At 43.1% G+C, this 128,726-nt stretch overlaps 1 protein-coding gene across 2 annotated transcripts; it reads right to left on the reverse strand.

Annotated features, from left to right (window-relative positions):
* Window positions 1–7,377: 7,377 nt before the first annotated feature.
* LOC143769935 (hexokinase-1) lies at window positions 7,378–120,686 on the reverse strand. 2 transcript variants are annotated; one of them, XM_077259007.1, is made up of 18 exons: window positions 120,195–120,686; window positions 86,405–86,567; window positions 52,558–52,706; window positions 47,171–47,290; window positions 40,061–40,156; window positions 39,174–39,273; window positions 38,909–39,092; window positions 37,444–37,599; window positions 35,436–35,669; window positions 34,009–34,313; window positions 32,397–32,545; window positions 30,575–30,694; window positions 30,367–30,462; window positions 28,559–28,658; window positions 24,935–25,118; window positions 24,693–24,848; window positions 15,398–15,631; window positions 7,378–8,369 (listed from the first exon to the last, which is right to left on the reverse strand). In XM_077259007.1, exons 1-18 carry the CDS (start codon window positions 120,255–120,257, stop codon window positions 8,225–8,227), a joined length of 2,754 nt encoding a protein of 917 aa, XP_077115122.1. In that variant the 5' UTR covers window positions 120,258–120,686; the 3' UTR covers window positions 7,378–8,224. The 2 variants fall into 2 exon arrangements, with proteins under 2 accessions (XP_077115122.1, XP_077115123.1); XM_077259008.1 differs by lacking the exon at window positions 120,195–120,686 and adding an exon at window positions 119,777–119,887.
* Window positions 120,687–128,726: the final 8,040 nt, after the last annotated feature.

A 128,726-nucleotide genomic window follows, 5' to 3' on the forward strand; every position in this document is an offset into this window, starting at 1 on the left:
GGGCGCCCCTCAAAAGGGCCACGGACCTGGTCAGGCCACCGTGACATCCCCAGAACCGCGAGGGACTCGGTACGAGTACCTCATTGCCCTTAACGTGGGGGTGCTCCATAATCTCTCTCTCTGTCCCCCAGATGGATAGGACAAACCCGTATGACTGGTGGCTTGAGGCTGTTTGTAGGGACTCTAGCACGCCCCAGCCTCTGAGTGGTGCCACCATGCCTCCTGGGTGTAGGGGCGGACAGGTAACCTGCAATTAGCTGTCTTTCCAGTCTCTGAAGTAAAGCATAAAGGTCCTTACTCCCTCGGTGTGCCGACTACTGGATTTCTGCGCCTCAAAAGGAACCAGCCTGCTCCTGGCTGGTCTCCCTCTGATATCCTCTCCTTTGCTCTGACTTTATGTCATGCTTGCTGCAATATATTCTGCTTTCTATCCGTCTGTTTCCTAGGAGCTACAGCACTTCAGGCCACAGGACTCCTATGCTTCCTCTCCCTCTCTCCTCCTGACAGGAACTGAACCCTTTCCCTCCAGATCAGGATGTTCTTATAGGGGAGTTCACCTTAAACAGGCTTAGAGCTCCCCCTTGTGGTCTGGAGTGTAAACATGTTGCATGTGCAGCGCCCCAGAGTCCTGGTCGTTGCAGTACTGGAGCTCCGCCGCTAAGGGGGGCTATGGTACGTCTGATGGCACTGAAGGAGTTCTTCTGACCAGGTATCACAGTCACCAATACACTTCACAGTCTGGCCTCCAGGGGGAGCTAAGGGTTCTATGTATTAGGCCACTCCTCACAATCTGGTAAAACTGGGGGTTAGGCAGAAAGTTAGATCAGAAAGCTGACTGGGTTGGAACCAGGCAACACCTTGTGGCAGAGGGTGTTGTAGGGGGAAGATTCAGAGGGGTCCCTATCAGGGGTGGGATCCTGGCAGAGGCCTAGCAAACAGAGAAGAACGTTACGGGATTGCACCTGCACGATATAGCGGCGGTACCCCAAGAAAGGATAAGAAGCGAGGTTCATTGTGCTGAGTGAGAAACGAGATCAACGCAACAAGGAGAATACCAGTAGGAGTCGTGCTGTAAGACGAGGCAACATCCTATTGAGGCGCATAAACGGTGGCCGGAACGCCGAGGAAGTATAGAGCTCCAGGCCAAACTTCAAACCTACGGCAGGACAGTCAGTTATAGGCGGGCTGTCTCACCCAATTGACCTAGGAAGACACAGGGGGGGTAACAACAGGAGTGGGGCGACGCTAGAGTCCCGGAAGAGCTCCGAGCCTCCGCATCATACGGATGCGTCCTAACCATAAGATCTGGGGGACGTGGAAGAACATCAGAATCGAGTTGTGAGGGAACACGAGAAACAGACACAACAGTTGTGAGGACTATCCCGTGGTGCTTAGCAGGGAAGGACTACAACACACAAGCGCTAGAAGGTAGGCACAGATTTCCACCTGCAAAGGGAACTCTGGAGGTGCCATCGGACCGGCCAGGCTTGCGCAGCCCGGTTAACCGTATTCCGGATTGAGGATCCTGAAGCCTTCAGTAAAGAGGTAAAGAGACTGCAACCTGGTGTCCTCGTTATTTACTGCAACCTGCACCGCACCACCACAACATCATCACCATCACGCACACCATTCCCTCTACCTTCATTGTACGCCCCTCAGCAGGGTCACGGACCGGGTCTAGCCACCGTGACAACCCCAGAACAGAGACTCAGAGGCCCGGTACCGGGTACCCCTCGGCCCTGCGGCAGTGGGGGCGCTACACATGCATTGTGTTACCTGACAAAGAGTTCTTCTTCATTGCCTCTAAACGTAACATCACTCCCCCCTAGAGGAAAATGACATTACTGCAACGACCAGGATCATGGGGCGCTGCGGATTCACTTCTACACCAAAATATGGGGAAAACACATGAAAGAAACACAGCAAAAAGACAATAATCTGAGAAGATTATTATTGCGCCGTGTGGTGCAGACACCTGCAGAAAACGTGCAGGAAAAAATGCAGTAGCAGCATTTACGCTATGTGTGAACACGGCCTCAGTGTTACATTTTTGTTACTTTTTATGGGTTTAACAGACAAAAAATATCAATAACGCCATTTATGCAACCGATCATCATAAATAATCTGATGGCTGTGTTTTGCGGGTTGTTACAGTTAGGCTGCCGTCACACTAGCAGTATTTGGTCAGTATTTTACATCAATATTTGTAAGCCAAAACCAGGAATGGAACAATTAGAGGAAAAGTATAATAGAAACATATGCACCACTTCTGTATTTATCACCCACTCCTGGTTTTGGCTTACAAATACTGATGTAAAATACTGACCAAATACTGCTAGTGTGACAGCAGCCTTACAGGGACACCAAATACGTCTGTTATTTGCTGATTTGTGATTTTTATTTTTATTTATTTTTTTAAACCTCATTAAAAGTGAAATTATTGTGTTTTTCATTATTTTTTTTTTAGTAATTTTATGAGAAGAAAAAAATGTTTTTTTTTTTATTCTCTAGGATATGGGGATATAGAAATATAGTTATATACAATGTATCAGTATGATCGGCCTGTGGGTCACTGCCTGCAATACAGATCAAGTATACAAATTTCTCCTAGTTAGGTCAGCAGAGTCTGTGGCTCAATAGCTTTAGGCTATGTGCACACGTTGCAGATTAGGCATCTCTTGGCAGAAAACGCAGGTGTGGATTTGTTGCGTTTTTTTGGTGTATTTCCTGTGGATTTCTTGCGTTTTTTACCTCTGCTGATTTCTATAATGGTATGGGTACAAAAACACTGCAGATCCGCAAAAAAGAAGTGACATGCTACATCTTTTAATCCGCAGCGTTTCCGCACTGAATTTTCCGCACCATCTGCACAGCGTTTTTTTTTTCTCATTGATTTACATTGTACTGTAAATCACTTGCGGATCTGCAGCTTTTCTGCATGGTAAAAAACGCTGCGGATCCGCAGGAAATCTGCAACGTGTGCACATACTCTTAGCACCTGCCTGCAATGTTGTAGATTGTGGGTTTAAATCCCAGGGAGACTCACAAGAATAGAGAAAGTGACATTTGTCTATTTGTTTTTCATTATTTTTAAGTAATTTTATAGGAAGAATTTATTTTATTCTCCCTTTAGAATATGGCAACATAGAAATACACTGTTAGGCTACTTCCACACTAGCGTCGTACGACGCACGTCGAATTGCGTCGTTGCGACATACCGACGCAAGCAGTGAAAGCGCCGCACAACAGGGGCAGCGGATGCTGTTTTTCAACGCATCCGCTGCCCCATTGTGAGGTGCGGGGAGGCAGGGGCGGAGTTCCGGCCGCGCATGCGCTGTCGGAAAAGACAGGCACGACGCACCAAAAAACATTACAAGCAACGTTTGTTGGTGGCGACGGTCCGACGCAACACGACGCAACCGTCGCACGACTGTTGCGACGTGTGGCAATGCGTCGCTAATGCAAGTCTATGTAGAAAAAACGCATCCTGCAAGCACTTTTGCAGGATGCGTTTTTTATACAAAACGACGCATAGCAACATGCAGTGCACGACGCTAGTGTGAAAGTAGCCTTATAAACAATGTATCTTTATATACGAGTTTCATCTGCCAGTGGGGTTAGTGGCTGCAATACAAATCAAGTATACAAAATTCTCACAGGGATTTCACTGGAGCCTGTGGCTCAATAGCTTTAGCTCCTGCCTGCAATTATAGAGGTTGTGGATTCAAGTCCCAAATACTCCCAAAAAAAGAGAAAATAAAATTGTTGTAATTGTTTTTTATTATTTTTAGTAGTTTTATTTACCTTTTTCTTCAACCCCAAGAATACAGGGGTATAGAAATACACTGCTATACACAATGTATCTCTATGTATCTGTATAATCTGCTTCTGGGTTCACTGCCTGCAATACAGATAAAGATTACCAAATTCTCCCATGTTTAAAGGGAACCTGTCACCCCCAAAATCGAAGGTGAGCTAAGCCCACCGGCATCAGAGGCTTATCTATAGCATTCTGTAATGATGTAGATAAGCCCCCGATGTATCCTGAAAGATGAGAAAAAGAGGTTAGATTATAAAGGAGGAAAAGCCACAATGCGATGATGATTAGAGATGAGCGAATCTGTTCGGGTCCCTCCTTTTTCGGCAAGGTATAGCGCTTACCGAATAAGCTGTAGAGGGAACCTGGATACCTGGATCGCTCCGGCTGATCAGCTGTCCAGCGCCGCAGCTGCATGTGTCGCGGCTGTTTCACTGTCACAACACATGCATGGTGAGCATGTATGTCACGGCTGCAGTAATGCATTCAGGGCATGTATGTCACGGCTGCAGTAATGCATTCAGAGCATGTATACCATGGCTGCAGTAATACATTCAGAGCATGTAAGCATATATGCCACGGCTGTAATAATGCATTCAAAGCATGTATGCCATGGCTGCAGTAATGCATGTATGCCACGGCTGCAGTAATGCATGTAAGCATGTATGCCACGGCTGCAGTAATGCATGTAAGCATGTATGCCATGGCTGCAGTAATGCATGTAAGCATGTATGCCACGGCTGCAGTAATGCATGTAAGCATTTATGCCACGGCGGCAGTAATGCATGTAAGCATGTATGCCACGGCTGCAGTAATGCATGTAAGCATGTATGCCATGGCTGCAGTAATGTATGTAAGCATGTATGCCATGGCTGCAGTAATGCATGTAAGCATTTATGCCACGGCGGCAGTAATGCATGTAAGCATGTATGCCACGGCTGCAGTAATGCATGTAAGCATGTATGCCACGGCTGTAATAATGCATTCAAAGCATGTATGCCACGGCTGCAGTAATGCATGTAAGCATGTATGCCACGGCTGCAGTAATGCATGTAAGCATGTATGCCACGGCTGCAGTAATGCATGTAAGCATGTATGCCACGGCTGCAGTACAAGCAGAAGTTCAGCACAATGAATGGACTCTGCAAATATGAAATACATGATTTATGCTGTTGCTATACATTAAAATGTAAGGCAAGAACAGTTTTTCTCTTATTATTTCCCAGTCTATTTGAGACCTTTTCACAGAGTTTTGTCTGTTTGGATAAGGTCCCATCTAAGAAAGGCTGCTTTGTCGTTGGCAGAAACACTCTTGTATGCCATACAAGAAATGAAAATAGGCGAAGGTTGCTGCTACAAATAGTAAATTCCTTTGAATTGCAGCTATAATAAATTCCTTAGCGCAAGCAATGAGAATATGACGTGTAGGTGTGAAGATGGAACTACGAGCTTGTTGCTATAGTAACACGTAGTGGAGAGCCAAATGGTTCTAAAGTTATGAGACCATAAAAAAATCGGAGCAGCCATCTGTACATTTCTGTAATATTTGCTGGATGCAAGTATTTTAGGCAGATCTTGCTTTATCATCAAATTCTAAATAAATGGTGTTTAATGGGACAAGAAGAAAAAAATGCAGATTTATTTTTTATAACTGACCAATAATTAAACCTGCCAAGCCCTTACAGTAGGACAAAGGTGGAACGAAGAGCAGCACTGGGATATTTTCACTCATAGTTATGCTCCTTCTCCAGACCATGCCTCTTCCCCACCCCCTTCACACCTCTGGTAACATCTGCCCCGCAATAATAACAATAATGATTTTTCATAATAATAATAATAATAATAATTACCGGTATATATATATATATATATATATATATATATATATGTTCTCTTTGTTTTGCAATGTTTTTTTTTCCATATCACAATCTATATTAAAAAATGTTAAAAAAATATAGAAATCTTTCTTTTTGTATTCTAATAAACAGACTCTGATCCTATCTTTGGTTTTAAAGCATTTAATGAGCGTGGTTTTAAAGCATTTAATGAGCGTGTGCAGTGGTCATTGTGAAGGAAGAGGCAGCAAGGTCGGGTGAGGCATCACCTATTGTTATATCCTGTATTATCAGCTGGGTGTAGTGGTGTCACCTGCCATTGTAATCCGGAGCCTTTGCTGACAAGAATCCTGCTGAAAACACTTCTTGAAAGGACAGGAAATATGACTCTAATAAAAACCTCTAACGCAAAATCATTATTAAAAAAAAAAATAAAGATAGTGATATGCAAAAGAAAAAGAATTCCCAAAATGTAAAAAAAAATGCGCCTGATACAGAAACCTGATTAAAAAAATATGTCATTTTAGACGAAGTGTACTTTTTTGGGAGATTTGTTTGTGTCAAGTTCCATTTTTTTTGTATTCAAATGGGAATTCCAGTACGCTATGGACAATGTCTGAAAAATGTCAGTCCCATTACTTACTGTTTTCAGTTTGTTAAAATAAAGGCCTATTGCTTAGGGCTTGTTCACACCATCCTTTTTTTCCTGCGGATTTTTCCGGTCCTGATTTGGAAATCCCGCAGTGCCAAACCGCGGTGGATTTCCGTGCTGTTTTTTGTGCGGTTTCTTCTGCGGATTCCACTGCGGTTTTCCAACTGCACTTTCCTATTGGTGCAGGTGGAAAACAGTTGCGGAATCCGCAGAAAGAATTGACATGCTACTTCTTTTTTTCCGCAGAAAATCAGCGCGGATTTTCCAGCGGAAAAAAGGAAAGTGGGAACAGCGGATTTGGTTTTCCATAGGGTAACATTGTACTGTACCCTGCATGGAAAACGTCTGCGGATCCGCAGCTGCAAATCCGCTGCGGATCCGCAGCAAAAACCGCAGCGTGTGAACATAGCCTTACACTGAAATGTTGTATATCGGATTGCTATCCATAGCTTTGTACTTCCTGTCTTCTCCTGCTCTGTGCACCCTGGAGGAATCTATGCACTGGCGTAGCTCTCGGGGGCCTGCACATAAGATCGATGAAGACACTACCCATAGAAGGGTGAATAAGGAAGTCATATCCGCGCACGTGCATGGCCGATGTACGTGATTACGGCGCCGCAACTGCTCGTCACAGGGCAGTGTGATGTACATGGGAGGGGGTGATATTGTAATGAAGTCAGGAGGCAAGGACTTCTGCCAGGCACCACACGCCCCGAAACCTGGAAGAAATCACTAACATAAAAGATTAAAAGTGCATTTCCCAACATCTAGACCCCAGCTGTGAGGCATACAGGTAAGACTAGTTTAACCATTCGATTACCTGTATGCCCATAGTAATATATATAGACAAAGCATCCCAGGGGGTGACAGATTCCCTTTAAAGTTAACACTCATGCATTTAGCATTAATCTTTTTCTCTCTACCATTCCCTGTTTTTTTTTTTTTTTTTAGCATTTTAGTAGAAAATCACAAAGTACATTTGATTTGGGTGTAAGATTTTCGGGGCGGTCAGAGACACCCTACTTTGGAATAACTGAGTTACCATATATAAGAACAGTGAACACTCTGGACCACAAGACTCACATTGGAAAACTTTATTGAGTGGATAAATACAATCAGTGACTCTAATGTGGCATAATATGGTCTTCTGACCTAAACTGAATCTGTCAGGCATTTTTTTTTTATAATACAGACTTTAAAAACAGAAATTCACACCTTAACACATCCAATCACAGTGCAACAAAATATTCATAGAAAAGTATACAACCTCTCAGATGTTGGGGGCTATTAAGAGTAGCAGCTTACAAAAGTGCCGTCCCATGAACAGGTTGAATTTTGCCTGACAATATGACAAAACATACATGTTGAATTGATACATACTAACAACACAACACTATTCATACAAGCAATGAGAAATGCCACTGGCACTGAAGGTATCCAGTGCGTCCTGTGCCGATGGATATATTCTAGTCACTCTCAGACTGCCCTTTGTGCCCAGGACTACATCTACGTGTATAATGCCACTGGTGGTAGTACAGAATGGAATAAAGTATCAGCTTCTTACATTGCTTTCATGTATGGCTGATGAGATCCAGTTTTAGAGGCTTAACTGAATAGGTGAAATAAATTGGGAAACTGTAAAGAAATTTCAACAAACTGATAAATAAAGTATAAAACAAAAGAATAAATTATTCAGAAACATAAATGGCCTAAATACAGGTTATGTTAGTTGGGGAGCGATGCAGACAGGAGTCCAGTAACAGCCAATGCTACTCAATACTCTTCCTATGGTGGTCTCCTATTTCTCCATGGTTACATTCCTATAGACAGTAGAGTTGGAAAGTTCCATCATTGTTACAGTTACTTCTTGTAATGAAAGTGCTGGGAAGGCAGGAAAACACAAGCACGATGATCCAATCTTTAATTTTGTTCAGCATCACGAAGTCTACATCCAACAGCAGTGATCAGAGCTGCCCCTTTCCCACTACCATCTTCTGAGAGGAGGAAGGACACATTACACTTTGGAGCAAGATCAACTACAGTCTGGTGCATGATTCTGGAGAAGCTGAAAAGAAAGCAAATATTTTTTATCTACTTCATTTCCACAATATCAATGCCATTGATACAATCATGGTGGGGTAGGATACCGTACAATGCAAAGTTTCCATGTACAAGGTCTAGGTTTGTCCCATAAAACATCTGTACACTTTAAATGTGCTCTCTGGAACTCATGGTCATGTAACAAACTCTCCTACATCCTTGACTTTGTTCTTTCAAACTTCCTTAAACTCTTGATTCTTTCTGAAACCTTGATCCAGAAGTCGGACACCATCGCCTCTGCTGCTCTCTCGTACGGTGGCCTACATTTTTCACATACCCACAGACCTGACAACAGACCAGATGGAGGTGTTGATCCGCTCCTTTCAAGAAAATTTACTTTTCAGGTTATACCCCCAGGAACCTTACTTATTTTCCTTTCTTTTGAAGTTCCTACTGTCAGACTTTTCCTACCCTTCTCCCTGCAAGTGGCAACTGTCTATTGCTCTCCGGGTCCCTCCCATCAGGTCCTCGATCACTTTGCCACTTGGCTTTCACACTGTTTGTCCTGTGACATCCCCACTCTTATCAAGGGGGACTTTAACATCCTGATTGATGATCCCCTCTACCCATCTGCCACGCATCTTTTACCTCTAACCTCCTCTTTTGGCCTCATCACCTCACTATACAAAAATCCTAAACACCTCATTGACACTTTTTATTCCCTTCTCAGTCCTAGAGTACAGACCTCAACCACCAACCTCAGCGATGACTATCTGACCAATTATTTCAAAGAAAAAATTGACCATATCCAACAGGAAATTTTCTCCCAGTCCCCAAGTATCATGACTTCTCTTCACTCCTGCACTTCATCTAGCTCACTTTCTGTCTTTGAACCGGTCTCGGAAGAAGAAGTTATCAGACTCCTTGCAGTGAGTGACCCCATTTCCTCACACTTTCTCCAGTCCCTTTCTTCGGCTGTCACTGCTCACCTTACTAAAATATTTAACCTCTCTCTCTCATCTTGCATCTGTGCCTCCTCCTTCAAATGCCAGCATCCACCCATCACTTAAAAAAAACATCTCTCCACCAGAACTGCACTGCTAACTATAGACCTGTCTCTAATCTCCCCTACATTTCTAGTCTTCTAGAACCTTTGGTCCACTCCCATCTAATCTGCTATCTCTCAGATAAAGCTCTTCTTTACATTCTAGTTTCTGATACACTCTACTGAAAGTGCCCTTACTAAAGTCTTTAATGATCTACTAACAGCTAAATCCAATGGTCACTACTCTCTGATTCTCCTGGATCTCTCTACAGCATTCAACACTGTGGATCACCAGCGCCTCCTCACTATGCTCCGCTTTATCGGGTTCAAGAATACTCTCTTGGTTCTCCTCCTACCTCTCTGACTGCTCCTGTACTGTATGTTTTTCTGTCTACTCTTCCTTTTATTGTTGAGGTTCCTCATTGTTTGGTTCTAGGCCCTCTCGTCTTCTCCCTATATTCTGCCCCTATTGGACAAATCATCAGTAGATTTGGTTTCTAGTACCATCTCTATGCTGATGACGCCCAATTATACACATTGTCTCCTGCCATCACCCCTGCATTACTAGAAAATACCAGTGATTGTCTTTCTGCTGTCTCTAACATCATGTCCTCCCTCTATCTAAAACTGAATCTGTTTAAAACTGAACTCCTTGTGTTTCCTCCCTTCACTAACCTACCTATGCTCGATATTGAAATTTCCATGTGTAGTTCCACCATTACTCCTCAGCAACATGCCCGCTGTTTTGGGATTATATTTGACTCAGATCTTTCGTTCACTCTTTAAATTCAGTCACTCGCTCACCCATGTCACCTACACATCAAAAACATCTCTAGAATTCGACTTTTTCTTACCTTTGACTCTCCAAAACCTGTTAATGTTGATCTTATTCATTCTCGTCTGGACTATTGCAGCTCTCTACTAATCGGTCTCCGTCTTACTAAACTCTCCCCTCTCCAATCCATCCTGAAAGCTGTAGCCAGGAACATATTCCTCACCAACTGTTACACTGATGCCTCTATCTTGAGCCAGTCATTGCACTGGTTGTCTATCCAGTACAGAGTCCAATATAAACTTATCATACTCACCCCCAAAGCGCTCCATGGTTCTGCACCACAGTACATTTCATCCCTCGTCTCTGCATACCACCCTACTCGTGCCCTCTGTTCTGCTAATGACCTAAGACTAATATCTTCAATAATCTGAGCCTCCCACTCCTGCCTCCAAAACCTCTCACGTGCTGCACCAATTCTTTGGAATGCAATATCTAGGATAATTTGATTAATTCACAATAACGAGTTTTAAGTGTGGCCTAAAAATGCATTTCTTAAGATCGGTCTATCGCCTCACTCCACTTATGTAACTATTCTCATTTTGCTCTTCAAAAATTTGCTTGCAAATCTGGTCCTTCTTAGCATCTGTTACACAGCCTCCATGCACTTAACAACCCTCTGTGTGTGTACTTGTACACATACTAGCCGATGACCGGTTCATGCAGCGTTCTGTGCATACCCTATTTGTTGATGGCTGGACTGTACAGTACAAGCACTTTTTACCATTTATCTTTAGTATCTCCCCTATTTTCTCATTGTGTGTAAGCTTGCGAGCAGAACCCTCACTCCTCTTGGCATCTGTTAAATTATGTGTTTACTCTGTCATGTTTTTATTGTCTCTGAAATGTAGAGTGCTGTGGAATATGTTGGCGCTATAGAAATGAAAATTATTATTAATGTATTAAAGGGATCTGCGGAGAGAATGAGATGTTGAGCTGAAGAATGATATATAAGATTGTTGGAAAAGGTTCAGTAAATTTGTGCTTTATTCATTGAAATCCCTGGTTTTGTGCATGAGTCCAGTGAGTGGTCCTACCAGTGATTGACAGCAATCTATGCATGCACAGTCATACAGGGAAATCACTATAAATCACAGAATAGGACCACCCACTGGAACGTTTCCCACAAAAATGTTTATCAATCTGATTAGCTCCTCTAGCTCTATAACATCCTGGCTGCAGATATGATACCATTTTCTACATGAATGGTTCCCTTTAAAGGCAATCTGTCAGCAGTTTTTGTGTCTCTGAACAAATACCACCACCTTTAATTGCTCCTGCACTGCATTCCACAAACGTGTCTATCATTTCCTGACTCCCCCTGGATACAACCAAAGATACCATTTTTAATTGCTCCGGTGCTGTATTTAAATGAGGATGGTGCAGTCCGATGGGCGTCATTTCTGTGGTGTCTGTGCCTCCTCTCGGCTCCTAATCCTCGTACTCCCGCTTTGAAAGGTTCCCTTTAAAGGGTATCTGTCAGGAGGATTTTACTATGTAATCTGACAGCAGCATGATGTAGGGACAGAAACCCTGATTCCAGTGATGTATCATTTAAGCTTACTGGGTGTAGAAGTAATGATAGAATCAGTTTTCTCTGTTCCAGAATTAGCAGAGCTCACTACACCACTTATTAGCAGCTTTCTGAGTACATTGTGTAGTGACAGAGAGCTGCTAATCAGTGCTGGGTGTATGGTTGGACTAGGAGTCAGGAGGCCAGTTGTCCTGTAGTGATAATCTCCTGCTGATAAAACACTGATTGTATTGAAACAGCAAACACAGCACAGAAACTGATACTTCGCTAGAATCAGGGTGTCTTCCCCTATATCATGGTGTTCTCATATTCTGTTGCAAAAACCCGCTGACAGATTCCCTTTAAAGACTCTTGACAACAGAGTGCTATGTTCAAAATTTGGAGTCAATTTGCAAGGGTTATAAGATACTGTGTAATCTACCAGGGCGCTTGCCATTTCTGGTTCCATGGGAGTGATTCAGAAACGCTTCAGGTACAGCTTGCATTTAATGTGGTCTTGCTTTTAATACATTTAGGAGGCTGTAATGGCACAGCGAATATAAAAATCGTAGAGTAGGACTGCCCCATTATGAGAATGCCTTGGCGAGGCGGGTGGCTCAAAGAATTGATCAATTGTTTGCTAAATGTCTCATTTTGAAATACAGTTAGAAATCAATATGTGCATGTGCACTTTATGTATTGTGTTCTGACTATAAGCAGCGCTGGTTTCCCCCTTTTTTATTGTAATCTACCAGACCATTTTGCATGTTACTTCATAAATGAATGAAGAAGCTTTTTCTTTCCTACACCTGACATGGAGAGCATTCTTACAGTATGACTGTGACGACTGTAATCCTGGCAGATATTTAATTACAGGGGACTAGCTGTAATCCTGATGTAGAAGATAGATTAACGGGATTTTCGTGACTACAGTATTGATCGTCTATCCTAAGAAAGTTCATCTATATTAAATTGGGGTCAGATTCCTGAAACCATAGTCAGTCGTGAAAATGATGTGGTGCTCCCAGTAAGTGGCCCTTTATTATTTTCTCTGTGCTAGATGCCAGACCCCACTTATCTCAAGTTGGTGGCCTATGGGCTATTAATAAGCCATCAGTATAGCAGAAAAGAATGAGCCACTGTTTAGAAAATGTATGTCTTTCTTTTATTAATGAAGACATTTCATCAAAATCTATATTCTGGAAAGTTTCCTAATCTATGTAACAGTGTGTAAAGGCACTAAGATACTTAACGATTGCCATTTTCCCAGGTTTCCAGCGGTGCTCCCTCCTGTCCTCTTCCAGCCCACCTGACCTGAAATCAGACTCACACAGGGGTCCATGTGTGGACCAGAAGTGGCTTTCACAATCTAAGTCTATGGGTCCTTGTCCTGAACCTCATAGACTTATACTGGGGAAGCAGCACAGTAGATGCTATGTGAGCGGGCAGCGGGAATAGGAAAGATGGTGATGTCAGGAAGTATTGTGATACTTACACACCTATACATAGATAACTAAGATGGACTACAGAATAAAATTGTTCATCAGACTTCTGCTTTAACAGTAGCCCTTAAGGATTAGCCTATGTTACCTATGACAAGAGACAACCCTTAATTTGGAAAAGGCATGTCCAAGAACCACACCTTACAGGATCTTCAGACGACTAATGAAGGATTGACCAAGCCTCCATATTCACAGCTTACAGATATGTGGAGTCCATAAATAAGTAACACTGTTTATCATCTATGAGACAATTTTAGAGGGTATGTTGGAGACCTTAAAGGGTTTTTCCAACGAACAAAAGTTAATTTTAATCAATAGACCTTGGAGTAATAATAAGTTCTACAATTGGATGTGATTAAATAAAATGTCCCTGTGCTGAGATAATCTTAGAAATGTGTCCCTGCTGTGTACTGTGTAATGGCTGTGTCTGACTGTACAGGAACATGGTCTGATCATACCACAGCTCCTAGGCAGGGGAGGAAGCAAAAGAGTATACAGACAGGACAGCATGGGATTGCAAAGGATTCTTTCTTTAAAGTAATACATTGTTTAACACCTTAACGTCCAATGACGGATATATCAGACATTGGATGCCTCCCCCTGTTTGTTGTGGGCTTCGGCAATGAGCCCGCACCTTTTCCAGCCCATGGCAGCTGAGCTGATCAGCTGTCATGTGAATTGCGATCCACCAAAAGCTGTTAAAATGTTAAATGCCGCTGTCCATCTCTGACTGCAGCATTTAACATGCACGCACAGGAAGCACATCATTAACCTCACCCATTGGTGACCTTGTCACATGACCGCAGGTCGCTAATGGGTTGGCATGACAACCCGAGGTCTGCTGCAGACCCGTGTGGCTGTCATTGTGGGATCGCTATAAGCGCCGCCCAGCTCATAGCAAGTGAGCATTTCTGATACTCAGAGCTGCAGCCCTGCTCTATGTAGTACAAGTGATTGGATGATCACAGCTTCTAGTCTTCCATGGAGACTATTGAAGAAAGTAAAAAGTTAAAAAAAATGTTTTTAAAAATATATAAAAGTTCAAAATCACCCCCATCCGCCTCATTCAAAATAAAACAATTACAATTTTTTTTAAAATACACATATTTGGTATCGCCACGTTGATAATCGCCCGATCTATCAATATTTAAAAAGAATTAATCCAATCAGTAAACGGCGTAGCGAGAAAAAAAATCAGAATGCCAGAATTATGTTTTTTGGTCGCTGCAACATTGCAATAAAATGCAATAACGGGCGATCAAAACATCGTATCTGCACTAAAATGGTATCCGTAAAAACGTCACATTGGCACGCAAAAAATAAGCCCTCACCCAACCCGAGATCACGAAAAATGGAGACGCTACAGGTCTCGGAAAGTGGCAACATTTTTTTTTTACTTTTTTAACACTTAAATAAAAAAGAATCTATACATGTTTTGTATCTACGAACTCATAATGATCTGGAGAATCTTAATGGCAGGTCAGTTTTAGCATTTAATGAACATGGTAAAAAAAAAAAATTCCAAAAAACCATTGTGGAATTTCACTTTTTTTGCAATTTCACCACACTTTCAATTTTTTTCCCGTTTTCGAGTACACGATATGGTAAAATCAACAGTGTGGTTCAAAAGTACAACTTGTCCCTCAAAAAACAAGCCCTCACATGGCCATATTGACGGAAAAATAACAAAGTTATGGCTCTGGGAAGAAGGGGAGCAAAAAACGAAAACGGAAATACCCCTGGTCCTTAAGGGGTTGAAAACAGGCAGGGAAATGTTTTACCTCACAAAAAGAATCATCTCTGATCCCCTGCTGTAATGTCTGTATCCTCTTTTGCTTCCTCCCCAGGAGCTGTGGTATGATCAGACGATGTTCCTGTACGGTCAGACACACAGTACACAGCAGGGGCACATTTATAAGATTATCTCAGCACAGGAACATTTTATTCAGACACATCCAATTGTGGAAATTATTATTATTCCAAGATCTGTTGATTAAAATGAACTTTTGTTCATGGGAAAAACCCTTTAAGAACGCTTGTTTCCATTTTCCCATATCCAGTCCGCCCTCCCTTCTAATTTTGAAGCTGGATAAGAAAATGTGATATCTACATATATAGAAGAAAATGAAAATCTACAAGACGCAGACATGTCATTACTTACTGTGGATGTAATTTATACAGAGTTCCATCGACACCAACTGTGACCTCCAGATGGTCCAGGCCCCTGTTTTCCCGGATCTTATCCACCACGGCGGCCATTCCTGCCCCGCACACCTGTGCTGCTCTTCTTGATACAACGCCACAGACTTCTTTGACGATTATGCTGTCATCACAGGTGCTGTTAAGACCCAGCTGCTGGAGGATCGACCGTACTTGCAGCAATGCTAACCTATCACTGTACGAAAAGAGATACCGTGTTCTTAGGGTCACAGATTTACTATTCATCGTCTATAACTTATTTTAAGAAATGTGTTATTTCTGTTCAGTTATTTGGATCTTACAATTAAAGGGAACCTGTCAGTTGATTCATGCTGCCCAAACCACGGGGAGCATGAATCGGAGCCTAGCTGTATAATCGCTGCCAGGTATGCTTCTCTCTAAACAATGTTTTCTCCAAAAATCCAAAGCATTTCAAAGACCTAGGAACATAGTCACAGAGTAGATTAGTCCGGTGCCGCCCTCGACACTGGGTGATTGACAGGCAATGTGCGCACATCAGGAGAGACCTGGCAATGAAATAGAGCAGAGCGGGGAGAAGATGGATGATGCGTCATCGGACTAGTCCCATCTCTGCCTCAGGATTTCAGAGAAAAATGTACCTGGCAGCAATTATACAGCCAAGGTCAGATTCATGCGGCCGGTGATTCGGGCAGCAAGACAAATCGATTGACAGTTTTCATTTAAAGAGAATCTGTCAGCAGGATTCCACACCCCAAACTATTTATATGCACATGTAGCTCTTTCAAAGACAAGTCCAGCAATACCTTTACATGGCCAGTCTGTTCCTCCGTTACTAAGAAATCAATGTTTGAATTGATATGTACATGAAGCTGAAAAGTTATAGTAGGTCTAAAGCCTCTATCACTACAGCTCTATTCCCCACCCAGAACCACCTCCTCCTATTTTATGAAGCTGAAAAGTTATAGTAGGTCTAAAGCCTCTATCACTACAGCTATATTCCCCACCCAGAACCACCTCCTCCTATTTTATGAAGCTGAAAAGTTATAGTAGATCTGAAGCCTCTATCACTACAGCTCTATTCCCCAGTCAGAACCACCTCCTCCTATTTTATGAAGCTGGAAAGTTATCGTAGATGTAAAGCCTGTCACTCCAGCTCTGTTCCCCGCCCAGAACCGCCTCCTCCTGCTATATGAAGCTGAAAAGTTATAGTAGACCTAAAGCCTTTGTCGCTCCAGCTCTATTCCCCGTCCAGAACCACCTCCTCCTACTATATGAAGCTGAAAAGTTATAATAGATCTAAAGCCTCTATCACTCCAGCTCTATTCCCCATCCAGAACCTCCTCCTCCTACTATATGAAGCTAAAAAGTTATAATAGATCTAAAGCCTCTATCACTACAGCTCTATTCCCCACCCAGAACCACCTCCTCCTATTTTATGAAGCTGAAAAGTTATAGTAGGTCTAAAGCCTCTATCACTACAGCTCTATTCCCCACCCAGAACCACCTCCTCCTATTTTATGAAGCTGAAAAGTTATAGTAGATCTGAAGCCTCTATCACTACAGCTCTATTCCCCAGTCAGAACCACCTCCTCCTATTTTATGAAGCTGGAAAGTTATCGTAGATGTAAAGCCTGTCACTCCAGCTCTGTTCCCCGCCCAGAACCGCCTCCTCCTGCTATATGAAGCTGAAAAGTTATAGTAGACCTAAAGCCTTTGTCGCTCCAGCTCTATTCCCCGTCCAGAACCACCTCCTCCTACTATATGAAGCTGAAAAGTTATAATAGATCTAAAGCCTCTATCACTCCAGCTCTATTCCCCATCCAGAACCTCCTCCTCCTACTATATGAAGCTAAAAAGTTATAATAGATCTAAAGCCTCTATCACTACAGCTCTATTCCCCACCCAGAACCACCTCCTCCTATTTTATGAAGCTGAAAAGTTATAGTAGGTCTAAAGCCTCTATCACTACAGCTCTATTCCCCACCCAGAACCACCTCCTCCTATTTTATGAAGCTGAAAAGTTATAGTAGATCTGAAGCCTCTATCACTACAGCTCTATTCCCCAGTCAGAACCACCTCCTCCTATTTTATGAAGCTGGAAAGTTATCGTAGATGTAAAGCCTGTCACTCCAGCTCTGTTCCCCGCCCAGAACCGCCTCCTCCTGCTATATGAAGCTGAAAAGTTATAGTAGACCTAAAGCCTTTGTCGCTCCAGCTCTATTCCCCGTCCAGAACCACCTCCTCCTACTATATGAAGCTGAAAAGTTATAATAGATCTAAAGCCTCTATCACTCCAGCTCTATTCCCCATCCAGAACCTCCTCCTACTACTATATGAAGCTAAAAAGTTATAATAGATCTAAAGCCTCTATCACTACAGCTCTATTCCCCACCCAGAACCACCTCCTCCTATTTTATGAAGCTGAAAAGTTATAGTAGGTCTAAAGCCTCTATCACTACAGCTCTATTCCCCACCCAGAACCACCTCCTCCTATTTTATGAAGCTGAAAAGTTATAGTAGATCTGAAGCCTCTATCACTACAGCTCTATTCCCCAGTCAGAACCACCTCCTCCTATTTTATGAAGCTGGAAAGTTATCGTAGATGTAAAGCCTGTCACTCCAGCTCTGTTCCCCGCCCAGAACCGCCTCCTCCTGCTATATGAAGCTGAAAAGTTATAGTAGACCTAAAGCCTTTGTCGCTCCAGCTCTATTCCCCGTCCAGAACCACCTCCTCCTACTATATGAAGCTGAAAAGTTATAATAGATCTAAAGCCTCTATCACTCCAGCTCTATTCCCCATCCAGAACCTCCTCCTCCTACTATATGAAGCTAAAAAGTTATAATAGATCTAAAGCCTCTATCACTACAGCTCTATTCCCCACCCAGAACCACCTCCTCCTATTTTATGAAGCTGAAAAGTTATAGTAGGTCTAAAGCCTCTATCACTACAGCTCTATTCCCCACCCAGAACCACATCCTCCTATTTTATGAAGCTGAAAAGTTATAGTAGATCTGAAGCCTCTATCACTACAGCTCTATTCCCCAGTCAGAACCACCTCCTCCTATTTTATGAAGCTGGAAAGTTATCGTAGATGTAAAGCCTGTCACTCCAGCTCTGTTCCCCGCCCAGAACCGCCTCCTCCTGCTATATGAAGCTGAAAAGTTATAGTAGACCTAAAGCCTTTGTCGCTCCAGCTCTATTCCCCGTCCAGAACCACCTCCTCCTACTATATGAAGCTGAAAAGTTATAATAGATCTAAAGCCTCTATCACTCCAGCTCTATTCCCCATCCAGAACCTCCTCCTACTACTATATGAAGCTAAAAAGTTATAATAGATCTAAAGCCTCTATCATTACAGCTCTATTCCCCACCCAGAACCACCTCCTCCTATTTTATGAAGCTGAAAAGTTATAGTAGGTCTAAAGCCTCTATCACTACAGCTCTATTCCCCACCCAGAACCACCTCCTCCTATTTTATGAAGCTGAAAAGTTATAGTAGATCTGAAGCCTCTATCACTACAGCTCTATTCCCCAGTCAGAACCACCTCCTCCTATTTTATGAAGCTGGAAAGTTATCGTAGATGTAAAGCCTGTCACTCCAGCTCTGTTCCCCGCCCAGAACCGCCTCCTCCTGCTATATGAAGCTGAAAAGTTATAGTAGACCTAAAGCCTTTGTCGCTCCAGCTCTATTCCCCGTCCAGAACCACCTCCTCCTACTATATGAAGCTGAAAAGTTATAATAGATCTAAAGCCTCTATCACTCCAGCTCTATTCCCCATCCAGAACCTCCTCCTACTACTATATGAAGCTAAAAAGTTATAATAGATCTAAAGCCTCTATCATTACAGCTCTATTCCCCACCCAGAACCACCTCCTCCTATTTTATGAAGCTGAAAAGTTATAGTAGGTCTAAAGCCTCTATCACTACAGCTCTATTCCCCACCCAGAACCACCTCCTCCTATTTTATGAAGCTGAAAAGTTATAGTAGATCTGAAGCCTCTATCACTACAGCTCTATTCCCCAGTCAGAACCACCTCCTCCTATTTTATGAAGCTGGAAAGTTATCGTAGATGTAAAGCCTGTCACTCCAGCTCTGTTCCCCGCCCAGAACCGCCTCCTCCTGCTATATGAAGCTGAAAAGTTATAGTAGACCTAAAGCCTTTGTCGCTCCAGCTCTATTCCTCGTCCAGAACCACCTCCTCCTACTATATGAAGCTGAAAAGTTATAATAGATCTAAAGCCTCTATCACTCCAGCTCTATTCCCCATCCAGAACCTCCTCCTACTACTATATGAAGCTAAAAAGTTATAATAGATCTAAAGCCTCTATCATTACAGCTCTATTCCCCACCCAGAACCACCTCCTCCTATTTTATGAAGCTGAAAAGTTATAGTAGGTCTAAAGCCTCTATCACTACAGCTCTATTCCCCACCCAGAACCACCTCCTCCTATTTTATGAAGCTGAAAAGTTATAGTAGATCTGAAGCCTCTATCACTACAGCTCTATTCCCCAGTCAGAACCACCTCCTCCTATTTTATGAAGCTGGAAAGTTATCGTAGATGTAAAGCCTGTCACTCCAGCTCTGTTCCCCGCCCAGAACCGCCTCCTCCTGCTATATGAAGCTGAAAAGTTATAGTAGACCTAAAGCCTTTGTCGCTCCAGCTCTATTCCCCGTCCAGAACCACCTCCTCCTACTATATGAAGCTGAAAAGTTATAATAGATCTAAAGCCTCTATCACTCCAGCTCTATTCCCCATCCAGAACCTCCTCCTCCTACTATATGAAGCTAAAAAGTTATAATAGATCTAAAGCCTCTATCACTACAGCTCTATTCCCCACCCAGAACTGCCTCCTCCTACTATATGAAGCTGGAAAGTTATAGTAGATCTAAAGCCTCTATCACTCCAGCTCTATTCCCCATCCAGAACCTCCTCCTCCTACTATATGAAGCTAAAAAGTTATAATAGATCTAAAGCCTCTATCACTACAGCTCTATTCCCCACCCAGAATCGCCTCCTCCTACTATATAAAGCTGGAAAGTTATAGTAGATCTAAAGCCTCTATCACTCCAGCTCTATTCCCCATCCAGAACCTCCTCCTCCTACTATATGAAGCTGGAAAGCAATAATAGATCTAAAGCCTGTGACTCCAGCTCTATTCCCCATCTAGAACCGCCTCCTCCTGCTATATGAAGCTGAAAAGTTATAATAGATCTAAAGCATCTGTCACTCCAGCTCTGTTCCCCGCCCAGAACCGCCTCCTCCTGCTATATAAAGCTGAAAAGTTATAGCAGATCTAAAGCATCTGTCACTCCAGCTCTATTCCCTGCACAGAACCGCCACCTCCTACTATATGAAGCTGAAAAGTTATAGTAGATCTAAAACCTCTGTCACACCAGCTCTATTCCCCGCCCAGAACCGCTGCCTCCTGCTTAGCTGGCAGCCTCTATGCTGTGTGACGTCAGGTATAGGAACAGTCAATTAAGCAGGAGGACATGGTGCTGGGCGGGGAATAGAGCTGGAGTGACAGAGGCTTCAGATCTACAAATAGCTCTTCGGCCTCCTTTACATATTAATTATAGTGCTTTGGAACAAAGCACTATACTGTTATTCCACCGTGGTAAACTTCTTCTTATTCTTATTATTCAGTCCGCACGTAATGCGGCCCGAACCGCTAAACTCACAGACTCCAGTGAGGTGTCATTTCGAAGCCAGCGTTCCTGAGAGGTGTGCTAAGTATTTTTCGTGTCGATCGGATTTGTAGTTTTTGCGCAATTTGTGTTTGAAAAAAGTCTTTCAATGCGTTTCAATGGAGAAATTTTCCTATACGTTTATAATGGGCTGGTTTCTGAGGCAATTTCTAAAAATAACTGCCACCTGGCTGATTAGCTCATTGATATGCGCAGTCAGACACAGTTACTATGCCAACTCCAATGAAATCTACATCAGCTCACCAGGTCACAAGTTTTGTCAGATAATATCAGCTCTTAAAGTGACAGTACAGCACAATTCCAAACCACTATCCGTAGTCTTATGATTATTAGACTGTGGCCCGATTCTAACTCATCGGGTATTCTAGAATATGCATGTCCACGTAGTATATTGCACAGCCACGCAGTATACAGTGCAGAGCCGTGCAGTACACAGCGCAGAGCCGCGCAGTACACAGCGCAGAGCCGCGCAGTATAAAGCGCAGAGCCGCGCAGTACACAGCGCAGAGCCGTGCAGTACACAGCGCAGAGCCGTGCAGTATAAAGCGCAGAGCCGTGCAGTACACAGCGCAGAGCCGCGCAGTACACAGCGCAGAGCCGCGCAGTTTAAAGCGCAGAGCCGTGCAGTACACAGCGCAGAGCCGCGCAGTACACAGCGCAGAGCCGTGCAGTACACAGCGCAGAGCAGCGCAGTAGAAAGCGCAGAGCCGTGCAGTACACAGCGCAGAGCCGCGCAGTACACAGCGCAGAGCCGCGCAGTACACAGCGCAGAGCCGCGCAGTATAAAGCGCAGAGCCGCGCAGTATAAAGCGCAGAGCCGCGCAGTACACAGCGCAGAGCCGCGCAGTACACAGCGCAGAGCCGTGCAGTACACAGCGCAGAGCCGCGCAGTATAAAGCGCAGAGCCGTGCAGTACACAGCGCAGAGCCGCGCAGTATAAAGCGCAGAGCCGCGCAGTACACAGCGCAGAGCCGTGCAGTACACAGCGCAGAGCCGCGCAGTATAAAGCGCAGAGCCGTGCAGTACACAGCGCAGAGCCGTGCAGTACACAGCGCAGAGCCGCGCAGTACACAGCGCAGAGCCATGCAGTACACAGCGCAAAGCCGCGCAGTATAAAGCGCAGAGCCGCGCAGTAGAAAGCGGAGAGCCGCGCAGTACACAGCGCAGAGCCGAGCAGTACACAGCGCAGAGCCGCGCAGTAGACAGCGCAGAGCCGTGCAGTACAGAGCGCAGAGCCGCACAGTATAAAGCGCAGAGCCGCGCAGTATACCGCGCAGAGCCGTGCAGTACACAGCGCAGCCGCGCAGTACACAGCGCAGAGCCGCGCAGTACACAGCGCAGAGCCGCGCAGTACACAGCGCAGAGCCGAGCAGTACACAGCGCAGAGCCGCGCAGTACACAGCGCAGAGCCGCGCAGTACACAGCGCAGAGCCGCGCAGTATACAGCGCAGAGCTGCGCAGTACACAGCGCAGAGCCGCGCAGTACAGAGCGCAGAGCCGCACAGTATAAAGCGCAGAGCCGCGCAGTACACAGCGCAGAGCCCCGCAGTATACAGTGCAGAGCCCCGCAGTATACAGCGCAGACACGCGCAGTACACAGCACGGACACGCGCAGTACACAGCGCAGAGCCGCGCAGTACACAGCGCAGAGCCGCGTAGTATACAGCGAAGAGCCACGCAGTATATAGCGCAGAGCCGCGCAGTACAAAGCGCAGAGCTGCGCAGAGCTGCGCAGTATACAGCGCAGAGCCGCGCAGTATACAGCGCAGAACGCGCAGTACACAGTGCAGAGCCGCGCAGTACACAGCGCAGAGCCGTGCAGTACACAGCGCAGAGCCGCGCAGTACACAGCGCAGAGCCACGCAGTATACAGCGCAGAGCCGCGTAGTATACAGCGCAGAGCCGCGTAGTATACAGCGCAGAGCCACGCAGTATACAGCACAGAGCCACGCAGTATACAGCGCAGAGCCACGTAGTTATACTGCCCAGTCACGTAGTATATTGTCCAGTCACATAGTATACTGCATATCCCTGTTAAAAAAAAAAAGAATTAAAATAAAAAAGTTACATACTCACCTCCTGGAGCGGCCGGTATCTGATGGTTGTTGCACCTCCTAGAGCAGCCGGTACACGATGCTTGTTGCACCTGGAGTGGCCGGTACCCGATGCTTGTTGCGCGCTCCGGTCCCAAGAGTGCATTGCGGTCTCACGAGATGATGACGTAGCGGTGTTGTGAGACAGAAAGACGGAAGTGCCCTTAGATAATTAGATAGTAGATTACCCCGCTCACCAATTCGGAACCCGAGAGGCCCGGCCCACCAAATCGGACCCCGAGGGGCCCGGCCCACCAAATCGGACCCAGAGTGACCCCGCCCCCTAAATCAGACCCAGAGTGACCCCGCCCACCAAATCGGACCCAGAGTGGCTCCGCCCACCAAATCGGACCCAGAGTGACCCCTTCCACCAAATCAGACCCAGAGTGACCCCTTCCACCAAATCGGACCCAGAGTGACCCCTTCCACCAAATCGGGCCCAGAGTGACCCCGCCCACCAAATCGGACCCAGAGTGACCCCACCCACCAAATCGGACCCTGAGGTGCCCAGCCCACCAAATCAGACCCTGAGGTGCCCAGCCCACCAAATCGGACCGAGTGACCCCACCCACCAAATTGGTCCCTAAGGTGCCCCGCCCACCAAATCGGACCCAGAGTGGCTCCGCCCACCGAATCGGACCCAGAGTGGCCGCGCCCACAGAATCGGACCAAAAGTGACCCCGCCCACCGAATCGGACCTAGATTTACCCCGCCCACAAAATCAGACCCAGATTGACCCAACCCACCAAATCGGACCGCCTGAGGGGCACCCAAGTGTGAAAGTCTTGCAGGGGCAGCCCGGGCACCATTCCAAAGCACTATCTGTAGTTCCTTCAGGAAATACCCATCTAGTTCAAACAGTGATTTTTCAGTAACGGAGGAACAGACTGGCCATGTAAAGGTATTGCTGAATTGATATCCAACTCTTGAAAACTGTTATTTATTTTTAAAAATTATTTTCTTGGAGCTGTGGCAGGCTCATGATCACAGAACCCAGTGATTGACTATAAATAATGAAAGACGAGTAAGCACAATTCCTGAAGCCCTGGGTGAGCAAAGCCTCAGGATATATTTGCATATCAATGGGAATGTCGGCGTGCTGCCCAATATTTTTATCAGATGGTGCACAGGCAAACTTAGCACGTCCGATTCTGATCCTCAATAGTGGAACAGAACAGGACATGCTCTGATTCTCAAGGTTCACATTCTCGGATCTATGATTCTCAGGGATGTGTGAATGGATCTGTGACAATCTATAGGTAAAAAAGTGACATAACTCGGATGTTTCACATGGATGTGTGCAAGTCTGGTCTAGCAGATAATGATTCACTGTGAATGAAACAGTGTCATTGTTATAGTGACCGCTCACATCTGAGATACCTGGACAGAAACGAAGGAGCAACATTTCAATTGTATAGGAAGACAATTCCCAAAAGACCCTCGTACGCATGCGCATGCTCATTACCTACCTCTCAATTTGTGAAAGGAATTTGGTTTCGAAGATACTCGTAGTTTTCAATGCCTCTGAAATCTGGCCGCGGAATAGAAATCCTCGCTTTGTGAAATCAATTAGAATGTTTCTTACGATTTCTCCTAAGTACATGCCACTAATCATTTTCTCGTATCTAAAAAGCACAAAAATGACAGTGGATGAAATCCAGATAAACACAACGTTGTGTATGAGCTCTGGCCCGATGTCTCGGCCATGTACCTTTGTTTTCCTGAATTTAGAGACAGTTCATCAACTGCTTTGTCATATACTGTTCGGATATCATCCAGACATCCATTGTCTCCGAATGCTCCCCATTCCATGTTGACGCACATTCTCCCAGCATCTCCATCTACCATTTCTATGTTCTTCGTTTCTTCCATGTAGCATGCATTACTGCCGGTACCTACATAAGAAGACATGCTGGGCTATGCAGGAAACTTCCAGAAAAATAGTCAATATCATATATGCTGATCTGTGCAGCTAGAAAGTATTTTAATACATTGGGGCGAATTTATCAAGCTTAATTTGCCAGAATGTGGGTGTAATTTGCGCTCAAAAACTACTTACATGACTTGCATGTGTAGATGTGCAATACAATGTGGGTGGCAAAACTGTGGCACAGAGTAAGACTAATACACTTATACACTAATACTAATTAGCAGGGTTTTTTCTATTGAATCTGGCAGCAGCATAATTTAGGGTCACAAACACTGATTCTAGGATGTGTCACTTACTAGGCTGTTTGCTGTAGTTTCAATACAATCAGTATTTTATCAACAGGAGATTATCACTTCCAGACTAGATGTCACTAGCAAACTAGTCCCCGCCCCAACACTAATTAGCAGCTTGCTGAAAATGTACAGTGTAGACAGGAAGCTGCCCGGGCGAGACGGGGGGGCCCACTCACGCTGTCTGGGATACAGGCGACTCACCGCCCGCCAGCGCTGACTCACCCCCCCCCCCCGCCGGCACTGACTCACCCCACCCCGCCAGCGCCGTCTATGACGCCAGTACAGTTCAATGCGATGATGGAGGAGAGAGCGTCAAATGACGCTCCCTCTCCCATCATTCCCCTCTGCGTCTGACACTGCGGGTGCCTGATGACGTCATATCATCGCGTACCTGCTGTGCAGACTGCAGCCACTGAGACTGGAGCCTGGAGCATCGGGAGCAGTGCGGGGCACGAGGAAACGTGAGGATTGAGTGTGTTTTTAAAAAAATCTATCAATGAGTGATAACTGGATTGTGGGGCTATTCTCGGGGGGGGGGGGACTACATTATATTCTATGGGGGTCTGTATTATATTCTATGGGGGGCTGTATTACATTACAGTCTATGGGGGGCTGTATTACAGTACATTCTATGGGGTGCTGTATTACATTCTATGGGGTGCTGTATTACGTTCTATGGGGGGCTGTATTACAGTACATTCTATGGGGTGCTGTATTACATTCTATGGGGGGCTGTATTACAGTATATTCTATGGGGGCTGTATTACATTCTATGGGGGGCCTGTATTATATTCTATGGGGGGCAGTATTGTATTCTATGTATTATATTCTATGGGGGCTGTATTACATTCTGTGGGGGGCTGTATTATATTCTATGGGGGCTGTATTACATTCTATAGGGGGGCTGTATTACATTCTATGGGGGGCTGTATTATATTCCCTGGGGGGCTACATTATATTCTATGGGGGATGTATTATATTCTATGAGGGAGGATTGCATCATACTCTTTTATGGGGCTACATTATATTCTATGAGGAGGTAGGCTGTATTATATTCTATGTATTAAATTTATTATATTCTATAAGGGGTGATTGCATCATACTCTATGAGGGGGCTACATTATATTCTGTGGGGGCTTCATTATACTATATGAGGAGGGCTGCATTGTATTCTATGGAGGGGCTACATTATAATCTATGGGGGCTGCCATATATTATATATGCAGGGGCTGCATTATACTATATGAGGGGCTGCATTATATTCTCTGGGGGGTTACATTATACTCAGGGGGCTACAATATATTCTGTAGGGTGGCTGCATTATACTCTGTGAGGTGGCAGCATTATACAATATGTGGGCTGCATTATACTGTATCGAGGACTATTGGGAATATAGTATACTATATGAAGAACTATGGGGTGCATTATACTATGGGAAGTGAATTGTACTACATGGATGACTATGGCGGTGCATTATACTATATGGAGCACTATGAGGAGTGTATTATGCTATATGGCGTACTGAGCAGTGTATTATACTAAATGGAGGGCTGCGGAGTGTATTATACTATATGGAGGACTGCGGAGTGTATTGTACTATATGGAGGAATGTATTATACTATATGGAAGACTGTTGTGAACATTATAATATATAGAGAACTATGGGGTGTATTACACTAAACAAACAAAATGCTGCCTATTCATCAAGTTGTATGCATACAGGTGCTGCTCACAAAATTAGAATGTCATCAAAGTTAATTTATTTCAGTTCCTCAATACAAAAAATGAGACTCCATATTATATAGTCATTATAAACATAGTGATCTATTTCAAGTGTTTGTTTCTGTTAATGTAGATGATTATGGCTTACAACCAATGAAAACCCAAAAGTATTCTATAATGTTGATTTGCCTCTAATATGACAGGTACTGATACCCTGAGACCTGTGGACCTTAGATCACCAGAGTTAGCCATCTGCTAAAGCACAGGATCTACATGTCACCTACTCCAAGAGTGACACAGTGCAGAAAAGCCACTATCAGGACTTATTTTCCAGAACACACACGTGGACTAGTAAGTGACTAAGTGACCAATCATAACTATACATTAGGTCGGACTCGGAGTTCCACTTGCGAGAGCCTCGCATCACTTCACCCTGCACAGCCGCCCGTTCTTTGGACAGGAGTGTGCAGCTGCATAGAAATATGGACATTTCGGGTGATGCAATGCAAGGCTCGCGCATCGCTCTCTGCTGTATGGTATTGTAGAACTTACAATAGCTATCACTCATGTAAGAAGTGAAATCTGACATTGTACTATACCTATATTTCTCTGCTGTATCTGTGCATCATGAATCATGGTATGTGTTAAAGGGGCCCACTGAGACTCTTTCGCCCGGGGCCCTCAAAAACCTGGAACCGGCCCTGACCTGCCAATTAGACATATGGGCGGGGTTATACAGGGTTCAGTATTCTGGTCACTGCTACATCTATAGTGAGAAAACAAACTGCAGTAAGCAGTCCAGTAAGTGACACATCGCTGGAATCCGGCTCTCTGCCCCTATATCACGGTGGTGCCCACTCAGCCAAGTGTGCCTATGTTCTCTGTGAGCAAGCGACTATCAGACATCTTGAGTGACTGCTTATTTCTTAGTCAACAAAAGGATCGACAGTCTGAAATCGGACATGCCAGATTCTTATCTCCTAGACGTCTTCTATTGGGGGCCACAGTACACATTAGACTGTCGCCCGAGCCCATCGATATAGGTGGGTTCTGCTGTCATTACTAAATATACCCAGATAAAGCTGTGGTGCTATCATAATGTGATTCTGCAAAGGGGAAGCTGATATAAGCCTAGGGGCAGAGACAGACTGCCATATTTCTCGAGCGAGAATCACATCGTAAACCTCGTACTGACTGTCGGCTCTCCTGACCTGAGCTTGACAGCTGCATAGACATTCATCATACCGTCCTGCTCAGGTCAGGAGAGGTGCGGGCCAGTCTGTGCAGTGCGACACGATTCTCGCACGAGAAATACGGCAGTCTGTCTCTGTCCTAAAAATTAAAAATATGATGGTTGTGTAGATAATATGTACAAAGCGTGCGTACTTACCCACAATGAGACCAATTTCACAGTTTGGATCTTCATATGCACAAGTCATCATTGTCCCGACAGTGTCGTTTACTATGGCGACTACATCAAGGTCAAATTCCTGTTATAAGATATGGAGACATACTATTAATCCAGAATTGATTTTCTGTGATGCTCCTCAGCTCATTAGGACTAAGCAATTCATCTGTCCAAGAAACTATAAGGCCACATTCACACGCTGAGTATTTGGTGAGTTTTTATCTCCATATCTGTAAGCCAAAACCAGCAGTGGGTGATAAATACAGAGGTGGTGACGTGTTTCTATTATACTTTTCCTCAGATTGTTCCACTCCTGGTTTTGTCTTACAAATACTGAGGTAAAATACTGACCAAATACTGCTAGTGTGAACGTGGCCTAATATTACCATACAGGAGGTAAATCTTAGCACCTGAGCTAAGGATATATGCCCAGAATGGTATAGCCATTGTATATGTGATACAGTAGCATGAGATTTACCAATCTAAGCCCTTGGATGGACATTGTGGGCACCATTGTAGCCAGATCTATAGCTGACATCCTTCAATGTAGATGTCAATCATCTTCTGATCACTTTCTTCTGCATGACTAATGATTGATACAATAGGCCCATTATCAGGGCTAAGTATACATGTGGACAATTAAAGGGGTAACACATTAGAATGATAAGGAACCCAATCATGAATCAATATATTATAAATATCATGTTATGAATTCTGATTTGCTCTTCTGTTATAGAAACAGAAAAAAAATCATTCTAGTGACAGATTCATCACAATGATGACAAATACAAACTGTGGAGTACAGACCCTACTGACTATAATAGGGTCCATTGGGTCTGTATAATGGTGGAAGTCCTTTTATGGGAATAAATAGGGCGGCATGCTCCACTTTATGTTAAAAATGATGGAGCAATAGAGGCTCGTAACTGAGCCTCCAACACAGATATCAACAAGGCCTTACCTGTAACAGAGGTGGTATGGGTTTTTCCTAAAAAAACTTTATTTTTGGCCATGGACATTGCAGTTTGGCCTTGTTAATTTGAATAGGACTGAGCAACAAAACCAGAAACAGCCTTATGGCTTATGCAGACATCGGTAAGAATTGGTCCAAGCATGGACCGCCAATGCACAGATTGGCCGTGGTTCTCCTGACCCAAGCATGACAGCTTCATAGAAATATATGAATCTGTCACACTCTGGTGGGGAGAGACATGGCCAGTCCGGGCAATGGAGTCAGAGATCGGACTGAGATCCACTGACGTCTGAATGAGCCTTTAGGACAAGAGAAGCGCTGCATCTGGGAGAAAAACCCTACAGGCTATGATATATAAAACAGTGGGGGCTTATAAGGGTAAGCCACCGGAAGAATGGCCAGGCCGTTTTTTTTTTAGCCGCTTCACAGCTTTTGAAGCCTGAAGCAGTTAAAAAAGCGAAAAAAAAAAAAAGGAACATATACACAGCAAGTTATTTTGACATTGCTGTGCATATTGTATGTTCATTATTTTTAACATTTATTGAGATCTTTGTCAGGCGGAATCCACCTGGAAAAGAAATCATCTGCACATACATTAGGGGAAGGGGTAAAAAATATAATAAAAAAAAATTACCATCTTAATCCACTCCATGTTATAAATGTTCATGGGTGGCTAATAATCGTCCAGGATTGTGAATAAGTCCCGACCTAACCCACTGAGTTATGTTACCTTCACATTAAGCCCCAAAGCCTTTGTCAGTTATATACAAGAAGGTATGAAACACATAGTGTAAGAAAGCTTGTTTTACACTCGTACCTCTCGCCTCTTGATTCCTTCCCTTAGCAGGTTAACCACGTCTTCACCCTCACAGTCAGTTGCTTTAAAGCCCTTGGTCCATGTCAGCAGGATCCCCTGTATATACATACACACTGTTACATCACAAGTCAGTGTATGTGTCCTAACCTCTAAATATATTCAATTTTATGACAAATCCCACAACCCCATAGTTGCCGTCATGACTTACAGCATCCAAACTGGTTTGCTTGCAGGGGAACGAGAAGGTGAAACCAAGAGGAAGTCGTGCCCCTTTAATTCCCATGTAATCCAAGAAATCCGAGATGCAGTGAACAATGTGATCAAAAAGCTGAAACAAGACAATAATAATATTGGTTAGAAAACTAAACATAGAAAAACTGATTCTCAGTGACATCACTGGTAATGCAGGGGGGACAAATAATGCACCCGCATCTCATATGCATTCAAATTGTACTTATTTTTCTAGGGCCCAAATTTGACTGGAGACGACAGATCGATATCCAGCATAAAATGTTGGCGAAATCAGAATAGAGACACACTTTAGACTGTTAGACATTAGTCTAATGTGTATTGGGGACTTTAATGCCAGGTTTTCTTACAGCTGAGGTCCCTGCATGGAGACATTTTGTTAGCTACTTATCGTCAAGAGTCAATACTTTGTAGAACCTCCTTTTCCGGCAATTACTGCTGCAATTGTTTTGGGGTAAGACTCTATCAGCTTTGCACATCTAAAGACTGAAACTTTTGCCCATTCTTCTTTGCAAACTAGCTATAGCTCAGTGAGATTGGATGGCGACATCAGTGAACAGCAATTCTCAAATCTTGCCAGAGATTCTCAATGGGATTTAGGTCTGGACTGTGACTGGACCATTCACACATACACACACTAATATTCTTTGATGTAAACCATTCTATTGTAGCTCTGATAGTATGTTTAGGGATATTGTCCTGCTCGAAGGTGAATCTTCCTCCGGGATTGCCCTGTTTTTGCTCCATCCATCTTCTCACCAACTCTGACCAGCTTCCCTGTCCCTGCTGAAGAAAAGCATCCACACAGCATGATGCTGCCACCACCACGTTTGACAGTAAGGATGGTGTTTCAGGGCTAAGTGCAGTGGTAGTTTCCACCACACGTAGCGATTTGCATTTAGCTTAAAAAGTTCTACTTCGGTCTCATCTGACCAGCGCATCTTCTTCCACATGCTAGCTGTGTCCCCTAAACGGCTTTTTGCAAACTGAAATGGGACTTCTTATTTGAAAAATGGCTTTCTCCTTGTCACTATTCCATAAAGGCCAGATTTATGGAGTATATGACTAGTGGTTGTCCTACCTGAGCTGTGGATTTCTGCAGCTCCTCTAGAGTAACCTTGGGCTTCTTGGCTTCTTCTCTAATTAGTGCTCTCCTTGCTTGGGATATCAGTTTAGGTGGGCGGCCATGTCTTGGTAGGTTTTGAGTTGTGCCATACTCCTTCCATTTTTGGATGATGGATTGAACAGTGCTCCGTGGGATGTTCAGAGCTTGAGATATTTTTTATAACCTAACCCTGATTTAGTCTTCTCCACAATTTTATCCCTGACCTGTCTGGTTTTCATAATGCTGTTTAATCCCTAATATTCTCAAAAAAATTCTGAGGCCTTCACAGAACAGCTGTAGTTATTCTGAGAACAAATTACATACATGTGGACTCAATTTACTAATTATGTGACTTCTAGAGGTCACTCAGGCTTTTATTTAGGGGTATTAGACTATAGGGGGCTGAACACAAACGCACATCAAAATGTTCAGATTTATATTTTTAAATATTTTGAAAAACATGTATTGTTTCCTTTACACTTGTACACCTCACAAATACTTACTACTTTGTGTTTGTATATCACATAAAATCCCAATAAAATACATTTAGGTTTGTGGGTTTAACATGAAAATATGTGGAAAAGTTCACGAGTTATGAATACTTTTTTAGGGCACTGTAAAGTCATAAGGTTTCTTAATGGACATAAAGGATAGATGTATTATCTATCTAACTTACCTCATCCCCAGTCCCTTGCATGACATCTGTAGGAATGGCATAGATTTTATTATGCATTTCCACTGTTCTTCTTTTCCCACTGCGAATCTTCACAAGTAAAACTCTAAAGTTTGTTCCTCCAAGGTCCAAAGCCAGAAAATCACCATTTTCTAGAAAAGTTACCAATGAAACGTGATAAGTATAGATGATACACAATTAACAAAAAAACAAAGACCTTGCTTGCCTAAGGGTACTGTCACACAGTGGCACTTTGGTCGCTACAACGGCACGATCCGTGACGTTCCAGCGATATAGTTACGATATCGCTGTGTCTGACACGCTACTGCGATCAGGGACCCCGCTGAGAATCGTACGTCGTAGCAGATCGTTTGAAACTTTATTTCGTCGTCAAGTGTCCCGCTGTGGCGGCATGATCGCAGCGTGTAACAAAGGTGTGCACGATATTCCCAATGTCCCATATGACTTCTACATCGCAACTACGTCATGAAATTATCACTCCAGCGCCGTGCAGTGCAAAGTGTGACCGCAGTCTACGACGCTGGAGCGATAATCAAGCGACGCTGCAACGTCACGGATCGTGCCGTCGGAGCGATCAAAGTGCCACTGTGTGACAGTACCCTTAGAGAAAGTTAAGTTGACCATACACATTAGATCAGGGGTGGGAAACCTCACGCATGGGGTCCATTCACAGCCCTTGATGATATTTTATCTGGCCCCGGGCAGATTTCAGGGGACCGCAGTGCTTGGACCGGCGGCTGTATTTTGATGGCCTCCGGTTCATTCATTTCTTCTTGTATTGTATCTGAATTGTAAAGCACTGTGGAATATGTTGGCGCTATATAAATAAAGCCTATTATTATTATTCGTGCTCTGTGAGCTCACGCACGCAGTGTTCACTACTGAATGCTGAGACACATGCAATGAAAAATTACGTCCTGATACCAGTGCAAGCGTCAGGACGTACTTTATGGGTAGAGTTAGCGCACACTTTGTGCGGCCCCCGAAGGATGGTAGAAAAATCCAAATGGCCCTTGGCATAAAAGATATTCGCCACCCCTGCATTAGATCATTGGTGGCTTTGCCGGGCGATTTGGAGGAGCCCGGATGTGTATGGGGGCCTCCCACCATGCATACCAATGCTCTATAACATGATTTCAATAATGAAAGAAAATCAGATTATTTAAAAGGGTGAATATCATACATAAAATGCCATTTACAGAGACACAGGAAACATGGCATAGTTATATGCAACATATTCCCAGAATTGTCACACATGCAATGTGACTGTAGAACAGAAAGTACCTTGCTTTTATTACAATTTTTGATGATTTTCTTTTCATTATAAATATAAAACTTAGATTTAGGACCTTGTCCACAATCCAGCATTAACAAGTAATAACAGATGTTCAGAAAACAGGTATTGTGCTCCTCAATGGATAACTTAAAGCTCTTGGGCCCCAATGCAAAAGCTCCTATGAGGTCCCTAATTATTGCAAGTCTTTAAAGAGACTTTTTGGGCTCTTTAGGCTCCAGTGTCCAGGTGCGATTGCAACCCCTGAACCTATTGTAGTTAAGCCCCTGGTGCTCCCTATATTTGGATGGTGACCATTACCGGTGCCGTCTGGTGTACTGCGCACAAATGTTGGCAACATTTTCACTTTTGCAATTTCATGAGTCTTCTTCTTCAATCCATTCTCCATCTCAACCCGCATCCTTCTCTTCACCTCCAACAACTGTTCATGACTGAGGTTGAATTCCTCGAGTGTCTCATCCATCTGTCTCCTCTGTTCAGCCAAACGGTAAGCCACTGCTGTCACCATAGCGGCTCCCTTACCACTGCCGCTCTCGGACAACAGAAATCGCACATCTGAGTCAGGGACCAATCGCCTCACTGTTTTGTGTAAGCGTCTGGCGTATCTGCACAAAACATATAAGAGAAAATATTACGTTAACTGTATCCATCAGGTCTATTACGACTAAACTTTCTTTCTTTATATAAGATAGAGCAACAAGGAGAAAGGACCAAAAGTGCAATGTGCAGAACCATGCGGGACCCACGTAGGCGTCAGTTCTCATCGTAATAGCCAATGGCAAATCCAACACAAAAGAAACGTTATGACTCTCACCAACTTTCTTAAACTAACACCTTGACCATTAAGCTTGGTATCATAGTTTCATGGTTTTAAGGCTGAAACAGAGACATAACCTAAAATGTTGATCCAGAAGAAGGCAAAAAAGCACGCAAGGTAGATGCCAATTGCCCCATGTTAGGGGAAAAAGTCTTTGCCGACCCCACATGCAGCAATCAGACTAGTTCTCTGGATTAACTTTCCATCACAGAATCTAGTACACATAGTCTGTAATATCATACTAATCAGAAAAGGCTTCCAGGCCTTTCTTGTACTTTTTTAGTGAATTAAGTATTACAACATCATGTGGCAGAACGTTTCATAGTCTCACTGCTCTTCCAGTAAAGAATCTGCATCTGTGATTATGATTAAACCTTCTTTCCCCTAGACGCGGGGGATGCCTCCTTGTCATCATCACAAGCTTAAGTTAAAAAGATATGTAAGTAAGATCTCTATACTGTTCCTTCATATTTTTGTACGCTGTAATAAGATCGCCATTGTTATGGTTAGTTTATTGAGCGGGATGTAGCATTTCCTGGTTGTATATTTTAGGAAAATAATATTATCAATGAAGGCTACTAGATTTCTGGAGATGGGACATTTATCTAGGGAGTTATTCTGTTTGCCATTTTCTCCACCTAATGTGCAGTCGGCATCAGAATCATAAGAGGATATATTTAATGGCTTATGGAGCAACATTATAGTTACATATAGAAATGTTTAAAAATCCATTTTAGTAAAGTAGAGTAAGGAAAGTTTCCAACATCTAGAACAAATATACAATAATGGTGTCAAAGTAATTAGGGATATTGAATATCCCAAATACCCACTTCTGAGAACATCAGGTGAGTGACGATGATGATGGGAGGAGAGAGATCAATGATCAATTAATCACAGCTGGGACACTTACTGTGGATGCATCTTGTACAACGATCCATCAATGCCAACTGTGGTGCGCAGTCTGGGAACACCTTTGTTGTCCCGAAGACGGGTTAGGATCCCACCCAGTGTAGAGGCGATCAGGTTAGCTGAGCGGAAGGAAACAATTGTGCAGACATGTTGGACAGCGATACAATCTTCATGGGAGGGTTCCACCCCCAATCTGGTCAATATGTCTTTGGCTTTGCTTAAACCTTCTTTGCTCCTGAAAAGAAAATATGAATTATTGAAATGAGCACATACTGGCAGGTAATACACGACTCCTTATGACCTGTATTGTTATGACTAGGTGTTATATATATATATATATATATATATTATATATATATATATATATATACAGGCCCTTCTCAAAAAATTAGCATATAGTGTTAAATTTCATTATTTACCATAATGTAATGATTACAATTAAACTTTCATATATTATAGATTCATTATCCACCAACTGAAATTTGTCAGGTCTTTTATTGTTTTAATACTGATGATTTTGGCATACAACTCCTGATAACCCAAAAAACCTGTCTCAATAAATTAGCATATCAAGAAAAGGTTCTCTAAACGACTTATTACCCTAATCTTCTGAATCAACTAATTAACTCTAAACACATGCAAAAGATACCTGAGGCTTTTAAAAACTCCCTGCCTGGTTCATTACTCAAAACCCCCATCATGGGTAAGACTAGCGACCTGACAGATGTCAAGAAGGCCATCATTGACACCCTCAAGCAAGAGGGTAAGACCCAGAAAGAAATTTCTCAACAAATAGGCTGTTCCCAGAGTGCTGTATCAAGGCACCTCAATGGTAAGTCTGTTGGAAGGAAACAATGTGGCAGAAAACGCTGTACAACGAGAAGAGGTGACCGGACCCTGAGGAAGATTGTGGAGAAGGACCGATTCCAGACCTTGGGGAACCTGAGGAAGCAGTGGACTGAGTCTGGTGTGGAAACATCCAGAGCCACCGTGCACAAGCGTGTGCAGGAAATGGGCTACAGGTGCCGCATTCCCCAGGTAAAGCCACTTTTGAACCATAAACAGCGGCAGAAGCGCCTGACCTGGGCTACAGAGAAGCAGCACTGGACTGTTGCTAAGTGGTCCCAAGTACTTTTTTCTGATGAAAGCAAATTTTGCATGTCATTCGGAAATCAAGGTGCCAGAGTCTGGAGGAAGACTGGGGAGAAGGAAATGCCAAAATGCCTGAAGTCCAGTGTCAAGTACCCACAGTCAGTGATGGTGTGGGGTGCCATGTCAGCTGCTGGTGTTGGTCCACTGTGTTTCATCAAGGGCAGGGTCAATGCAGCTAGCTATCAGGAGATTTTGGAGCACTTCATGCTTCCATCGGCTGAAATGCTTTATGGAGATGAAGATTTCATTTTTCAGCATGACCTGGCACCTGCTCACAGTGCCAAAACCACTGGTAAATGGTTTACTGACCATGGTATTACTGTGCTCAATTGGCCTGCCAACTCTCCTGACCTGAACCCCATAGAGAATCTGTGGGATATTGTGAAGAGAAAGTTGAGAGACGCAAGACCCAACACTCTGGATGAGCTTAAGGCCGCTATTGAAGCATCCTGGGCCTCCATAACATCTCAGCAGTGTCACAGGCTGATTGCCTCCATGCCACGCCGCATTGAAGCAGTCATTTCTGCCAAAGGATTCCCGACCAAGTATTGAGTGCATAACTGAACATTATTATTTGATGGTTTTTTTGTTTGTTATTAAAAAACACTTTTATTTGATTGGACGGGTGAAATATGCTAATTTATTGAGACAGGTTTTTTGGGTTTTCAGGAGTTGTATGCCAAAATCATCAGTATTAAAACAATAAAAGACCTGACAAATTTCGTTGGTGGATAATGAATCTATAATATATGAAAGTTTAATTGTAATCATTACATTATGGTAAATAATGAAATTTAACACTATATGCTAATTTTTTGAGAAGGACCTGTATATGCTGTAAGTAGATAGTAACTTACTTCTCTATGGCAGATACGTGTTTCGTTTCAAATTTCCCTCTAGTTAGCAGCTCTGGAGTGATCCTTCCTTCGAAAAGAAGTCCTTCTTTGGCCATTTTTACCAAGATAAGTCTGACAAGTTCTCCCATATACATTCCACTGACCATCTTCTCAAACCTGCAGAGAAAGAAACACATTGCGCATACTGACATTGCAAAAATTTGATTACTCACGACAAGGCAATATGGTCTTCAATTTTCTTCCATGTCATTACCATTGAGTAGAGATGAGTGAACCTGAATTAGGAGTTCATACCACACACACCTAGTGTCCGATGCTGAACTTCGAACACAGACTTCAAGAGAGAGACAGAGATTCCAGCTCCAAATTTCAGGTCCTCATTGATTACTATAGAGTTCGAGTTCAAGTTCAGGTACAGTTCTGGTACCCGAACTAAACTTTGGACTAAAGTTCAATCAAACCTGGCGAACCTGAAATTCCATGGGTCCATTCTTCCCTACTGACGGTACAGACTGAGAGCGGATTTAGGAGCTCAGGCAAGGTACACGGCCCCGGCGTCTTCACCATCAGAAGTAATCTGGGGAACAGAGCGAGCTAGGGCACCCCTATCGTTAGGGACAGGGAAGGAGCCCCTGGTCCCGGAACACTCAACACATGCCCATAGTTTACACCACCCAGAGCTATATATATATATATATTTATATATATATATATATATATATATATATATATATATATATATGCATATATATTATTACATTCTTCGATCACCTGATGCTTATGTTTCTCACTACTTTGTAAAAGTGGACATGTACACTACTATTCTTGAAATACATTGGTTAGAACCATTTTTTGGATTTTCTTCTATAAAACTCTGCTTCTCCACTGTCTTGGCCTTGAAGAATGCCATTTCAGTAGGTATAACTGACTGCCCCTAGTAGATGTCACTAATGTGTCTCTAGGACCAGCATTGGGATTAGGAGTCTGCAGTGCAGGGCGCTAATATGCATTGTCAGCAAATGTTTCAGAGTTAAATGGTAACTAGGCTTTTAAATATGGTTTGATAGATCCTGTTCAATAGTGTTAACAGGTGGTATCCAATACCAGGGACTGCCATTGATTGATCAAAGAAGTGCTCATCTAATCCCCTGTGCACAAGCTGAGGTACATTGAGCCTCTACAGACCTCTGAAAACTTTTCCACATGGTTTGAGAAATTGGTGGGAGAACTTGGACCCCACCTATCAACATTACTAAAAAGGAGATACAACAATTTAGTAAAATGTGCCCATAAACCTTCACTTGCTGTTGTCTGATCAGTCATCCAGCAGACAGCTTTCTCCAACTCTCCCATACACACGTACACTTGGATCAACCACCAAAGTTAATGTAGCACCTTCCACATTCAACAAATGCAAAAGTGACTTTTAGGGTTTGAGCAGCCCCAGATGAGTGCAGTTACTTACAGCTGCTTTCCTGGATTCAGGGAACCTCTGTCAATCTCTCGATCAAATTCAGTCCTAATGTCTTCCAAAGATCCATCATCCCCAAAAGATCCCCATTCAGTGTTAATGCACATTCTCCCCTCATCTCCTTCTACTAAATCAATGTGTCTCAGCTCCTCCATGTAGCAGGCATTCGTTCCAGTACCTTAGAAGATAAATCACAGTAAGTCAAATGGAAAACTATCCAACATTAGACTCCTATACACAAAGGATTGTATCATGTTACCGATGATTATGCCAACTTCACAGCGCTGATCATCAAATCCACAAGTCATCATTGTCCCAACGGTATCATTTACAACAGCCATAATGTCTGCATCATAGTCCTATGAACAAGGACAGAACAATAAGAAAGCAATAACTTACTAACGTATAAATAAAACTATTTAAAAAGGATCTGTCAGCAGGTTCTAAAAACAGCATAATATAGAGGCAGAAACCCTGATTCCAGGGATAAGTCACTTGCTGGGCTACTTGCTGTAGTTTTGATAAAATTACTGTTTTCTCTCCTGCGTATCTAGCAGTTCTCTGAATGTTAAGCTGTGTATAACTGCCCACATCACTGACAGCTTTCTGCCCATAGAAAGCTGCCAATCAGTGGTGGGGTCGGGGTTGTACAGCACTCATGAATATACTTGACTACTTGGCAGCAGGTTTACTAGTCCTCTACTGATAATCTGCTGCTGATAAAACCGCGATTTTATCAAAACTACACTAGGCAGCCCAGTAAGTGACACATTGCTGGAATCAGGGTCTCTGCCTCTACATTATGCAGCTCTCGGAGTAAGTGGTAAAAACCTGGTGACAGATTCCCTTTCAGAGGATAGTGAAATCCTTTTTAGGAATAAGCCATATATAATTAATGCATCATTTATTAAATTATTCATATTTTACCATAGATGCATTTATGGTAATCACAGTACATAATGATAGTTATCTGTGACATCTGTACTTCCAAAATAAGATAGCTCTAGAAACCCTGCGTAGGTCATACTGATAGATCAACGTACGGTAGATATATTCGTCATAATACATTGAAAGTTCATTTTTAGAAGTTTATTCCTTTCTGTGCAGAATACTTTCAACTTCTGCTCAAAAGACACAACGACTCACCCCTCGTTTTTTGATGGCCTTGTTCAGCAGTTTAACCACATCCATCCCTTCGACTCCACTGGCCTTGAATCGTTTGGTCCATGTGAGCAGCACACCCTGTAGCAATAATACCGAAATAAGGGGCATATTCTAGTGATATACAGCAACCCTTCTATAGCAGGACACAGGGGTAAACTATGATAAAACTGTACTTCTCTATATCTCACGGTATTCTATTTGGAGACATTGACACCAAAGTGGCAGAAATACTCCTACTTAATAGGGAACTGCGGAAATACATAAAATGCAATTTGTCCCACTCATCACTATCCAATTACAGGTAACGTATCACAAACATTGACCTCTCTCTCAAAACCATTAATATGATTGTGTAGCCCTTTATAAGCCAGTCTATCTTTTATCTTCTACAGGGCTACACAAGCATATTAATTGCCTGGGGATACAATTTTTAACACTGTCCCATTAAGGTAGAAATGATGGCAGTCAGGGGCATGGCTTTTGTATCCTGACTCTGGAGCCTAAACGAGCCCAAGGGCAGGGGTGGACATACCGCCGATGCAGCTGCAAAGGGGCCCGGAGGTGGATGGGGGTCCTTGCAGGCAGGCAGGGCCGGCGTCACCACCCAATGCAACTGACAAGTGCCGGTGCTCACCCATGTTTTAAACTGTTTGAAATACCTCTCCCTCTTCCTCCGCAGCTCCGGTCTCTTCTGCGTCTTCTGACTCTGACGTCTCAGGGCATAGGACGCAATGACGTCACTACCGTGCGCCCTCTGTCCTGAGCACTGCACAGAAACAGAAGTCGCTGAGCAGACCGGACCTGAGGGAGAGGTAAGAATGTGATTATTTTTTTTTATATGTCAAACATTAAAGGGGGTCCATTTTGTATGGAGCATTATATGGAGCCCATCCTATATGAAGCATTATATGCGGCCCATTCTGCATGGAGCATTATATGGGACCCATTCTGCATGGAGCATTATATGGGACCCATTTTGCATGGAGCATTATATGGGGCCCATTCTGCATGGAGCATTATATGCGGCCCATTCTGCATGGAGCATTATATGGGGCCCATTCTGCATGGAGCATTATATGGGGCCCATTCTGCATGGAGCATTATATGGGGCCCATTCTGCATGGAGAATTATATGGAGCCCATTCTGTATGGAGAATTATATGGGTCATTCTGTATGGAGCATTATATGGGACCCATTCTGTATGGAGCATTATATGGAGCTCATTTTGTATGGAGAATTATATGGGGTCATTCTGTATGGAGCATTATATGGGACCCATTCTGTATGGAGCATTATATGGAGCTCATTTTGTATGAAGCATTATATGGGGCCCATTCTGTATGAAGCATTATATGGGGCCCATTCTGTATGGAGCATTATATGGAGCTCATTTTGTATGAAGCATTATATGGGACCCATTCTGTATGGAGCATTATATGGAGCCCATTCTGCATGGAGCATTATATGGGGCCCATTCTGTATGGAGCATTATATGGAGCTCATTTTGTATGAAGCATTATATGGAGCCCATTCTGTATGGAGTATTATATGGGACCCATTCTGTATGGAGCATTATATGGAGCTCATTTTGAATAGAGAATTATATGGGGTCATTCTGTATGGAGCATTATATGGAGCTCATTTTGTATGGAGAATTATATGGGGCCCATTCTGTATGGAGCATTATATGGAGCTCATTTTGTATGGAGAATTATATGGGGTCATTCTGTATGGAGTATTATATGGGACCCACTCTGTATGGAGCATTATATGGAGCTCATTTTGTATGAAGCATTATATGGAGCCCATTCTGTATGGAGCATTATATGGAGCTCATTTTGTATGGAGCATTATATGGAGCCCATTCTGTATGGAGCATTATATGGAGCTCATTTTGTATGGAGCATTATATGGAGCCCATTCTGCATGGAGCATTATATGGGGCCCATTCTGTATGGAGCATGATGTGAAGCTCATTTTGCATGGAGAATTATATGGGGTCATTCTGTATGGAGCATTATATGGAGCCCATTCTGCATGGAGCATTATATGGGGCCCATTCTGTATGGAGCATTATATGGAGCTCATTTTGTATGGAGAATTATATGGGGTCATTCTGTATGGAGCATTATATGGGACCCATTCTGCATGGAGCATTATATGGAGCCCATCCTATATGAAGCATTATATGGGGCCCATTCTGCATGAAGCATTATATGCGACCCATTCTGCATGGAGCATTATATGGGGCCCATTCTGCATGGAGCATTATATGGGGCCCATTCTGTATGGAGCATTATATGGAGCCCATTCTGTATGGAGAATTTTATGGGTCATTCTGTATGGAGCATTATATGGGACCCATTCTGTGTGGAGCATTATATGGAGCTCATTTTGTATGGAGAATTATATGGGGTCATTCTGTATGGAGCATTATATGGGGCCCATTCTGCATGGAGCATTATATGGGGCCCATTCTGTATGGAGCATTATATGGAGCCCATTCTGTATGGAGAATTATATGGGTCATTCTGTATGGAGCATTATATGGGACCCATTCTGTATGGAGCATTATATGGAGCTCATTTTGTATGAAGCATTATATGGAGCCCATTCTGTATGGAGCATTATATGGAGCTCATTTTGTATGGAGAATTATATGGGGTCATTCTGTATGGAGCATTATATGGAGCTCATTTTGAATGGAGAATTATATGGGGCCCATTCTGTATGGAGCATTATATGGAGCTCATTTTGTATGAAGCATTATATGGAGCCCATTCTGTATGGAGCATTATATGGAGCTCATTTTGTATGAAGCATTATATGGGGCCCATTCTGTATGGAGCATTATATGGAGCTCATTTTGTATGAAGCATTATATGGGACCCATTCTGTATGGAGCATTATATGGAGCCCATTCTGCATGGAGCATTATATGGGGCCCATTCTGTATGGAGCATTATATGGAGCTCATTTTGTATGAAGCATTATATGGAGCCCATTCTGTATGGAGTATTATATGGGACCCATTCTGTATGGAGCATTATATGGAGCTCATTTTGAATAGAGAATTATATGGGGTCATTCTGTATGGAGCATTATATGGAGCTCATTTTGTATGGAGAATTATATGGGGCCCATTCTGTATGGAGCATTATATGGAGCTCATTTTGTATGGAGAATTATATGGGGTCATTCTGTATGGAGTATTATATGGGACCCACTCTGTATGGAGCATTATATGGAGCTCATTTTGTATGAAGCATTATATGGAGCCCATTCTGTATGGAGCATTATATGGAGCTCATTTTGTATGGAGCATTATATGGAGCCCATTCTGTATGGAGCATTATATGGAGCTCATTTTGTATGGAGCATTATATGGAGCCCATTCTGCATGGAGCATTATATGGGGCCCATTCTGTATGGAGCATGATGTGAAGCTCATTTTGCATGGAGAATTATATGGGGTCATTCTGTATGGAGCATTATATGGAGCCCATTCTGCATGGAGCATTATATGGGGCCCATTCTGTATGGAGCATTATATGGAGCTCATTTTGTATGGAGAATTATATGGGGTCATTCTGTATGGAGCATTATATGGGACCCATTCTGCATGGAGCATTATATGGAGCCTATCCTATATGAAGCATTATATGGGGCCCATTCTGCATGAAGCATTATATGCGACCCATTCTGCATGGAGCATTATATGGGGCCCATTCTGCATGGAGCATTATATGGGGCCCATTCTGTATGGAGCATTATATGGAGCCCATTCTGTATGGAGAATTTTATGGGTCATTCTGTATGGAGCATTATATGGGACCCATTCTGTGTGGAGCATTATATGGAGCTCATTTTGTATGGAGAATTATATGGGGTCATTCTGTATGGAGCATTATATGGGGCCCATTCTGCATGGAGCATTATATGGGGCCCATTCTGTATGGAGCATTATATGGAGCCCATTCTGTATGGAGAATTATATGGGTCATTCTGTATGGAGCATTATATGGGACCCATTCTGTATGGAGCATTATATGGAGCTCATTTTGTATGAAGCATTATATGGAGCCCATTCTGTATGGAGCATTATATGGAGCTCATTTTGTATGGAGAATTATATGGGGTCATTCTGTATGGAGCATTATATGGAGCTCATTTTGAATGGAGAATTATATGGGGCCCATTCTGTATGGAGCATTATATGGAGCTCATTTTGTATGAAGCATTATATGGAGCCCATTCTGTATGGAGCATTATATGGAGCTCATTTTGTATGGAGAATTATATGGGGCCCATTCTGTATGGAGCATTATATGGAGTACATTCTGCATGGAGCATTATATGGGACCCATTCTGTATGGAGCATTATATGGAGCTCATTTTGTATGGAGAATTATATTGGTCCCATTCTGTATGGAGCATTATATGGAGCACATTCTGCATGGAGCATTATATGGGACCCATTCTGTATGGAGCATTATATGGAGCTCATTTTGTATGGAGAATTATATGGGGTCATTCTGTATGGAGTATTATATGGGACCCATTCTGTATGGAGCATTATATGGAGCTCATTTTGTATGAAGCATTATATGGGGCCCATTCTGTATGGAGCATTATATGGAGCTCATATTGTATGGAGCATTATATGGAACCCATTCTGCATGGAGCATTATATGGGGTCATTCTGTATGGAGCATTATATGGGACCCATTCTGTATGGAGCATTATATGGGACCCATTCTGTATGGAGCATTATATGGAGCCCATTCTGTATGGAGCATTACATGGGGCCCATACTGTATGGAGCATTATATGGGGCCCATTCTGTATGGAGAATTATGTGAAGCTCATTTTGTATGGAGAATTATATGGGGTCATTCTGTATGGAGCATTATATGGAGCCAATTCTGCATGGAGCATTATATGGGGCCCATTCTGTATGGAGCATTATATGGAGCTCATTTTGTATGGAGAATTATATGGGGTCATTCTGTATGGAGCATTATATGGGACCCATTCTATATGGAGCATTATATGGAGCTCATTTTGTATGGAGAAATATATAGGGTCATTCTGTATGGAGCATTATATGGGACCCATTCTGTATGGAGCATTATATTGGGCCCATTCTGTATGGAGAATTATATGGGGTCATTCTGTATGGAGCATTATATGGGACCCATTCTGTATGGAGTATTATATGGGACCCATTCTGTATGGAGCATTATATGGGACCCATTCTGTATGGAGCATTATATGGGGCCCATTCTGTATGGAGCATTACATGGGGCCCATTCTGTATGGAGCATTATATGGGGCCCATTATACTGTATGGAGGACTATATAGGAGGAAATTGACTTTTGTAAAGGGTACACAGCTGAGGACAGAAGAGAGGGTCAGGGAGCTTCACCATAGCGTTGAAAGTTGTATGCTGAGGCTGGAAGTAATGAAACCAGTTGGGTGCCGATCCTGCTGGTGAACTCAGCCATGAACAGTTAAAGAAGCAAAGGATTTCTCAGGCACGCCAACGAGGTTGGTGAAAATGATTACACTGGTCAACAGCATTTTTGGTGCCAAAGATATTTCATCGAATTTAGGGTATTTTTGGGGTGCTGATTCTGAATATGTCATCAGTTTTGCCAGATTGGCTCAAGTTTTTGAGATTTTTGGTATCTTATTTATAGCACTTGTTGGTAAATGCGACGCATCATCTCATTAATTTCTTTGGATTAGTACTTGAACTGAGCAGTTCTCAATATTGTTTTGTGTTAATTAGTGTTCTAAAAGTTTGTTCATAGCTTGATTTTTGCACTAACTTTATGTTGTTGTCTGTTTTCCAGTGAAAAGCATGAACTCATCAAGAAGAAGTTGTCTTAACGATCCAGACTCATTCTGTTACATTTGTGGTGAATACACACTGCCAAAACATAGAAGAAACATAACAGACTTCGTAAAAAAAGTGTATTTTGCCTATTTTGGGGTTATGCTTGGGGACCAAGACAAGTTTTGGGCACCACACATAGTGTGCAAAGCATGTATCGAATTATTACGAAAATGGAGCAAAGGACAAAGAAAAAGCTTCAAATTTGGTGTTCCAATGGTGTGGAGAGAGCCAAAAAATCATCATGATGACTGTTATTTATGGTAAACACAGGTACAGGCACATCTTCACAATGAGGGACAGGCCTTCTTGCAGATTCCATGTTACTCCCATTTTCGTTTCTTATGCTTATTGAATCCTTGCACTTGCACTGCACAGAAATAACAGTCATCATGATGATTTTTTGGCTCTCTTTACACCATTGGAACACCAAATTTGAAGCTTTTTCTTTGTCCTTTGCTCCATTTTCGTAATAATTCGATACATGCTTTGCACACTATGTGTGGTGCCCAAAACTTGTCTTGGTCCCCAAGCATAACCCCAAAATAGGCAAAATACACTTTTTTTACGAAGTCTGTTATGTTTCTTCTATGTTTTGGCAGTGTGTATTCACCACAAATGTAACAGAATGAGTCTGGATCGTTAAGACAACTTCTTCTTGATAAAGTTAGTGCAAAAATCAAGCTATGAACAAACTTTTAGAACACTAATTAACACAAAACTATATTGAGAACTGCTCAGTTCAAGTACTAATCCAAAGAAATTAATGAGATGATGCGTCGCATTTACCAACAAGTGCTATAAATAAGATACCAAAAATCTCAAAAACTTGAGCCAATCTGGCAAAACTGATAGCATATTCAGAATCAGCACCCCAAAAATACCCCAAATTCATTAAAATATTTTGGACACCAGAAAAAATTTTTTTTTTTGTTGACCTGTGTTATTCTTTTATTCAGACATAAAGTGCAGCTAAAAACAGGGGAGTGGATTGTCCTCATCATAAGCGGAATGCCGGGCAGGGAGGGGGCCCAGACATATTTCTTGCACAAGAGCCCCAAGCTGTCAGTGTCCGCTCCTGCCCAAGGGCCAGTTTTTTCCATAACTGGGACCCAGGAACTTTGCGTTACTCTTCTGCAGACTCGTTACTTATCTAACAATTACTCACTAGCCGTATTTGCATTATGTTACCTCATCTAATTTTGATTGACTGCATGGGAAGGAAAAGGTGAATCCAACTGGCAGTTTCTTGTCTTTGATCTGCTTCTTCTCCATGAAGTCTCCAAGGCATTCAGCAACATGGTCAAAAAGCTGGAATAGAGAAAAACAGTACACTACATTACTGCAGGAATAATAAAGAAAATGAACACATCGTACAAAAGGTGAGACAGGCACTGCGGGTGAAATAAGTATTGAACACGTCACCGATTTTTCTATATCACAAGTCAGTGAATTATTAATATTTAGAGCACTGTGTCCTAACCTACCGAAACTTTATATACATAGCGGCTGAAGTAAGTATTGAACATGTCATCAGTTTTCTAAGTAAATATATTTCTAAAGGTGCTATTGACATGAAATTCTCACCAGATTTTGGTAACAACTCATCCAATCCACGCAGGCAAAAAAATCAAACCATAGATGTCCATAAATTCAGATATGTGTAATAATGAAAAATGACACAGGAAAAAGTATTGAACACACTTATTAAAATTTAATTAATACTTCGTACAAAAGCCTCTACCGACGTCTGATGAGAATTTCATGTCAATAGCACTTTTAGAGTGATGGGGCGTGACTTCCGACGTCATTGTGATTGACAGCCAGCTCCCCCAGTTAGGCAGCGGGGATCCAGTTATCAATCAGAATGACGTCGGAAGTCCTGCCCCGTCGACAAAATGGAGTGTAAAAGAAGCCTCTGCTCTGTTGCGTGACATCACAATAACAGTAATTTTGACCATGGGTGTCCCATCTTTTACAAGCCACTGTATATCTATAAACCAAGGCTGCAGAGGATATTACTGTTTGCTGGAAAGTTTATGGGACTAAAGAGGCCACAAAATGTTAAGTAAATTCAGCTGCCAAGACAGTCGTTAACATGTTTTCCCATGTATACGTTGTCATAAAGATTGGTCGGCGCACTTTGACAGGATGCGAATGTTTCTCAAGTTTCACACGTCACCATTCACAGGCCGAGTATTAACCGTCCCGAGTCTCCAGACTCGTATGCCTATACGGTTATTGAGTTTAGGCCCGGAGAGCTGTGGCCGGTCTGGACACTGACATCAGTACTTGGACTGTGAATGTGAAATATGGGAAAGTGCCAACAGTAATATGAGTAAATGACACAACTGTAGCGTTCACTTCATTATAGCCCCAGAACGATTGACTTGGTCATTGCAGAAGGACAATATTTTTCATTTATGGATGGAGAAGTTTGGATCATGGTCAATCTCTTTTTAATGTGTGACTTTTTCCTAATGATAGAAATGGAAGCACGTGGAGCAAATTTCCCACGTCTGCCCGTATTACGGCTGCGCTCATATTGTCATCTGGGGTGAATGCAGCGGATGCGAACTACAGAAGAAACAGTTATCCTACTAACAAATGAACACAAAGGTTAATTGTAATGGTCGGCTGTTTACTGAAATATTGTTTCTTAAAATGTTCCTAAGTACCCCCCCCCCTCCACCGCCAGGGATAGACCGCCTGACCACACGCAATTACCATTGTTCTATACATCTGAGCTGCCTCGATATCACAACATCTGTTACATGATGTCAAATAAGGCAAGAAAAATTAAAAAAATATAAGAATAACTAGAAAGACTTTGAAGAAAATCCACCTGCCATCTACAAACCATAGTTTACCTGGCCATAATTTAGATGTTGCTTTCAAGGGTATCATTTTGTAAAATGTTGTAGTTTAACTTTTTTTTTTGCTTACACTGGGTTGTCGCTGTGACTGTCCCGGATTAAAATAAATAGTCGTTGTAATAGGGAAGAATACATTACAGGGCTACACAGAACTTCCCATATCTGTCCTCTTGCCTGCAAATCCATCAGTGGCATCCATTGACTGACAGCCGCCTGTAGCCTGGAGGCTACTAATGTAGTATATGTTAGAAGGGCTTACTCCACTATTAGATGTGAGCATTAGCATGAAGCATTTAGCATGGAAAGACACATAATGAAACCACAGGTTATTAATAGATTGCTCTCATCAGCGACTCTTATTCCCCTTGGGCATAGAGGAACATGCTAGCCAACAAAATAATATCTGCAGCTCTTGCACCAGGGAAATTGTTGATAGCATTACAGAGAATCTGTCAGCAGGTTTTGCTACCCCAATTCAGAGCAGCATAATGTAGAGTCAGAGACCCTGATTCCAGTGATGTGTCACTTATTGGGCTGCTTGCTGTCATTATGATAAAATCGCAGTATAGTCTGCTGCAGATCTATCCGTTCTCAGAAAACTGAGCTCTACAGTGTGTCCGTAAAGTCATGGTGCACTTTTGACCAGTCACTGGAAAGCAACAAAACAAGATAGAAATGTGAAATCTGCTCCAAATAAAAGAAAAACTCCCCCAGTGCACCTATTCAGTGGACTTTGATGTGGGCTCCATTTGTTGCCCTACACACATCCAAACAATAGTGAAGTTCTTGCCACACACGGGTAAGGACGTCTGGTGTAACAGAGTGAATGACGTCTGTGATTCTCTGTTTTAAGTGATTAATGTCGTTGATACGTTCAATGTACACCGGTTGCTTCACTTAACCCCAAAAGTAAAAGTCTAAGGGAGTCAGATCCGGGGATCGTGGTGGCCATGGCTTGACAGAACCCCTGCCTATTTACCGCCAGGTGAATGTTCTATCCAGAAACTCACGAACAATGGTGGCGCAGTGTGGAGGAGCGCCGTCCTGTTGAAAGATGACACATTCTTGAAATTGTGGCACTGCATACAATTCCAACACGTCAAGATACGGATTTGCCGTCACAGACCGCTCCGCGAAAAAAAATGGGCCCATCACCTTATCATGCATCAGGCCACACCACACGTTCACTTTAGGGGTGTTACATTCAGGTCGCCTCATCGCTAAACACAATCTTCTGCAAAAATCTTGCATCATTGTCAATCTCATGAAGCATATCTGTAGCAAACGCGCATTGTGTGGGTCTATCCACCGGTTTGATAGTGGGCAACAGAAGCAATTTGTACCTCGTAAAACAGAGACGTTTCTTTAACACCTTATGAACTGTAATCTTGCTTAGGTGTAATTATCGAGCACACGAACGCACAGATTTTTTTTAGGGCTCCTTAGGTAACTATCCCGTATAGCCTCTACAGACTCATCACTGACTGATGGCCCACCAGAACGGGGTTCCTCCACCAAACTGCCGGTTTCCTTCAACTGCTTACCCCACCGAGTAATGTTATTCCTATGTGGTGGCGCTTCGTTATAAACGCGCCCATATTCACGTAGCACTTTGGTCACGGATTCAAGTTTAGCGAGCCACAGAACACACTGAACTTTCCTCTGTACCGTCCACATCTCGACTGGCATGGAAAACCACACAGCTGGCATAGGCTTGTGGCTGCATGATGTCACAGACCTGGCAGTGTATTAATCAGAGTTCAGTTTATCAGGGGTTAATCTGACTGGGGGCTCAGCAACAGCTTAGGCTACTTTCACACTAGCGTCGTACTCGGCCCGTCGCAGAGCGTCGGGCCGACGTACCGACGCTAGCGTTGTATATGCCGCACAACGGGGGCAGCGGATGCATTTTTCCAGCGCATCCGCCGCCCCATTGTGAGGTGCGGGGAGGTGGGGGCGGAGTTCCGGCCGCGCATGCGCGGTCGGAAATGGCGGTCCGTCGGCCGCAAAAAACGTTACATGTAACGTTTTTTGCAGCCGACGGTCCGCCACAACACGGTGCAACCGTCGCACGACGGTTGCGACGTGTGGCAATGCGTCCCAAATGCGTCGCTAATGTTAGTCAATGGTGAAAAAACGCATCCTGCAAGCGCTTTTGCAGGATGCGTTTTTTCACCAAAACGACGCATTGCGACGTATTGCAAAAAACGCTAGTGTGAAAGTAGCCTGAAATGAGTTTGTGTTGTTTGATTGGTTCTTGTTATCTCTCCTCATGAACAGGTCTGATATGATTGGGCCAGAGAAAGGGCGCCAAAATGTAAACTATAAATAGAACCTGTGACTGGTCAAAAGTGCACCATGACTTTACAGACACACTGTATAAAACCCCGCCTATAGCAGTGATTGGCAGCTTTCTGTGTACACTGTGCATAGGCAGACAGCTGCCAATCAGTGATGTATACGTGGCTATACAGTGTTCATGAATATGGAAGACTATATGACAGTAAGGTTACTAGTCCTATAGTGTTAATCACCTGTTGAGAAAACGGTGATTTTATTGAAACTACAGGCCGGTAAGTGGCACAATACTGGAATCAGGGTCTGTGTCTACGTTATGCTGCTCTCAGACTAAATAGCAAAAACCTAGTGACAGCTTCCTAATATCTGTCTTTCATTCAGTAAGTAGAGGCTCCAGACTAATATATAGTCAATAAAGCTTGTGCCCTCTTCATGAATTCTTCTCCCATTTATAAAACATTTTAGTTCCACTTTTTCATTGTCATAAATGATTTCTATACACACACAGTAGTTAAAAGTAGGAGGGCTTGGTTGACCATTTGCTATGTATGGGTGTCTCTTGACTATCCCACAAACAGATTGCGTCAGGGAACAAAAGGATCAGGAAGTTGGAAATGAATCACCCAATCCTTTTGTTCTGTGGGCCGCGAGGCACCAACTTATTCATCTCTCTACACAGAGAACACAATAAAACACGGCCTGAACATGGGGAATATGGAAGAGATTGATTAGCCGAAAACTATCATTCGATATCCAATGTATATGGCTAGCTTTAGGAGTCACAGACATGCTACAGGCACCAGGTATATTGACGATACATAGACCAGTTAGAGTCACTAAAGTGTCACTTTAAAATACATGTGAATCACCATAAAATGTATACAGTAATATTTCCTCTACCATTTTTAGTGATCCATGTCTTTAGTCATGGATAACTTTATGACTAAGAAGGTGTTCAAAAAGATGTTGGAAGGAATAGGTTTGGCATGTTGGATTTCAGCATGCCCAATCCACAGAGGTGGCGGCAACAGATTACTCCAGTCTCCACACTGAAAAGACATGCATGTTCTGCACTATGATGACCACTTATGGTGGCTGCCATCAAAGGCCCCAATTCATCAAGACCGGCGTCGTTCATGCCAGTCTTGATCAGGGGGCGTAGAGGAGTCAATGGCAACTGGAGTAAGATTTGGGATGTAAAGAGCGCCACAGCCACCATGCCATTCCCGTCACTGCTCTGTCTATAACTCCGCCGATTTTGTCTGATACTGCTGTGAAAACTAGAGGAGTCACAAAATGTTTGAGCCATGCTGCGGGGGGCAAATATTTTCTGGCTTTTTAAAGTGTTATACATCAGATTCTGACATAAAAAATAAACTCTTTTTATGCATACAGAACTCTTACCCGTGTTCCAGTGCCGTGAATAATGTCCTCAGGTGTGTCATATATCTCACTTTCCATCTGAACCGTCTGCTTCTTTTCATGTGAAACCTTCACTCGCAGAATACGGAAATATGATCCACCAAGATCCAGTGCGATGAAGTCGCCCTTTTCTGTTTGACAAGACAAGAATTGCAGATATCTTTAGCAGATCAGGGCTACACTTTCTGTGATGGGAGGACGGTTTGCTATAATTACAGAGATTTTACTGCCCTTGTAACACAGAGTAAACACTATAACAGATGTCCCATTGTCAGGCTTGAGTGAATCCAGAGCCGCTACTACTTGAACTAAACACTGGATAATTCCAAATGTACATAAAATGGTTAATGCACAGCTAATGTGGCGAAAGTTATCCGAAATTAAGTATAATAGAATTAAGCAAAGCAAACAGTCTGCTCATCCTGGGAGAAAGCAACTCTGGCACTGAGCAGAAAACATCCCTTAGAAGGGACATAAATAATTATGCAGATTTTTTCCACTCTGGAGCATTTTCTTTTTCCAAAAAGTAGCAACGAAGAAGGCGCTACCTGTATATTGATGGAGTGCTAACCAAAGTTCATGTACGACAAATGCAATAAAAAAAATAGGAAAGACGTACAACAAATTGGTTTCTCTTCCTAAAGTTAAACAATGCAAATATTTATTATATAACAAACACAAAAGCCTAGAGAAGACAAAAACATAAAAAATTGCGCCAGAACGTGTTTCCTAAAGCTAAAAACTGGCACTGGGATATAAGCCATATGATCGACATGATAACCAATAGAACCATGTGGATATCCGAGATACTGTTAATATAAATAGACAATTCCTGGATCCGGCTGCAATTAAAACCATCACAGGCTGCAGGGGTTTTAATTGCAGCAGGATCCTACCTACCCATAAAGTTAGGCTTCAGGCTATGTGCACACGTCAGGATTATTTGCAGAATTTTCCTGAACAAAATCTGACTTTTTCTGCAAGAAATCCGCTCACGTTTTTATCGCATTTTTTTAATGCGTATTTTAAAAAAAAAATTTCGCGTTTTCTATGCGTTTTTTTCCGTGGAAAAAAAACCGCAACATGTGCACAAAAATTGCAGATTGCATTCTAATAAATGTAAGTGGTTTTTAGCGTTTTTTATGTGGAAAACCGCCGAAAAAAGACGAAGAAAACGCGAAAAATCCTGAACGTGTGCACATAGCCTCAGCCATAGGCCGGGGTCACACTAGACCGTAATACGGACGAGTGCTATGCGATAAAAAAATCACATAGCACTCGGCCCAATGTTAATCTATGGTGCAGCTCCCATCATCCGATATTTTCTCCACCGTATTCAGGATCCGAGGGAACTCGCAGCAGGCTGCGATTGTCAGTGTATCTCGGCCGAGACTCGCCAATGCAAGTCTATGGGTGCGAGAAAAAATCGGATTACACACGGACCATGCGTGTGCATTGCGAGAAATACGCAGCGGTGTTCTATAGAAAAGCCGGTAATTCAATTGCCGGCTTTGCATTTCTCCTTCACAAACCCGACAGGATATGAGACATGGTTTTCATACAGTAAACCATCTCATATCCCCCTTTTTTTTGCATATTCCACACTACTAATGTTAGTAGTGTGTATGTGCAAAATTTGGCCGCTGTAGCTGCTAAAATAAAGGGTTAAATGGCGGAAGAAATTGGCGTGGGCTCCCGCGCAATTTTCTCCACCAGAATGGTAAAGCCAGTGACTGAGGGCAGATATTAATAGCCAGGAGAGGGTCCATGGTTATTGGCCCCCCGTGGCTAAAAACATCTGCCCCCAGCCACCCCAGAAAAGGCACATGTGGAAGATGCGCCTATTCTGGCACTTGACCACTCTCTTCCCACTCCCTGTAGTGGTGGGATATGGGGTAATGAAGGGTTAATGCCACCTTGCTATTGTAAGGTGACATTAAGCCAGATTAATAATGGGGAGGCGTCAATTATGACACCTATCCATTATTAATCCAATTGTTGGAAAGGGTTAAAAAACACACACACACATGATTTAAAAGTAGTTTAATTAAATAAACACAGCGGTTGTTGTAATAATTTATTGTTCTCTCAATCCATCAGGAACACCCTCGCTTGGAAAAATAATAAACGCACAAGATACATACCTTCTGATGTCAGATCACGTCCAACGAGGTAATCCATCTGAAGGGGTTAACTAATATTACAGGCACGAGCTGCGATAAACCACTCGCTCGTACCTGTAATCCCCGGGTGCTGAAAGGAAAGCTGGATCTGTACTTACATTGAGTCGCGGTGATGCGCCCCTGCTGGATGTTCTCATGAACTGCAGCCTGGGAACTTTTTTCCACGCTCCAGGTCATATGAGAACATCCAGCAGGGGCGCATCACCGCGACTGAAGGAAATGTAGGTCAATGACCTACATTTCATTCATTCGCCGGGGAATTACAAGCACGAGCACCGCTGCATTTAGCAGGGCTCCTGCCTGTAATATTAGTTAACCCCTTCAGATGGATTACTTCGTGGGACGAGACGGTTCACCAGAAGGTATGTATCTTGTGCGTTTATTATTAGGGTGTTCCTGATGGATTGAGAGAACAATAAATTATTACAACAACCGCTGTGTTTATTTCATTAAACTACTTTTAAATCATGTGTGTGTGTTTTTTAACCCTTTCCAACAATTGGATTAATAATGGATAGGTGTCATAATTGATGCCTCTCCATTATTAATCTGGCTTAATGTCACCTTACAATAGCAAGGTGGCATTAACCCTTCATTACCCCATATCCCACTGCTACAGGGAGTGGGAAGAGAGTGGCCAAGTGCCAGAATAGGCGCATCTTCCAGATGTGCCTTTTCTGGGGTGGCTGGGGGCAGATGTTTTTAGCCACAGGGGGGCCAATAACCATGGACCCTCTCCTGGCTATTAATATCTGCCCTCAGTCACTGGCTTTACCATTCTGGCGGAGAAAATTGCGCGGGAGCCCACACCAATTTTTTCCGCCATTTAACCCTTTATTTTAGCAGCTACAGCGGCCAAATTTTGCACATACACACTACGAACATTAGTAGTGTGGAATATGCAAAAAAAAGGGGATATGAGATGGTTTACTGTATGTAAACCATGTCTCATATCCTGTCGGGTTTGTGAAGGAGAAATGCAAAGCCGGCAATTGAATTACCGGCTTTTCACAGATGTCGCGCTGAATGAAATATAAATACAGAATATATATATATGTGTCTCAATGACACATATATATATATATATACTGTATATATACTGAATATATATTTTCCCGAACATTTGAGCACATAAATCCATTAGATGTCGGTTTTGCAAGCTTGCGAGAAAATCTCGGCATACGGATGCCATACGGATGTCACACGGATGCCACACGGATCATTTGATGCGAGGAAATCGCATCCTCGCACTGCACACGGATCACTGTTTTTGAAACATTTGTGCGATTCTCGGCCGTGAAAAACGGACCGTTTTTTTATACGTTAAGTGTGTCCCCGGCCTTATAGAGGTGTTTGCACTATACAGGTTTCCAGCAAAACCGAAGACCACCTTGTCGTTGGCTGCAGGGCATGCATGAATTGGCCAAATTATGTGCTAAGTATCTCCATTTTTTCTTATTATCTAGAGCAGTAATGTTATTTACAGTCATGGTCAAAAGTATTCACACCCTTGCAATTCTGTCAGATAATACTGAGTTTCTTCCTGAAAATGATTGCAAACACAAATTCTTTGGTATTATTATCTTCATTTAATTTGTTTTAAATGAAAAAAAACACAAAAAGAATTGTTCTAAAGCCAAATTGGATATAATTCCACATCAAACATAAAAAAGGGGGTGGACAAAAGTATTGGCACTGTTTGAAAAATCATGTGATGCTTCTCTAATTTGTGTAATTAACAGCACCTGTAACTTACCTGTGGCACCTAACAGGTGTTGGCAATAACTAAATCACACTTGCAGTCAGTTGACATGGACTAAAGTTGACTCAATCTGTTGTCCTGTGTCCTTGTATGTACCACATTGAGCATGGAGAAAAGAAAGAAGACCAAAGAACTGTCTGAGGACTTGAGAAACCAAATTGTGAGGAAGCATGAGCAATCTCAAGGCTACAAGTCCATCTCCAAAGACCTGAATGTTCCTGTGTCTACCATGCGCAGTGTCATCAAGAAGTTTAAAGCCCATGACACTGTGGCTAACCTCCCTAGATGTGGACGGAAAAGAAAAATTGACAAGAGATTTCAACGCAAGATTGTGCGGATTTTGGATAAAGAACCTCAACTAACATCCAAACAAGTTCAAGCTGCCCTGCAGTCCGAGGGTACAACATTGTCAACCCGTACTATCCGTCGGTGTCTGAATGAAAAGGGACTGTATGGTAGGAGACCCAGGAAGATCCCACTTCTTACCCCGAGACATAAAAAAGCCAGGCTGGAGTTTGCCAAAACTTAACTGAAAAAGCCTAAAACGTTTTGGAAGAATGTTCTCTGGTCAGATGAGACAAAAGTAGAGCTTTTTGGGCAAAGGCATCAACATAGAGTTTACAGGAGAAAAAAAGAGGCATTCAAAGAAAAGAACACGATCCCTACAGTCAAACATGGCGGAGGTTCCCTGATGTTTTGGGGTTGCTTTGCTACCTCTGGCACTGGACTGCTTGACCGTGTGCATGGCTTTATGAAGTCTGAAGACTACCAACAAATTTTGCAGCATAATGTAGGGCCCAGTGTGAGAAAGCTGGGTCTCCCTCAGAGGTCATGGGTCTTCCAGCAGGACAATGACCCAAAATAAACTTCAAAAAGCACTAGAAAATGGTTTGAGAGAAAGCACTGGAGACTTCTAAGGTGGCTAGCAATGAGTCCAGACCTGAATCCCATAGAACACCTGTGGAGAGATCTAAAAGTGGCAGTTTGGAGAAGGCACCCTTCAAATATCAGGGACCTGGAGCAGTTTGCCAAAGAAGAATAGTCTAAAATTCCAGCAGAGCATTGTAAGAAACTCATTGATGGTTACCCGAAGCAGTTGGTTGCAGTTATTTTGGCTAAAGGTTGTGCAACCAAGTATTAGGCTGAGGGTGCCAATACTTTTGTCTCGCCCATTTTTGGAGTTTTGTGTGAAATGATCAATATTTTGCTTTTTGCTTCATTCTCTTTTGTGTTTTTTCATTTAAGACAAATTAAATGAAGATAATAATACCAAAGAATTTGTGTTTGCAATCATTTTCAGGAAGAAACTGAGTATTATCTGACAGAATTGCAGGGGTGTCAATACTTTTGGCCATGACTGTATATCTCATACATTTCATATTTACATGCTTTAGCACTACACAGTGCAACTTTGTTTATAAACAAAAGTCAGATAAGCAGTTCTTTTTCACTGGGCCAAAAGAAAAAGCGCCCCTCTCCCAATATAAATTCACCAGAGCATACAGTGAAGACAGTGGAATACTCCAAGCAGGTGTATATACAAAGAAAAAACGGAGTACAGAGACACCACCAATAAAATAGAAAATCATATTTTTATTTAAATATCATAAATAACAATTCCATAAAACATCATGTCAAATGACAGCAGCAGGAAGACAAAAAGGAAGGAGCCATGCTGATACAGCAGAAAGAGTTTGTTTGTTATGTATAGAAAAGGCTCCTCCTGGTTTGCACCTGTTCACACTAGTTTGCTGATTTGGAAGTGCCTGTCAGTCTTTTGTTATATGTGCAATAAAGTGCCACGTGCGGAGTCACTCACAGTAAATTGGCTCATAGAAAAAGCATCAAACGGGAAAGAGGAACCCACGCATGTCACCACAAGAGGTGGTTTCTTTTCTTCAGGAAGTTTTTGTGTTTGTTACATAAATATTTACATTAGTTGCACTTCCTAAATTTAAGCAATCTTTTGTACGCGTCTTTCCTCTTTTTTTGAATTTTATTTTCTTTTAGGGTCATGACACTTCCTATCTGTACAAAACACCAAGGGGCATAAAATGGAATGCGTGTCCATCTCATCTGCCCACTGCAGATAACTCACTCAATCCCAATTATACAGAAATTTGTACCAAAATTACAGTCTATTCAACTTCAGGAGTAAGGGAGTTCTGCACCCCACAAGCAGGGAGGGAAAAGTTTTGTATTCTGAATGATTGACAGCTTTACCCTGATTGATCATCATTTTAAATACCGGTAATACAGAGGACAGGTCAAAAGTTTGGACACGACTGTTAATTCAATAATTTTCTCAGTTTTTATTGGAGTTTGCATTTTGTTTATTCAGACTGAAAACAGCAAAACCATAAAGGAGCAAATATGAAAACAAGGATAAAGAAACAGATGTGAAACAAAGCAGAATATGTTTCAATGTATCCAGTAATGACAACTTTACGCCCCTTTAACATTCTCTCAAGCAGCTTCATCAGTGGTGTGAAATGGCTTCCATTGTATAGGTGTGCATCTTCAAGAGTTGATTTGTGGAATCACCTGCCTTGAGAAAGTGTTTGCCACTGTCAAACCAGAAAATGACAAGAACCACTCAACTATTTAAAAAGAAATTGCAGTCCATCATTACTGTAAGACATGAACGTTAGTCAATCCAGGAAATTGCTAGAACCTTGAAGGCATCCTCAATTTGAGTCATTAAAACCATCAATTGCTATGATGAAACTGGCTCTCATGAGGACCGCCCCAGGCAAGGAAGTCAAAGAATTACCTCTGCTGCAGAGTATAAGTTCTTTAGACTTACCAGCTTCAGAAACCAAAATTTGACAGGACCTCATATAACAGCCCTCATAAATGATGCACAGACATCAAGTAGCAGACACATCTTAACATAAACTGCCCAGAGGTGACTGCAAGAAGCAAGCCTTTATGGTCAAACGTCTGCAAAAAAAAAGTTATCACTCGGGACCACAAGCAAGAAGAGACTTGTGTGGGCCAAAGAACGCAAGGACTGGACATTAGGTCAGTGGAAACCTCTACTATGGTCTGATGTCTCAAAATATGAGATTTTGGGTACTAACCACCATGTCTTTGTGAGAAGCAGAAAAGGTGAGCAGATGTTTCCTCCATGTCTGATGCCTACTGTAAAGTGTGGAAGAAGATGTGGTATGGTGTGGGTAAACTTTGCAGGTGACACTGGCGATTTATATCACATTCAAGGCACATTGCTAGCAGAGTATTCTGCAACAACATACCATCCCAACTGATTTGCACTTAGTAGAAAAAAAAAATTGTGTTGCAAAAGGACGATGACCCCCAAAACACCTCCAGGCTATGTAAGGGCTATGTGGTCAAGAAGGAGAGGGATGGAGTTCTGCATCAGATGACATGGTCTCCACAATCCCACAACCTAACACAGTTCAGATAGTTTGGGATGAGTTGGACCACAGAGTGAAAGGAAAGCATCCATCAAGTGCTCAGCACCTCTTGGAACTCCTTCAAGACTGTTGAAAAGCCAGTCCAGGTGAAGACCTGACAAAGATTCTTCAGAGACTGTCAAGAGTGTGTAAAGCTGTCAGAGTAAAAGTTGGGAACCTTGAGGAACCTAAGGTTTAATATATTCTGGTTTGTGTCACATGTGATTCTTTACTCCTTATTTCCATGCGTGCTCCATTGTGGTTTTGCCGCCTTCAGTCTGAATGTATATAATGTGCACATTCCAGTAAGAAAACAAAGAAAACCAGTGCATGAACAGGTTTTTCCAAACTTCTAGTGGATTTCCTGACTTTTTTGTATTTATTATGGATTTAAGCTAAGGATACACTGAGACAGCAATTCTCAGACAAGTCGTATGACCAAAAACACTTATGGAGCTTATCAGCGACTTGCTGTAGAGTGACTATTTTAGATCTGTGATTTTGCTGTAAGTGAGTCACATGTGACTTAAAACCAGTAGCAGAAAATGAAACACATTTGGAAACATATGCCATTGCTGGATTAGGTGTAAGTTGCAGGTCACAGTGCAGCACCATAGGAAATTATTACGGTAGATACAGTGTGACACTGTGATCTCTATTTTGCACACAACATGTAGACCTAGCCTTAGGCCGGAGGCACATTACAGCGAGATACGGCCGAGTCTCGCAGGTTAAAACCAAGCTCTGGCACCTTCACTCCGGAGCGGAGCGTGCGGCTCCATGTATTGCTATGCGGCTGCACGCTCCGCTCCGGAGTGCCGGTGCCAGAGCTTGGTTTTAACCTGCGAGACTCGGCCGTATCTCGCTGTGTGTGATCCCAGCCTTAAAGTAATAATCAGTTGTGCCTGTGTGTCAAGTTTACATCTCAATCTATAGTCTGCTTTGCATTAGAGAGCATAACTGCAATGTAAAGTATGGGGTAGAAGAATATCAGAAGGTGTGCAAAAGCTCTGTAAAGTGTATGGCCAGAAATAGGGGAAACTCAGCCATGCTTTGAGTTGTACATGCTATAATGAAACAAGTTAGATTCTGATGTTAAAATAAATTTTTAGAAAAAGAAAACAGATCACAGCGGTTGTGATGATCTTGATCTGACTGAGTGTAAAAATTTGACTCTTTTGAGATACAAGAAATGCCTATTAAATAATTTAGCCAGAACATCTTGACTGCAGCTGCAGCTATTGATATCGCACCAGACACATGCTGCAATTGTCACGATTCCTCCGCTCAGAGTGTCTTGGATGCAGTAACTACATGAAAAAATTCCGGCACACTACTGACGATTAATTAGTCTCTCATTTATTAATTATTCTATACAACGGTGGAATTTCCAAAATATTATTTTCTTTTATTTCAAAGCAACGGTGGGTTTTCCAAAGTATTATTTTTCTTACACTTTGATATGACATTAGTTTCTTTATCTCAACGTTTCGGCTATGAAGCCTTTTTCAAGAGATTAAATGTCCCTCTTGTTCCGGTGTACATACCCGTGGGAGTATTTCCGGGTAAAAGTGCAGGTGAGAGACGTGTGCAAAGAAGAAGATCCGAAAAGGAGCGAAAAGAACCGAGGGAGGCCGAAATGGTGCGCCTGCGCAGTAGTGTCCAAGCCCGGACCCTAATTTCCACCTGAATGCATTCAGTGGAGAGTGTCCTGTGTGGGCTGGCAGATCTGCAGATACAGTGCTGTGAATTTTACAGATGCAGAGAGCAGTAGAGCAGGACAGCAATTAATCAGACAGAGCCAGGTTAAGCTCTGGCCGGCAGCTTTCCCTGGTTGTCTGTAGAAGTGAAAGTAAAACCAGCAAGCTAATATAATGATAATGTCATATCAAAGTGTAAGAAAAATAATACTTTGGAAAACCCACCGTTGCTTTGAAATAAAAGAAAATAATATTTTGGAAATTCCACCGTTGTATAGAATAATTAATAAATGAGAGACTAATTAATCGTCAGTAGTGTGCCGGAATTTTTTCATGTAATTACTATTTTTTCCTGAGCACCTCCCACAAAGTGAGCACCTTCCTTATCATTATATATTGGATGCAGTAACTGACAGCTCAGTCATCCAGTCTGGTGCAGGGGTGTGTTGAGCTATCAGTGTTTTGATGGATAGCTCAGCCATCCAATCTGGGAGGTGCTGAGGTTCTTTCAGGTGTTCCCTGTTCCAGGTAATTAGTAGGTGAGCTGTCAGTCCCAGATCTCTTCCAGACTTAGCATCTGCTCAGTTATTTACCTTGTATTTCTGTGCTCTATTTGTTGCTCTACTTCAGTATTCCCCAACTGCAGTCCTCAAGAGCCACCAACAGGTCATGTTTTCAAGATTTCCTTAGTATTTCACAGGAGGTGGAATTATTGCCTGTGAAGGTAATGCAATTATCACCTGGGCAATACTGAGGAAATCCTGAAAACATGACCTGTTGGTGGCTCTTGAGGACCGGAGTTGGGGAATACTGCTCTACTTGTTCCATCCATCCGTTTGCCTAACCCTTTTGCTCTGATCCGCCATCTTCCTGGTATTCTGATCTCGGACCATGACCTGACTTCGGCTTTGTCTTTCCCCTTTAGATTACTATGTGCTCTCTTGGTATCTGACCCTGTAATGTTTGACTACCCTGCCTCACGGCTTATCCGTGAGTAGTGACTAGCTTCACAGCAATTATCCTTTTCCGCCAAGACAGGAACAGGAAGCACATTACATTTTAAAACAAGTTCTACTTTCTCATTATCTCCTTTTTTCTTAACACTGAAATGTAACAAGACATGCACTAAAGCCAATGAATGGCTAAATTGCTTAGTCCCATGTGTCAGCTGAAATATAGCAACTGCGAATAAGAGATCCATCCTAAGAAGCGCTGTTCATCTGATTTTTGTTTTTTGTTTTTTTGCTTAATAACTAAGGATGTTGGCTGTGGTTTTATGTTCTGGGACTGGGGCTACTCCCTTGTTCAAGACTCTTATCTAGACACCACAGAACTCCCAACTGTTTGGACAGTCAAAGAGTAAAGGTACCGTCACACTAAGCGACGCTGCAGCGATACAGACAACGATGCCGATCGCTGCAGCGTCGCTGTTTGGTCGCTGGAGAGCTGTCACACAGACCGCTCTCCAGCGACCAACGATGCCGAGGTCCCCAGGTAACCAGGGTAAACATCGGGTTGCTAAGCGCAGGGCCGCGCTTAGTAACCCGATGTTTACCCTGGTTACCAGTGTAAAATGTAAAAAAACAAACACTACATACTCACCTTCGCGTCCCCCGGCGTCCGCTTCCCTGCACTGTGTGAGCGCCGGCCCTAACAGCAGAGCGGTGACGTCACCGCTGTGCTGTGCTTCCATTTTGCGGCCGGCCGGAGCTCACAGTCAGTGCAGGAAGCGGACAGCGAGGGACGTGTGACAGACATCAGAAGGTGAGTATGTACTGTTTGTTTTTTTACATTTTACACTGGTAACCAGGGTAAACATCGGGTTACTAAGCGCGGCCCTGCGCTTAGTAACCCGATGTTTACCCTGGTTACCATTGTAAAACATCGCTGGTATCGTTGCTTTTGCTGTCAAACACAACGAAACACGGCGATCTGACGACCAAATAAAGTTCTGAACTTTAATCAACGACCAGCGATATCACAGCAGGATCCAGATCGCTGCTGCGTGTCAAACACAACGATATCGCTATCCAGGACGCTGCAACGTCACGGATCGCTATCGTTATCGTTTAGTGTGACGGTACCTTAACACTCATGGTTCATCAGTTTGCAAGTCTATTTGCCTGGTGAAGATGAGGGATATTAAAATGACCTATTCCTTATACTAAGATTTTATGATGAGTATTTTTTTTATATAAATTTCTTTTTGTTGTTTTCTTATTACTGTCCATGTTACATTTGCCATTTGTCACAGTGGCCACTTGACCTAATGTTTAACCCATACTTCCTGTTCTTTATATGGCGATTAGCAGCAACAGACTGAGTCAGATACTATTTATTTGTATAGAAGCGTTAGCTAAGCATGCTCTAATCAAGTGAAGGGAGGGGGAAGGAGGCCAGTTGAAAGAATACCTATTGTCAATGGTGCTTCAGTATAGCGGTGTCACCTTTTATTGTAATCAGGGCGGATATACCATTGGTACAACAGATGCAGCCACACAGGGGCCCAAGAGCTAACGGAGCCGCACTACTACCTCCAAAGCAGGTGGGATTTTGCATGATGATGAGCTATCGGACAGCAAAGGGTCCATATATTGTTGTTGCATAGGGACCCACTCCTGTCTGTGTAAGGTCCTGATTGTATTCCTACTGTGATGATAATGAGACTGGTGTAAAGTCATCCATTGAGGACAGGTATGAGTCTAGTATACGGCCTAGTTGACATCTAAAATACAGATTCCGTACATTGCAAGAGATGGTTGGGGCTGGTACAAACCTCCCATTGATGCTCAGAACCTTCAGGTTACAACTTGTCTTATCTCCAAGGCTAATAAGTAAGGATAGCTATCTGGATGAATGGCATTTGCAAGTAAAATACCTGCACTACTATACAAATACAGATATGACCAAAGTCAGAGATTAACGCTGACATGATGCTTATGAAAAGAGGCAACTGCCTGTGAATTTCTGTGTATTTCTCTGTATGACATTTGTAATGGCAGTGAAAGAGTGGTGCAGCCGGGACTGTACATTAGGGGGCATCCGAGTGGGATTTAAACTTTCGCCTTTAAAATAAATATATCCCAATTTATATTGTAATGTACCAGTGGTGGTGACAGTTACGGTATATGAGGATTCCTTTCTTCACTATTTCGCTAGGAGAATTAATACCTTATCATATTGGCCATAGAGCTCATGCAGACGAGCGTAGAAATCGGCATCCGATTTTTAAGGATAGCTCTATATTATAAACCTAGGAAAATGTGTGTAATCATGTACACGGTTTAATAGAGTTGTATGGAAACAGACTGCAGACGGACAAAAGAAAATGAACACACGGATGGCACATAGATGAAAATTTTATGAAAATTCGAAAAACAATCATCCGAGTTTTTTTAATGAAATTCTGACAATTTTTCATATGCTCGTCTGCAGGCAACCGAATCAGAGGGACAACTATAGGGGTTTCATTATAAACAGTCACATCTGGGCCCTGGTCTACAACTTTGGAAGCACTATAGATGACACATGGTAGGTAGAAACACTGTTACAGATTTTGCACTGGTGCCATGGATCTTAATATTAATCCTCTGGTCATGGTATAATAGGAACCTAATCCAGGATGGCACATGAATGCGAGCTGTGCGAGAATGGCAGCTGTGTCTGTCAACAAAGTGTCCAGAGAATGGAGCAGATACCAAGAGACAGGCAGGTACACCAGAAGACGTGGAGGCGGTCGTAGGAGGGCAACAACCCGGCAGCAGGACCGCTACCTCCTCCTTTGTGCAAGGAGGAACAGGAAGAGCAGTGCCAGTGCCCTGCAAAATAAACTGCATAAGGCCACTAACGTCCATGTGTCTGCTTAAACTGTCAGAAACAGACTTCATGAAGGAGATATGAAGCTTGATGTCCACAAGTGGGTGTTGTGCTTACAGCCCAACACCGTGCAGGGCAATTGGCATTTGCCAGAGAACACCAAGATTGATAGATTCGACATTGGCGGCCTGTGCTCTTCAGGGATGAGAGCAGGTTCACCCTGAGCACATATGATAGATGTGACAAAGTCTAGAGATGCCATGGAAAATGTTCTGCTGCCTGCGACATCCTTCAGTATTACCGGTTTTGCTGTGGGCCATTAATGGTGTGAAGAGGCATTTCTTTGGAGGGCCGCACAGCCCTCCATGTACTAGACAGTGGTACCCTGACTGCCATTAGCTATCGGGATCAGAGCCTCAGACCCATTGAGAGACCATATGCAGGTGCAGTGGGTCCTGGGTTCCTTCTGATGCATGACAATACTAGGCCTCATGTGGCTGAAGTGTGTCAGTCATTCCTGCATGATGAAGGCATTGATGCTGTGGACTGCCCTGCCCGTTCCCCAGACCTGAATCCAATCGAGCACATCTAGAACTTCTTGTTCCATCCACCAACAGACTGCACCACACTGTCCAGGAGTTGACTGATGCTTTAATCCAGGTCTGGGAGTTGATCCCTCAAGAGAACATCCACCGCCTCATCAGGGGCATGCCCAGGCATTGTAGGGAGGTCATACAGGCACGTGGAGGCCACACACACTACTGAGCATCATTTCCTTGTTTTGAGGCATTTCCACCAAGTTGGATCAGCCTGTAATTTGATTTTCCATGTTGATTTTGAGTATCATTCCAAATCCAAATCTCCTTGGGATATTAATTTTGATTTACATTGATCATTTTTATGTTTTATTGTTTTCAATGCATTCCAGTATGTAATGAATCAGGATTTGCAACTAGAATATCTAGGATGTGGCATTTTAGTGTTCTCTATATTTTTTTGAGCAGTGTATATATGCTATGACAATGGATGAGCAGATGTTCAGGTTTCTCATACAAACCTTCAATCTGAACCACTGTCCTCCTTGTGAGCGCCCTGTATTTTTAACCAGCCTGTTGCTCAGCTGTCATTGCCTCCAGGCTAAATATAGGAATACAAGAAACCAGAGCCACAGACCACACTGGACAGAAATGTCGCCTTTCAAATGTCAGGGTAAATATCATCAAACTTCTTAAATTAGCAAAGCACCTGAACAGTTTAAAATGTCTACATGAGAGAAATGTTATCACTGCCCTACTGCGTAATACAGGTGCATCACACAAAATTAGAATATCATCAAAAAGTTAATTTATTTCAGTTCTTCAATACAAAAAGTGAAAGTCATATATTATATAGAGTCATTACATACAGAGTGATTGTGGAAACTTCACACTAGATCTCAAGCAGCTTGGATTGAGGCCTCTCCACTCTTACTCCAGAGTCTGGGACCTTGATTTCCAAGGTCTAGTGTGAAGTTTCCACAATCAGTGATGGTTTGTGGAGCCATGTCATCTGCTGGTGTAGGTCCACTGTGTTTTATCAAGACCAAAGCCAGTGCAGCCGTCTACCAGGAAATTTTAGAGCACTTCATGCTTCCCTCTGCAGATAAGCTTTTTAGAGATAGAAATTTCATTCTCCAGCAGGACCTGGCACCTGTCCACACTGCCAAAAATGCCAATACCTGGTTTAAAAACAACAGTATCACTGTGCGTGATGGCCAGCAAACTCGCCTGACCTTAACCCCATAGATTGGGGTATTGTCAAGAGGAAGATGAGAGACACTAGACCCAACAATGCAGACGAGCTGAAGGCTGCTATCAAAGCAACCTGGGCTTCCATAACCCCTCAGCAGTGCACAGGCTGATCGCCTCCATGCCACACCGCATTGATGCAGTAACTGATGCAAAAGAAGCCCCAACCAAGTATTGAGTGTATTTACTGAACATACATTTCAGTAGGCCAATATTTCGTATGTTAAAATCATTTTTTAAGCTGGTGTTATAAAGTATTCCAATTTACTGAGATAATGACGTTTGGGTTTTCATTGGCTGTAAGCCATAATCATCAACATTAACAGAAATAAATATGTGAAATAGATCACTCTGTTTGTAATGATACTATATAATATATGAGCTTCACTTTTTGTATTGAAGATCTAAAATAAATTAACTTTTTGATGATATTCTAATTTTGTAAGATGCACCTGTATTCCCAAGAGCGAAAAGTTTTGACTGTTTATTTGCAGCAGAAAAAGAACAGCTACTTGTTATGGACTTATACAGCAGTCATACACTTAACGGTGCTTTCACGCTGCATTCTTCTCCACGTTCAGTGGTCCCTTCAGGGCTTATATCTGAACTCCCCGCAAAACAGGATTCGGACTTATGTGCTGATGGGCCATCGACTAAAATGGTGCCAAAAGAGTCACTGTGTGCTCTGACGTGCATCATTTTCCGGAGTAAATGCCTTCTGGAGACAGATACTCAGACGCAGTCTACTATGTCTGGGTGTTCCCCTCCACTAGGCATATACAGCCAAAAATAATGCATGACAGAGCACACAGCGACTCTAACTGAACCATTAAAGTCAATGGACCCATTGTTGGATACATTCATAACCCATTTGCGGGGGGGAAGGGGGTGTTCAGACATAAGTCCTGACGCGACCACTGAACGTGGAGAAGAACGCAGCGTGAAAGCTCCCTTAGGCTACGTTCCCACGATATTTGGTGAGTTTTTGATGTTGAAGATTTTCTGTACCTGTTAAGTTCTCTTTAACATAGGCTGTAGATTTTTCCATAGTTATTTTTATAGAAAAGGTTATGTTGACTATTCAAGCCTTGCCAGCAAAGCTCATTAGACCTAGTTACAGTTAAATACTGGGATCTGGGGACATCTTTCTAAGGTCGGGGTCACACTTGCGAGTGCAATGCGAGAAACTTGCACGAGTCTCTCGCATCAATTCCCGGGAATGCAGCCGGCACTCAGGACCGGAGCGTTCAGCTACATAGAAATACTACATAGAAGTCCTGAGTGTTGGCGGCAGTGCCGGGAATCGATGCGAGAGACTCGTGCAAGTTTCTCGCATTACACTCGCATGTGTGACCCCGGCCTAAGGCTTACAGTCATATGAAAAAGTTTGGGCACCCCTATTAATCTTAAGCTTTATGTTTTATAAAAATTGTTTTTTTTGCAACAGCTATTTCAGTTTCATATATCTAATAACTGTTGGACACAGTAATGTTTCTGCCTTGAAATGAGATTTATTGTACTAACAGAAAATGTGCAATCTGCATTCAAACAAAATTTGACAGGTGCATAAGTATGGGCACCCTTATCATTTTCTTGTTTTAAATACTCCTACCTACTTTTTACTGACTTGCTAAAGCACTTTTTTTGGTTTTGTAACCTCATTGAGCTTTGAACTTCATAGCTACATGTATGCAATCATGAGAAAAGCTACTTAAAGTGGACACTTGCAAGTTGTTCTCCTGTTTGAATCTCCTCTGAAGAGTGGCATCATGGGCTCCTCAAAACAACTGTCAAATGATCTGAAAACAAAGATTATTCAACATAGTTGTTCAGGGGAAGGATACAAAAAGCTGTCTCAGAGATTTAACCTGTCAATTTCCACTGTGAGGAACATAGTAAGGAAATGGAAGAACACAGGTACAGTTCTTGTTAAGGCCAGAAGTGGCAGGCCAAGAAAAACATCAGAAAGGCAGAGAAGAAGAATGGTGAGATCAGTCAAGGACAATCCTCAGACCACCTCCAGAGAGCTGCAGCATCAACTTGCTGCAGATGGTGTCACTGTGCATCGGTCAACTATACAACGCACTTTGCACAAGGAGAAGCTGTATGGGAGAGTGATGCGAAAGAAGCCGTTTCTGCAGGCATGCCACAAACAGAGTCGGCTGAGGTATGCAAAAGCACATTTGGAGAAGCCAATTTATTCTTGGAAGAAGGTCCTGTGGACTGATGAAACCAAGATTGAGTTGTTTGGTAATACAAAAAGGTGTTATGCATGGCGGCAAAAAAACACAGTGCGTTGTATAGTTGACCAATGCACAGTGACACCATCTGCAGCAAGTTGATGCTGCAGCTCTCTGGAGATGGTCTGAGGATTGTCCTTGACTGATCTCACCATTCTTCTTCTCTGCCTTTCTAATGTTTTTCTTGGCCTGCCACTTCTGGCCTTAACAAGAACTGTACCTGTGTTCTTCCATTTCCTTACTATGTTCCTCACAGTGGAAATTGACAGATTAAATCTCTGAGACAGCTTTTTGTATCCTTCCCCTGAACAACTATGTTGAATAATCTTTGTTTTCAGATCATTTGACAGTTGTTTTGAGGAGCCCATGATGCCACTCTTCAGAGGAGATTCAAACAGGAGAACAACTTGCAAGTGGCCACTTTAAGTAGCTTTTCTCATGATTGCATACACCTGGCTATGAAGTTCAAAGCTCAATGAGGTTACAAAACCAAAAAAAGTGCTTTAGTAAGTCAGTAAAAAGTAGGTAGGAGTATTTAAAACAAGAAAATGATAAGGGTGCCCATACTTATGCACCTGTCAAATTTTGTTTGAATGCAGATTGCACATTTTCTGTTAGTACAATAAACCTCATTTCAAGGCAGAAACATTACTGTGTCCAACAGTTATTAGATATATGAAACTGAAATAGCTGTTGCAAAAAAAACAATTTTTATAAAACATTAAGCTTAAGATTAATAGGGGTGCCCAAACTTTTTCATATGACTGTATTAAGTATTCTCCCTCCAGAGAAAAGGAGTGCAAGGAATGGGCAAAAATATCAGCCTCTAGATGTGTAAAGCTGGTGGGGACAAACCCCAAAAGACTTGCAGCAGTAATTGAGCAAAAGGTGGTTCTACAAGTATAGACTCAGGAGGGCTGAATAGAAACGCACATCACAATTTTCAGATTTATATCTTTAAAATATTTAGAAAATTACATATTGTTTTAGTGTTTCCTTTACACTTCACAAATACTTTCTACCTTGTGTTGGTTTATCACATAAAATCCCAATAAACTGCATTTAAGGGGAACCTGTCACCCCCCCCCCCCCCCCCCCCCCGGCGATTTTAACTAAAGGAGCCACCTTGTGCAGCACTAATGCTGCATTTTGTCAAGGTGGCTCTTATAGTTGGGGTCCTTTCCAACTCTGCAGTATTCATTTTTTTTAATTAGCCCGCCATAGCTGTAGTCTGTCCGGGGGGCATGTCTTTTTCCCCCGGACACAAACGCCTTCCAGCCATCCTTCAGTCCCTCCGTGCGCCGGGCACCGCTTCCTCTGCCTTCATTAACGTCCCCGGTGCCTGCGCTGTAAGTTCCTTTTTCGGGCATGCGCAGTTTGCGCTGCCCTTCGACTCCCATCACATGATGGGAACTTACAGCGCAGGCGTCGGGGACGTTAATGAAGGCAGAGGAGGCGGCGGCTGACGGATGGCTGGGAGGCGTTTGTGTCCGGGGGGAAAAGACATGCCCCCCGGACAGACTACAGGTATGGCGGGCTATTTAAAAAAATGAATATTGCAGCGTTGGAAGGGAGCCCAAATAAAAGAGCCACCTTGACAGAATGCAGCATTAGTGGTGCACATTCTGAATGTGTGACCGTGGCCTTACAATGATATCTGAGTAATGGTTGGTTGTTTGGTCTTTATTTTCAGTTTTGAGTTAATGATATGCTCGAGCTCCATGGCAGCCTGTGGGGGGTCTTCATGTGGTGCTCTAATTAGGTATTTATACTGATGGCTTCTGACAGATCACTGATCCCTCACTGACCTGTCCCTGTAGTTTGCAAAATGAATATTATATATACAGTACAGACCAAAAGTTTGGACACAGCTTCTCATTTAGAGATTTTTCTGTATTTTCATGACTATGAAAATTAAAACTTCTCACTAAAGGCATCAAAACTATGAATTAACACATGCTGAATTATATACTTAACAAAAAAGTGTGAAACAACTGAAAATATGTCTTATATTCTAGGTTCTTCAAAGTAGCCACCTTTTGCTTTGATGACTGCTTTGCACACTCTTGGCATTCTCTTGATGAGCTTAAAGAGGTAGTCACCGGAAATGGTTTTCACTTCACAGGTGTGCCCTGTCAGGTTTAATAAGTGGGATTTCTTGCTTTATAAATGGGGTTGGGACCATCAGTTGTGTTGAGCAGAAGTCTGGTGGATACACAGCTGATAGTCCTACTGAATAGACTGTTAGAATTTGTATTATGGCAAGAAAAAAGCAGCTAAGTAAAGAAAAACGAGTGGCCATCATTACTTAAAGAAATGAAGGTCAGTCAGTCCTAAAAATTGGGAAAATTTTGAAAGTGTCCCCAAGTGCAGTTGCAAAAACCATCAAGCGCTACAAAGAAACTGGCTCACATGAGGACAGCCCCAGGAAAGGAAGACCAAGAGTCACCTCTGCTTCTGAGGATAAGTTTATCCGAGTCACCAGCCTCAGAAATCGCAGGTTAACAGCAGCTCAGATTAGAGACCAGGTCAATGCCACACAGAGTTCTAGCAGCAGACACATCTCTACAACTGTTAAGAGGAGACTTTGTGCAGCAGGCCTTCATGGTAAAATAGCTGCTAGGAAACCACTGCTAAGGACAGGCAACAAGCAGAAAAGACTTGTTTGGGCTAAAGAACACAATGAATGGACATTAGATCAGTGGAAATCTGTGCTTTGGTCTGATGAGTCCAAATTTGAGATCTTTGGTTCCAACCATCGTGTAAGGGCTATTTCACCAAGAAGGAGAGTGATGGGGTGCTACGCCAGATGACCTGGCCTCCACAGTCACCAGACCTGAACCCAATCGAGATGGTTTGGGGTGAGCTGGACCACAGAGTGAAGGCAAAAGGGCTAACAAGTGCTAAGCATCTCTGGGAACTCCTTCAAGATTGTTGGAAGACCATTCCCGGTGACTACCTCTTGAAGTTCATCAAGAGAATGCCAAGACTGTGCAAAGCCGTCATCAAAGCAAAAGGTGGCTACTTTGAAGAACCTAGAATATAAGACATAATTTCCATTGTTTCACACTTTTTTGTTAAGTATATAATTCCACATGTATTAATTCATAGTTTTGATGCCTTCAGTGTGAATCTACAGTTTTCATAGTCATGAAAATACAGAAAAATCTTTAAATGAGAAGATGTGTCAAAATGTTTGGTCTGTACTGTATATATCGGAGAAAAAAAATCCCCTTCTGAAAGCAGAACCTGGCAGTGGCGCCGGTAGTGCAGCCTGATCGCACACGTAATGTGCATAGAATTTGTTTGAGGTTATCCTGAAATTTATAAGAAAAAAAAATCCGTTTGAAAGTGAAGACGGCTGCGCCTGCGCAGTAGCAGCTATCGGTGATCCGATAGCTGCTACTACACAGGCGCCGGCAGCGTCATCTTTGTTTAAAAAAAAATCCTCCTCCAAGATGGCGCCGGCTGCAATTTTTTTTCCAAGATATATGTATATAATATTCAGTATGTAAACTAGGGGGCAGCGACCTGTCAGAAGCCATACAGATGAATACCTAATCAGAGCACCACATGAAGACCCCACACAGGCCGCCCCGGAGCACGAGCATATCATTAACTCAAAACTAAAAATAAGGATTAAACAACAACCACTTGTGATCAGTATAACGGAGGCCGACCTGACACTGTCTGTAGGTTACTGAGCACAATCCTGCTGACAGGTTCTGTAACACCCCAGGGTCCTGGTTGTTACAGTGGCATTGCTTTCCTCAAGGGGAGAATGATGACACGCTTGGAAGCAAAGGAAGATCTTCTCTATCAGGTAAACACAAGCATACAACATGTTCATACTCCAGGCCAGAAGGGGTGGCTATATACAGTGGGGCAAAAAAGTATTTAGTCAGTCAGCAATAGTGCAAGTTCCACCACTTAAAAAGATGAGAGGCGTCTGTAATTTACATCATAGGTAGACCTCAACTATGGGAGACAAACTGAGAAAAAAAAATCCAGAAAATCACATTGTCTGTTTTTTTATCATTTTATTTGCATTTTATGGTGGAAAATAAGTATTTGGTCAGAAACAAAATTTCATCTCAATACTTTGTAATATATCCTTTGTTGGCAATGACAGAGGTCAAACGTTTTCTGTAAGTCTTCACAAGGTTGCCACACACTGTTGTTGGTATGTTGGCCCATTCCTCCATGCAGATCTCCTCTAGAGCAGTGATGTTTTTGGCTTTTCGCTTGGCAACACGGACTTTCAACTCCCTCCAAAGGTTTTCTATAGGGTTGAGATCTGGAGACTGGCTAGGCCACTCCAGGACCTTGAAATGCTTCTTACGAAGCTACTCCTTCGTTGCCCTGGCGGTGTGCTTTGGATCATTGTCATGTTGAAAGACCCAGCCACGTTTCATCTTCAATGCCCTTGCTGATGGAAGGAGGTTTGCACTCAAAATCTCACGATACATGGCCCCATTCATTCTTTCATGTACCCGGATCAGTCCTCCTGGCCCCTTTGCAGAGAAACAGCCCCAAAGCATGATGTTTCCACCACCATGCTTTACAGTAGGTATGGTGTTTGATGGATGCAACTTAGTATTCTTTTTCCTCCAAACACGACAAGTTGTGTTTCTACCAAACAGTTCCAGTTTGGTTTCATCAGACCATAGGACATTCTCCCAAAACTCCTCTGGATCATCCAAATGCTCTCTAGCAAACTTCAGATGGGCCCGGACATGTACTGGCTTAAGCAGTGGGACACGTCTGGCACTGCAGGATCTGAGTCCATGGTGGCGTAGTGTGTTACTTATGATAGGCCTTATTACATTGGTCCCAGCTCTCTGCAGTTCATTCACTAGGTCCCCCTGCGTGGTTCTGGGATTTTTGCTCACCGTTCTTGTGATCATTCTGACCCCATGGGGTGGGATTTTGCGTGGAGCCCCAGATCGAGGGAGATTATCAGTGGTCTTGAATGTCTTCCATTTTCTAATTATTGCTCCCACTGTTGATTTCTTCACTCCAAGCTGGTTGGCTATTGCAGATTCAGTCTTCCCAGCCTGGTGCAGGGCTACAATTTTGTTTCTGGTGTCCTTTGACAGCTCTTTGGTCTTCACCATAGTGGAGTTTGGAGTCAGACTGTTTGAGGGTGTGCACAGGTGTCTTTTTATACTGATAACAAGTTTAAACAGGTGCCATTACTACAGGTAATGAGTGGAGGAAAGAGGAGACTCTTAAAGAAGAAGTTACAGGTCTGTGAGAGCCAGAAATCTGGATTGTTTGTTTCTGACCAAATACTTATTTTCCACCATAAAATGCAAATAAAATGATAAAAAAACAGACAATGTGATTTTCTGGATTTTTTTTTCTCAGTTTGTCTCCCATAGTTGAGGTCTACCTATGATGTAAATTACAGACGCCTCTCATCTTTTTAAGTGGTGGAACTTGCACTATTGCTGACTGACTAAATACTTTTTTGCCCCACTGTATATATATATATATATATTCTGGTCTGGAGGGAAAGTCAGTTAGTTCCTGTCAGAGAGACAGAGGGAAGGAAGCAGAGGGGCCATGCAGCCACAAGAAAGTGCTGCAGCTCCTGAAGGACAGAGGGACAACACAGAAAGACGAACAGAATTGTAGTGAGCGTGCAGGAGAGTGAAGCACAGGCGAGTGACAACTGGGGAGGAGAGCTGCAATTGGGCTACCTCCCTGAAAAGCGCAGATTCCGGTAGCCGGAAGACCGAGATTGTGAGGGACTCCAAGACTTTCAGCACAAACCGGCAGGACAGCTGGACTACACGTAACCTGTCCGCCCTGACACCTGGCGACACAGTGGCGCATAGAGCCTGGGTCGTGATAGAGACCCTGTAAAAAGGTTCGAGCCACCTGTCATACGGGTTAGTGTCCTACCTTTAAGAAGGGCAGAAAGAACAGTGAGGATCCTGACTGTAGCCACACACCACAGCGCTAGTAGGAAGGCTTACACCTCCACCTGGTAAAGGGGACTCTGAACTTGCTTCCATGCCGGCCGGACCCTGCCGGTACCTGTGATCTGGTGTTAATCAAAACTCTCTAAAAACTCCTAATATGAACAAAGCAAAAAATTTGGGAAGTATGTTTATTTTTTTTTTTATCATAGATCAAAATTATTCATACAAGTTTATGGGTCTGTGAAAATTACTAATCGCACACAGATGGCATCAGTGTACAATCCGTGTAGTGTCTGTGATTAACATTGCCATGGGCAGGAGAAGACTTGCAGCTTTTTTTTTTATTATTACTGATGAAAAATCACTTATGATGCACTGATGGTAAAAATTGACACTGATCAAACTCTGATCTAAAATCGGTGATGAATAATGATTGATCTTTTTAAAAGGGAATCTGTTGCCAAGTTTTTGATACCTCATCTGAGAGCACCATAATGTAAGGGTTGAGACCCAGATTCCAGTGATGTGTCACTTACTGAACCGTTTCCTGTAGTTTTGATAAAATTCCTGTTTTCTCTGCTGCAGATCTAGCAGTTCTCTGAATGCTGAGCTCTGTATATCCACCACTGATTGGCAGCTCTGTGTATACTGCAAATAGATATAAAGCTGCCAGGTTATTGATGGGGACGGGGTTATACAGAGCTCATGAATATGCTTGCTGACAGGCAGCCATTAATTTTAATCTTTTGCTGATAAAACAGTGATTTTATCAAAACTACATCCAAAAGCCCAGTCAGGGCCTCTGTCTCCTCATTGTCCTGATCTCAGATTGATTGGCAAAAACCTGGTGACAGATTCCCTTTAAGTACAAGGAAAATCATAGACATCTGAATGAGGCACCGTTGTTCTGGTACTAGTATGATCGCCCATGATATTGCATAAAATAAGTCAGGGGGACTAGATTAATGCCCATAAATCTGTCTGACATCTCCATGCAATTAATATGTAGATCACAGATTTCAAAGAAGTTTGCCTTTTTCCCAGCCACAAACACGGAGGACCATTCCGTGAGTTCAGTCTGCCCACTACATACATGAATGCTGGGTACGTGGATGCCGGTTCCATCCATAAGTAACACAAAAAGCAACCATTTATGATGAATGAAAAAAAAAATGATATCCAAATAATGTAACACACATGACACAGATGTAAAATCCTGCAGTCAGAGAACATACGCAGCAATAGCACTGCTCCAAGACACCTTGTAAAGGAGATTAGCTACTTAGGAGGAGAGGAGAAAGTGGGTCATTCCTACCGGGATAAGGTCACAATGCTGCTATTCAGATACACACTGATAAGTGTCAGGAAGCCTTTATCCGTAAAGCCACAGGCAGTTCTGTATGTGTAAAGCTGTATATTTTTATACACACTGCAATCCAAAAGTGTGCTGCAGTTACCTGGGATTAATCACAAAAAACTAAAGTGTTGGGATAATAAAGTTATGCAACCGGGGTTTAGCTAAAGGGGGTTCAGAGGTAGCAATCACAGCGATGAGCGAACATGATCGGATACGGTGTTATCTGTTCTACAGATGCAACACATGCAGGGATTGTCTGTTTGTTAGGCAACCCCTGCACGTGTTACGGCTGTCGAACAGTCGCAGGGATTCAAAGATATTATTCGAGCACGCCGACGTCACTCGGTCATCACCCAAGCATGCTCAGATAACACCTTATCCCAGCACGTTTACTCATCACTACTTCACATTCTGAGTGGAGCCAAGGGCCCTTCTTCTTCATGACCTGCATCACTAATATAAAGAGGTTCTGTTACACATTTTGCTTTAGGCACGAAAAGCTTCAAACTACACCTAAGTGTGCAACCTTAAAATGAACTTGCCATGTCCAAAAATGCTATTTAACCAAAAGATATAGTGGTAATATGCAGGTAAATAGTGTTTAAATCCTATGTAGCTGGCTTCCTGGAACAGCAACTACAGGGAGAAAATGAAGTTTTATTCTCCCTGCAACCGCTCGCTTCTAGTCATTGGAGCGGTGCAGGGAGCTGTCACCGCTCGTAGTAAGAGGAAAGTGGGCACAGCAAGGATACATGAGAACGGGGGGCTACACAACCTTACATGTAATCATTGGCAGGAAAAAGAGAGGGGAAAGCGAGCAAGGAGAAACGGCGTGCACACCCATTATTTAATCCAATATCAATTTTATTCAAAACAGCACCAGAAATGACAACACAGACAGAAATAAATTGCATTAAAACAATTAAAAGGGATTTTAAAAGCTGGAGGGGGTGGGAAATGATAATCCTATAAATTCCCCTCCCTCACGTAATTACCCAATAGTTATTAGGAACAATAGGGATATGAAAGATACACACGAGTGCTAACATGAGATGATACATACCAGGGTGACAGTAATAACCTGAAAGGGCCCCAGTCCCCACGCGTTTCGCTGCCTACTGGCAGCTTCATCAGGGTTCTCTGCCCATTAAGGGGCCAAGTTTAAATAGAAGCCGCAATGGAGGTTAGAAACAGGCGCGCCGAATATGAGGGTATGTGCACACGCTGCGGAATGGTGTGTGGATTTTTCCGCACTGATTTTGGTAAATCCGCAGATAAACCGCACTGCGGAATTACCACGGATTTACCGCCTTTTTTCGTGGTTTTTGTGTGGATTCCACCTGCGGTTTTACACCTGGGGATTCCTATTATGGAGCAGGTGTAAACCGCTGCGGAATCCGCACAAAGAATTGACACTGCATGTGCACTGCGGATTTTGTTTTCCATAGGCTTACATGGTACTGTAAACTCATGGAAAACTGCTGCAGATCTGTAGCAAAATCCACAGCAAAATCCGCAGTAAAATCCGCAGCGTGTGCACATAGCCTGATAAGCCAGTTCCGTTTGACCTGTCCCGCATGTGTCAGACTGGAAGTGACGTGTGCGTCTCACCATTGCGTTCCACTTAGGTTCAAATAGACCGGAAGTGAAGCATACGTTCCATGTGACGCAAACATTTCATTCCATAAGACTAATTGAAAGAAATGCTTGGTTCAATCGACGTGAGCTGGAAAAATGTGGAAATGAGCAAGTATAAAAGGTAAACATTATGCGCAAAAGGCCTCCCCTGTCAATCAAAGAGGTGAGAGGTCATATAGTAAGTCAGTCAGTAAAATCGACAAAGCAGGTAAGTTTAGTCAACCAGGATTTAAAAAGGACGAGGAATTTATTTTATTAAGACATATGTGCACAAAATAAAGACGTGACTATGCTCCAAAGGAATGTAAAATATATATATATACAGTGGGGCAAAAAAGTATTTAGTCAGTCAGCAATAGTGCAAGTTCCACCACTTAAAAAGATGAGAGGCATCTGTAATTTACATCATAGGTAGACCTCAACTATGGGAGACAAACTGAGAAAAAAAAATCCAGAAAATCACAGTCTGTTTTTTTATCATTTTATTTGCATATTATGGTGGAAAATAAGTATTTGGTCAGAAACAAACAATCAAGATTTCTGGCTCTCACAGACCTGTAACTTCTTCTTTAAGAGTCTCCTCTTTCCTCCACTCATTACCTGTAGTAATGGCACCTGTTTAAACTTGTTATCAGTATAAAAAGACACCTGTGCACACCCTCAAACAGTCTGACTCCAAACTCCACTATGGTGAAGACCAAAGAGCTGTCAAAGGACACCAGAAACAAAATTGTAGCCCTGCACCAGGCTGGGAAGACTGAATCTGCAATAGCCAACCAGATTGGAGTGAAGAAATCAACAGTGGGAGCAATAATTAGAAAATGGAAGACATTCAAGACCACTGATAATCTCCCTTGATCTGGGGCTCCACGCAAAATCCCACCCCGTGGGGTCAGAATGATCACAAGAACGGTGAGCAAAAATCCCAGAACCACGCGGGGGGACCTAGTGAATGAACTGCAGAGAGCTGGGACCAATGTAACAAGGCCTACCATAAGTAACACACTACGCCACCATGGACTCAGATCCTGCAGTGCCAGACGTGTCCCACTGCTTAAGCCAGTACATGTCCGGGCCCGTCTGAAGTTTGCTAGAGAGCATTTGGATGATCCAGAGGAGTTTTGGGAGAATGTCCTATGGTCTGATGAAACCAAACTGGAACTGTTTGGTAGAAACACAACTTGTCGTGTTTGGAGGAAAAAGAATACTGAGTTGCATCCATCAAACACCATACCTACTGTAAAGCATGGTGGTGGAAACATCATGCTTTGGGGCTGTTTCTCTGCAAAGGGGCCAGGACGACTGATCCGGGTACATGAAAGAATGAATGGGGCCATGTATCGTGAGATTTTGAGTGCAAACCTCCTTCCATCAGCAAGGGCATTGAAGATGAAACGTGGCTGGGTCTTTCAACATGACAATGATCCAAAGCACACCGCCAGGGCAACGAAGGAGTGGCTTCGTAAGAAGCATTTCAAGGTCCTGGAGTGGCCTAGCCAGTCTCCAGATCTCAACCCTATAGAAAACCTTTGGAGGGAGTTGAAAGTCCGTGTTGCCAAGCGAAAAGCCAAAAACATCACTGATCTAGAGGAGATCTGCATGGAGGAATGGGCCAACATACCAACAACAGTGTGTGGCAACCTTGTGAAGACTTACAGAAAACGTTTGACCTCTGTCATTGCTAACAAAGGATATATTACAAAGTATTGAGATGAAATTTTGTTTCTGACCAAATACTTATTTTCCACCATAATATGCAAATAAAATGATAAAAAAAACAGACAATGTGATTTTCTGGATTTTTTTTTCTCAGTTTGTCTCCCATAGTTGAGGTCTACCTATGATGTAAATTACAGATGCCTCTCATCTTTTTAAGTGGTGGAACTTGCACTATTGCTGACTGACTAAATACTTTTTTGCCCCACTGTATACAGTATACTATATAATTGTCTTAGGGTCACTTACGTCTGTCTGTCTGTCTGTCCTTCTATCTGTCTGTCACGGATATTCATTGGTTGCGGCCTCTGTCTGTCATGGAATCCAAGTCGCTGATTGGTCTCGCCAGCAGCCTGTCATGGCTGCCGCGACCAATCAGCAATGGCCACAATCTGATTAGTCCTTCCCTACTCCCCTGCAGTCAGTAGCCACTCCATACTCCCCGCAGTCACAGGGTTAATGCCAGCGGTAACGGACCACGTTATGCCGCGGGTAACTCACTCCGTTACCGCCGCTATTAACCCTGTGTGACCAAGTTTTTACTATTGATGCTCCCTATGCAGCGTCAATAGTAGAAAAATCTAATGTTAAAAATAATAAAAAAAATAAAAAATCATTATATACTCACCTTCCGCTGGCAGGTTTCGGTGGCAAGGATAGTTTGCGAGAAGGACCTGCCATGACGTCACAGTCATGTGACCGCGACGTCATCACAGGCCCTACGCGAGAAGGACCTGCCATGACGTCACGGTCCTTCTCGCGCAGGCGCGAAGAAGCTGCGGTGCCATGGGACAGGCAGGGACAGCGTCAGGAGCGCCAGGAGCAGGTGAGTATTTCATATTCACCTGTCCGCGTTCCATCCGCCAGGCGCCGCTCCGTCTTCCCGTCCTCTTGCAGTGACTGTGCAGGTCAGAGGGCACGATGACGTATTAGTGTGCGCGCCGCCCTCTGCCTGAACAGTCAGTGCGGAGAGACGGGATGCTGAGGAGCAGCGACGAGAGGTGAGTATGTGATTTTTTTTTTTTTTATTGCAGCAGCAGCATTACATGTGGCACAATGCTGTATGGAGTGTCTATGGGGCCATAAAGAACTGCATGGAGCATTATATGGAGCATCTATGGGGCCATAACTGCATGGAGCATTATATGGGGCATCTATGGGGCCATAACTGCATGGAGCAATATATGGGGCATTATATGGAGCATCTATGGGGCCATGGGGCCATAAGTGCATGGAGCAATATATGGGGCATCTATGGGGCCATAACTGCATGGAGCGTTATATGGGGCATTATATGGAGCATCTATGGGGCCATGGGGCCATAAGTGCATGGAGCAATATATGGGGCATCTATGGGGCCATAACTGCATGGAGCAATATATGGGGCATTATATGGAGCATCCATGGGGCCATAAGTGCATGGAGCATTATATGGGGCATGTATGGGGCCATAACTGCATGGAGCAATATATGGGGCATTATATGGAGCATCTATGGGGCCATTAGTGCATGGAGCATTATATGGGGCATCTATAGGGCCATAACTGCATGGAGCATTATACTACGTGACTGGGCAAAATACTAGAATAGAATAGAATAGAATAGAATAGGGCCACCATCTAGTATATATATATACAAATGTACCAAAAAGGTCATGATCAAGTGGTTCCAAAACAAAGACGGACATAAACAGAACAGACAATTACACAGACATAAATACTGTGAAAACAGTGCAAAGTGCTGAAAAAGTGCTAAGAAAAATCGTATAGACATCTCATATGACTTGCAACAAAGTGTACAAAAAACATTGCTGGGAACTGTCACCTCTCACTACACAGTGTAATGCTGTAACCACTCCCATACACTTTGATTGACAGCCTGCTCTTTAGTATGTGTGTATACGTGTTTGTGTTCAGAGCTGGCCGTCAATCAATGCGCCATAGAGTGATTACAGCACGCTTACTGTGTAGTGAGTGGTAACTGACACCGCCCTTCACCGCCCCAATGACAGGAAGAAGGAGGCTGCAGGGAGAATAAAACGTAGTTTTCTCCCTGCAGTCGCTGTTCCAATATGCCGGCTATATGGGATTGAAATGCTATAAAGGGACTCTGTCTGCACAGAAGGACTGTTCAGACCAAGTAGGGGCACTCGGTGAACCCTTATCATGGCCAATCATTTATATACACCCTCCCACCTACTTGTTTTCCCCCAGTCTCCACACCCTCTTCTTTGATTGACAGCTCTGGCTCTATTGAACAAGAGAAGTGTGGAAATAGATCGAAAACAAGTAGGTGGAAGGTGCACTTAAATGTTTGGCCACACCATGATGCACCCAGCACCTGTACTTGGTCTTAACAGTAATTCTGTGCGGACAGAGTCCCTTTAATGACCAGGTCTGTAAAGATCTTCAAACATGATCTATTTTTTGCACTTTGCCTCTTTGCATTTCAGCTACATTTTTTTTGTTTTTCATGTGGTTGTATGAAGCCTTGATTTATGCATGAAAAATTATACGATTTGTCTGCACTGATCAGGGCTAACTACAGAATACTATGTAATTTATATAATGGCTTTTTTCTACAATAATGGAGACAAAAAAGATCTTTAATATTTTTCTTCACAACTCCTTCATGTTACTAAGATTCTGTGGATACCAAATATGTGAAGGCATTTTTTTTTTTTTTTTTACGGAAGGGTTGGCTTTTTTATTTTTTTTATATTTTATAAATATTTGTATTTATAAAATTCTAAAATATATTCATAATACGTCCACCCAGAGGACATAAAAGATCTCTAGGGGACATTGATTTTTTTTTCTTATTGCTAAGTTTCTTACTGTATTTGGGGTATCCAAAGGAACCCGTGGTGTAGGACAAACAGCCCCCTATAGTGATCAAAGACTGCTAAATCCTTTTCTATCCCTGGCATACAGCTGGCAATCATATTTACTGTAAGGGTACTGTCACACTCTGCAACTTTCCAACGATCACGACCAGCGATACGACCTGGCCGTGATCGTTGGAAAGTCGTTGTGTGGTCGCTGGAGAGCTGTCAGACAGACCGCTCTCCAGCGACCAACGATGCCGAAGGCCCCGGGTAACCAGGGTAAACATCGGGTTACTAAGCGCAGGGCCGCGCTTAGTAACCCGATGTTTACCCTGGTTACCATCGTAAAAGTAAAAAAAAAAAAACCGTACATACTCACATTCCGGTGTCCACCAGGTCCCTTGCAGTCTGCTTCCCGCTCTGACTGACTGCCGGCCATAAAGTGAAAGCAGATCACAGCGGTGACGTCACCGCTGTGCTCTGCTCTTACATTCCGGCCGGCAGTCAGTCAGAGCGGGAAGCAGACTGCAAGGGACCTGACGGACACCGGAATGTGAGTATGTACGGTTTTTTTTTTTTTACTTTTACGCTGGTAACCAGGGTAAACATCGGGTTACTAAGCACGGCCCTGTGCTTAGTAACCCGATGTTTACCCTGGTTACAAGTGAACGCATCGCTGGATCGCTGTCACACACACCGATCCAACGATGACAGCGGGAGATCCAGCGACGAAAGAAAGTTCCAAACGATCTGCTACGACGTACGATTCTCAGCAGGGTCCCTGATCACTGCTGCGTGTCAGACACAGCGATATCGTATGGATATCGCTGGAACGTCACGGATCGTACCGTCGTAGCGACAAAAGTGCCACTGTGAGACGGTACCCTAAGAGCAGTGAGATTATGTAACTAGATTCTGTGATGGGACATTGATCTTGGGAACTAAGCTGATTGTTGTATGTGGGGTCGGAAAGGAATTTTTCCTCTAATATGGAGCTATTAGCATCTTCTGCATGGGGTTTATGTCTTCCTTTGGATCAACATGTTAGAGTTTAGGGTAACTCAATGGACTTGGGTCTTCTTTCAACCTTAATACCATGAAACTATGGAACTGAACATGCGACAGATACCCCAATATTGTCTTTGTCTTTCATGACATGCACCTTATTTATTTTGTGTTATTGAGCCTTCTTCTACAAGGGAATATGACTTAATATAGGACACCAACTATCTACAGAATGCATGAAAATGTTCATAAACTGGCAAGCCAACTAAAAACAGATTTGATCTTGCCCAATAGAAAATAATCTATCTATCTATCTATCTATCTATCTATATATATATATATATATATATATATATATATATATATATATATACAGTATATATATATATATATATATATATATATATATATATATATATATATATATATATATATATCAAGTAAAAAATGAAGGCAGCACTCCAATCCTTAAAAGTGTAGAAAACTTGTGAAGTTTATTTCAGCCCCACATCTCATACGACGTTTCGGCTCACACTGAGCCTTTCTCAAGGCTTGAGAAAGGCTCAGTGTGAGCCGAAACGTCGTATGAGATGTGGGGCTGAAATAAACTTCACAAGTTTTCTACACTTTTAAGGATTGGAGTGCTGCCTTCATTTTTTACTTGATGTGCTATTTGGGTGGATGAGTGGACCATCTTGCCCGGAAGGCCTGGCACCCATTGGTGAGCATTGTGCTGTTTCCATTTTTTATCTATCTATCTATCTATCTATCTATCTATCTATCTATCTATCTATCTATCTATCTATATATATATATAAAGCTGAGTGTATGTATGTGTGTGTATGCATCAAGCCACGGAGAAAAGCTGTGCTGCGGTAAAATGCTGCGTAAAAAGAAGGAGCATGAGGTGCAGGAAGAATAAGGCCCCTTAACTGCCGCCGTTAAAAGTCTCACGGTCAACTTTACAGGGCCTGTCCAAGAGTTGGAACGGCCAAAAATCTGTTCTTTGCACCGGAAGGAAAAACACAAAATTTTGTTTATCTAAAGGCTCTTGAATGAGTTGAAAATAAAATACTATCAATACTTGGGTAATCATTTAGTTAATTTGTGTTGCAAATCTGTAGTGTTGAATATATGATGTAAAATGTTTTCATGTGCAATATAATAATTATAATTTGTTAGAACTAACCACAGTTAGGGTACCGTCACACAGTGCAATTTTGATCGCTACGACGGCACGATCCGTGACGTCGCAGCGATCGTATGATTATCGCTCCAGCGTCGTAGACTGCGGTCACACGTTGCAATCACGGCGCTGGAGCGATGCCGAAGTCCCCGGGTAACCAGGGTAAACATCGGGTAACTAAGCGCAGGGCCGCGCTTAGTAACCCGATGTTTACCGTGGTTACCAGCGTAAAAGTAAAAAAAAACAAACCGTACATGCTCACCATCTGATGTCCGTCCGGTCCCTTGCCGTCCGCTTCCTGCTCTGACAGATCTGGCCGTACAGTGAGAGCAGAGTGCAGCGGTGACGTCACCGCTGTGATCTGCTCTCACTTTCCGGCCGGCAGACAGTCAGAGCGGGAAGCGGACGGCAAGGGACCGGACGGACATCAGATGGTGAGCATGTACGGTTTGTTTTTTTTTACTTTTACGCTGGTAACCACGGTAAACATCGGGTTACTAAGCGCGGCCCTGCGCTTAGTTACCCGATGTTTACCCTGGTTACCAGCGAACGCATCGCTGGATCGCTGTCACACACAACGATCCAGCGATGTCAGCGGGTGATCAAGCGACGAAAGAAAGTTCCAAACGATCTGCTACGACGTACGATTCTCAGCAGGATCCCTGATCGCTGCTGCGTGTCAGACACTGCGATATCGTAACGATATCGCTAGAACGTCACGAATCGTACCGTCGTAGCGATCAAAATTGCACTGTGTGACGGTACCCTTAGTTACTATGCCCGGGCGACGCCGGGCTCTTCAGCTAGTAGCAAATAAAAGACAATACAGAGGAAAAAAATGATCAAATGTGGATACAATACTGATGCATCCGTATTTTAGGCATTCCCCATAGACTTTAATGGGTGTATTCTATCAGTAAAATGGTTCAAAACGCACATGAAAAAAACATCCATGCGAATAGCACATATTTCTATAAAAATACACTGAATGAAATACAGATGGCAAATAAGGTCATGTGGAAGAGATGTGAAAGGTACAGTATTGATGAATATGCCCCATTATGTGTAACCTTGTGAGCATTAGAGAAAAAATACTTTCCCTTATGAATAATATGCATATGATAATACCTAGCTGTTCAAATAACAAAAAATAATCCCCATAAATCTGCTTAAACATATAATCTGGACTAAACCTGAGCTAAAATGTGGGAGAGTGGACTTTAGTGCAGCCCTAGGAGAGCATAATAATGTCGCCCAGCCTACCTGAGCCATCAGGAATGGATCTCACAAATGTTGGAAGCATCTTGACAATTGCTGTTGGGTTGGTGTCCCTCGATAGACCGTTTTCCATTTCTTTTTTGAACCTGGACATAATGTCCAATAATGTCTCATCTGAAAGTCGCATTGCGTACAGGTACTTATCAATCTGTAAGGAAGAAGAAATCATTACAAAAGTCTGCAAGGTTCAGAATCAGCCAGCAGATACGATTACTAGCCATACAGTCGGCTAAAAACATGAAAATATTGTGTATGAAGGACATTACATTATATCCGCAGATTTGTTGCAAAATTAAAGGCCCCCATAGAGTTTCGGTAAAAATCCACCGAACCAACCATTTTTGGTGGAATCGTCTGACCATCAAATGTGTATGGGAGTCTCCCAAGTCTCTCCTGACAGGGACAGAAGGATCTGGTAATCTGACAGCGACCCTATCATAGAGAACACAGGAACACTAAATAGAGATAGCCATCTAATGAATAGATGGTGGCCCGATTCTAACGTATCGGGTATTCTAGAATATGTAGGTAGTATATAGCACAGGCTACGTACTATATTGCACAGTGACGTAGTATATAACACAACCAACGTAGTATATAACATAGCTACGTAGTATATAACAGAGCTACGTAGTATGTAACACAGCGTACATAGTATATAGTAGAGTTACGTAGTATATAACACAGCCACGTAGTCTATTGCACAGGTATGTAGTATATTGGTCAGCCACGTAGTATATAGCAGAGCCACGTAGTATATAACATAGCCACGTAGTATATTGTAGAGCCACGTAGTATATTGCACAGGCATGTAGTATATTGCACAGCCACGTAGTATATAACACAGGCACGTAGTGTATTGCACAGCTATGCAGTATATTGGTCAGCGACGTAGTATATAGCAGAGTCACGTAGTATATAACATAGCCACGCAGTATATGGTAGAGGCACGTAGTATATTGCACAGCCACGTAGTATATAACAGAGCCACAAAGTATATTGCACAGCCACGTAGTATATTGCACAGCCACGTAGTATATAACAGAGCCACGTAGTATATTGCACAGCCACGTAGTATATTGCAGTCGACATAGTATATTGCACAGCCACGTAGTATATTGCACAGCCACGTAGTATATAACATAGCTACGTAGTATATAACAGAGCCACGAAGTATACTGCACAGTCGACATAGTATATAACAGAACCTACACAGCCACATGGTATATTGCATAGCTACGTAGTATATAACACAGAGCTACGTAGTATATTGCACAGCCACATAGTATATTGGACAGTCACGTTGTATATTGCACAGTCACGTTGTATATTGCACAGTCACGTTGTATATTGCACAGCTACATAGCATATAGCACAGAGATGTAGTATATAACACAGCCCACGCAGTATGTAACACAGTCCATGTAGTATATAGCAATGTGGGCACTATATGCGTGGTTAAAAAAGACTTAAAATAAAAAATAAACATATACTCACCTTCCGAAGGCCCCTTGAAGTCCTGGCGCCTGTGTACGGTGCACGCGGCAGCTTCCGGTCCCAGGGTTGGTATGAGCGCAGGACCTGTGATGACGTCGCGGTCACATGACCGTGACGTCATGGCAGGTCCTTCTCGCATAGCATCCTTGGCACCGGAACCTGCCGCTTGCACTGCCGAGGACAGCCGCAATGTCGGAAGGTGAGAATAACCTTTTTTTTATTATTATTTGTAACATTAGATCTTTTTACTATTGATGCTGCATAGGCAGCATCAATAGTAACAAGTTGGTCACACAGGGTTAATAGCTGCGTTAACGGAGTGCGTTACACCGCGGCATAACGCGGTCCGTTAACGCTGCCATTAACCCTGTGTGAAGGCTGACTGGAGGGGATTATGGAGCGGGCACTGACTGCGGGGAGGAAGAAGCGGCCATTTTGCCGCCCGAACTGTGCCCGTCGCTGATTGGTCGTGGATTGGTCGATTGGATTTCCATGACAGACAGAGGCCGCGACCAATGAATATCCGTGACAGACAGACAGAAGGACAGACGGAAGTGACCCTTAGACAATTATATAGTAGACTAGATGGTGGCCCGATTCTAACGCATCGGGTTTTCTAGAATATGCATGTCCACGTAGTATATTGCACGGCCCACGTAGTATATTGCCCAGCCACGTAGTATATTGCCCAGCCACGTAGTATATTGCCTAGTCACGTAGTATATTGCCCAGCCACGTAGTATATTGCCCAGTGACGTAGTTTATTGCCCAGCCACGTAGTATATTGCCCAGCGACATAGTATATTGCCCAGCCACGTAGTATATTGCCCAGTCACGTAGTATATTGCCCAGTCACGTAGTATATTGCCCAGTCACATAGTATATTGCCCAGTCACATAGTATATTGCCCAGTCATGTAGTATATTGCCCAGCCACGTAGTATATTGCCCAGCCACGTAGTATATTGCCCAGCCATGTAGTACAGGTCCTTCTCAAAAAATTTGCATATAGTGTTAAATTTCATTATTTACCATAATGTAATGATTACAATTAAACTTTCATATATTATAGATTCATTATCCACCAACTGAAATTTGTCAGGTCTTTTATTGTTTTAACCCCTTCACCCCCAAGGGTGGTTTGCACGTTAATGACCGGGCCAATTTTTACAATTCTGACCACTGTCCCTTTATGAGGTTATAACTCTGGAACGCTTCAACGGATCTTGGCGATTCTGACATTGTTTTCTCGTGACATATTGTACTTCATGATAGTGGTAAAATTTCTTTGATATTACCTGCGTTTATTTGCAAAAAAAATGGAAATTTGGCGAAAATTTGGAAACTTTTGCAATTTTCCAACTTTGAATTTTTATGCCCTTAAATCACAGAGATATGTCACACAAAATACTTAATAAGTAACATTTCCCACATGTCTACTTTACATCAGCACAATTTTGGAACCAAAATTTTTTTTTGTTAGGGAGTTATAAGGGTTAAAAGTTGACCAGCAATTTCTCATTTTTACAACACCATTTTTTTTTAGGGACCACATCTCATTTGAAGTCATTTTGAGGGGTCTATATGATAGAAAATACCCATGTGTGACACCATTCTAAAAACTGCAACCCTCAAGGTGCTCAAAACCATATTCAAGAAGTTTATTAAACCTTCTGGTGCTTCACAGGAATTTTTGGAATGTTTAAATAAAAATGAACATTTAACTTTTTTTCACAAAAAATTTACTTCAGCTCCAATTTGTTTTATTTTACCAAGGGTAACAGGAGAAAATGGACCCCAAAAGTTGTTGTACAATTTGTCCTGAGTACGCCGATACCCCATATGTGGGGGTAAACCACTGTTTGGGCGCATGACAGAGCTCGGAAGCGAAGGAGCGCCATTTGACTTTTCAATGCAAAATTGACTGGAATTGAGATGGGACGCCATGTTGCGTTTGGGGAGTCCCTGATGTGCCTAAACATTGAAACCCCCCACAAGTGACACCATTTTGGAAAGTAGACCCCCTAAGGAACTTATCTAGAGGTGTGGTGAGCACTTTGACCCACCAAGTACTTCACAGAAGTTTATAATGCAGAACCGTAAAAGTAAAAAATCATATTTTTTCACAAAAATTATTTTTCGCCCCCAATTTTTTATTTTCCCAAGGGTAAGAGAAGAAATTGGACACCAAAAGTTGTTGTACAATTTGTCCTGAGTACGCTGATACCCCATATGTGGCGATAAACCACTGTTTGGGCACATGGGAGAGCTCGGAAGGGAAGTAGCACCGTTTGACTTTTCAATGCAAAATTGACAGGAATTGAGATGGGACGCCATGTTGCGTTTGGAGAGACACTGATGTGCCTAAACATTGAAACCCCCCACAAGTGACACCATTTTGGAAAGTAGACCCCCTAAGGAACTTATCTAGATGTGTTTTGAGCGCTTTGACCCACCAAGGGCTTCACAGAAGTTAATAATGCAGAGCCGTAAAAATAAAATATTTTTTTAGCCCCCAATTTTGTATTTTCCCGAGGGTAGCAGGAGAAATTGGACCCCAAAATCTGTTGTCCAAGTTGTCCTGAGTGCGATGATATACCATATGTGGGGAGAACCACTGTTTGGGCGCATGGGAGGGCTCGGAAAGGAAGGAGCGCCATTTGGAATGCAGACTTAGATGGAATGGTCCGCAGGCGTCACATTGCGTTTGCAGAGCCCCTAATGTACCTAAACAGTAGAAACCCCCCACAAGTGACACCATGTTGGAAAGTAGACCCCCTAAGGAACTTATCTAGATGTGTGGTGAGCGCTTTGACCCACCAAGGGCTTCAAAGAAGTTTATAATGCAGAGCCGTAAAAATAAAACAAAAATTTTTTCCCACAAAAATTATTTTTCAGCCCCCAGTTTTGTATTTTCCCGAGGGTAACAGGAGAAATTGGACCCCAAAAGTTGTTGTCCAATTTGTCCTGAGTGCGCTGATACCCCATATGTGGGGGGAACCACCGTTTGGATGCATGGGAGGGCTCGGAAGGGAAGGAGCGCCATTTGGAATGCAGACTTAGATGGAATCGTCTGCAGGCGTCACATTGCGTTTGCAGAGCCCCTAATGTACCTAAACAGTAGAAGCCCCGCACAAGTGACCCCATTTTGGAAACTAGACCCCCCAAGGAACTTATCTAGATGTGTTGTAAGAACTTTGAACCCCCAAGTGTTTCACTACAGTTTATAACGCAGAGCCGTGAAAATAAAAAATCTTTTTTTTCCCACAAAAATTATTTTTTAGCCCCCAGTTTTGTATTTTCCCAGGGGTAACAGGAGAAATTGGACCCCAAAGGTTGATGTCCTATTTGTCCTGAGTACGCTGATACCCCATATGTTGGGGTAAACCCCTGTTTGGGCACACGGGAGAGCTCGGAAGGGAAGCAGCACTGTTTTACTTTTTCAACGCAGAATTGGCTGGAATTGAGATCGGACGCCATGTCGCGTTTGGAGAGCCCCTGATGTGCCGAAACAGTGGAAACCCCCCAATTATAACTGAAACCCTAATCCAAACACACCCCTAACCCTAATCCCAACAGTAACCCTGACACACCCCTAACCCTAATCCCAACCCTATTCCCAACCGTAAATGTAATCTAAACCCTAACCGTAACTTTAGCCCCAACCCTAACCCTAACTTTAGCCCCAACCCTAACTGTAGCCTTAACCCTAGCCCTAATGGGAAAATGGAAATAAATACATTTTTTTTATTTTTCCCTAACTAAGGGGGTGATGAAGGGGGGTTTGATTTACTTTTATAGCGAGTTTTCTAGCGGATTTTTATGATTGGCAGCCGTCACACACTGAAAGACGCTTTTTATTGCAAAAAATATTTTTTGCGTTACCACATTTTGAGAGCTATAAATTTTCCATATTTTGGTCCACAGAGTCATGTGAGGTCTTGTTTTTTGCGGGACGAGTTGACGTTTTTATTGGTAACATTTTTGGGCACGTCACATTTTTTGATCGCTTTTTATTCCGATTTTTGTGAGGCAGAATGACCAAAAACCAGCTATTCATGAATTTCTTTTGGGGGAGGCGTTTATACCGTTCCGCGTTTGGTAAAATTGATAAAGCAGTTTTATTCTTCGGGTCAGTACGATTACAGCGATATCTCATTTATATCATTTTTTTATGTTTTGGCGCTTTTATACGATAAAAACTATTTTATGGAAAAAATAATTATTTTTGCATCGCTTTATTCTCAGGACTACAACTTTTTTATTTTTTTGCTGATCATGCTGTATGGTGGCTCGTTATTTGCGGGACAAGATGACGCTTTCAGCGGTACCATGGTTATTTATATCTGTCTTTTTGATCGCGTGTTATTCCACTTTTTGTTCGGCGGTATGATAATAAAGCGCTGTTTTTTGCCTCGTTTTTTTTTTTTTTTCTTACGGTGTTTACTGAAGGGGTTAACTAGTGGGCCAGTTTTATAGGTCGGGTCATTACGGACGCGGCGATACTAAATATGTGTACTTTTATTGTTTTGTTTTTTTTATTTAGGTAAAGAAATGTATTTATGGGAATAATATTTTATTTTTTTTTTCATTATTTTGGAATATTTTTTTTTATTTTTTTTTACACATTTGGAAATTTTTTTTTTTACTTTTTTACTTTGCCCCAGGGGGGGACAATACAGATCGGTGATCTGCCAGTTTGCATAGCACTCTGACAGATCACCGATCTGCGAGAAGTGCAGGCTGCTTCACAGTGCCTGCTCTGAGCAGGCTTCTGTGAAGCCACCTCCCTCCCTGCAGGACCCGGATCCGCGGCCATCTTGGATCCGGGTCTGGAGCAGGCAGGGAGGGAGGTAAGACCCTCGCAGCAACGCGATCACATCGCGTTGCTGCGGGGGGCTCAGGGAAGCCCGCAGGGAGCCCTCTCCCTGCGCAATGCTTCCCTGCACCGCCGGCACATCGCGATCATGTTTGATCGCGGTGTGCTGGGGGTTAATGTGCCGGGGGCGGTCCGTGACCGCTCCTGGCACATAGTGCCGGATGTCAGCTGCGATAGGCAGCTGACACCCGGCCGCGATCGGCCGCGCTCCCCCCGTGAGCGCGGCCGATCGGCTATGACGTACTATCCCGTCGAGGGTCAGATAGGCCCAGGTCACCTCGACGGGATAGTACGTCTAAGGTCACAGAGGGGTTAATACTGATGATTTTGGCATACAACTCCTGATAACCCAAAAAACCTGTCTCAATAAATTAGCATATCAAGAAAAGGTTCTCTAAACGATCTATTACCCTAATCTTATGAATCAACTAATTAACTCTAAACACATGCAAAAGATACCTGAGGCTTTTAAAAACTCCCTGCCTGGTTCATTACTCAAAACCCCCATCATGGGTAAGACTAGCGACCTGACAGATGTCAAGAAGGCCATCATTGACACCCTCAAGCAAGAGGGTAAGACCCAGAAAGAAATTTCTCAACAAATAGGCTGTTCCCAGAGTGCTGTATCAAGGCACCTCAATGGTAAGTCTGTTGGAAGGAAACAATGTGGCAGAAAACGCTGTACAACGAGAAGAGGTGACCGGACCCTGAGGAAGATTGTGGAGAAGGACCGATTCCAGACCTTGGGGAACTGTTATGGTTCTCAATGGCAAGAGAACATAGCCCAGCATACATAGGAACTAGCTCTTGGAAGGATGGAAACTTAAACTGACCATGAACTAAACCTGCCGCACAACTAACAGTAGCCGGGTAGCGTAGCCTGCGTTTTATCCCTAGACGCCCAGCGCCGGCCGGAGGACTAACTAATCCTGGCAGAGGAAAATATAGTCCTGGCTCACCTCTAGAGAAATTTCCCCGAAAGGCAGACAGAGGCCCCCACATATATTGGCGGTGATTTAAGATGAAAATGACAAACGTAGTATGAAAATAGGTTTAGCAAAATCGAGGTCCGCTTACTAGATAGCAAGAAGACAGAAAGGGTACTTTCATGGTCAGCTGAAAACCCTATCAATACACCATCCTGAAATTACTTTAAGACTCTAGTATTAACTCTTAACATCAGAGTGGCAATTTCAGATCACAAGAGCTTTCCAGACACAGAAACGAAACTGCAGCTGTGAACTGGAACAAAATGCAAAAAACAAACAAGGACAAAAGTCCGACTTAGCTGGAAGTTGTCTGGTAGCAGGAACATGCACAGAAAGGCTTCTGATTACAATGTTGACCGGCATGGAAGTGACAGAGGAGCAAGGTTAAATAGCGACTCCCACATCCTGATGGGAACAGGTGAACAGAGGGGATGATGCACACAAGTTCAATTCCACCAGTGGCCACCGGGGGAGCCCAAAATCCAATTTCACAACAGTACCCCCCCCCTCAAGGAGGGGGCACCGAACCCTCACCAGAACCACCAGGGCGATCAGGATGAGCCCTATGAAAGGCACGGACCAGATCGGAGGCATGAACATCAGAGGCAGTCACCCAAGAATTATCCTCCTGACCGTATCCCTTCCATTTGACCAGATACTGGAGTTTCCGTCTGGAAACACGGGAGTCCAAGATTTTTTCCACAACGTACTCCAACTCGCCCTCAACCAACACCGGAGCAGGAGGCTCAACGGAAGGCACAACCGGTACCTCATACCTGCGCAACAATGACCGATGAAAAACATTATGAATAGAAAAAGATGCAGGGAGGTCCAAACGGAAGGACACAGGGTTAAGAATCTCCAATATCTTGTACGGGCCGATGAACCGAGGCTTAAACTTAGGAGAAGAAACCCTCATAGGGACAAAACGAGAAGACAACCACACCAAGTCCCCGACACAAAGCCGAGGACCAACCCGACGCCGGCGGTTGGCAAAAAGCTGAGTCTTCTCCTGGGACAACTTCAAATTGTCCACCACCTGCCCCCAAATCTGATGCAACCTCTCCACCACAGCATCCACTCCAGGACAATCCGAAGATTCCACCTGACCGGAGGAAAATCGAGGATGAAACCCCGAATTACAGAAAAAAGGAGACACCAAGGTGGCAGAGCTGGCCCGATTATTGAGGGCAAACTCCGCTAAAGGCAAAAAAGCAACCCAATCATCCTGATCTGCAGACACAAAACACCTCAAATATGTCTCCAAAGTCTGATTCGTCCGCTCGGTCTGGCCATTAGTCTGAGGATGGAAAGCAGACGAGAAAGACAAATCTATGCCCATCCTAGCACAGAATGCCCGCCAAAATCTAGACACGAATTGGGTTCCTCTGTCAGAAACGATATTCTCCGGAATACCATGCAAACGAACCACATTTTGAAAAAACAGAGGAACCAACTCGGAAGAAGAAGGCAACTTAGGCAGGGGAACCAAATGGACCATCTTCGAGAAACGGTCACACACCACCCAGATGACAGACATCTTCTGAGAAACAGGAAGATCCGAAATAAAATCCATCGAGATGTGCGTCCAAGGCCTCTTCGGGATAGGCAAGGGCAACAACAATCCACTAGCCCGAGAACAACAAGGCTTGGCCCGAGCACAAACGTCACAAGACTGCACAAAGCCTCGTACATCTCGTGACAGGGAAGGCCACCAGAAGGACCTTGCCACCAAATCCCTGGTACCAAAGATTCCAGGATGACCTGCCAACGCAGAAGAATGAACCTCAGAAATGACTTTACTGGTCCAATCATCAGGAACAAACAGTCTACCAGGTGGGCAACGATCAGGTCTATCCGCCTGAAAATCCTGCAAGGCCCGCCGCAGGTCTGGAGAAACGGCAGACAATATCACTCCATCCTTAAGGATACCTGTAGGTTCAGAATTACCAGGGGAGTCAGGCTCAAAACTCCTAGAAAGGGCATCCGCCTTAACATTCTTAGAACCTGGTAGGTATGACACCACAAAATTAAACCGAGAGAAAAACAACGACCAGCGCGCCTGTCTAGGATTCAGGCGTCTGGCGGACTCAAGATAAATTAAATTTTTGTGGTCGGTCAATACCACCACCTGATGTCTAGCCCCCTCAAGCCAATGACGCCACTCCTCAAAAGCCCACTTCATGGCCAAAAGCTCCCGATTCCCAATATCATAATTCCGCTCGGCGGGCGAAAATTTACGAGAAAAAAAAGCACAAGGTTTCATCACGGAGCAGTCGGAACTTCTTTGCGACAAAACCGCCCCAGCTCCGATTTCAGAAGCGTCGACCTCAACCTGAAAAGGAAGAGCAACATCAGGCTGACGCAACACAGGGGCGGAAGAAAAGCGGTGCTTAAGCTCCCGAAAGGCCTCCACAGCAGCAGGGGACCAATCAGCAACATCAGCACCCTTCTTAGTCAAATCAGTCAATGGTTTAACAACATCAGAAAAACCAGCAATAAATCGACGATAAAAGTTAGCAAAGCCCAAAAATTTCTGAAGACTCTTAAGAGAAGAGGGTTGCGTCCAATCACAAATAGCCCGAACCTTGACAGGATCCATCTCGATGGAAGAGGGGGAAAAAATGTATCCCAAGAAGGAAATCTTTTGAACCCCAAAAACGCACTTAGAACCCTTCACACACAAGGAATTAGACCGCAAAACCTGAAAAACCCTCCTGACCTGCTGGACATGAGAGTCCCAGTCATCCGAAAAAATCAGAATATCATCCAGATACACGATCATAAATTTATCCAAATAATCACGGAAAATGTCATGCATAAAGGACTGAAAGACTGAAGGGGCATTTGAAAGGCCAAAAGGCATCACCAAATACTCAAAGTGGCCCTCGGGCGTATTAAATGCGGTTTTCCACTCATCCCCCTGCTTAATTCGCACCAAATTATACGCCCCACGGAGATCTATCTTAGAGAACCACTTGGCCCCCTTTATGCGAGCAAACAAATCAGTCAGCAGTGGCAACGGATATTGATATTTAACCGTGATTTTATTCAAAAGCCGATAATCAATACACGGCCTCAAAGAGCCATCTTTCTTAGACACAAAGAAAAAACCGGCTCCTAAGGGAGATGACGAAGGACGAATATGTCCCTTTTCCAAGGACTCCTTTATATATTCTCGCATAGCAGCATGTTCAGGCACAGACAGATTAAATAAACGACCCTTAGGGTATTTACTACCCGGAATCAAATCTATGGCACAATCGCACTCCCGGTGCGGAGGTAATGAACCAAGCTTAGGTTCTTCAAAAACGTCACGATAGTCAGACAAGAATTCAGGAATCTCAGAGGGAATAGATGACGAAATGGAAACCAAAGGTACGTCCCCATGCATCCCCTTACATCCCCAGCTTAACACAGACATAGCGTTCCAGTCGAGGACTGGGTTATGAGATTGCAGCCATGGCAATCCAAGCACCAACACATCATGTAGATTATACAGCACAAGAAAGCGAATAATCTCCTGATGATCCGGATTAATTCGCATAGTTACTTGTGTCCAGTATTGTGGTTTATTACTAGCCAATGGGGTGGAGTCAATCCCCTTCAGAGGTATAGGAGTTTCAAGAGGCTCTAAATCATACCCACAGCGTTTGGCAAAGGACCAATCCATAAGACTCAAAGCGGCGCCAGAGTCGACATAGGCATCCGCGGTAATAGATGATAAAGAACAAATCAGGGTCACAGATAGAATAAACTTAGACTGAAAAGTGCCAATTGAAACTGACTTATCAAGCTTCTTAGTACGCTTAGAGCATGCTGATATAACATGAGTTGAATCACCACAATAAAAGCACAACCCATTTTTTCGTCTAAAATTCTGCCGTTCGCTTCTGGACAGAATTCTATCACATTGCATATTCTCTGGCGTCTTCTCAGTAGACACCGCCAAATGGTGCACAGGTTTGCGCTCCCGCAGACGTCTATCGATCTGGATAGCCATTGTCATGGACTCATTCAGACCCGCAGGCACAGGGAACCCCACCATAACATCCTTAACGGCATCAGAGAGACCCTCTCTGAAATTCGCCGCCAGGGCGCACTCATTCCACTGAGTAAGCACAGACCATTTACGGAATTTTTGGCAGTATATTTCAACTTCATCTTGCCCCTGAGATAGGGACATCAAGGCTTTTTCCGCCTGAAGCTCTAAATGAGGTTCCTCATAAAGCAACCCCAAGGCCAGAAAAAACGCATCCACATTGAGCAACGCAGGATCCCCTGGAGCCAATGCAAAAGCCCAATCTTGAGGGTCGCCCCGGAGCAAGGAAATCACAATCCTGACCTGCTGAGCAGGATCTCCAGCAGAGCGAGATTTCAGGGACAAAAACAACTTGCAATTATTTTTGAAATTTTGAAAGCAAGATCTATTCCCCGAGAAAAATTCAGGCAAAGGAATTCTAGGTTCAGATATAGGAACATGAACAACAAAATCTTGTAAATTTTGAACTTTCGTGGTGAGATTATTCAAACCTGCAGCTAAACTCTGAATATCCATTTTAAACAGGTGAACACAGAGCCATTCCAGGATTAGAAGGAGAGAGAGAGAGGAAGGCTGCAATATAGGCAGACTTGCAAGTGATTCAATTGAAAGCACACTCAGAACTGAAGGAAAAAAAAAAAAAAAAAAAATTTTCAGCAGACTTCTTTTTTCTCTCCTTTCTCTGCCAATTAATTTAACCCTTTGTGGGCCGGTCAAACTGTTATGGTTCTCAATGGCAAGAGAACATAGCCCAGCATACATAGGAACTAGCTCTTGGAAGGATGGAAACTTAAACTGACCATGAACTAAACCTGCCGCACAACTAACAGTAGCCGGGTAGCGTAGCCTGCGTTTTATCCCTAGACGCCCAGCGCCGGCCGGAGGACTAACTAATCCTGGCAGAGGAAAATATAGTCCTGGCTCACCTCTAGAGAAATTTCCCCGAAAGGCAGACAGAGGCCCCCACATATATTGGCGGTGATTTAAGATGAAAATGACAAACGTAGTATGAAAATAGGTTTAGCAAAATCGAGGTCCGCTTACTAGATAGCAAGAAGACAGAAAGGGTACTTTCATGGTCAGCTGAAAACCCTATCAATACACCATCCTGAAATTACTTTAAGACTCTAGTATTAACTCATAACATCAGAGTGGCAATTTCAGATCACAAGAGCTTTCCAGACACAGAAACGAAACTGCAGCTGTGAACTGGAACAAAATGCAAAAAACAAACAAGGACAAAAGTCCGACTTAGCTGGAAGTTGTCTGGTAGCAGGAACATGCACAGAAAGGCTTCTGATTACAATGTTGACCGGCATGGAAGTGACAGAGGAGCAAGGTTAAATAGCGACTCCCACATCCTGATGGGAACAGGTGAACAGAGGGGATGATGCACACAAGTTCAATTCCACCAGTGGCCACCGGGGGAGCCCAAAATCCAATTTCACAACAGGGAACCTGAGGAAGCAGTGGACTGAGTCTGGTGTGGAAACATCCAGAGCCACCGTGCACAGGCGTGTGCAGGAAATGGGCTACAGGTGCCGCATTCCCCAGGTAAAGCCACTTTTGAACCATAAACAGCGGCAGAAGCGCCTGACCTGGGCTACAGAGAAGCAGCACTGGACTGTTGCTAAGTGGTCCCAAGTACTTTTTTTCTGATGAAAGCAAATTTTGCATGTCATTCGGAAATCAAGGTGCCAGAGTCTGGAGGAAGACTGGGGAGAAGGAAATGCCAAAATGCCTGAAGTCCAGTGTCAAGTACCCACAGTCAGTGATGGTGTGGGGTGCCATGTCAGCTGCTGGTGTTGGTCCACTGTGTTTCATCAAGGGCAGGGTCAATGCAGCTAGCTATCAGGAGATTTTGGAGCACTTCATGCTTCCATCGGCTGAAATGCTTTATGGAGATGAAGATTTCATTTTTCAGCACGACCTGGCACCTGCTCACAGTGCCAAAACCACTGGTAAATGGTTTACTGACCATGGTATTACTGTGCTCAATTGGCCTGCCAACTCTCCTGACCTGAACCCCATAGAGAATCTGTGGGATATTGTGAAGAGAAAGTTGAGAGACGCAAGACCCAACACTCTGGATGAGCTTAAGGCCGCTATTGAAGCATCCTGGGCCTCCATAACATCTCAGCAGTGTCACAGGCTGATTGCCTCCATGCCACGCCGCATTGAAGCAGTCATTTCAGCCAAAGGATTCCCGACCAAGTATTGAGTGCATAACTGAACATTATTATTTGTTGTTTTTTTTTGTTTGTTATTAAAAAACACTTTTATTTGATTGGCCGGGTGAAATATGCTAATTTATTGAGACAGGTTTTTGGGGTTATCAGGAGTTGTATGCCAAAATCATCAGTATTAAAACAATAAAAGACCTGACAAATTTCAGTTGGTGGATAATGAATCTATAATATATGAAAGTTTAATTGTAATCATTACATTATGGTAAATAATGAAATTTAACACTATATGCTAATTTTTTGAGAAGGACCTGTATATTGCCTAGTAACGTAGTATATTGCCCAGTGACGTAAAATAAAAAATAAACATATACTCACCTTCTGAAGTCCTGGCGCCTGTGTACGGTGCACGCGGCAGCTTCCGGTCCCAGGGTTGGTATGAGTGCAGGACCTGTGATGACGTCGCGGTCACATGACTGTGACGTCATGGCAGGTCCTTCTCGCGCAGGCACGCAGGACCTGTGATGACGTCGCGGTCACATGACGGTGACGTCATGGCAGGTCACTGTCGCATAGCATCCTTGGCCCCGGAACCTGCCGCTTGCACTGCCGAGGACACTGAGCCACGTCAGAGGGTGAGAATAACCTAACAGATCTTTTTACTATTGATGCTGCATCAATAGTTAAAAGTTGGTCACACAGGGTTAATAGCTGCGGTAATGGAGTGCGTTATACCGCGGTCCGTTAACGCTGGCATTAACCCTGTGTGAGCGCTGACTGGAGGGGAGTATGGAGCGGGCACTGACTGCGGGTAGGAAGGAGCGGCCATGTTGCCGCCGGACTGTGCCCTTCGCTGATTGGTCGTAGCAATAGTCGTGGGCGTTTTGCCACGACCAATCAGCGACTTGGATTTCCATGACAGACAGAGGCCGCGACCAATGAATATCCGTGACAGACAGAAAGAAAGACAGACAGACAGAAGGACAGACAGAAAGACGGAAGTGACCCTTAGACAATTATATAGTAGATTATGGCTGGATAATGGTGAAATCTGCACACAATCCAAACCTACATGTCACAAAAATTACAGAAATTTAATTTTTCAAGGTGTAACCACAGCAAAAATTGTCTATGACGTCTGAAGTTACCCTTAAGGGACCGATATATCATAGATTACTGAGCAATCGGCAGACAGTTGTCTCTCCTGAGGCCACTAAACACATGTATTATTGTATCCTATTGGTGCCAAAATCGGTAGGTTCAGTCAACTTTTCTCTACTATGTGTGGGACCCTTAGGGTATGTTCACACGATCCTGATTTCAATCCTTTTTTTTCAGGACAAAAACCGCAGCTCTTGGCAGAAAACGCAGGTGCGTTTTTGGTGCGTTTTTGGTGCGGTTTTTGATGCGGTTTTTAGTGCGGTTTTTTATGCAGTTTTCTCTGCAGATTGTCTGTGTTTGACACAAATAAAGCTTTAACTGCAGTGGGGGAAAAAAAAAAAGAAATGATGTCATTTCCTTGTCCAACCCTTTTCTTCTTCCATCCTCCATTTTGGGACTAAACACCAAAATGAGTGGACGTGTTTTGAATGACAGCGCTCCGCAGAGTGCTGAGCGTAGGCCAGATCACAGCCCGCGGATCCAGCTCTATCCAGCTATTTAAGTCTACGTTCACATTTGCGGTCTGCGCCGCAGCGTCGGGCGCTGCATGCGTCATGCGCCCCTATATTTAACATGGGGGCGCATGGACATGCGTCGCACTTGCGTTTTGCGCCGCATGCGTCACTGCAGCGCACGCATCCGGGCGCAGAGGACGCAGCAAGTTGCATTTTTGCTGCGTCCAAAATCAATCAAAAAAAGGACGCATGCGGCGCACAACGCAAATGTGAACATAGCCTAAGTGCCACGTATTTAAGTGCCACGTATTTAAGTGCCACATATTTAAGTGCCACGTATTTAAGTGACACGTGCCACGTATTTCACGTGCCACGTATTTCAGTGCCACGTGCCACGTATTTCAGTGCCACGTATTTAAGTGCCACGTGCCACGTATCAAAGTGCCACGTGCCACGTATCAAAGTGCCACGCATCACGTATTTCAGTGCCACGTATTTCAGTGCCACATATTTCAGTGCCACGTATTTCAGTGCCACGTATTTAAGTGACACGTGCCACGTATCAAAGTGCCACGTATCACGTATTTCAGTGCCACGTATTTCAGTGCCACGTATTTCAGTGCCACGTATTTAAGTGACACGTGCCACGTATCAAAGTGCCACGTATCACGTATTTCAGTGCCACGTGCCACGTATTTAAGTGACACGTGCCACGTATCAAAGTGCCACGTATCACGTATTTCAGTGCCACGTATTTAAGTGACACGTATCACGTATAAGTGCCACGTGTCACGTATTTAATTGCCACGTATTTAAGTGCCACGTATCCCACGAAGATTTTCCATGGAGAACAGACACATCCAGAGATATGTCTGCTCTCCACGGCTGCAGCAACACACTGACAGGAGCCATAGTTCCTGTCGGTGTGTCACTGCGCATGCGCGAGCGAGTTTACCGGCGGTCATTGACCCCGGCACTCTCGCTTAACGGCAGTGCTGCGTGGGAAAGTTCAACGCAGCTGTACTGCTGTTAACCGAGACGCCGGAGTCATTGAACTCCGGGACAGTACGCGATACACTGCTAGGAGCTTCGCTCCTGGCAGTGTATCGCCGGAGAGCAGCCGATCGGCGTGGGACACTCGTTTTATGGATTCTGCGGACAGGGAGTATGAATTTGATTTTTTATTTTGTGATTTTTTTCCCTGGAGGATCGAGGGCTTCGCCTACAAGTGTGCTGTTGGTGAGTATATACTCTATGTTATGTGTTGTATGTACTGTACTGTGTGTCATGTATGTGTATTGTGTGTAGGTGTTTTGTGTAACTTTACAACTGTGCTAAGTCGCCGGACACAGGGACAACTCTCCCATCCTAATACCGGATGGGAGTAGTAGTCCCATACGGCGACTTAGCACAATGGTGGCACTAGCGTCGCATGGGGACACACACACACACACACACACACACACACACACACACACATACACACACCTACCAAATCAATCACGATCCCCATGCGACGGTACGCCTCCATGTCTCTCCGCCCAAGCACTTCCGCCCACGCACTTCCGCCGGCTTCCCCGCACTTCCGGCTGCAGCGGTTCTGCACCACAAACCGCAATAAAACCCGCAGATATATTTTTGATCTGCGGGTTTTACTGCGGGTTTGACCTCACAATGGAGGTCTATGGGTGCAGAACCGCTGCTGTTTCGGACAAAGAAGTGACATGCTCCTTCTTTTTTCCCGCAGCTATTCAGCGCGGCTTTTTTTTTTTAATTCAGGATCATGTGCACAGCGGTTCCTGTTTTCCATAGGGTACAATGTACTGTACCCTGCATGGAAAACAGCTGCGGAACCGCAGCGGCAAAACCGCTGCGGTTCTGCAGTAAAAAACGCACTGTGTGAACATGGCCTTAAAGTCTTCATTTATGATTAAGGTTCTGGAATCAGAGGCCTCATCATTTTTTATATATTTTTTTTAAACTCTGCCTCACAACAACATTTTATTTGTTCGTGAGTGGAATTTATTTTTGCCTATATTTTATAGAGAACCTGTCATTAGATTCAGGCTGCCTGGCCCACAGGCTGCATGAATCGCAACTGCAGCAAGCTATGATTATTCTGAAACTGGCTTCTCTACGCACCGCTCCATTTGATTGACGGGTCTCTCCCCTATGTGTTCATAAGGAGATACCTGTCAATAAACTCGAGTGGGGCAGGGAACTGCAAACCAGGAACGTCAAGTTAGGTCTCTCCCTACTGCCCCCGGACAACTTTTCAAACTATTTTTTCTCGTAAACGCAGTATTTCAAAGTAAATATGGCAATGGCGGGGCTCTGATTCCTGCTGCCCTTTTTTATTTAAATGTTAAAATCCCTCTTATTGGTAATATAACCACGGCTATAGTGTAATAGTAAGAGGAGCAAGACAAATGTCATATAACTGACTGTGCAGGGCCCGAGGGGGCGAGCAAGACATAGAAATTCTCTCTTTTGTGTTTTTGCTATATATCACCCCCTCAACCCAAGCATTTTGGATAATACTATGTTCCCTTTAGATCCAGTGTTTTGTTTTTGTTTTTTTTAGTTTTTAATGACTTGTCTAGTAAGGTTAGAATAAAATGGAAGTGATGGTGCTCTTGATCATAACATTTTTATATATAAAGTGAAATTAGAATTTTTTTTAATCTTTAGAGAACATTGAGACTTGTTGGCCTCTGATTCTCACTTTTGTGCCATTACTAAGACACAATTATTGTGATTTATTATAAGATATTTCAAAGATAACATAGGAATTTTCCAGGGACTAACATGCAAGATTGAACATGTCTGATAACTGAGAACCAGCATGTAATATACTGACACAGGCTAAGAAATGTTCAGCCGTGTCCTGTGGAGAAACTGTGCTGTATTCATAAATGCCATGAACATTTCTAGCCCCATCCGGGCAGAATACTGACATGTTGTCCTTTTGTCTATTCATGTATGGATTTCAGAGATATGCTGTGTGGTAACACTATAGCATTGGAGGTTTGATTTCTGGATGCATTTCTAAGGGAGAGTGTGCCAGGCATGCTCTGTGATTTGTGCAGAGGTTCCTGTGCAGAGAGGGGGGAAGCTTAGCTATATCTATCAATTACTGTCCTTGTTAAATCTACATCAGTGGGTAGTTTGAAAACTAGAGAATGTCAAAATTATCTTAAATATAGATAATGAAATGGGAAATGAAAATATACTTCAATACTTTAAATCATGTCATGATCATAAGTTCCTTTTACAGGATAAAATAAATCAGGGAGAGAAGAGAAGGGAAGGAGAATGTCAGAGTGGTTTTCCACCTTTGGGGACAATTATTATTTTTTTAACTAAAAATGCATGAATTTGGGGCTAAACAATATTTTTTGTAATTAGGTTCCATTAAAAATATTGCACCATTTGGCTTTTGTGGGCTCTTTCCCTGCACATTCAACTTGTATCTAGTTTGTGGTTAGAAACCAGCTGAGAGGAGCTTGGAAAAGACAAAAAAAAGGTACCAATTTCCTGACAGACTATGATAGTGGGCTGATTGATAGATTCTCAGGTAACTCACTTTACAGCCAACAATATCTAGTGCAATACACAAGCTATAGAAGGCAAAAAATGGCACAAGTTTTAATGAAATTCAATTGCAAAATTATTTATAGCCCCAATTGCATGATTTTAAGAAAATGTCCCGAAAGGTGGACAGCCCCAAAATGGTGCAATAACAACTAAATAAAAGATCCTTAATTTATCGCTACCGTCTTTTCTTTCTGTTTACTTTCAATGGAACCCAATAAATAAATCTTTGAACAGAGACACAATCCACTCATTGGCCACGGGTGCACAACATTTTTTGGTCCAAGGGCCACATTGCCATACTGAACCAATCCCAAGGATCACAAACAATTTTAAAGGGTTTCTTACATAAATACATCACCAGAACCACCATCAATACATTAATACATCACCACAAGAAAGTTTTGAGTATTTGCAACACAAATAGGGTAACTGACTCATCACTATCATGTAATTACAATGGGAAACTCCTGTGTAAACTCCTGAATTCAAAGCCCAAAGTATATGGAGGTGCTCAGCTAACCAGTCCCACTTAGGGAAAAGGCAGTATGGTGTATCCAGTGACAGTTAGCAGCATTCACCAATGTCCATAAAAAGCCTTTCTTTGTTTCAAATCCTCCATAAAACCATCTCTTTGGCAGAGGGAGCGCTGAGAGGTGGAGGACGGCAGTTGCAGCACAGCAAACGAGTGCCGTTTCGTACTGGAGTGTGCTTCAACGGGTCACGTTTTGAGAATTTGAGGAAGATTTGGAGAGTTTACACAGAAAAAAATTGTGTAAATACAAGCTAACTTAAACTGAGTATTTGGAGCAGAGACTCACCAAATCCTCTTCATAATCTCAGATCTCTAAATTTTGAGGATTTTTAAGCTTTAACATAGCTATAAATCATTTTATGGATTGCTACATGTGTAAAACATCACAACTACATTCAACACATAAGCGCGGTACCACAACCACCATCTGTACATGAATGTAGAGCCAGAACCAGAAAAACCAGAATATAGGAAGAGTGGGAACGGCTTTTTCAAGGTTCTGTGGACTGCAACATACCCCTTGGCGGTCCACCTGCAGCCACAAGCCGTATGTTGTGCAGGCCCGATTAGGCCTACATACACCTTAGATTATAATCAGCCAAACTAGCCCATCATCTATTAGGCCTCCTAACTCTCACCCAAGAAATGAGGTCTTCATTATGCCCATTCAGATCAGACATGCTTGGCCTCCATTCATGTATATAGGGGAGTCAGGAAAGATAGCTGTCTGTCAAACAAACTTCAGACAACCACTGTCTACACTGTTGCGGAGTCAAAAATATTAGATTTTATCTTCAATTGTGAGATTGTGAGGTTTGTGATATAGTTCTACCTGTCTTAGCACTGTGAAAAAGGGAAACTTTACCAAATGTTAAAGTTATTCAGTGTATGACTGGAACTTACAAGTATGACTGGAAGCTTTTGGGCCTCAATGCCTACCATGTGCTGTTTGCAATACTAGTGTCTTATTATAATGGAGCATAGGGACATTTGAGCCTACTTAGGCACCAAGGCAGAATGCAGCAGAAATCTCTACACTCCCCCATATGCTGTATCACTGCACTGTGTTCTTAAAGGGAATCTATCAGCAGGGTTTTGCTATTTAATCTGAGAGCAGCTTAATATAGGGCACAAGAGCCTGATTACAAGCATGTGTCACTTATTGGAATGTGTGTTGTACTATCAAAACAATCAGTATTTTATCACCAGGAGATTAAACACTACAGGACTACATCTCACATGCAGACAAGTCGGGCTAATCCGTGTAAACCCACCCCCTTCACTGATTGGCAGCTTGCTTACAATGAAACGGCAAATCAGTGGTGTGGGCGGGGTTATACGCAGCTCATCATTCTGAGCACTGCTATATCTACATTAGAAAAAATGGGGATTCTATGAAAACTACACCAAGCAGTCCAGTAAGTGACACATCCCTAAAATCAGGGGTTTTTTTGCCCTGTATTATGCTGCTCTCAAATAATACAGCATAAACCTGCTGACAGATTCCATTTAACAAAAAAATGAGATTGCTTATGATATTTTCTTTCCTCTTATTTGTTGGCCACATTACTAGATTTTTATTTTTTTTTAATTCTTCAACAGTTCCCCAGAGGAGCTGGTTACTAACGAGCTGCCTGAATTCAGTATAGTAATGCATAGTCAAAATTGCTAATTGACTGATAATAAGTTTGCAATAATTGCGCCCTCCTGCTCCCTTGTGGAATATGTGATGTATGGGACATTTTCAATCACTTTCCATAGAATTACAGAATTTGCCGGACCATAATAAAGAAAAGTGAAACAGATTAGCTGGCTTTTTAACAATAAATTTACAGATGCATCTATTCATGTTAATTTGTCCATCATAGCAGATAATGGGGAGCGTGGCTAGCTGGGCAGCGGGTTACACACATGTTCATACATCTGTACATACACAGGCCTGATAATGGACGTATATAGCCACAGCTGCGCTCTCAATTTTATTACAACTCATTGTTACAGCTTGTCTTTTTATAATGTAATAATATTATCACTGGTAAATTTAATCAGGCTATAAAATTGAATTTATGCTACTTGAATATTCCTCAGTGCTGTAAACAAAAAAAACCTCCACCAGACATTATATTATTTCTGTAGTCGTATATTGCCTAGATGGCACCAATTTAGACATTTCCACATAGATAAACCGCCTGAAGAAATTCGGAACCTCTCTTGGGAAAGTTTGTAATATGAAACTCTTGTGAAGTTAAAGCCTCTGCATAGACATTTTTGCTAAAGAAAAGAATGTTGTAAAACTGGTGTCTGCATACTCGTATTTGCTTGTGAAATGCATAAAAATATGAAAAATTTAATAGAAAAATAATGAAAAATCCCTTACTCAAGGTGTGTATGAGTACAGAGTGCTACAGCAGACTTCAATGGGACTGCAGAGAAGAAGTGTCCCCTTTATGTGTGAGTGGTATCAGCAGTCTATTTCTAAATGTGGTCATCTGAGTTGTCATCCATTCTTAAAGGGGTTGTCCAGTCTAAAGCTACAAATTTGCAGTAACTCTATGTGACTGCAGACTTGTGAATCCCCACATTGCGTTCACTGTGTGCTGTGAGGATTCCCCGATGCCGGCGCCGGAAGAAGGCGGTCATGTGACCACAATTATGGGATTTGCATACTTTCAGCCACATTCTGACTAGATGTGTCCTGACAATTCTCCGGTACTGGAGCAGGAAGCTTTTGGTGCATGACTGTAAGAAGTATGCGATTTGCATACATGCGGTCACATGCAGACTAGAGGCCGGATACAGTCTAGTGGGAATGTGGCAGGAAGTATATGAATCAAATACTTGAGATCACAGGACCACCCGCTCCCGGAGAAACCTCATGCGGTGGAAGGATTCACAAGTCTGCAATTACATAGAATTACTGCAGACTTGTACATTGAGGCCGAACATCTGCCAAAAAAAAACAGTCTGATTTTTATGCAGTTTGTATTGTGCATACACTGACATGTGAAGTAGAAATTGAAAAGGAGCACGTAGAAGAACTAGGAGGTGCAGGAAGAAGCTTGTGCTTAACAGGCTACCTGCTGCCACCTCGGCCAGTCCAAGTCCCATGCGGAGCTGACTATTCATCCCCCACATCAGCTGGCACAGGCATGGAGACAGTGTGAAGGTACATTGCACAGACACAGTGAAAGTCTCCATTCTTTGCTATTCACCCCGTAAGGTCTGTGCTTTCATTGTCAGTATCTGCAAAATTCTGTATACACACTCCTCAACATTGAAACTGCAACAACAAGGAAAAATTGTGAAAATATGGAAATCACAGGATGACAGATATGGTAACGATAGGCAAATGATGAAAAGATTAAAACAAAAATGTAAAACAAATTTGATTTATTCAGTGTTCAGTATGAACTCCACTTACAGAAATCCCCGCACGTACACTCCTTGGCTGCTCTCGTTGAGGTTATAAATGGTTGTCAGATAAATTTTCTCTCCCACTGATTTCACTAGGGTAAATCATCAAGATCCACTGCTGCCAGATTACTGTGTAATAGCCGACCAATGATGTCCCGGATGTGCACAATGGGAGACAAGTCTAGAGATGCGGCAGGACATGGTAGCACACTACGGCCATTTCTCTAAAGTGTCCAGGAGCCATTTTTCAAGAAGACGACATCAGGCCACTTATTGCTCGTGCTACTGTGAGCAGACTGCGTGACTTAAACATGCTACCATGGCCTGCAGCATCTCCAGACTTTTCTCCCATTGAGCACATCTGGAACATCATTGGTCAGCAATTACAAAGGGAGCTGCCAGGAGCAAATCTTATTATAATTTGCCTCCCAAGTGTGTTCCTCAGACAATCATTAATTACCTTATTCATAGCCTGACAAGGCGTGTAAATGCCGGGATTTCTCTATGTGGTGCTCATATTCGATACTGCATAAATCAAGATGTTTAGAAAATGTTTCAATTTTTCCATCATTTGCATATGATTAACATGTCTATGGATCCTTTGATTTCCAGAATTCCTCAACTTTTTCCTTCTTGTTGTTGCAATTTCAATGTTGAAATTGTTGTACTATTCATGACACACTGGGGACCCTGTTACATCAGTGGGTCTTTAAATGGAATCTGTCATCAGGTTTATGCTATCCAAGCTGAGAGCATCATGACGCAGAGACCCTGATTCCAGTGATGTACCACTTACTTGGTTGCTTGCTGCAGTTTTGAGAAAATCAATATTTTATCTGCTGCAGATCTACCAGTTTAATGCTGAGCCTTGTATAATCCTGCCCACACCATTGATTGACAGACTTCTGTGCACACTGTGTATAGGCAGAAATTTGCCAATGAGTGGCGGGAGTGGGGTTAAACAGAGCTCATGAATATGAAGAACTACAAGGATGCAGGTTTACAAGTTGTTTAGTGATAATCTCCTACTCATAAAACAATGATTTGAGATCAAAACTACAGCAAGCAGACCAGTAAGTGAAGCATCTCTGGAATCATGGTCTCTGTCCCTATATTATGCTCCTCTCAGATTAGATGGCAAAAACCTGGTTACAAATTCCCTTAATTTTGTACAACTAGGTGGTAAACCTTCAGAATAATGTAATCTAATGGCCAAAAGATGCCTCATTCTCATAATAAACCTATATTTTTTCTGCCAATTCTTTTCCCATGGAAAGGAAGCCATAAATGCAGGAATGTTGTGCAGATAATGTTATCTTTTGTATTTCCAGTAATCCAGATGCTCCAATTAAGTCATTGATCGGTGCTGTAACAGCAGTATGGGAGTGTATGAACAGGTGGACTGCACTGTATGCATAGGTGTGTCCTACAAGTGACTGACGTATTATTCATTGTCAGAGGGCAAACCTATACAGGATGCAAACAGGTTATTAGGAATCAGATCCTCGTTATACACATATACAAAGACTAAACAAGGTTCATACATACCTCGCTACTCCCCCCCTCTGCAAATCCCTCTACTGGCTCCCAATTCCCCAACGAATCCAGTTCAAACTACAAACACTGATCTACAAAGCCATCCACAACCTGTCCCCTCCCTATATCTCTGAACTAATCTCCCAATATCTTCCCTCACGTAACCTCCGATCCTCCCAAGACCTCCTACTCTCCTCCACAGTTATTCGCTCCTCACACATCCGCCTCCAAGATTTCTCCCGAATATCCTCCATCCTCTGGAATTCCACACCTCAACACGTCCGATTATCCACCACTCTCGGATCCTTCAGACGGAAAATAAAAACCCATCTCTTTAGGAAAGCCTACAATAACCATTCTGCCGCCTCACCAACCAGCCGAGCTGCCGTCTCACCAACCACCCGAGCTGCCGTCTCACAAACCACCAGAGCTGCCGCCTCACCAACCACCCGAGCTGCCGCCTCACCACCACCCAACCTGCCGCCTCACCACCACCAGAGCTGCAGCACCCCGACCTCCTGTCTCTTCCCCATTATCCCGAAGAATGTAAGTCCGCAAGGACAGGGTCTTCTCCCCTCTGTACCGGCCTGTCATTGTAAGGGCTGTCCCACACGTCCAGATAATTCCGGTACCGGAATAAATCGGTACCGGAGTTATCCGTGTCCGTGTGCCTGGGAACTCACGGAGGCCATACGTGCGGCACACGTGTGCCGCCCGTATGGCGAGTGGGTACCACACGGAGCGTGTGGTACCCACTCTGCATGGTGCTGAAGCTGCTGAAGCTGCGATTCATATCCTCTCTGCAGTAGCGTTTGCTGCAGAGAAAATATGAAGAATAGTGTTAAAAATAAAGATTTAGGTGTCCGCCGCCCCCCCACCCCCTGTGCGCCCCCCCGCTGGTCAGAAAATACTTACCCGGGTCCCCCGTCGGCTGTCGCTCCTTCCTGGTCTGGCCGCGGCTTCTCCTGCATGCGGTCACGTGGGGCCGATCATTTACAGTCATGAATATGTGGCTCCACCCCCCATAGGGGCGGAGCCGACTATTCATGATTGTAAATGATCGGCCCCACGTGACCGCATACAGTAGGAGGCGCGGCCAGACCAGGAAGCAGCGAGGGAGCGGGTAAGTATTTTCTGACCAGCGGGGGGGCGCACAGGGGGTGGGGGGGCGGCGGACACATGGATCTTTATTTTTAACACTATTCTTCATATTTTCTCTATAGCAAACGCTGCTACAGGGAAGATATGAATACCGGCTTCAGCACCATGTGGGGGGGACAGCGCTTACTGTAGCGCTGTCTCCGGCACGCCACACGGACCCCAGACGGAGAATGTCCGTGTGAGGTCCGTGTTTTACGCGGACCCATTGACTCTATTGGGTCCGTGTAAAACGTGCGCTCCCACGAACACTGACATGTCTCCGTGTTTGGCACACGGAGACACGGTCCGCAAAAAATCAATGACATCTGAACAGATGCATTGATTTTTATGGGTCTACGTGTGTCAGTGTCTCCGGTACGTGAGGAAACTGTCACCTCACGTACCGGAATCACTGACGTGTGAAACCGGCCTAAATGTGTTTACTGCTAATTATATCTATAACTCTGTATGTAAGCCCTTTTCACATGTACAGCACCATGGAATTAATGGTGCTATATAAATAAATAATAATAATACATACGATGAAAGTTTATATAGGTTATTACATACACTAAGTACAGGATATGTAATGAGTATCAGAAACAGGAGAAATCATTATTGATGTGGAGTTGGAAAACACAAAACTGACCCATTGTTTAAATCAGTTTTTTGTGGAAAATGTATTTTTTAAATTTTGCAATGTTTGATTTTTGTTTCATAACATAATTTTTATTGCAAATAAAAAACTAGAAATCTTGCAATTTTCACATTGGCCACTGGAGCTTATTAGACACATACTACTGGTTCAGGAGATCCACATGTACATTAGGAGCAATGACACTATCTTTTGTTTTGGTTTTTTTTTCCACTCTAAGGCCATGCTCATATGTTCAGTATTTGGTGTGTTTTTTTTACCTCAGTATTTATTAGCCACAACCAGGAGTGGAAAAGTATAATAGAAACACGTCACCACTTCTGTATTTATCACCCACTCCAGGTTCTGTCTTACAAAGGCTGCAGTCACACTAGCAGTATTTGGTCAGTATTTTACATCAGTATTTGTAGCCAAAACCAGGAGTGGAACAAATAGAGGAAAAGTATAATAGAAACATATGCACCACTTCTGCATTTATCACCCACTCCTGGTTTTGGCTTACAAATACTGATGTAAAATACTGACCAAATACTGCTAGCGTGACGGCAGCCAAATACTGAGGTAAAATACCGACCAAATACTGAATGTGTGAACTTGACCTAAAACCTGTATATGTAGTGTAGTGTGTGTGTGTTAATACCGCCACTTACCGCCATCTTCTCCAGTATCCAGCGCCATTCTGCTCCTCTTCTCAGTGACATCGGCTCCGCAGACTCTCTCTGTCATGTTGCTCTCTGCTTGACTCAGAAGTGGTTTTTGCATTGTAAGACTATGTTCACACGTTGCATTGTTTATGCATGTTTTTTCCGCAAGCAAAACCTGCTCTCTTGGCAGTAAGAAACTTGCTTAAAAAATCAGGTTTTGCTTAGTTTTTTTGCGTTTTCTTGCTGCGTTTTTGGATAGCTTTTTTCCTACATTTTTGTCATGGTACATATGTGTCTTGTGCATGCTGATAAAATTTAGAGCATAAAAAAAAATCTGATTCTACTTCATCATGTTTTGGCACAAAAAAAACGCAGCAAAAACTGATACCTGTGTTTTAGCATTAAAAAACCACTGACAAAAACGCAACGTGTGAACATAGCCTAAGACTGTGGAGCATCAAAACGAGGGTATATAGACTCACTGGTGGACACAGACAGATGTCGCTCCAGTTGGAAAAACAATGTATTGGCCTTTTGCAGCCCAATAGCTCATCAATTCCACCTGCTTTGGTGCTGAAAATGGGCCCCTTTACCTCTTGGGCCCCTGTGCAGCCAATGATATGTCCGCCCCTGCATAGACTTACATTGTGACTCACACATCGGGCATAGAATGACCTGGATCGTCTGAAGAGCAGTGATGTCACTGAGAAGAGGAGCAGAACGGCGCTGGATCCTGGAGTAGATGAGTATATTAACACACACACTCTACAAACACATATACACATGGTTAATGGAAAAATACATGTAGCGCAAATCTGAACTATAGGTCATTTCCTGGTGACAAGTTCCCTTTAAATAATCCCTTTAAATTTCAACGTCTGAGTGTGCTGAATTGAGTACAATGAATGATTGCAATGAATTCTCCTTCCCTAGCAATTAGGACGAGGCTTCTCAGGCCCGAGGAACAATAGGCTCAATAGGAATCTGTCACCAGGACAGTGACGTTGTATGCTGTGAGATGCATGAGGCCAGGCTGCTGCAAACACTTGCAGACATGGCGGACGATTCTTTGAAGCAGTGGGTTTGTAGTTTCGCAGCCTGTTCCCATCTGCCTAACCTGAAGAATGATTGCAATCAGACAACACAACAAACTTCATTATATTATTCTCAGAAATGGAGTATTCAAAACATTCCGCCATCACTACAAAAGAAAAGACCCCACAAGTCATTTTATGGCGCATTGTGGAATCTGCTTTCATCCTTCCAAGAAATCATCTTATTTAATAAACCGGCATTATGCTACAACGTCACAGCGGTGTCACCGATCTGTCATCTGATCCAGAATTATACGGCGGCTCCCATGAGCGCACGGGTACAATGCTTCTTCCTGTCACACCTTCTGTGTGTTGTCATGGTTACACCACAATTCAGGAAGCCGTCTAGTGAGCTGCGGTATTATGTGACCTATATATATAACAATCCCACTCTTAAAGATGAATGTTAGGCTAAAAAAAAACATTTGATCAGTTGTAGGACGAGAGAATACATACACAGCTACAATCATGATCAATAACAGCAGCAGCGGCAGGAGTGAAAAAGATTAGAAGACTGGCAGGATCCAATCTATGATTAGCACTAAAACAATATATTTTGCTGATCTATCTAAAAATGTAGTTCTTGATATTAGATAAAGGGGTTGTCCAGTGAAAACAAGTAGTAAAAACAAGATAACATGTTGATCTCTGGGGGCCCAACCGTTGTCACGTGCACTAATTGTCAGAACTGGGAACTTTCATCCCTGTTAGAATGCAGGGACAGTGCACATGATTGACTAGTCCTCCATTCCCTCATTACCGGGCTGCCGTGCACTGTGCTCAGCTTTTTCCAGCAGTCCAATAGCCAATGAATGGAGCTGCAGTCAAGCATTCGTCCTGCCATGGTATTTTTTAATGGGGACAAAAGTTGCCTGTCAGGGATAAAAATTCCCTGATCCACCGATCGCTGAGGGTCCCAGAGATGGGATACCCACCGATCAGCAAGTTGTCACCTATCTCTTGGACAACCACTTTAATAAAATAGTGAAAATGGACCAATTACACTAGTAACTCATTTATCAAAACTGGCCAGGACTAAAAGTTGCTTTGTTACCCTTGACAACCAATGAGAGCTCAGCTTTCATTTAATCAACTGCTCTGGAAAAATGAAAGCTGCACTTAGATTGGTTGCTATGGACAATAAGGCCTGTTTCACTCTTCTGATAAATGAAGCTTTTGGCCATCTTTTGTACACTGTTGGAAAACAAAACAAAATGTCCATTTGTGACAGGAAATGTTTAAGTTGGCCTTGATATATGGAGTATTTTGAGTGAGCAGCCATCTTTCTATTATAATGAAAGCAGAAAGTTCTAATTTGCCTCAGACTTGTGAGATCTTTTTTACACAAATGTTATGGTAACATAAATGCACAAAACTAACTTGATCAAATAGATAAGCATTAATAATGGAAAAGCGTTCCCATTTTGTCACAAAATGAAGTCAGTCTTTCTGTCAAATTGGTAACAATTCTGCATAGCTCTTATTACAGACCCGTGCACACTCCATGTAGTGGTGCAATAAATGAAAGGGATGTAAAGTAAGTGCCCCCAGCAGCATAATATCACAGATCCTTACAGCACATATCTACCAGGGGGCAGACATATCATTGGTGCAATGCGTGCGGCTGTGTCACCCGGTGCCCAAGGGGACGCTCTACCACCTTCACATCAGCAAGCCGATCCTGAAAGAGTGCCATATACTGTTCTAGCACTGGCGTCCTCTTCCATCTGTGTCCACCAGTGTCTGATATGGCCACGTGCATGGACCCCCATCTGTGTCCACCAGTGTCTGATATGGCCACGTGCATGAACCCTAAAGTTGGCTTTACACTTCAGACGACTGTTGGCCAAAGGCTCTTCCAGCTGACAGTTGACCATACACATGAATGGCCGACTCTGTCAAGGGCATATATGTTCTTAATAGAGAGATGGCAGTAAACAGCTGCTAGACTCTTCTGGTGGAGGTTTATCTTCGCCAAGAACATAATGACTGGGCATGATGAAACATAACTGGGAGGCCCCATACACATTACATGCTCGGCTGGTCCTACCTTAGTCAATGAATTTGGTTGACATTTATCTAATATGTATGGCCACTCTTAGGTAAAGGTTTTGCCAGAACTAAGATATTAATGACCTATCTGCCAATTAGCTCTCATCTGCTCTGCTAGCAGCTGGATGTGAATAATGTACAGAGCCACAACATCACGGTCCGTAAACTGTTTAGTGACCACCCAGGGCATTTGAAGATCAGCATCTAATCAGATGAAGAAGAGATAGTCTGAACTAATAATAATAATGTTTATATAGCGCCAACATATTCCGCAGCGCTTTACAGTTTAACAGTTTCAAACACAACAGTCATAACTAACAACGGTAACAATACAATAATTAAAGCAAAATAAGATGACCCTGCTCGTGAGAGCTTACAATCTACAGTGAGGTGGGGAACTACAAAGTACAGGTGTGTATTTACAATGATGGTCCAGCCATCTTCAGGGGGTGGGGGATAGATGGAGATAGTGAATGGGCTGCACACAGAAACATAAAATGACTTTTATTAGTGAACGTGATAGACCGCCCTGAACAAATGTGTTTTGAGTGAGCGCCTAAAACTATGCAAATTGTGGATGGTCCTAATATCTTGGGGTAGAGCATTCCAGAGGATTGGCGCAGCACGGGAGAAGTCTTGGAGTCGGAAGTGGGAGGTACGGATTAGTGCAGAGGTTAGTCGAAAGTCGTTTGCAGAGCACAGCAGTCGGTTAGGCCAATAGACATAAATGAGAGAGGAGATGTATGGGGGTGCAGCAGTGTGGAGAGCTTTGTGGGTGAGAACAAGTACTTTGAATTGGATTCTATAATGAATGGGCAGCCAGTGTAACGACTGGCAAAGAGCGGACACGTCTGAATACCGGTTAGCTAGATGGACAACCCTGGCTGCTGTATTAAGGATAAACTGGAGAGGGGAAAGTCGAGTAAAGGAGAGGCCAATTAATAGAGCGTTACAGTAGTCCAGGCGGGAGTGGATCAAGGCGACAGTGAGGGTTTTTGTTGTTTCCATGGTGAGAAAAGGGTGGATTCTAGAGATGTTCTTTAGGTGTAAGCGGCAAGAGCGAGCAAGAGATTGTATATGGGATGTGAAGGAGAGATCGGAGTCACCTGCTGTCACCTGCTGCCGGGGTGTTATTGTGGTGCCACCCACGGAGAGGGAAATGTCAGATTTAGGGAGGTTAGTAGATGGCGGGAGCAGAAGAAGTTCAGTTTTGGAGAGGTTGCGTTTCAGATAGAGGGTGGACATGATGTTGGAGACTGTGGAGAGACAGTCACTTGCATTCTGTAGTACTGCAGGGGTAAGGTCAAGGGATGACGTGTATAGTTGTGTGTCATCAGCATAATAATGGTACTGAAAGCCAAATCTGCTGATGGTCTGTCCAATTGGGGCCGTGTAGAAAGAGAAGAGAAGGAGGCCAAGGACTGAGCCCTGAGGTACCCCGACAGTACAGAGGAAGAGGAGATGAAGTGGAGCCAGCAAACAATACACTGAAGGAGCGGTCAGAAAGATAGAAAGAGAACCAGGTGAGAGCAGTGTCCTTAATGCCTAATGACTGGAGCCTAGAGAGCAGGAGACGGTGGTCAACAGTGTCCAAAAGTGGTCATCAAACATCATATGGAGCCACTCTGCTACAGGTCCATACACTGTTTACATCCAGAAGTTGACGGAGCAGATGATCAGTGGGGGTCTCGGGTGAGTTGATGGATAGGTCATTAATATGTTAGTCATGGACAACCCCTTTAATCATACAGAAATAAAAAAGCACCACATAACAAGGCACTTCTCCCTGGTTCCTCAGGAGAACTATAGATGACCCTGGAGCAAATGGAAATATCATGCTATACGTGGTGGAGGTATGATTTGTAACCTCTATGGATTATTAATGATGCCTTATTATTAGATACATTTCCATGCTCTTATTTTAGTAGTAAATGGTCAGCTTGTGTCATTAACTTCTTTCTAATAGTTATTTTTATGTCACATCATCGTTTTCTTATTCCGGTGTTTCTTTTTCAGAGAACACAGTCCTTCAATGAGTAGATAGGTTGACATATACAAGGTCACAAGGAGAACGGATAAGATGCACTCAGTCACTTTACATTCCACGCCGATCCCTGTAATGAACGTCAATCCTAAAGCAGACAAATCCATTAAAGGTTTCATACAACTGGACTTCTACATCTCCGTATAACCGGCCTGGTAGTATAACGTCTATCTGCAATATCCATCCAGAATCATTTCAGGAACAGGAAAGGACATTGATTACAAAGTAATGTGACATTGTTTTAACATATTTTACACCAACCAATAACCAAAACTCTACCTAATACACCATCATACGTGGACTTCACTAGAAATAGTAAATATGTCAAATATGAACAGAAGCCAACAACCACAAAAGAATGTCAGTAATGGCTGCCTTCTATTAAATGATCCAAGTGGTCTGACCTCCCCTCAGGATATTTCTAGGACATGTAGACGGCAGCAGAGGTCACATGCCTGAACCATGCCATTTACTAGGTGCCGGTGACTGGATAACAGCGGTATGGATTGGTTGAATGGTAGAGAGCGATGCTGAATGAGGAGAGGTGACCTGCCATGTAATGAAGACTCCTACACTAAGGTGTGTCCTCGTGGATAAATGCAGCCTTCCCTTCTGTGTATACTCAGGAGGATTAGCAGGGACACAGTTAACTAAAGAAATCGCCAGCTGCCATTAAACTGACTTGTTGCCTTCAGACAGCTCATATAGGCATCATATGAATGGTTAATACCATGTACGTGGTGACAAGCATTGTACTGCGCTATGGTATATGGAGTGGCTTTGTGAGTCTATGACAACCATATGATAGATAGATAGATAGATAGATAGATAGATAGATAGATAGATAGATAGATAGATAGATAGATAGATGATCTCATATCTATATATCTTCTATACAACTTTCAGAGTAATATCTATTTTTTAAATAGTCTAAAGATTAGAGATGAGTAAATTGATTCGCAGCTTCACAGTCCAGGGGTCACATCACTATTCTGTGGCCGACGGATGGGAGACTTATGAGCCGCTGGCATCACCGGAGTCTCTTCTGATTAGTAGGCCAAGCACGGCGTCATATGTGCATCACATTGCAACAATGCCATAGCGCTGGGCTTACTAATCAGAAGAGGCGCCTGTGATTTCGGCAGGTAAGATGCAGCTCACAGGGCTCCAGTCCGGCGCACATGGAATACTGACATGATTCATGGTTCTATGAATCAAATTACTCATCTATAGCTTAGGTTGTGTGTGTGTGTGAGTATATACATATATATATATATATATATATATATATATATATATATATGTCATATATAGAATAGATACTCTGAAAGCAGTATAGAATATTATATATATATATATATATATATATATATATATATATATATATATATATATACACTGTATCACTACTTTTTATCTTTTTTTATAATTTTTTATATACCTTTCTTTTTTAGATATACAGATCATGACTAGGGTCATGCATTTCTAATATAGTTGCAGGTACTGTATCGGGCATCTCGCCCACCGCTGCACGGTTACACCAGGTGTTGTTACAGGTAACATTTCTACAGGCCATTTTCCCGGTCGGATGCCTCAGTCCATTCCCAGGGTGCACAGGATCTACAGAAAGGCCTAAGCAGAGAGTAACAGGCACACAATGTCTTCTACATCCTGCTCTCAAGGACACTGCAGCCTTCATCATGGATACAATGTTCTCCTCATATTACTGTACCTGCTGTATCCTTTTGAACCAAAGCGAAGAACACATTGTATACATACTAGTGCAATAATGGCAGGTACGCATGGCGAGCAATGCCCTAATGCTGCTGTCACATGGGATATGGAGGGTTAGGACTCACCTTTTTGACCTGATCATCTTTGAGCTCTGTGAAGTAATAGGCCAGGAGCTGGGCAGCTATCATCCTGCAGGCTGGCTTTGGCAGAGTCTTGGGCCCCTCTTGTGCTGCGAATTGTCCCCAATGTGTAGTGTCAGGGTGCTGTATAGGAACTGACAGATAGCAGCTGAGCTCTCCTTCTCACTGCCCTACAAGCTCAGAGATGTAGATGCCTTTTTTTTTTCTTTCCTCTCCTACAGTGACATGCTAGATCCAACCCACTTCCTGCCCTGGGATTGGCTGTAACATGGCCTTGCTGCATTGAGGGGAGAGCAGCTTGATGATCATCTATAGGGGGCTGCCTGTGTATGGCTGGGGGTGTGAGCCCTGTCCCCTCCTGGAAATCATAGTCTTAGAAATCCAAATTTTTGTCGTTTTACAAAAGTAGATTATTTGTCAAGACGGAGACCTCAGTATTGTTCCTCTCTTTCCCGAGAGTGTGCCAGGCACTAGTGTGATGGTGTTTTCAGGGTGTGCACACAATTATGTGTAGGGGGAGGGTGTGCAAGACACCAGTCTACATTACACAGGGAGGGAGGAACAGGCTCTTGCAGAGTAGGAAAGAGTGAGGAGGTTTCAATTTCTTAAGGGGAGGTCCACATCATCTACTAAATATGTAATTATGGCACGTTCATCACGTACTACTACTGTGATGCCCACCGCCTACTCGCCATCACTTCCTGTGCATGTAACCAAGGTTCATTAGCCACTAGATTCAGCCCTTGTAAAGCCACCAATGCTCTATATCTTCTGTATAAGTAGGACATCACTAGGACATATGACCCTGATGACATTGAAACATTCAGTTGAGGAAAGGACCTACTGTATTCAGTATACAGCTAACAGGGGAGGGGGATAATTGCTTACAAAAAGAAGCCGGCGTTCCTAATGTATTAGGATTCGGAAGTAATGGTGACTTAACAATCTGCGATGACGCAGCAACCCTTCCCCCATATATTTTCCAGGCTACCAACATTTTATTCAACATGCCCCAGGTGCCATAGTTAAGTACGCGAAATATCAGGAGAACAGACAGAGTAGACCGGATTAAATACTGTATCAGGTTACAAAGCAAAAATGCACAGCGCCAGACAACGGCAAAAGGCCAGAAACAAATATTTACACAATGGTATATAACGATGTGATAGAACCGATAGTGGGTAATAAGCTCAATTTGTAAAAGCAATTAGAAATTAAATGTGTCCAACTGATTATAAATACTTGGTCTTTTTCAGTCTCATAACTATTCTCAAAGAAGGAGCAATGGAGAAGAAGATGGATCTGAATGTAGGTGAAGCATACAGATCTCCCAGCTGCAAATGAGGCAGTGTTGTCCATATACCGTAGTGTATCCTAAGAGGATATTCAGAATTAGATATCGATGACCCATCTTTACGTAATTGTAGTGACTGCTGTTCCAGCTCTGTACGGTGTAGTTTTGGTAAGTGTTATAACTTGAGGAATATGAGACATTATGCTGGTGCATATTGAAGTGAGCTTTGTAATGTCGGTTGCTACATTTGACAAACTCATCTTGACTGCTTCACTCTTCATAAGAAGCAAACAAGATAGAAAGTGAGCAAAAAATGAATGAACACAGTATTGAACCATGTGCAGTGCAATGCACGATTCAACATTCATTAACTGAGAGATGCGTTTGTACACTGCTCCAAAAAATAAAGGGAACACTTAAACAACACAATGTGACTCCAAGTCAATGACACTTCTGTGAAACCACCCTGTTCAGTTATGAAGTAACACAGATTATGAATCAATTTCTTCTGTTGTTGTGCAAATGGAACAGACAACAGGTAGAAATGATGGGCACTTAGCAAGACAACCCCTATAAAGGAGTGGTTCTGCAGGGGGTGACCACAGACCATTTCTCTGTCCTCATCCTTTTTGGCTGCTGTTTTGTTCACGTTTTTATTTTGTCATTGCTCTCACTCCTAGAGGTACTGTACAGTAGCATGAGGCAGAGTCTACAACCCACAGAAGTTGCTCTGGTAGTGCAGCTCATCCAGGATGACAAATCAGTGTGAGCTGTGGCAACAAGGGTAGCTGTGTCTGTCAGCACAGTGTCCAGAGTATGGAGCAGATACCAGGAGACAGGCAGGTACACCAGGAGACGTGGAGTGGGCGGTAAGAGGGGAACAACCCAGCAGCAGGACCACTACCTCCTCCTTTGCGCAAGGAGGAACAGGAGGAGCTGTGCCGGAGCCCTGCAAAATGACCTCCACTAACATCCATGTGTCATCTCAAACTGTCAGAAACAGACTTCATCAGGGTGGAATGAGGGCCCTACTTCCACAAGTGGTGTTGTGCTTACAGCCCAACACCGTGCAGGGTGATTAGCGTCTGCCAAAGAACAACAAGATTGGCAGATTCAACATTGGTGCCCTCTAATCTACACGGATGAGAGCAGGTTCACACTGAGCACATGTGACAGATATGACAGAATCTGGAGATGCCGTGGAGAATGTTCTGCTGCCTGCAACATCCTCCAGTATGACCTATTTGGCAGTGGGTTAGTAATGGTATGGGGAGGCATTTCTTTGGAGGGCTGCACAGCCCTCCATGTGCTCGCCAAAGGTACCCCGACTGCCACTAGGTACCGGGATGAGTTCCTCAGACCCATTGTGAGACCATATGCAGGTGCACTGGGCCCTGGGTCCCTTCTGATGCATGACAATGCCAGACCTCATGTGGCTGAAGTGTGACAGCAGTTCCTGCATGGACTGGCCTGCCTGTTCCTCAGTCCTGAATCCAATTGAGCACATCTGGAACAACATGTCTTGTTCCATCCACCAATGCCACGTTGCACCACAGACTGTCCGGGAGTTGACAGATGCTTTAATACAGGTCTGGGAGGAGATCCCTCAGGAGAACATCTGCCACCTCATCAAGACCATAATGTAATGAATAAAGATTTTCAACTAGAATATGTCATTCAGTGATATCTAAGATGTGGTATTTTAGTGTTTCCTTTATTTTATTTTTTTTAATAATACATTTTTATAATAAAAAGGGTATTCAAATAACACAGCATGAACCGGTCACCAGCCAGTATGTGTACAGTGCATCAATATTTTCCTCAAATTATAATACATTGCTTGGGGGTTCAATACTGGATTAGTGCTAATGGTTCTCAACCTAGGGGTGCAAAATATTTGCTTTGTCCCTAGTGCTGGCAATCCACACCATGCCAAATTGTTTATCTTCATCTCATAAAGTGAGAATAATAACCCAGCAACTCAAAATGTAGAAAAGTACATTTCTGACACCCAAAAAACCTCTCAGTGACCAATACAGACGCCCTTCTTTTCAGTAACAGTCACAGATCAACTTTTTTGGCAGCACAAACCTCAGCCTCCCAGACACTGTTTCCTTTACTATAAATCTTCCATTTCAAACAGACCCACAAGTTCTCTATAGGGTTGAGGTCAGGTAAGGAAGGGGCTGTGTCTTTATTCTTTCACCTTTACTGGCAATCAAGCGGTTGAGACTTCAATATATATGATGTAATATTGTCCTGCATAAAAATCATGGTTTTCTTGAAAGATGCAGACTTTTTCCTGTACCGCTGCTTTATTTTTGTTAACCATTAAAAGGTATCATAACTACAAAATGTATCTTGTTTTTCCCTCTAATAGCAATCTTTTAACAAGATTGACATGTGTAATTGCAATAATTTTCTGGGAAAAATATTTCATTTTCTGATACAATTTCAAGGGAGCCAACACTTTCGGTCATGACTGTGTTTATAAGGTTTGAGTATGTGTGTGTATAAACCCCTTGTGAGGCAGTGATGGGAATCATATACGAGGGCCGTTACGTGTCCCCAGGATGTGTCTAGAGACTGGCGAGTGCTGTAATCACAGCCACAGCAACACAATGTAAAAGTAATTTTACATAAGGTGCCTGTAAAGGATTTCTTCTAGGCACTGTACTCCCCGAAACCTGGAAGAAATCATTAGCATAAGGAAAGAATATAAGATTTCTCAACAACAAGACCATTAATATTAGGCATACAGGTAGGACTAGTTTTATCATTTCTATCACCTGTATGCCCATATTAATAGGTCATATACTACCCAGGGGTGACAGATTCCCTTTAATGGTTGTTTGAGGAAAGTTCTGCCACGCTGAATGCACTTGAGCAGATCATCAAGATCCGCTGCTGGCAGCTCCCCGTGCAATTGCTGATGTCATCCCAGATACGTTTGATGGGACACAAGTTTGGATACACTGCAGGTGATAGTAGCATGTATCGGGTATGCAGTCTGCTCATAGTAGCACAATTAACTTGTGGCATGGTGTTATGTTGTCGAAAAATGGCCTCTGGGACACTTTGGAGAAATGGCCAAGTGCTGAGGAGCATAGTACCAACGCACTCCAGACTCAATAATTTCATAGTTCCAAACCTCATTTTGCACTAACATCAATATGAAACCATAAGGTAGGAGCTTTATGGCATAAGTTTCCATGGTCATGAAGCTTCATGCAACTCTTATATCACAAATTATAATGCCAATTGTTAGGTGGAGTTGTGTTAAAACATACAGCTAATGGACTCTAGAACAGTGGAAACATGTTGTATGGAGAGACAAAATACCATGCACAGCCAGCTGAAATAGGCATCCCTCCCGCTCGGTCTTGGTCGCAACATCTGTGATCACAATGGTTATGCCCCTGCCAGTACTGCTTGCATCCCAATACAGGACTAAGTGGAGTCAGAATAACCCTTTAATTTCCAGTTTCAGATATATCGGTCATTGGTCGCATCTCCGTGGGTGCTAAACACTTCACATAGTCGACACCCACAGGCACTTGTCAAGGCAAGAAATAATTCCAACCCTGGAAGCTCAACCCTAAAGTTGCCATGATCAATAGGGTCTTAGTCTGGAGGAGGTCTCCAACCACGTTTCATTTTTTTCCTATTTTCTATTGTTTATGTGGCTTTTATGATTTCTTTGGATACAATGTGTCTCTCAGACATCTCTCAGAGCTGAATACGGTTCTCGAGGTAGCTCAGTTCCATGAATGAGTTTTAATACCATACACAACTTGTCAGGTGTAGCACTGATTTTGAAAGAAAACATCCATGTCTTGAACAAACTTTTTAAAAGATGTGTCTCAGCTTCTTTCTCCAAGAGCATTTTTGCCACGAACACCACTCTCCTAAAGATTAAAAGTTTAGACCAGCAGCATGCTTGCAGTACTGGTCCAGAATGAGCACTCGTCCATGCTGCTAGCAGAGTGAAAAATATTATTTTTTGTATCACTAAAGCCTGGAAGATCTCAACAATTTCTTAGTTGTCCCTTTCCTGTCCACCTGTGTTTTGCTGCAGTGAGCTGGTATGTAATTAGCTCTCTGCTGGGGGCCATGAACAGGGCTCTTTTCTATATGAACCCCAGCAGACAGTCTTTAGCTGCATGTTGCTAGACCTGGTCTCTCTGATACTTGGCTCCTTCGTGCTATTTTGTATATCCTCCTGTCTCACCTCGGTGTGAATCTTGACCACCAGCTTGCCTCTTGATTTGATCCCTGACATGTTTTCTCTGTATTGACCCCCACGTGACAACCTCTCTTGCCTCTGGTTTGTCCTTCCATAGAGGAAATTCAGTGGACTTTGTCGTAAGACCAGATCTCTGTACAGGGTGTTAAAGGGTGAAAGTCGTGGTTCCCCTTGGATCTGCCATGGCCAAGTATGTCTGAGTTAGTATATTTGAGACTGTGGCCCTTGACAAACTCTACACCTTGTCTCTGCAGCACATGGAGAAGCAAAGGGACATTGTACCGGCCTGGTATAGAGTGGTGCAAAGTGTCATAAAATTATAAACATCTCTTTTCTTAAGAATGGGGAGGATTTTAAAGATGAGGTAAATTACAAAATTGTTTTATTTTAAAAACAATAGTCATTTCTACCCATTTAAGAATATAAGACAGCCCCTTTTAATAAAAATATTGGATACTTTTTAAGAAAAATTTCACATAGATTCATTTTCTATTACGAAATCCTTGCTGTATGTACTGATATGTTTCATGGAATCATGATACATTAACAACCTCATATAGAAATACAATAAACCATTACATTATAGATCAGTTAATGGGGAAGTATTGCAATTGTTATGTGGTTTTTCAGAATGTCTGGGTTAAATGGGAAGTCAGAAGAGAATATTACTTTTACTATTATAACCTTCAGTCTATTTAGAACTTCCTCTCATCTCCATGCAGCGTATTCTAGTTTTTGTTGTTTTTGTCAAGGTTTTGAATTAAGATGAAGTAATAGGCCGACCTAACAGTGCAATACTTGTAGGCATGTATGCAAGAATGCAGTATAACTGATATAAGGGTGTGCTCTTCCACCTCTAGATAAAAAAATAATACTTGACAGTGCCCTGTATCAGTGTGCAACATTCATCTGCAGTTTTTCTTACAATCGTTTGCCAAATTGAATTGTACTTAATGTGTATAGGGGTATACTTTGTCTCTAGATGAGATTACATTCCTATATACAAAATTTACTGATGCCTGTATGACAGTACTACAATAGGTGTGTAGAGTCTCTATGCATTACCATACAAACTCCATGAGACTATTTATATGATCCATATCAGCAAGAATTTAAGAAAATATGAGTTACAGCTAGTTACATTTGGATATATCTTGAATATAACGTACTTTAAGGAACATTGATCATCTCCAGTGGATTATATATTGCTCCATGAAGAAAAATACAGTGATGAAAACCACCTATACCTAAAGAGGACCTGTCACTAGATTATTTTATTTAAACTGTGTACCTCCTTCATTTGGAGTTGCTCTGCTGATTCTTGAACAATTTATTTTTCTTCTCTCTTCCAAAACTAAGAGAGTCTTGTATGCAAATTCTCTTTTAATCAACTGGGCACATGGCACAGAACATCTGTGTGGGATTTGCTTTTTCCCCTCTATGACGCTGGCCAATCAAAACATGGGCCGGTTCATAAAGGAAAAAAGCAGAAGCCAACAAAAGAAGGACACAGCTGCAGTCACCAAGTCCCTTCTTGTTATTAGCTTGCAGGAACACAAGCGAATAGTAGCACTGGAGAGCCAGAGTGCTGGACCCAACATTGTTACAGGCAATGCACTGTGTTGCTTTTCTACTGAGCGCTGGCTCTCCACTACTGCTCCTCTCTTGTCCTTTGGCCTTCCAGCCCTGCTGCTTTCCTGTGCTCTGGCTTTTCAGCTCTGCAGCTATCCTGAGCTCTGGCTATACAGATCTGTTGCTGCCTGGGATCTGGCTCTCCAGCACTGCTGCTCTCCCTAGCTCTGGCTCTCCAGCACTGCAGCTGCCCTGTGTTCTGGCTTTCCAACAGCTCTTCTTTGCTCTTTCTCTCCAGTGTTGTTGCTCTCCTCTGCACTGGCTCTCCAGTGCTGCACAGGGGATCTGGCGCTCCAATAGCAGGAAGATATGCAGCAACTGCAAAGTGAGAACACACTGAGCCATTCTCCAGCCTTGCTTTTCTCTGTGAGCATTTGCTTTTTCCTCTATGATATTGCCGTGTTGTAATTGGCCAGCATCATATAAGAGAAAAAGGAATTGCCAAAGAGTGGTATATGCCATGTTCCTTGAAGGGACAATTTGCATACTGGGTTCTCTTTATTACTAGGATGATATAAGTTTGGAAGAGGGGGAAGCACAGAAGAAAAAGAAGAACCAGAACCATTGGAGCAGCGCCAATTGGAGTTGGTACTTGCAGCACCCATTGGAGGAAGTACTTAGTTTAAATTAAAAAATCCAGTGAAAGGTCATATTTAATTTAAAGGAGTTATATGGAACTTTAATAATGATTGCCTATCCTTAGGATAGGTCATCAATGGATTTGGGGTGCGACACAGGGGACCCCTCCAATCAGCTGTTCCCAGTGGCGGCAGGTGGAACTGCTCAGTTACAGAGCTGAACAGCTCCATCAACTTTATAGTGGTTGTGACTGGTTGCTCCTCTTTTTCGAAACAATAGGGGCAGATATGCAGTGCCTGACTATGACCACTATTCTGATGATAAAGCTGTGCATCTCCAAAACTGAGCAGTTCCAGTCACCACCAACACCAGGAACAGCTGATCAACGGGGGTGCCATCAATGGCCCTTCTTAGGATAGGCCATCAATATATATATATATATATATATACTCAATATATTTGAGTTTTCTAATAGCACAAATGGCACAGTTCATCATACTATATTCTTACCGCCAATGTCAATTGACACAATGTCACAGAGCTATCAGCACTAAATTATGCATGCACAGCAAATTGATGTAGTGCCACTTGTCAAAATCAATAAAAGAAAGCAGATATAATGGATTTATGACACAAAGTTTTGAATAATAGAAAATGTTACAGGAAATATATAAATCTCTGCAACCAGAGTCAGGCCCAAACTAAGATCAACTTTCACAGCGCTCTTTGTTATGCTCTTTTACAAAATTACATCAGCCCATTTGAC

This window comes from Ranitomeya variabilis, chromosome 4 (genome assembly GCF_051348905.1).
Source record: "Ranitomeya variabilis isolate aRanVar5 chromosome 4, aRanVar5.hap1, whole genome shotgun sequence".
NCBI lineage: Eukaryota > Metazoa > Chordata > Amphibia > Anura > Dendrobatidae > Ranitomeya > Ranitomeya variabilis.

Bases quoted from the DNA above. Each gene is read 5' to 3' on its own strand.
- LOC143769935 (XM_077259007.1), bottom strand. From the start codon at position 120,257: ATGATAGCTGCCCAGCTCCTGGCCTATTACTTCACAGAGCTCAAAGAT. The intron at 40,157-47,170 runs GTAACATAATGC...TTATTGCTACAG, and splicing joins GTCAATCAAAATTAGATGAG to GGTGTGCTGCTCACATGGAC. The intron at 30,695-32,396 runs GTAAGTTAGATA...GTCTTGTTTCAG, and splicing joins TGCAAGGGACTGGGGATGAG to CTTTTTGATCACATTGTTCA.